Consider the following 144,179-nt stretch of genomic DNA (forward strand, 5'->3'; position numbering starts at 1 on the left):
CGGGCACAGGGAATGGAGACTCTGTAGCATCTTCTGCCACACAGCGGCCAGTGCCCACCCTCCCACCCACTTCCTCTGGTGCAGCCTGTGTCAGTGTCAGTGTCAGTAAGAGGGTACGAGTTTCATTCACACCTGGCACTGCTGCCCCTGCACCTGTCCCCCCTGCTGCCCACAGTGCGGAGTCTGTTGAGCTTCTGCACCAGCTTTGTGTGGGCCAGACAGCTGTACTCAATGCCTTCAGGGACCATGACAAAAAATTAGCCCAGGTGGTTGCTTACATCGAGGCCATACACTCCGACGTGGGTGGGCTGAACTGTACTGTCCAGGCTTTGTCCTCTACAGTGACGTCTGCCCTTCAACAGGCACATAGTCCTATTCCTGCTCCAGGGCCTTTTTCCACTCCCCAGTTAGTGGCCAAGTCTTATGATAGTGTCCATGGTTCACATGCGTCCAAGTCACGATACAGCACATGAAGCACCCAGCAGAAACAACCCAAGCGGTCCCGCCTGCAGACACCATCCCCACAGAAGAGCAAAGCCACCCCAGAATGCATAGACAAAAGCCCGTCAGCCAAAAGCAAGGCCCAAAAAGCAAAGAAGCAGACCTCAGGCTCACATGCCTCAGGAGCATCCCCAGCTGAGGACTCTCCTGCCCCTAAAGCTTCGCGCAAAGCAAGGCACGCAGTTTCTGTGCCCACTGAGGAGGTGGTGGATGGCAAGGGTACACTGAAGAAGGGCTCAGAGGCACATTCCCCCCCCACCTCGACTCCCATTCCGAGCCCAGTGAAGCAGGGGAAGGAGGGCACTGTAGGGGGTACACCTGGCAAACAGGGGAAGGAGGGCCAGAGGCCAAGCCAGACGAAGAGTTCCGCAGGATCCAGCACGTCACCAGAGGGAGTGCCAGTGTCTGCACCTGATGCAGCTCTGTTGGTATGTGTGCCTGTTGTGTCCACAGGAAAAATATAGGAAGGTGCCCCTATTTACTATACAGGGAGGGGGTCAAATAGGCAAGACAAAAGGACAGACCCTGTTGGGTTGTTTTACTATGTCAAAAACAAACCCAAATACATAATTCTAGAAAAAACACACTTGTAAAGATCAATCTCTAGATTGAAGGGGACACACAATGTTATAATTAGAAAAAAGCACAAAATGTTGCAAGATTAATCAACAATACGTAGATATGGATATTAAAAACTGTTTATTCCTTGCATAAAAACTAGCATAAAAAATGCTTCCCTGAGGGTTACAATCTTATTTCTATACAACTTATCTCTCTTTTTTAGGAGAACAATCTTAAAAACAATCATTGAGAAACAATTAAAAACAGTTGACGCGGCGTTTCGGTGTACAGTTGAAATTAGCACCTTCTTCAGGACCAAAAATGTTTCTTTGTCACAATATCTACAGGTAAAAGACAAAAGGATATTTTAGGAATCTAACAACATTGTGTACCCCTATTTTATTTACCTAAACACTCTATTTACGGGCTTAATCTATCGCACCATTGATCGCTAATTAATTCACTTTATATACCGCCTTCTATGCATAATGCATTAAAAAAACCGCACTATAGTGCACTTCCTTTACCTTAAAGGTATCGATGGATCATTAATAGTCTTTATTTGCTGAGCTGATCAGGATATTCTTTGATTTCTTTAAAGAAAGAAATATAGGTGAGTACTCGTTCTATTATGGAATGATCTAAGTAAGTACTTCTATCTTCTTTTACCTTATAGTTTGCTTTCCTTATCCTTTCTTGTTTGTCTTTACAGCACAATAATTCAATTGGATGCTCTCACGTGTTGCTAGAGCCGTCGAGAATAAAGCTGTAATTTATAGAACATTTTTGTTACTTTTTCTACACGGCTTCATTGGGATTTTTACTTCACCTCTAGAAACACATGCTTTGCTTACCGTTAGTTTGCGTTAAATGCTGTTCTTGTATTAAATTAAGAACTGTTCCCACTTTTTCAATTTTGGGCCGCTCGAACTGTAAATAAAACGAGATATAGTGTTGCTACTTATAGTCACTTATATTGTGAACAAATTATATACACACAGCGCTTTTTGTATCGTAGCTTTTAATATCAGATCTACTGCGTGACGTCAGGGCTAGTCCCCTGATACGTATATTAATAATTATACAAGGAAACCTACTGATTCTAGACACCATGCTCCCGAGTGTTAGAACATCTCGTGCATATTTATATACGTAATATGCGGCATGGGTAAACAAACATACCTCTTTCGTTTGCTTGTTCTTTTATATATATATTTTTAAAAATATTCCTGTCTTTAAAGTACATGCTACAGCACATTGTGTCATCACGTTCATCTATGTATATGCTGTATGTGGCGTTTTTATCACAACAAATACTGAAACCATCTTTCTTGCATTAATATAAAAAACGGCGAAAAACACAGAATATTTGCCTCCTATTAAATACCATGATCTACTCTATCCCAATGACTACCTCTGCATATACTCGTCCCGTTACCCAAACCACGGTGCCCAGATATCGCATGTTCCAGGGTTTTTTTTTAAGGACATACCGTCACATACCGTTTGGAGATACTCACAATTCCTATATATATCATTAGGTGGCTAACTGTTTAGTGTTGGACCGTACCAAACTACAGAATTCTAATACTAACAGAATATAATGAGCGGCGTACGTCGGTCAGCAATTTCCTACAGTTCCGATTGATAGATAACTCCTACCTGTTAATGGAGCTCCTCTCGTGTTGGCGTGTAGCTCTCCCGAAATGCAAAATTAATTTTGCTTCCTTGATCGTCATTTCTTTATACTGGTCCTTCTTTTTGACCCCGGAAATACTAAGGCGTACAATCTTAAATAATCTAAACCGCGCATGATTTAAAACGCAGAATATCTATAATTTATTTAGTATTAAAAATTCTTCTAGCTTGTATTTTATTTATATAACATATTGGACCGGTTATTTTAAGTTTTATCCTGTCCCACGTACCCTCATGATTTTAGGCACCATCTTTGACTAGTCATCAAGTAATTATCAGAATGGCATTTTTATTCCTAATAGTCAGGCCTTTTTTATCATTTACCCGTTATACGTCCCTCAACTCATTAATTATATATTCAAGTCAGACCATCACAGTATAGGACCTATAACCTAAATGAACATGTATATACCTAGAAATACATTGCAATCGATAATGGCGGCCATATTTTGGTGGTTAATAACAACATATTGATAGATATGTGCCAGTTTTGACAAGTTCATCTCATATATTGATGGCCAATAATTCATTCCATTAAAGCACATTATTGAGTGTCACTTTTATAAGTACAGTAGAATGGGATGTCCGATATTCATGCCATCATTTAACATAGTTTGATTGTCTAATACCGTAATGTTATCCAATTTATACTCATTTTGACAAACAGTGTCGCATATATTACATTGTATTCATATTCCACACCACTTCCCATTAATCGCAGTACATAGAAGCCATTTCAAATCCCCAAGAAGTGGAAAGGCACCCCTCAAACATCCCCCACCCACACTGTGTCTCAGGTCTGCATTACTCCACCTCCACGTGCCACGACACCACCTGGTCCAAGCAGCCCTCCGGCTTGCCAAGCCACTGATAGCTCTACCTCACCTGGGCCGCTCTCTCCCCAGTCAAGTGCTCCTGCTGTCCCCGACACAAAGCCAGCTCCCAGTCCGCCTGACAGCCAAGTGTGAGTGCTAGTCCCCCTAGTCCCCATCACACACCTGTCTCTCACACATGTGGGCCTGTACTGCCCATTGTTACCCCCCTGACTGTGCTGCTGCCCTTGGAAGGGTACAGTCATACACACTCCATGTGCAGCCTCTCATGTACTTGCTGTGCACTTTGCCCTGAACACTGGCCTTGTTGCTCTGCTGTATTGGACTAGTCCCTGTGCAGCCTCTCATGTACTTGCTCTGCACTTTGCCCTGCATACTGGCATTCCTGTTATGAGCTTACCTGTGCAGATTCTCATGGATATGCTGTGCACCCTGAACTGGCCACTGGCCTTCCTATTTCGACCTAGCCTGTGCAGCCTCTCATGTACTCGCTCTGCACTTTGCCCTGCCGACTGGCCTTCCTGTTTTGAGCTTGCCTGTGCAGATTCTCATGGATATGCTGTGCACCCTGAACTGGTCACTGGCCTTCCTGTTTTGACCTAGCCTGTGCAGCCTCTCATGTACTTGCTGCGCACTGTTGCGGTCTGACTGTTTGCTGCAGTTTCTTTTGTTTACCATTCTCTTTTGGGCGGGACATACGGGCGGGTTTCTACGGGCGGGAGATGCGGGTGGGTCTTTGTGGGCGGGACTCTGGGGGCGGAAGATGCGGGCGGTTCTTTGCGAGTGGGAGTCTGTAGGCGGGAATCACGGGTGGGATGATTGGGTGGGATATGCGGGAGGAATTTGTAGACGGGGTTTTGCGGGCGGGAATTTCTTTCTTTTGGCCTTGATTTGTTGCCGGTAGTGTGGCCACGGTTAGGGGTGGGACTGCTGGCAGTATTTAAGGGCCTCCTTCCCTTCCTTCTTTGCTTGGGTTCTCTTCCGGTTTTCGGCCCCGAAGCACTTCGGCTTTGGCGTCCTGGAGTCCTGTCTTCTTGGCTGGTGCCCTTGTCTTGCCTCATTGGATCCCTGGATTTGCACATTTGGATCACCGCCATTTTTTGGATTTCCGCTGAAGTTACATAAGGATGGACTCTGTCTGTCTCCGGCTGGAGCAGACTTGCCTTTACAGATAAGACGGTAGTTCTTGTTCTGCGCTATACTATTCAAGGTGACTTCCTGGAGGCAATATCAGTGGAATATTTTGCGTGGACTCTAGGAGATACATTTTTTCATATTTAAGGAATACCTTTTTGTTTTTTTGTGCACTGGGACTACCTGTTTGGGACTTTGTTTTAAGTCAACATTGACTGTCCTTTATTTCATTGAGTGGGTTCTTGTTCAACTTTGTGGTGTTCTTTTTTCCTGCTCTATCTGGAGGAATTGAGTTTTATGGGACATTCCAGGAAGAGTGACATTAAGACATAATCATATTCCTTGGTGGCCTTTTGGAGATTCCTTACTCATTGGAGACGTTAGAACCTTTTTCTGGGTATGCCTTTATATATATGGAAAAAGGTCTTGGTTGGGCATAGTTATTAGATTAGTATTTTTTTCTTTGACCTACTTTCCATTTACTGTTTCCTTCTTGTTTTGTTTTTCTTGTTCTACTGCAGCCTATGGAAGATTGGTATGCCTGCAGTCTAGAGGATGGCCGTATGAATGTCCCTACACCTTTCCATCACCTTTTCCGGTTCCACCCCCCTGATGCATTTATCTCTCGTGTGAACATTGTTGTTTTTCGCTCGAGTGGCTAAGGCATTGGGCAAGGGGTGGATCGGGCTATCTTCGCTCCTGTAGTACCTGTGTGTTCAGGTGAGTGGGGTCGGAGCATGCACTTTGCCCTTCCTGTTTTGACCTTGCCAGTGCAGATTCTCATGGATATGCTGTGCACCCTGAACTGGCCACTGGCCTTCCTGTTTTGACCTAGCCTGTGCAGCCTCTCATGTACTTGCTGTGCACTTTGCCCTGCCCACTGGCCTTCCTGTTTTGACCTTGCCTGTGCAGATTCTCATGGATAGGCTCTGCATTTTGTGCCTTTCTCTTCTCTACTGTAGATCTACTGTCACATCTGCGCAATATGTGAATAAAGACAGTTACTCCTGTTGTCTGTTTTGTCAGTGTCCTTACTGAATAAAGTTATTTTGGTGTGTGCATATGGTTGACTGTGCCCCATGCTCTATGTGGCTCTTCAACATTGCCAAGGTCTTTGCCCGCCTAATCTTTTTTCACAGGGGTGACAGGGACTTCACTTCTTTCTGACACGGATACTTGTGATATCTGTGGTGTCAATTTTACCTGTAATGCAGTTCTCATTTTCATGGTTTTCAATTGTTGACTACATTATTCACATGTCAGGTTGGGGGTCACTGCCAGCACAGGGTGTGATTCTGTGCACAGGTTTGCATGCAGGCTGGGCAATGTCATCATGTATGTGTGTTATTCCTTTATGTGTGCCCAGCTGTGTATGTGCATGGTCATCTTGTGATGGCCCGTAATCGATGTGTGCTCTTGGGTAGTCAAGAGGTGTGCAGTGTGAAGAGTGTGACTTTGTAGGGAGTGTTGATGTGTGTGTACCCCTGCATTGTCAACCACACACATGTGTCACCCAGGAGTTGTGTGCCTGTTGTTTGATTGTTCAGCCCTGTGGATGTGGTTGTATGCACATGTGTGAGTTGTCTGTTGTGCAATGTGCAGTGTGTTGGTGTGTCCATGCTGTTCTGTCTGACTTCTACTTGTTGTTCTAGTCACTTGTGAGTGTGCAGAGTGTGTGACTAGCACATCAGTGTTGTGTTTGTTTGATCATCCATGTGCCTTGAGACTGTTTGTGTAGACTGTGCAGACCTGCTACTCCACACTGCCACTGTGGTTGTGTTTCTCATGCATGGCAGGCACATGGTGCCTTTTATCCTCCTGTATGGCATGGTGTGTGGTGTAATGCCATCCCTTATGTGTGCTTAAGATGCCTACCCGTTGTGAGTCTGCACTCCCTCTATTTGTGTATGGTACACTCCTTCCATGTCCACTACTGACATGCAAAATACTTCACTTTGATGTCAGCTGTCCCCTTGGTACATGTGTGTGTGCCTCCCCATCACTTTATTTGTGACACTGTGCTTTGTGGTGCAGTTTTTGAGCCAGGAGAAATGTGCCACTCAGGACATTTCCCCAATGGGTTATATGTGATGTTCTTGTGCTGTTTAGCAGTCATTATTGCTCATATGCACTTCAGCTGTGTGTGCAGCCCAGTGCTCTGGTCAGGTGGATTCCACCTTTGTGTCCCAGATTTGTGCATCTGTTGTTGTTGTGTGTTGGCTGTGGTGTTGCTTCACTTCCTGGGTGTGCTGTTGTGTTTGTGCTGTGCTGATTTGTGTTGTGTGGTTTGATGTTGTGTCACTCATGTCTGTGTGTGACTGGTATGCTTGGTGTGCACATACTACTTGTTGTACGTACAGTGCTGTGTGCATGTGGCCTTGTCATTGCCTGATCTGCATCCCCTGATGTCCTGCAGTGTTTGTTCAGTTATTTTGCCAGTGCATCTGTGTTGTCCTGTGATGGTGAACTTCTTGTGTGATTTGTGGTATGTGGTGTGTGTTTTGTTCCTGTGTGATGAGGTTGTGCACTCCTGTTGTGTCTGTGCTCCCATTGCCTTGCCACAGTTTGACTGACAGGGTATGTCTGTTTTTGTTGTGGTTCTGTGTGTGTTTCAGTTGAGTTATGTGCTTGAGTGTTGTTTTTATTCAGACATTTGTTCGGGCATTCCTGTGTGTGTGTGATGTTTGTGGCTACCCCCAGGGTGTGTGTTTGTTTGTGTGTGTATGGACTGGCAAGTTTTGGCAGCCTTCAGTGTGTTTGGCACTGGTGTTTTGTGCTGCTGGTATGAGGGGGTATATGTGTGTACATTCTTCCTGGTGTTTTGCAGTCATGGAGTGTGTCAATGGGCCCTGTGTGTTGTGCTGCTGGTGTACTCCTGTGAGGTGGTTGTATGCACATGTGGCTGTTCCCAGTTTGACTTCCAGGCCTTCCTTTGTTCCTTGTGCCTTTACCTGGTTTGCCTTGCTGTCTCCCTGTGTTGTTGCACTGTGGTGCCTGTGGTTTGACTTCACTGACTGTACCAGCCATGTGTGGTTTGATGGTCTGAGGGGGGTGTTCTGTGTTCCTTGTCTTGCATGTGATGTGCACATGCTTGTTTTGGGTCTCCGTGTCCTACTATTTGTGTACATGCCACTTTGGCTTTCCTATTTGTTGTGCTCCATTTCTGTTGGCATTTGGGGTGTGTATGTGTCTGTGTGTCAGTCTGTGGTATGTATGTGTGACTATGCTGGCTGTGTGTCCATTTGTATGTTTGTTCCTTGTATGTATTCATTTGGTGCGTGTACTCATGTTTGTTTCCCTGAGAGTGGTGGTGTTGTGGTGTGTGTGTTTCACTGGCCCTATGCTACTGAGCTGTGTGTTGTGTGTTGTGTGTTCCTGTGCAGCCACTTGTGAGAAGTTAGCCTGGCATATGATGTCCACTAGTTCTAGTGGGCACCTTGCACCAGTCTAATCAACCCTTATTGATGGTGGTTCTAAAGTCAACCTTATAGAAAGCTATCCTAGTGGTAGAATGAACCAGCAGTCTTCAGGCTAAGACTTCAGTAGGCGAGTTAAGCAAGTTGTTTTACCATATATAATCCCTTGAATACCAAATGAAAGGACACCACACAAGGTATATATCAAATATATATGTATTTATTCTAAACACAACCCATCTCCACTCTTTATGAGGTCAGAGGTAAAAATACAATACAAGTCACACAGTTAATATACGATAAGTTGCACAGTATACGTTATGCCCTATGGGCCTCACAAACCATATACGAAGAAAGTGGTGTAAGTACCACGTGAGAGTTAGAAAGCAGGCCTGGGGCCTGTGGAATCACTGGGGCTACACTACTTGACCAAAGGATAGGAAGGAGGAGGCCCACGGGAGACGCGTGCAGTGTCTAAACACAGATGCGGGTTACCATTGACTTTCTATGGGAAACGAAGAAGTTACAAATATACAATTTAAGTACACTTCTGGATGGACTAGGATGGAACCCTTTTAAACTATGAAACTTCGAGAGTCAAGACCCACGGGAGCACTGGAGTGCTCATGTTACCTCACCCAGGGAAGCCGGGTGCATAGGTGTCTTTTGGTGTTGGGTTTCGTCATAGTTTTCTATGGAGAGCTGCAAAGAAGTGCTGCAGGCGACCAGATAAAAAGTGTCCGGGTGGATCGGAGATGTGAAGGACCTGAAAGCAGAGGGGACAGAGTCTGGGTCACTAGCCAGTAACCAGGAAGGTACCAGGAAGGAACCAGGCGATGTAGGGTGCTTGAAGGTGAAGAAGGTGAGTTTGTCTCTTCAGCCACGAGGTCCAGGAGTCATCGACGATGACCAGGTGCTGGATTCGAGATGTCCCACAATTATTATTATTATTATTATGTTTCTTATATAGCAATGGATATAGCAATGGATATAGCAATGGATCTAGATGACTGCAGTATTGGTATCCGGATTGGACCCAACAAGCCTTGGCAACCACAACACACGCAGGATGTCGAGATTGGCTCTGTTGCAGACCAGCAAAGTCTGTGGTGCTTCTCCTTTTCAGAGAAACTAGAGCAAGCCTGGAGCAACCAGGCAAGCAAGTTACATTCAAAGGAACGTCTTCAGGGGGCTCACAAGCCAATGGGCAAGGAACCGGGAAGACACGTCAAGCTCAAATGCAAAGGCAGGGCCCATGGGACACTCGCGGAGTGTGGGGACGTGGGTTTCAGTGCAAATGGTGCTCAGGAATGGGGCTTCTGGTACCTCAATGCACAACGTACTGAGGCTTCAGGAAAGGAGTGCATGTAGCAAAATGCAGGATGTCCAAGATGTCTGGTCTAACATCTCTTGTGTCCGCCACGGGTCTCAGCTTTGCTGTGGATGTGGGTCGTGGTCAGAGAAGTCTGAAAGTCCAGTTCTTGTGTTGCAGAGTCTTCGGGTTCCAACGGGGGTCTTGAAACTGCAGACCGGAAAAGTTGCTGTTGGTGCCTGTTTGCACAGGGTGGTCACTCCTTGACCACAAGGGAGATGTCTTCCATCTTCCAGTCAGAATGGAATGTCGAAGGTCCAAGATATGTCTTTCAAAGATTCATCCAGGATAATCTAAAGTCCCAGGGACACAGCTCCTATACTTATACTAAGAATGGGGGCTGAATTACCTGACTAGGTCCCTCCTATGGGTGGACCTGAGATGGGGGTGGTTACACCCCTTTCCCTTTGTCCAGGTTTGCACCAGAGCTGGGTTTGGAGTGCCCCAGCAACTGGTTTGAACCGGGCTATGCATGAAGCACCTTGTGTGCCCCAGGCGGTGTCTAGAAGCATTCACTGAATGCAGCCCTCCCTGCCCCAATACACAAAACCCTGTCTGGGGAGGAGTCAGAACCTCCCTGGACAGGAAACCTATTGTCCGGGCCTCCCCTGCCGGAGTTTCGTTCAGCAGCAGGAGGTCAGACTCGTGTATGTGGCAGCAGCATACATTTTGTGATGCTGAGTCTCTGTTTAACTTGAACCGTGTGAAGCGGTAACTACATGTCTTCTCCCTCTAGAAGGATGGTATGCTAACACCGCCACCAGAATTGGCAGGGGGGTAGTATTCCAAAGTGTTTGACACCTTGCACGACATGTTTTGATCAAGCCAAACCAAAGTTAGCATTAACCGCGAGGATTATAATGCACTTAAGAGTCTATGGTATGGCTATATAATAGAACAGCTATAAGGAGATGGTTCCGAAAGCTGCAGAGGGGCTCAGATCATGCTAGGGCACCTTCTCACTTAAAACCAAGCACTCTGCCTCCAGAATTGTCGAGGCCTACCATAGGAGTGGCTTATAGGTGTATATGTGTCTATATGTAAAGGTAGATATAGGTATACTATATCTAAGTAAGGGGTGATTACACCACCTTACCCAGGCTGTGTGAAAAGACCTGTGGTGTCAGTTTGGAAGGCAAATCAGGGGTGGCACAATACATGCTGCAGCCCCTGGTAGGCCTAGGGCACACCTATGCCCTGGGTACCTATGGTACACTATACAGGGGCTCACATGAGTGACCCAGTAACCAATCTGGTATGTACTTAACCGCATGCGCGCTAGCGCAATTCCGCTCCTGTGCTGAGTTTTTTAAAACCGCACTTTACGTGACGAGCTGGGCTCGTCATCAGCGTGCGAGGAGGTTACGCCATGACGAGCCCAGCTCGTCATGAGCGTGGAAGGGGTTAAAGTACATGGTATCAATTTAGAGAGAGAACAGCTGGGCTGTGGGCCGGATTAGCAGGCCCACAGCCACATTAAAGTCGAAAAACCATAGAATCACAGCAAAAAGTGGGGGTGACCATAGGAAGCAGACCCTACTCTCCTACACAACCCCTCCCTCCCCCCAACGCAGGGACATTAAACTAACCATGACCAGTTGAGTCTTCATGTTCTAAGTGGAAATATCTGGAGAGTCCATCTGCATTGGCATGGTCAGTCCCAGGTCTATGTTCCACTGTAAAGTCCATCCCCTTTAGGGAAATGGACCACCGGAGCAGTCTGGGATTTTCACCCTTCATGTAGTTTAGCCGCAAGAGGGGCTTATGGTCTGTCTGAATCTTGAAGTGAGCACCAAACAAGTAGGGCCTCAGCTTCTTCAGGGCCCAAACCCCAGCAAACGCCTCCCTCTCAATAGCTGACCAACGTTTCTCTCTAGGGGTCAGCCTTCTGCTAATAAAAGCTACTGGCTGGTCTTGACCATCTTTATTCAGTTGTGAAAGCACATCACCTACCCCCAACTCAAAAGCATCTGTTTGGACAATGAATTCTTTGGAGTAGTCTGGACTTTGCAGAATAGGACCAGTGCACATGGCCTGCTTCAGGTCATCAAATGCCTTTTGACAGCTGACTGTCCACTGAACTTTCTTTGGCATTTTCTTGGAAGTGAAGTCATTTAGGGCTGTCACTATGGAACCATACCCCTTGACAAATTTCCTGTAGTACCCAGTCAGGCCCAATATAGCTCTGACCTGAGTCTGGGTGGTTGGAGTAGTCCAGTCCATTATGGTCTGGATCTTGCTCTGCAATGGTTGAACCTGGCCTCCACCTACAAGGTGGCCCAGGTATACAACCTGACTCTGCCCTATCTGGCACTTGGTAGCCTTGATAGTTAGGCCTGCCTTTTGCAGGTCCTCCAAAACATTCTTCAGGTGGATCAGGTGATCTTCCCAAGTGGAGCTAAAGACAGAAATATCATCTAGATAAGCTGCACAGTAGTCATTCAGACCTGAGAGGACTTGGTTCACCAACCTTTGGAATGTGGCGGGGGCATTTTTCAGGCCAAAGGGCATCACCACGTATTGATAATACCCACCAGGGGTTGAAAATGCTGTCTTTGGCTTTGCAAAAAAGGAGCCGGGCAGTAAACTTTTTAGGAAAAGATGCACACCTAGTATAATAAATTGCTAGGCTGACATCTCTCTAATTAAGGTGTCTTTCTGACATCATAAGGGAACAGGTCCTCAACCGTGAACGTTTCCCTTATTGAGCCTCCCCTTGCAATTCAGTAATGGATATTGCGCAATTTCTAACTACATATCCCAAGATGCATTAGGACTCTGTCCGTGGTTAAATACGATTGGACACGCCCCCCAGGCTCCGACTTGTCTTTCAGTATCGCTTGGGTGCCGGTTGCAGCGCTTCACTCCATCGTTTCAGAATTAAGTCCCTTGAAACATACGTTGTTTTTTACGAGCGAGCGCAACATTATATCCTGTTAAAACGCCCGCTTTGTCTTTGCAGTTGTCCAATTATTGCGGCGGCTGCCGCCTGTTTAAACGCGCTCAACAAAGATCTAAAAAAGCCTACATATGAAGGTAGGATTTCACATGTTACTAAACGCTCACATAACGTTGTAACGCGCAGGGCTGTACTAAGAAGTGCTCTTGCTTCTTTCAGGCGTTCTAAAATCGTACACCATATATTTGAGGTGCGCCGGCACCCCAACCTCTCTCGAGTGTCTACCATATTGAGGTATGGGTTAAACCTATCGATCCATTAGTGCGGCTCATAGGGACCTTTAAAGACCGTATGTAACTGAGGTTTTTTATACTATCTCATTCACAGGGAGTATCCTGACCCCCCCAAACATAAGGTACCTTTACGTTTTAACAGTACTTGTGTCTCAGTGAGGAGTAGTTGTCAGCTAGCTCACCATTGATACCATTTTTTAATTAATTCACAGTGACAACGACCCCCCAGTCCATGTCCTGAGGAGAACCCGTTAACCGTTGTTGGGTTCGAAACGCGTCGGCGTCCAGCTCCACCAAGATACCAAATTAATTAGGGCGGAATAGGAATAGAATTTACACATTTCTACACTGTTGTATAGTTTACGTGTTTTTCCCTATTTTCTGCACCGTGTGACAAATTCACTGTGTATTCTGTGGTGGGTGAAACAAGTAGGCTAGTTTTTCATCTTGTCAGTCCACTTGTTCAATTTGCATTCAGGATTGGTGCCTCAATGACGGAATTTGTTGAGGCATTGTACAGTTGTCTATATTTATCTTTATCACAATCATTTATGTGTTTAATATTTGATTGAATGTATTGTTTTTGGTTTATTCAATGTACTTGTGAACCTTTATAAATGTTGTGGTGTATCTTTTGATTCTGAAAAACTTGGTTCATAATCTCTTATAAAATACTAAGTGACTCAACACAAATGGTTGTTCAGCCTAGCAATTGATTATACTAGGTGTGCATCTTTTCCTAAAAAGTTTACTGCCCGGCTCCTTTTTTGTTTATTCTCTAAGAGTGGTCCAGGCCGGTCAGGGACAGGACCCAAGCCTTCCCCATTTTCCCTGCATTGTAGAACGGGTCTTCACCCGTAAGGCTAGAAGTCGACTCACATCATATGACATAACAGTACATTAAGTGAACCCAGGTCTCTGGAGAAAAGGAATGGCAGATAAAGATACACTCTCATTTAGTGAGGAACACATTGAGAAACTCCTCGCTGACTCGACACTCTTCACAACAGTCACATTGAGCGGCACGGCTAAGCAGCAAAACGTAGCGGACAAGCTTCTAAGGTTACAAAAAAAGCATATCAGAACAGAATTACATGGCCAGTTTTTCCTTGCTAATCTAAGAGCCGGAACGATCCCGTGGGATCTACAGATAAAGAACGTACCCGTGATTTTCACGGACGACCCGGTGTACAAGAAAGGGTTCAGCTGTATTAGTACCAAGTGCAGTAGGGATCTCATGGTGCATACAGTGGAGACAGCCCACAGAATCTGCCAAAAAGAAATTGAGGAAATCGAAGAACAACTTCAAAACATCAAGGACAATCATACAGAATCGGAGGCTAAATTACTTCTTGAAAAAATTGAGAAGGAGATAACAACATTCAAGGATAACACAATTAACTTCAAAACAACAAAATTTGAAAAGGACAAAAAATCGTTCAACCTGGAAGTTATGTATTCATATCTCAAAGAAGATTTTTATACCCGTTCTGAGTCCACCAGATACCTCAATTCATATCAAGGTAGATCCAAAAAAAGATTTGTTACATTTTCCGAAACCTCTTCTTCGGAGTCATCTGCGGAATCTGATCCGGGAGAAGGATCATCCAATAGGAACCAACAGAAGAGGCCTTTTTTAGGGCAGGGCCAACAGCAACAGCGGAGCAAATTCAAACAGCCGCAATGGGAAATGTCAACGCGCAAGCGGAATTACAAGTCTTGAATGATTCCTCTATCATTAACATCTCTAATAAAATATTGACTAAAGCGGAGGAAGAACTGCTACAGTTGGGTCTTTCATTTGTACCGGATACACACATTGACTTCACCAAAGTGAAACTGGAGGTGATTGAATTCTTTAGAAAAATACGACTCAGATGGTTTTTCAAAGATTCCACCAAACAACCACAAATTGAGGTGTCTGGTCTTAGAAATAAATCCCCCTTTTGTCCACCGAGCAACAACATGGCGAGGAACATCATCACTTTTGAACAAAAAGTGTTATCTTCACTCAATGGGTTGGAGAAGAAGAGACGATTCATACCAGCAAATCTCTCAAAAGATCAAAGACAAGCCATTGATTCTTTAAAAAACCAGCAAGAAGCGGTCATCAGACCGGCGGATAAAGGAGGGGCAGTGGTCCTGTGGTCCAAAGATCTCTATAAAGCTGAAGGAAGGAAATATGTGTACAATCCCAACTGGTATCGCCCCATCACACAAGACCCCACAGCCGAGATCACCCACGAAATTTCCCGGATGGTGAAAGACGCCAGAGAGAATGGGATCATCGGCCCTAAAGAAGCAGAATTTCTAGTCAAGCGCTTTCCTCGCACTCCTCATTTGTACTTTCTCCCCAAAGTACACAAAGATCCAAATATGCCACCAGGCCGCCCGATAGTGTCGGGATGTGACTCAGTGCTTGAGCCAATTTCGAAGTTTGTGGACGTTTTCTTGAAGGAATTCACCATCAAAGTCCCTTCTTTTCTCCGGGATACCATGGATTTTCTAACCAAGGTAGAAGGAGTAGAATTTGATCCGAGTACCCAGCTTCTCGTGACAATGGACGTGTCGTCCTTTATACTCAAATTCCACAGCAGGATGGAGTGGATGTCATCAAAATGTATCTCGACTCTAGACCTCGCCCCCACAGAGTGCCGACTGAGCTGATCGTGAATTTTGCATCTCTCGCCCTCAAGAAGAACTTCTTTGTATTCGAGGATGAAATGTTTTTGCAAATTAAGGGATCGGCGATGGGGTGTCCCTTCGCCCCGGAGATGGCTATACTATATATGGCCCAATACGAAGAGAAATTTGTGTATAATAACAACCCGCACAGAGCCCATATAGGGCAGTGGCTAAGGTACATAGATGACGTGTGGTGTATCTGGAATGGTACACCACAGTCTCTTGAAGATTTCCATGAGTGGTTGAACAACCGCAGTCCAGATATTAAATTCAGTCTGGCATATGACTGCAGAACCATGCCATTTTAGACGTGGAGATCAAATCGACACCGGAAGGCCTGAAGTCCACACTCTTCCAGAAAAAAACTGACAAGAACAATTCCCTACATTATGCAAGTTTCCACCCCAAAAGCTTAAAGAACAATCTCCCCTATGGTCAATACCTTAGGGTGAGACGGAACTGTTCTAGAACGGAAGATTTCATCACCCACGGAGAAGCACTGACCAACAAACTGAAGGCGCGAGGCTATCCGGCCAAACTCTTGAACAGTCTATGAAGAGGGCAAGATGGACACCCCAGGAACATCTACTGCAAAAGCGAGAAAAACCACAAGTGGAACGGATGGTTTGTGTATCCACTTTTGGACCCCACACCACCCCGGTACAGAAAATCATCCGGAGTAACTGGCACCTGGTGGAAGAAATTCTACCTGACATTGGCAAACCGTTGTTCGCGCTAAAAAAAAAACGAAGCATTGGACAACAGATTTCATCCACCCGAGGTACTACTAGAAGAGAAGTACAAGGCATCCTTTTCAACATGGGCCCAGTAAAAGGTCACCATAAGTGCGGCACATGTTCCGTGTGCAATCTCACAACGGAAGGAACCCTCTTTACGGATGGTAAAAAACATTGGCGACACGATGACTTTACAAATTGCAAGACTAAATACGCAGTGTATGCCATCACGTGCCCATGCGGAAAAGTCTATATAGGCAAAACAGCTCAAGAAGTGCGCCAACGCATTATCCAGCACAGATCCAGGATCAACAGCAAAGTCTTGACAGCACCTCTGGTGTCTCATTTCCTGAAGAAGGAACACTCGGCCAATGACCTAAAATGGACAATCTTAGCAAGTATTAAGAACATTCCAGGGGCGGGCGGGGACCCTGACGCATACCTGGCACAGAAAGAGGCCTACCTCATTTTAAGATTTAATACTGCCATGTCTGGACTCAATGACCTAAACGAACTTAGTAACTTGTAGATATCTTGTCCGCGGCGATTGTCTGTCTTCGCCTGCTGCAGCTCTTGTGTCCGCAATGTATTCAATTTTTGACATCTCTCTAATTAAGGTGTCTTTCTGACATCATAAGGGAACAGGTCCTCAACCGTGAACGTTTCCCTTATTGAGCCTCCCCTTGCAATTCAGTAATGGATATTGCGCAATTTCTAACTACATATCCCAAGATGCATTAGGACTCTGTCCGTGGTTAAATACGATTGGACACGCCCCCCCAGGCTCCGACTTGTCTTTCAGTATCGCTTGGGTGCCGGTTGCAGCGCTTCACTCCATCGTTTCAGAAGTAAGTCCCTTGAAACATACGTTGTTTTTTACGAGCGAGCGCAACATTATATCCTGTTAAAACGCCTGCTTTGTCTTTGCAGTTGTCCAATTATTGCGGCGGCTGCCGCCTGTTTAAACGCGCTCAACAAAGATCTAAAAAAGCCTACATATGAAGGTAGGATTTCACATGTTACTAAACGCTCACATAACGTTGTAATGCGCAGGGCTGTACTAAGAAGTGCTCTTGCTTCTTTCAGGCGTTCTAAAATCGTACACCATATATTTGAGGTGCGCCGGCACCCCAACCACTCTCGAGTGTCTACCATATTGAGGTATGTGTTAAACCTATCGATCCATTAGTGCGGCTCATAGGGACCTTTAAAGACCGTATGTAACTGAGGTTTTTTATACTATCTCATTCACAGGGAGTATCCTGACCCCCCAAACATAAGGTACCTTTACGTTTTAACAGTACTTGTGTCTCAGTGAGGAGTAGTTGTCAGCTAGCTCACCATTGATACCATTTTTTAATTAATTCACAGTGACAACGACCCCCCAGTCCATGTCCTGAGGAGAACCCGTTAACCGTTGTTGGGTTCGAAACGCGTCGGCGTCCAGCTCCACCAAGATACCAAATTAATTAGGGCGGAATAGGAATAGAATTTACACATTTCTACACTGTTGTATAGTTTACGTGTTTTTCCCTATTTTCTGCACCGTGTGACAAATTCACTGTGTATTCTGTGGTGGGTGAAACAAGTAGGCTAGTTTTTCATCTTGTCAGTCCACTTGTTCAATTTGCATTCAGGATTGGTGCCTCAATGACGGAATTTGTTGAGGCATTGTACAGTTGTCTATATTTATCTTTATCACAATCATTTATGTGTTTAATATTTGATTGAATGTATTGTTTTTGGTTTATTCAATGTACTTGTGAACCTTTATAAATGTTGTGGTGTATCTTTTGATTCTGAAAAACTTGGTTCATAATCTCTTATAAAATACTAAGTGACTCAACACAAATGGTTGTTCAGCCTAGCAATTGATTATACTAGGTGTGCATCTTTTCCTAAAAAGTTTACTGCCCGGCTCCTTTTTTGTTTATTCTCTAAGAGTGGTCCAGGCCGGTCAGGGACAGGACCCAAGCCTTCCCCATTTTCCCTGCATTGTAGAACGGGTCTTCACCCGTAAGGCTAGAAGTCGACTCACATCATATGACATAACAGTACATTAAGTGAACCCAGGTCTCTGGAGAAAAGGAATGGCAGATAAAGATACACTCTCATTTAGTGAGGAACACATTGAGAAACTCCTCGCTGACTCGACACTCTTCACAACAGTCACATTGAGCGGCACGGCTAAGCAGCAAAACGTAGCGGACAAGCTTCTAAGGTTACAAAAAAAGCATATCAGAACAGAATTACATGGCCAGTTTTTACTTGCTAATCTAAGAGCCGGAACGATCCCGTGGGATCTACAGATAAAGAACGTACCCGTGATTTTCACGGACGACCCGGTGTACAAGAAAGGGTTCAGCTGTATTAGTACCAAGTGCAGTAGGGATCTCATGGTGCATACAGTGGAGACAGCCCACAGAATCTGCCAAAAAGAAATTGAGGAAATCGAAGAACAACTTCAAAACATCAAGGACAATCATACAGAATCGGAGGCTAAATTACTTCTTGAAAAAATTGAGAAGGAGATAACAACATTCAAGGATAACACAATTAACTTCAAAACAACAAAATTTGAAAAGGACAAAAAATCGTTCAACCTGGAAGTTATGTATTCATATCTCAAAGAAGATTTTTATACCCGTTCTGAGTCCACCAGATACCTCAATTCATATCAAGGTAGATCCAAAAAAAGATTTGTTACATTTTCCGAAACCTCTTCTTCGGAGTCATCTGCGGAATCTGATCCGGGAGAAGGATCATCCAATAGGAACCAACAGAAGAGGCCTTTTTTAGGGCAGGGCCAACAGCAACAGCGGAGCAAATTCAAACAGCCGCAATGGGAAATGTCAACGCGCAAGCGGAATTACAAGTCTTGAATGATTTCTCTATCATTAACATCTCTAATAAAATATTGACTAAAGCGGAGGAAGAACTGCTACAGTTGGGTCTTTCATTTGTACCGGATACACTCATTGACTTCACCAATCTTGTCAGTCCACTTGTTCAATTTGCATTCAGGATTGGTGCCTCAATGACGGAATTTGTTGAGGCATTGTACAGTTGTCTATATTTATCTTTATCACAATCGTTTATGTGTTTAATATTTGATTGAATGTATTGTTTTTGGTTTATTCAATGTACTTGTGAACCTTTATAAATGTTGTGGTGTATCTTTTGATGCTGAAAAACTTGGTTCATAATCTCTTATAAAATACTAAGTGACTCAACACAAATGGTTGTTCAGCCTAGCAATTGATTATACTAGGTGTGCATCTTTTCCTAAAAAGTTTACTGCCCGGCTCCTTTTTTGTTTATTCTCTAAGAGTGGTCCAGGCCGGTCAGGGACATGACCCAAGCCTTCCCCATTTTTCAGTCTTTGGCTTTGCATCATCAGCTAGCCTGATCTGCCAGTAGCATGCTGTCAGGTCAAATGTACTCAAAAACTTGGCAGATGCCAATCTGTCAATGAGTTCATCTGCCCTGGGTATTGGATGGGCATCTGTTCTAGTGACAGCATTGAGGCCTCTGTAATTCACTCAAAAACTCATCTCTCTCTTACCATCTTGGGTGTGAGGTTTAGGCACCAGGACTACTGGACTGGCCCAAGGCCTCTCTGAGGGCTCAATGACTCCCAAATCCAACATCTTTTGGGTCTCTGTCCCGATACAGTCCCTGACATGATCAGGTTGCCTGTAAATCTTACTTTTAACAGGCAGACTGTCCCCAGTGTCCACTTCATGAGTGCACAAGGTAGTCTAACTTGGAGTCAGTGAAAACATATGTCTGTAGGACTGTAGAACTTGTCTGCAATCCTGCTGCTGTTGGTCAGTGAGGCTGCCTGCCAAGGCTACACCATCAACTGAACCATCATCAGGGTTCTGAGAAAGCAGGTCTGGGAGAGTCACTCTCTTCCTCCTGTCCCTCATCTGTAGCCATGAGCAAGCCCATGTCTGCCCTATCAACATATGGTTTCAATCTGTTGACATGAAGCACCATGTGGAGGGTCCTGGGAGTTCCAAGGTCAACCAAATAGGTGACTTCTCCCTTCTGTTCAACAATAGTGTGGGGTTCACTCCACTTGTCTTGGAGAGCTGCTGGGCCACAGGCTCCAACACCCACACTTTCTGCCCTGGACAATAGGTTTCCTGTCCAGGAAGGTGCTGGCACCTCCCAGACAGGGGTTTTGTGTATTGGGGCAGGGAGGGCTGCATTCAGTGAATGCTTCTAGACACTGCCTGGGGCACACAAGGTGCTCCATGCATAGCCTGGTTCAAACCAGTTGCTGGGGCACTCTAGCCCAAGCTCTGGTGTGAAACTGGACAAAGGGAAAGGGGTGTAACCACCCCCTTCTCAGGTCCACCCATGGGAGGGACCTAGTCAGATTATCCAGCCCCCATTCTTAATAAGTATAGGAGCTGTGTCCCTGGGTCTTTAGATTATCCTGGACGAATCTTTGAAAGACATATCTTGGACCTTCGACATTCCATTCTGACTGGAATGCGGAAGACATCTTCCTTGTGGTCAAGGAGTGACCACCCTGTTCAAACAGGCCCCAACAGCAACTTTGCTGGTCTGCAGTTTCAAGGCTCCCATTGGAACCCGAAGACTTTGCGACACAAGAACTAGACTTAAAGACTTCTCTAACCCAGACACACATCCACAGCAAAGCTGAGACCCGTGGCGGACACGAGAGACGTGGGACCAGACATTTTGGATATCCTGCATTTTGCTACTTGCACACCTTTCCTGAAGTCTCAGTAAGTTGTGCATTGGGGTACGAGAAGCCCTAGCCCGAGAACCATTTGCACCAAAGCCCAGGCCCCCACACTCTGCGATTGTCCCGTGGGCCCGCCTTTGCATGTGAGCTTGATGCGTCTCCCCGGTCCCTTGCCCATTGGCTTGTGAGCCCCCTGAAGACCTTCCTTTAAATTTAACTTGCTTGTCTGGTTGCTCCAGGCTTGCTCCAGCTTCCCTGAAAAGGAGAAGTGCAACACAGGGACACAGCTCCTATACTTATTAAGAATGGGGGCTGGATAATCTGACTAGGTCCCTCCCATGGGTGGACCTGAGAAGGGGGTGGTTACACCCCTTTCCCTTTGTCCAGTTTCACACCAGAGCTTGGGCTAGAGTGCCCCAGCAACTGGTTTGAACCAGGCTATGCATGGAGCACCTTGTGTGCCCCAGGCAGTGTCTAGAAGCATTCACTGAATGCAGCCCTCCCTGCCCCAATACACAAAACCCCTGTCTGGGAGGTGCCAGCACCTTCCTGGACAGGAAACCTATTGTCCAGGCTTCCCCTGCCGGAGTTACGTCCAGCGGCAGAAGGTTAGACTCGTGTCTGTGGCAGCAGCATACATTTTGTGATGGTAAGGCTCTGTTTAACTTTAACCGGGTAAAGCAGTAACTACATGTCTTCTCCCTCTAGAAGGGTGGAATGCTACTCCCGCCTCTAGAATTGACGGGGGGTAGTATTCCAAAGTGTTTGACACCTTACACAACATGTTTTGATGAAGCCAAACCAAAGTTAGCATTAACCGCGATGATTATAATGCACTTAAGAGTATATGGTATGGCTATATCATAGAACAGCTATAAGGAGATGGTTCCGAAAGCTGCAGAGGGGCTCAGCTCATGCTAGGGCACCCTCTCACATAAAACCAAGCACTTTGCCTCCAGGATTGTCGAGGCCTACCATAGGAGTGGCTTATAAGTGTATATGTCTCTATATGTAGAGGTAGATATAGGTATACTATATCTAAGTAAGGGGTGAATACACCACCTTACCCAGGCTGTGTGAACAGACCTGTGGTGTCAGTTTGAAAGGCAAACCATGGGTGGCACAATACATGCTGCAGCCCCTGGTAGGCCTAAGGGTACACCTATGCCCTGGGTACCTACGGTACACTATACAGGGGCTCACACGAGTGACCCAGTAACCAATCTGGTATGTACCTAAAGTACATGGTATCAATTTAGAGAGAGAAAAGCTGGGCTGTGGGTCTGATTAGCAGGCCCACAGCCACATTAAAGTCGAAAAACAGAGAATCACAGCAAAAAGTGGGGGTGACCATAGGAAGCAGACATGTATTCCCTTGTGTTCAGCGCTGCGGTGACGTGACCGGGACATTGCAGCATGATCACGGAAGATGTGTGTCCAGGATGCAGAGGGGTGACTTGGTGGCAGGTGGGTCATGTGTGGGTGCCCTTGTGGATGTGTTCCTGTCCCCAGCAGGGTGTCTGATGTGGATTTGGACCCTCTGTCAGCCCGTGTGTTGTATTTGTGTAGTTGTGTACCTGCGGCGCAGTCCGCAGCGGTCCATGAGTTGCTACTGATGTAGCAGGTGCAGCACCGGGACATGTGTAGGGCAGGGGCCCTGGCGGTCGTGACCGGGTGGTGTGGACCAGGAGTCTGGTTTCGCGCTCCGCTGTCGAACTTCCGCCGTCTCTGGTTGGGCGGTGTCTTCTGCGGTGCGTCTGCTTGTTCGGGGCATCCTAATTTGTGGAGCGGGGTGGACGTCATTCCGTAAGGTAGTGAGTCTCCATTGGCTCACACCACCGCGGTGGCGAGCGCACTTTGATGGCGGTACGCTTTACTCCGCGGCAGACAGGAATTGGCTTATGTTTGGCCATACTAATATGGCAGACGTGAGTTTCGCTGTTCGCGGGTGGAAAAGTGCATTTTTCCTCAGCGCCAGCACCACGGTGGTGTCACCACCCGACATCCTAATGGACCCCTCAGTATGTGCTTGCTCCTCCATGCATTCCAGAAGACAGCTGTATTATTGATTTTATTAGATATCTTCTATCTTCTACTAAACAGAAAAAATAAGTAATATGTCTCTATTAAAGGTATGTTAGCATAAAAGAAAAAAAAATTCTACAAATATTTTGCTGAATTGGTAATGACATTTCTTTAGGTTTTCTGTCCGAAAGATAAAAACTCTGATAAGAAAAAGTGAGCAAAATGGTTTTTCCATTTTTAACAATATAGGGGTTGATTCCGATCTCGGTCGTAGCCTTTACTCACGACCGAAACGTTCCAGGAGCCGTACCATCCGGGCGAAGAAGTACGATACAGAAAAGTGCCAAATTCCTGACCGATACGTATGCTTCGACTCCAACCACAATTTCCGTGCGAGCCGGATCCATAAACGCCAAATCGGGTCGCACAGGACCAGTTTCACTGCATTTTCCGGGGCGTTAAGTACGATGAGTACTTCCTAAGTGCCGAACGGGTCGCTGCATCCGGGAAAGCAGCATATCAGGTACGATTCGCGACAGAACACAATACACGGCTACAAGACGGACCAGCTAGCAAAGGGTATGAGATGGAGCAACAAGCAGCGTGTATGAGACGAACACACCATGAATCCCATCGCACAGGTCATACCAGTGCTGTACATCTATGACCGGATCAGGAACGGACGCGGACGGCGCAGACGGTAAGTCAGACACCCACCACACAAACAAATGACACGTACCCGCCAAATGTTACACACACCCAGGGGGTTCATATCCTGTCCACTAGCAACAGGTCACTATAGGGGTAGAATGGCTATCACTACTGCCACCTCCACCCATTTGTGTCATGTTGCCTATCACTACAACCACCCCCACCCATATGTGTTATGTTGCCTATCACTACAACCACTCTCACTCATAGAGGATATGTTGCCTATCACCAATGCCACCCCACTCATAGGGGGTATGCTGCCTATCACTACAACCACCCCCACTCATAGGGGGTATGTTGCCTATCACTACAACCACCCTCACTCACAGGGGTATGTTGCCTATCAATGCAACCATCCCCACCCATATTTGTTATGTTGCCTGTCACTACAACCACCCCCACTCATAGGGGGTATGTTGCATATCACTATAACTTCCCCCACCCATATGTGTTATGTTGCCTATCACTACAACCACCCCCACTCATAGGGGGTATGTTGCCTTTCACTACAACCACCCCCACCCATATGTGTTATGTTGCCTATCACTACAACCACCCCCACCCATATGTGTTATGTTGCCTATCACTACAACCACCCCCACTCATAGGGGGTATGCTGCCTATCACAAATGCCACCCCACCCATATGTGGTATGTTGCCTATCACTAATGCCATCCCCAATCATAGGGGATATTTTGCCTATCAACAGTGCCACCCCCACTCATAGGGGCTATGTTGCCTATCACTAGAACCACCCCCACCCATATGTGTTATGTTGCCTATCACTACAACCACCCCCACTCATAGGGAGTATGTTGCCTATCACTACAACCACCCCCACCCATATGTGTTATGTTGCATATCACCACAACCACCCCCACTCATAGGGGGTATGTTGCCTATCACTACAACCACCCCCACTGATAGGGGGTATGTTGCCTATCACTACAAACACCCCTACACATAGGGGGTATGTTGCCTATCACTACAACCACCCCCACCCATATATGTTATGTTGCCTATCACTACAACCACCCCCGCCCTTATGTGTTATGTTGCCTATCAGAACAACCACCCCCAATCATAGGGGGTATGTTGCTTATCACTACACCCACCCCCACTCATAGGGGGTATGTTGCCTATCACTACAACCACCCCCACTCATAGGGGGTATGTTGCCTATCACTACAACCACCCCCACCCATATGTGATATGTTTCCTATCACTACAACCACCCACACCCATATGTGTTATGTTGCCTATCACTACAACCACCCCCACTTATATGTGTTATGTTGCCAATCACTACAACAACCCCACCCATATGTGTTATGTTGCCTATAAGTACATCCCCCCTAACATCATGACAACAGTGTGTAGTCTTTGAAAATGCCCATAACAGTGAATATGAGTTTGTACATACAATGCAACTACCATCACATGTGTGACCAAAAACTGAGTGTGGGCTACACAAGTCAAGCATCACAATAGCACTGTGCCAATGTGCTCTAACCCCCCATCACTGTTTAGAACAAATGTAAACTGTGGGGTTCCAAACTGCAGCAAATGTTGAGCATTGTGGTAATGGGGTCTAAACCCCCCATCATAGCAGTGACCAAAAGGTAAGTCTCATCACGGTCAAAACAGCAAATGCCAAACAGCATGTATGATCCCTGGTCTCAACACATGAAACACTTTGATGGCAAAGTAGTGGTTGTGTCACATACCCACAGAGATGTGGTAAGGCAAACAGTGCAGTAAAAATAAAAAAAACACTTACGGCCATGTGCAGACAAGCACCACCCACGGGGGCTGACAGTGCATACAGTGTATATTGACACAAAAGCAGAAGTGAGCATCATAATGCATACACACATCTCAAAAATAGACACACAAATCAATACATCCTGTGTAGACTGTAGGTGTCAGGTCACAAACTTCCCTTCCATGGCAGCAATGGGACCAAACAACCAGGAATAACGTGCAGAACGATGAGATATGACTCACAGGGACAGCAGGGAACATCACCCAAACAACATCGAGCCAATTGCCCACAACAGCAATACCAATGCACTGGTTCAGATGCACAAACACAAACAGGCAAACTCACACTGCACATTGGACACAACATGTGTTTGTGTGTGTCTCAGTATCCCCAGGCAACTACACAACACGTGAGGGGGGCTGAACCACAATGACACAAATGTGGACACAGTGCCATATAAAAGTAAGCCATCAATTGGGCACCCCTTAGTGGGCAATCAGCCATTGTATGATGAGAGGGATCCCAACAGACACATGTGACACAAGCTGGAATGAACAGCAACTAAAACAGCAAGAGACAGACCCACAACAGCATTACCCCCAGGGACCAGACACTGGGGTGGCACAAGCCTGCATGAAACGTCCACTGTGATGCCAAAGGTAGATGTTGTTCAAACTGGGACACTCAGACATGTGTCCTGTGCCACAAACGTACATCACACCTACACAAACAAAAATCACCGAACATGGCCCGTCAACCAGGGACAAAAGGGAGGCAGGGGCCGAGCCATGCAAACATTCACATCTGTCCACCCTCAACACCACACACCCTGAACTGCACCAATGTGCATCAGTGAAGCCCACATGGACTGGTGTCATTGCACAGGCACCCATGACAAACACAGTAATGTTGGGAGGATGTAAGGTGCACAGACTCATCACACAAGGACAGTCTACAACCACGGTGAATGACAGACATACTGCACTGTATGCGGTACATGGCCATGATGTCAAAGCTCCAGTAACCTTTGGAATCCCTTCCACAGTCCCACAAGGCACACATGCTGAAACCTGCCAACATTGCACCTCTGAACCTGACGAGTGGGAGCAGTCACACACACATACACATGTCTCAATCACTGAAAGGTACCACCTATGTACAACTACATGATATTGTGAACAAACAAGTGCCCTGGGGAGCCCTGACTGTGTACCATCTGTGTCTGACCACATCGTCACCACTCAGAACTGACGAATCCTAAGGATGACACACAAATGAACAGAAGTGTGTCATGCACCCACATATCTTGAAGCCCAGGACAAAGATGTGGGATGAACACAGGACAACTCAGCAAGCATCACCAATACAAACATATTAAGGGAACACACCCTGAGTAGAAAAAGGGATGGGAACACACACAGACATGCCCACACAACACACACCATGGGCCCAGGCAATGTCACGAAACAACACACTTACTTGAGGGGACTCAACTCCTGTGGAAGCACAGCTGTGCCAAACACAGTTCCAGCAAGTCTCAGTCATGTCAGCATAACACTTGTTCAGTCAGCTATCAGTTACCACCCAATGTAGGCACTGGTCACATCTGCCTGGGTACGGGAGTGTCCCTTAAGTCACCTGCACATACTCAATACATATGTCTAGCAAGTTGCACAGAGGACACAGTTGAGTACTACACCAATGATGCCCACACCTGCATCTCCAGTGGAGATGGACCCGCAGTCAGGGAAATAGACAAATTGGACAATGGGAAGCACATCATATGTGCATGGGTGCAAGCCAAATATGTGACCATGCAAATGAAATGTAAACATCCCTGTGCAAAAATTAGTTGGTCATGACACACCCAGTTTGCTGCAAAGGATGAGATGGATACCGTCCAGAATAGGATACATATCTCATGGACCACATGGAGTACATCACATCAACACCTCAGTATTCAACATTGAAAATCCAGCATCATAACAGCAAGGTCATGGTAAACATCATCAACATAATGTACAGCGAAATTAAATTCACAAGGATAACAACAAATGCTTTATTCAGCAATTTGGAAATTCAAAGGTAAAATCCAGAAAAAAACAAAGGCCAATGTCCAGTCCATAGCCAAAGTCCAAATAGGGTGTGAGTGCCACCTGTCACCCGTTGCTTGCTTGCACTGCTAAGGACAGGGGACATACACTCGGAGGGGCATACATGAGGTCAGGCCAGGCACCTCAAGGACAGGATCAGGCCTCAGCAGAAGGAGGCAGTGAAGGGGTGGTGGGTGCAGGAGAGTCACTGGCAACTGCAGTGGAGGGATGTGACATGATGGGTGCCGTCACAAGTGTGGGGCACAAGTCTGATGGGGTGGGTGCTGGCACAACTGCAGTGGGCAGGTCAGATGTGGTGGACAGAGTCCCCACAGCAGTGCCCAAGTCAGACTGGGTGGTCGTGGACTCCACTGCAGTGCATAACTCCATGGGAGCTGAATGGTGTTCAGGTGAGGTCGGCAGGACAGAGGGGGGGCCACGGTCCCCAGACAGTGGCACAAACAGGCTGACCGGGGGTGGTGATGGTGGTGGAAGAGCAAGTGGTGGGGGGGAGGGCCTGAGCATTTTGGGGATGGTGTATCTGTGGGTGGGGTAACCTGTGGCAGGGTGTGGTGGGGGAACCTGTGGAGTGGCGGCCTGGGGGATGGAGGACAGAGACTGTGTTGTGGAGCTGCGGGCGGGGTGGGTTCTTGTTCTTCCAAGTCCAGGGGGACTTGTGGGTGGGGGCCTCAGTCTGCCTGCACCTGGGGGAGGGGGTCCGGGTATGAGGGGCACTACCCTCTGTGTGTAGGGACTTACTCTTCCCCCTGTACGCTGGATCTACTGGATCGGTGGGGAAGAGGCCAAGGTCACAGAGGAAGAGCTTATTGGGAGATGGGGTTGCAGGTGAGGCAAGGTAAGGGCTCTTGGAGGGAGAGGGATCGGAGAACTGCGGAGTGGTTGTGGATGCCTGTGTGTGTGTTTGCAAACCATCCCCTGTGAGTGTGGACTCAGTCCACTGAGGTTGCTTGTGTGCACGTTTAGACATTGGTTTGAGTGTTTGTGTGCTGCTCGTGTCTGTGTGTTTGTGTGACTGTGCTGGTGTGTGTGCTTGGGACAGGTAGGGTGCTAGGAATTGTGGATGGGGCAGAGGTAGGAGAGGTGAGGGACTGTTAGAGGAGGGACACTGCTGCCGTCAGGGAAGATGAAGAACCGGAATAACCCACTTACTAGGTCTCGGCGGCGGGAGAATCGCCCATGTCTTCAATACCCTTCATACATGGTAAAAGGAGATACAGGAGCCTTCGTCTGGAGGAGGAACCCAGATTTATTCAAATAGCCCGGGCTATAGAACAGAGTCCCAAGCTCGTCAGAAACAAGACAGAGGAGGCTGCTGCTTTACTCCGCAGCTTACAAGCCTTTTATACGTTTTCATTCTGGTCTTTTGGCTATTAGTTCATTGTTCAATCAGGGCAGTGTTTGCAGTTGATAACCAGATCCAGAATAAGTTTGTAGATGGTGACCTGGTAAAGGCTTGATACACAAATCATTGTTCACTCGGCTTGATCAAGGCTCAGTCTTTCAGGACATTGTACACTCAGCTTGATCAAAGCCCAGTCTTTCAGGTCATTGTTTAATCACCCTGATCAAGGCCCAGCAGTCAGACCATTGTCCAGATAACCTGATCACGGTGTCAAGGATGTTTACCAGGCTGCGAGCAGGAGATGGAAAACAAAACATTTACACAGGGTGTGAGTGTCTCATGGCTTTCTGTTGAACTACAAGAACAGGGGGATTGGGTGTGCGACAGTTCCTGGGCAGAATGCAGGCTGCAAGATGGCTGTTGTCGTGTTAGTTAGATTTTCCTCAGGCATCAGCAGAAACGACCAGGTGGGTCGTGTGGAAGTGTTTGCCACAAGATGGCAATGAAAAAACAATGGAGTCCCATTACAAATGATGCTGATTAGAAGAACACTTATCCTCAGACCCTCCTTTTGCCATTGAGTGGCAAATACTTTAAGAAATGTCAATGTTCATAAGGCCATCGGTTTCTTGTTTGAGCATCATCATCATATTGGTGTTGTGAATGTTAGAGGGTGGAGGCTTGATGTCTGGATACACATTATACAGAGCACTGGCAGGCACTGAAAGCACAAACAGCAGGAGACCTGGACAGTTACTCCCAAGGCAAGGAAGATGAGGATCCTCCACCCCCACTGGGAAAGGAAGTCCCAGATCCAGCCTGTGAGGGACCAGTTGCCTTCATCCAGATGAATTTCGGAAGAAAGGCGATGCAGACGTTGGATGGCATTGTACACTGTAGGTGCGTTGTCTGGGATGTACACGCAGCAGCTGGAGCCGATCAATTTACACACACCGCCACAATCAGCAAGGATGACGTCTAGGACCATGCTGTTCTGAAGCATTATAAGGCGGTCCGCCTGTAGCTCTGCAGTGAGGCTGGAGAGGACACCAGCTGTTACTGTGATGGTGGCTTCAAGGACCCTGGTCAGTCCTCGTACAGCCCGACTGTTGGCCATGGGGCCCCAGAAAGGAAGGAAACCTTTAAAGAAGTCCCCGGTTTCCTGGCCTGCTGTTTTCTCGGCTGATATGACACCCCTACGTGAGCGGCGCAGAGCGCCATTCATTGACAGGTGATAACCTCCATGGGTAGAATACGTTGGTGGAAGGAGGAAGGCCAAATAGCAGGTACCAGACCAGTTACGGGGGAGCCAAGTGTAGGCGGCAGTGCCACAGATGAAAAGCTTTTGTGATATTACACATACTGATACCAGCTTTCTTAGTCCCTAGGCCATGGATGCAGACACAGGCTTGCACATTTATGACATTCACAGTGTCTCGTTTATCAGGCAGTATCCTTCTTGTGAGGAATATGGATAATGTTTGTCGATTAGTTGAGTTGAATACTACCATCTCACCAAATTCATCTGGTGATAGTAGCGATGTGGATGAGCTGGTCGGGCAAAAAGGAGCATCGACATGGCCAGATCTGTTCCGCCAGAAGTCATCCCGAAATGTTCCAAGGGCAGAATTGGCAGTACAATTGACAGTGTAGGCGTCCTGCATCAACATCCACCATGCAATACAAGACCCAGAGATGGAAAAGGGGTAGAGAAAGAATGGGACAGGGTGTATCATGGAATGGGGCATCAGTCACCAAACCCAGCAGTTGGAAGTGTTCATGATCAGCTGGTGATGATGCAAAATTTAGATGAAGGTGTTATTGAAGAATTCTGCACGGCGGGGTAATTTGTGGCTGGTAGCATGAAATACTGGTGTGCTGCAGGAGTCGGGGTAGGGTGGTAGATCAGTAACAGCCAACCAAGGATAGACAGGATGAGGGAGACAAACAGTGTTACCACGGTGGCTATGAAGCATTTACAATGTCGGAGACTAACATATTGTTTCTGGATTCTGGTGTTTTGGACGGCAGCCATTGTGCTAAGCCAGGGACCTCTAGTGGCTGTCTGTGATTGCTGGTTGCTTCACTGGGCGCAGGTGCCAAGGGCCCTATGGAGTACCTTAGTCTGACACACCAGCACTACTCTCAGCCGGGGAAGATCACAGCCGTACAGCCTATAGGCACTTGGCGAAGTCAAGGGCAAGCCTTTACCTTGGGGGCGCAAGTTATATCGGTCGGAAGTAGGGACAGTAAGGTCGGGAAACAATTGTTCTTGTTCGTGGTTAGCAGAGTTAAGGGAGGGTTCCACCCTTCCTTTCAGTATGCTGTCACTCTCTGCTTCCGTAGATGTAGAATGCAGTCTGACATCGCTGAATGGGACAAACGTCGGGACTATTTCTGTTTCTGCGTCTCCTTGTCCTTCCCTCACCCACTGATCATAGGGGATGGGCAGAGGCACACGCCTGCAGTACGACAAATGCACCCAATTCTTCCAACCTTCTACTTTCACGGCAGTGCGGGTGGCCAGCAACACCTGACGGGGCTGTGTCCAGTGGGGCTCGTGGCTCTTAGTCCGTAGAAAATTTTTCACCAAGACATATTCACCAGGTTGGATGACGTGTCCTGGGCCCTCGCTTTTGTCAGGTATGGCCTCATGCACCTGGTGATGAAGAGTACGAAAGGTATTAGTTAAACTGTACAGATAATCAGTTAATACAGGGTATTCAACATCAGACAGTTTCTTAGGCCGTGGAACACCCCATACATTGGCAGGCCTCCCGAACACAATTTCATGGGGGGATAGCCCTATTCTGGTGTGGTCCGTTGTTCTTGTGGAAAGTAGGGCTAAGGGCAGAGCATCAACCCAAGTGACACCTGTCTTGGCTACTATTTTGGCCATTTTAGTTTTTAGGATGCCATTGTACACCTCCACTAGACCTGCAGACTGGGGGTGGTTAGCTGCATGACATTTTTGTTTTATACCCAATGCTGTACAGACATATTCCATAATTTGAGCCGTAAAGTGGGTCCCGTTGTCATTCCAGACCAAGCGGGGCAAACTGAATCGTGGGAGGTACTCTTTTAATAGCACTTTAGCGGTAGTGATAACAGTGCAGTCTTTGACGGGGTAGGCCTCCACCCATCGGCTGAAGGTACAGACCACCACTAGGACATATTTCAAATTGTTACATCGGTCCATCTGGAGGTAATCCATTTGGAGGACTTCAAAAGGGAAGGTAGGAGGAGAGAATCCTCCCTTAGGAGTAACTGTGCCTTTTCCTGGGTTATACATTATGCAAATCATGCATGTTTTAACCAGCTTGTCAGCATATGCTGGTATCTTAGAGTTGTACCATGTAGCTTCCAACAGTTTACATATCCTTTTTGCACCGATGTGAGCAGGACCATGGGCCATCGTAACTACTGGTAGCACGTGACTGTCAGGTAACATCCATTGTCTTTCCATAGTCGTACGGACCCAACAACCATCAAGTCCCTTGTTTACTAATTGCTCCTTCCACACCCTTAGTTCCTCAGGAGTAGTATGGGACTGAATATCAATCACACTCTGTACTGTGTTTTCAACCATGCCCTCGTCTGCCACCCACCTAGCGGGACCTCCTATATACATTCCTTCCCTTTTCCTAAGAGCTGTTTGTCTGACCATCTAGTCAGCCAGGGCATTGCCTTTCCCAACATCATCTGTCATTTTCTTATGGGCTTTACATTTTATGATGGCCACCTGTCTGGGGAGTGTCAGGGAGTCTAACAGTCGGTGAATTAGGGGGCCATGTTGAATCTTGGTCCCATGGGAAGTAAGGAAATTCCTTTCTTTCCACAACCTCCCGAAGTTGTGGGCCACCCCGAAGGAATATTGTCTGTCAGTATAAATATTTACCGTCATCCCTTTGCTTAACTCACAAGCTCTAGTGTGGGCCACTAATTCTGCTGCTTGAGCAGAGCACTGCGGAATCTGAGCTGTTTCTACAACTCGCCCTAATGTTGTGAGGTCGTAGGCGGCTGAGGTGTTACCATCTGACCCTCTGAGACATGATCCGTCCACATACAGGGTACCTTCTGGTTCTGCTATCGGGGTGTCCTGCAAGTCAACCCGTCCCTTCGTCTCCTCCTCTGTCCTTAATATGCAGTCATGTCTGGGAAGACCACTGCCAGAATCCTGAGCATGTAGGGGGTCAGGGTCCGGTGTTCGCCCCTCCTGCGAGGAGGCAACAGCTTCAGCTGGACACTTGCGATCCTCCGGGTCCAGCCCCGAAGGTCCTGCCACCTTTTCTTGCTGTTGCGGTTCCGGCGCTTGTAGACCTCCATTGATCTAACTGCCCGGGCAATGGTCAGCCAGATCTCCTGCTTCTGGTGGGCATCAACCTGTGAGGATGACAAAGTGAAAAGGCCATTACCACACATGCCACATATTTGTGCTGCACACAGTTGGATATACGGTAAACAGTCATAATATTGATTCCAAAATATAGAATGGACAAAATATCGAATGGACACAATATGGTGGTTAGAAATATCGAATTTAAGGTAAGTAATATCGATTTTCAAAATATAGAAGTCAAAATATCGAAGTATACAATATAGGCATTAAATATATCGATTTTTTAATAATATCAATTTTTTTTAAGTGTTTTGTATGTTAGTATATGTGTGAAAAGTGTATATTAATTTTTGTAATGTATGTTTAATGTATTTTAAGTACTTAATTTTATGTTATTTAATTTTTGCGTAATTTAATTCTGTAGCGGGTTGTGGGTTTATAGGGGAATAGGGTGGGAAGTAATTTAATTATATTAAATTAAACATAAATTTTTAGCAATTATTATTAATTGTTAATTAAATTTTGCTTTTTAGTTCTGTAGTGGGTTGTGGGTTTATAGGGGAATAGGGTGGGAAGTGATTTAATTGTAATTAATTAAATATTTTTATTTATTTATTGGTATTCATTTTTAATTTATTGTTATTTTTTAATCGGTAATTAATTTTTATTAATTGCCAATTAATTTGTAATAATTGATTAATTGTTAATTATGTTAATTTTCTACATTTATTTTCTGTAGCGGGTTGTGGGTTTATAGGGGAATAGGGTGGGAAGAAATTTAATTGTAATTAAGTAAATAATTTTTTTCATTCATTGGTATTGATTTTAAATTTATTGTTGATGAATTTTTAATTGATAATTAACTTCTAATAATTAGCAATTCGTTTTTATTAATTGGTAATTATTTTGTATTAATTAAATATTTGATAATTATGATAATTGTATTAATGTATTTTCTGTAGTCGGATGTGGGTTTATAGGGGAACAGGGTGGAAAGTAATGTAATTGTAATTATTACATGTTAAAAATACTTTTTGTGTATTGATAATTAATTTACTTTTAATTTTTAATTGGTATTAATTTGTATTATTAATTAGTTTTTGTTATAGAAAATTAATTAGTTGTTAAATAGTTATGAATATGTTATTAATTTTTAATAACTGATATGTAGTTGTATTTCTAATTAATTATTACATAATATTAAATTGGTTATTAATTTCAATTAATGTTTTATTGGGATTGATATTTAATTTATTTTTAATAATATATTAAATCATTACTTTCCCTACTGTTAAACTCACTGAAGTGGGAATAGTAATTTTCACCCTCCCGCTATCCAACGCTTTCCCTACTGTTGCACTCTCTGGAGTGGGAATGGTATTTTTTACCCCTACGCTATCCTTTTTTTTTTTTTTTTTAAACCTTTTTTATTCAGATTTTTACAACATGTTATTTAAAGCCCTTGGTTCCCACCCCCCCCCCCACCCCCCATGAGGACAGGTATTTCTAATATTATTTACAAAGAGATTTACATTACACAAATACAAATTCCTAAAGAGGGGGTAACAGAGAACAGAAAAAAAAAAAAAACATATTAACATCAAAACCCAATACACTATTGATCATACATTTCATTTTGCGATGATTTAATGAGACAGGTATTGGTATTCTCAATGAGGTTCAGTTGCGTTATTTGGTGGATAAATTTTTTTAGCATTTATCCAAGGCATTTTTGAATCCTATATTCAATGCGCCTGTATCCAATCTAGCAAAGGTGCCCAGATTTTCATGCCTCTCTGCCGAATATTACGCCCCTTTTGTTTATAAATGGCTACCTCGAGGCTACATGTCGCAAGTAATCTAGCCTTCCATTGGGAAAAGGATGGTGGAATGGGATCGAGCCAGGCTGATGCGACACATAGTCGAAAGATTGCCATTGCCACGAAGATCACCCCTTGAACTTGTCTAGGCCGATCTTTATTAGTGATGCCCAGTATAATCTCTTCAGTTGTTATGTTAATCCCAGCGCCGGTGATATCAGCAAGAAACCCAGATATTTCATTTATTACGTTTGATAGAGTATTACATGTGGCGAACATATGCACAATGTCTGCAGCAGGAAATGCACATCGCGGGCAAGTAGTGCCCTTACCTGTCCCCCATTTAGCAATTTTATACGGTGTATAATACATCGAAAAGTATGTTTTATAGAATTGTGCCTGTAATTTTAAGGACATTAAGTAAGTAAGTGACAGGTCATATGCCATAAGTGGAATGCTAGGTGGAACTTCTAGTTTAATTTGCCATTCCGCCCCATGTTTGTCCATATCATCTGGGAGCAAGGTATTGAAGTTTTCATAAATCTCGCCAATTCTTGGGGGCGTGTTGTTGCGCATATTTTCTATGATTTGGCATATTTGAAATTTAATACGACCACCCCCTTTTTTTAGCAGGAAGTCTCTCACTTGAAGATATTTAAAGAAATCCCTGTTGTGGATGTTGTAGTCTTTTTTTAATTCATCAAATGATTTCAATCCCTGAGTAGAGTAGAAACATCCGAGTTGCTCTATCCCTAGTGTACACCAGCTCTGTATATAAGAGTCATGAAATATTTCTGGAAGATCTGAATTCTGAAGAACCGGTGTGTAATGTGAAAATCGCCCAAGACCAAGTAATTTCTTGACCTGTCTCCAGACTTTGACCACATTGTTGATGGTTTTGAATTTCACCCTTTTAAGGTGATCATCATTAACGTGCCGCCAGAGACAGCCAGTACTCCCATTCCCTAGGATAAGTTCTTGTGGTGTAGGAATACTCAAATCATCTGGGTTAGATTTTAACAATCTTGTGCTGTAATTCATAACTGTAGCCCAATAATAAAGCATGAAATTAGGTAACGCCCACCCCCCACGCTCTCTAGGTAGTGTGATCCATTTTAGTGCTCTCCGAGGTTTACTATAACCCCATAAAAATTGTGAGAACATTGAATCTATTTTCTTAAATACATGTGGTGGGAATTCCAAGCAAATTGCCCTAAAAAAATATAAAAACTTAGGAAAAAAAACCATCTTCACTAAATTTGTTCTACCTCCGATAGACAGATGTAGGTTATCTAACTGTGACAATTCTCTCTTAGTGTGTAGCATAAGTGGCTCCAGATTGTTATTTACAATATTCTCAACATTGGCACTAATGCTAACACCCAAGTATGTTGCTTTATCAGTTATTCTCGGGTCTCTCATCACAATCTTAGAATTAAGCACGAGCAGTGTCTTGCTGGAATTTAGCTTGTACCCCGAAGCTCTACCGAAGTTCTGTGCTTCATTTTCAATGAGATTCATAGCAGTTGTAGGATCCCCTGTGACAATAGCAATATCGTCAGCATACGCTAAGCATTTTGTTTCTAAACCGCGCACACTTATAGGGGCAATTAACACGTTTTTTTCGAGCCTGTGTATGAACCCATCTATGTAGATGGCAAAAAGGAGGGGCGAACAAGGGCACCCCTGTCGTGTCCCCCTGTTAATTTTAAAATTGTCGGTTAACTCCCCGTTAATCAATACCCTAGCACTGGGATCAACATATAGCTGTTGGATCGCTGTAATATATTTCTTACCTATGCCACAGTTTCGCATGGCGGCCCACAGGAACTTCCAGGAGACCCTATCAAACGCCTTCTCTGCGTCGAGCAGTATGAGCGCCATAGGGTCTCCTGTCGTTCCCGTGTAGTCAAAGAGGGATATAACTCTTTGCACATGGTCAGTTGTAGATCTCCCTGGTATAAACCCATGTTGTCTTTCAGAGACTATATTATGAATCCGAGGTGCTAGCCGTGACGCTAATAATTTGGAATATATTTTGGAATCCCCATTAATCAATGTAATAGGTCGATACGACCCCATTTCCTGGGGATCTTTGTTTTTTTGGGGGAAAATTATTATTTTTGCATGTGACCAGGATTTCGGGGGATTCCCGCCTTCAAAGATGTTTTGAAATAATTCAGTCATGATAGACTTGAGTTGTGGTATAAATTTTATATAGAACTCAGTCGGAATCCCATCTAAGCCTGCAGCTTTTCCAGTTGCTAGGGAGTTCATAGATAGTAGGATTTCCTCCCAGCATAATGCACTATCTAAGATTTCTTGATCTTCTAATCCCAAGCCCTCTGTAATAGATGGTTCAATATAGCTCATGGGATCCTCGCATGCATTCTCATCCTCATGATATAATTTCTGATAGAATATTTGAAAAGCTTTTCTAATATCTGCAGGATCTGTCTTCAAACCAAGCGTAGGATCATTAATTGCTTTAATTAGGGTACCGGATATCTCTTCCCGAGTTCTGACCGCTAGATGATGACCCATTTTCTCCCCCAATTCATAAATAGTCTCCCTGCGGGTAGTTGCTCTCACAACTGCTTTCTCAATTAGAATTTCTGATATACAGTTTTTAGCTATTGCCACCTTATTCACTTCCCTGTCTGTCTTCTTGCCATCCTGTACTGCCTTGATCAGGTCTTCTTCCGCGATCCGCAGACTTTGTTCCAGGGACCTCATTTTTTGTTTATCTAAATTGTTACGTCGGAATGAGAATCGCATAGTTTCACCCCTGATACATGCCTTCATAGTGTCCCAAACATTTTCTATTGAGGTGGACCCCAAATTGTCCTCCAGAAAGGCCGGAATCCAGTTCCTCATATGCGTGCAATATTCCTCATTATTCAATAGCGCTCTTTCGAACGTCCAACTAGTAGCTGTGGGTCTATTGGCCCCCACTGTTATAGTCAGTTCAAGAGGATTGTGGTCCGAGAGAGTTCTCGTGTGTTTTTTTATTTGGCAGGTTGATTTTAAAGCACAGGACATGAGCATATAGTCCAGTCTTAAATGTCTAGAATGCGGGTAAGAATAATAGGTATAACCAGGATTCCCCGGGTATGTCTCTGACCACCCATCTATTAATCCATGACGTACACACAAATCATTCAGAGATTGATATACCTTTCGTTTCCTACCATTGTAAACAAAGCCTGGGTCAGCTAACCATTCGTTAGGTAAGTGGATGTTAAGATCTCCACAGACAATAATAGGGAGGGGCCAATGTACCAGTTCGTTAGAAATATTGTTCATCACTTCCTGATCATCACTAATATTGCCATAAACAGTGCATAGTGTCAATTTATTTTTCCCTTTATTATAGCAGCACTCAGTTATCACAAATCGTCCGAATTTATCCGCGATTGAACGCGAGAACTGGATCCCTCCACCCTTCGCCAAGATGGCTACCCCTTTTGTACGTGACCCCTGGGATGTAGCAGAGATAAGTCTATATCCAAGTGTTTTCAGAAGATATTGTTGTGATCCCTCAATGTGAGTCTCCTGGAGACATATAATATCTGCTGCAGATAGCTTAAACCCTTCTGCCACTTTCTGCCTCTTCTTAATATCATTCAGCCCGCATATATTCAATGAAAGTATTTTCAATTTAGTCATCCATCTCTTTCAAAGTTACCATATAGATCAAATGCGGGCCCTGGATCCAGCCTTTCCTCAACAGCCTCCATTCCCATCTCCCCCTGTATATTTTTTGTGCTCCTTGTGTAAGATCCGATTCCTGTCCCCACCCTCCCCTCTCCCCCTAAAACCCCGTTGGATCCCCCCCCCGTCCCTACACCCCCCACCCCCCCACCATCTAGTGAGACTGCCTGGTTCCCTTGGAACCAGGTTGTGGGCATCGAGTGATTCGTTGGCAGCTAGTGTCACCGCATCCTGACCCCTGTCGCTGTGGGAGTTTCGGGGAGGTATATTTTTACGATTTTACATTTTCTTATCTTCATTGTATATAAACATACCATCTGTCTATATAACATAAGATACCCCCCTCCCTCCTGCTTTCTCAAGATGTCTTATTCCTTATGCCGCGGTTGCCTGGTTAAAAAGATATTTAGTAACAACCTATTTTTAGGGATTTTTTCCCCCCTCCTTTTTTTTGGGTTTTTCTTTGCCATCTTTATTTTTTGTAATCTCTTCGAGATAAGTTTGTGCTTGAAGTTCGCTAGTGAAGCTTCTGGTGACACCATTATAGATAATTTTCAGTCTTGCAGGATTCTGTAGAAATACCGTCGCTCCCAACTGTTCAAAAGGATCAAAGAGTTGTCGCATTCGCCATCTTCTTTCCACTGTCGCATGGGCAAAGTCTGGTCTGCTAAAAAATGTATATCCTTTGTGTTCTCTTTTATGGGTTGGGCGTGCCAGGTCAAATATTGCTTCACGTAGGAGGAAATTGCCAAAATACACCAGCATTGCTCTTGGGTACTTCTCTGATGAATGGGATCGTTTATTGAGGGTTAGCGGAAAGCGATGGGCCCGCTGGATTTCTTTGTCCCAGTCCCAGGTGGTGAGCTCCGGAAAAGATTCTTTAAAGAGCGATATCATGTAGCCCCTGGAGTTGGTCCCCTCGACTCCCTCCGGAATTCCCAAGAGGCGTAAATTATTTCTCCTGGCCCGATTTTCTTGATCCTCCACTTTCATCATCAGGTCTCTCACAATCCCTTCATGCTCTTTTCCCTGTTTCTGTAGAGCGGATACATCCTTTTCGAGGCTCTCTGTCCGTAACTCAACCGATGCCATTCTATCTGATATTTCTAGACAAGTTTGCCCCACCTTATTGATTGCTCCTTGAAGTTTCTTATTGTCAAGTTTCACGACTTCTTGAAATTTCATAATTGAGTTGAATACATCGCCCAGGGATGGTTCAGTTTGGCCCCTCATCACATCGGGTGTTTTATGGTCAGATACGTTGGTATCTCTTAGCAAGTTGTATTTTGGATCGGGCATTGATGTGCCTTGTGTAGGTGGATTCCTGTGGCGATGCTCTATCCGCTCAGTGTTACTTCCTTGATCCGTGGTATCTTCATCAATAAATTTATTATGTCTCCTTTGTCTTCTTTTCTTTTTATCTTGTCTTTTCTTTGCACTGTTGTCTTTAGAAGAATCATCCATCTTTTTAGAGTTGGAGTAGGAATTGGAGTCAGAAGATTCTAAGTTTTCAGATTGTATCTGTTCCTGGCTTAGTCCATGTGGTTCGCTTGATGTGGACATCCCCGTCTCATATACTTCCGACTCTGATAGTGACTCTGATTCAATTTCAGATCCATCTGGCAATAGGGTTATATTGCCTGGATTTCCCTCGAGGCTTCTAGGTGGATCCATCTTTTCCGACTCTACTGCACTCGGGCTGAGAGGCATTTGTACCAAGGCATTTGGAGCAATGAGATTCTTTGTTTGTATAAAATCTTTGAGTGGTGGTGCAGTCAGATCTATAACTGGTCCTTTAGGTTCGGCTGGTTCAGCCCTGCACGTCTCTGTTGCTGGTCCAGTCGTAGTTCTCCCACTCATAGCTGCTGGGATCTTACTCCGATTACTGAGTGTTTTGGGCAATTCACTTAGGTTACTTGGATTGCTGTCAATCTCTGATATTTTGTCTTGCGGGGTTTGTCCCTTAGATACTGGTGTAAAAATGGTTGAGATCCGGGGTTGAGCTTCGTTGGCCTGACCACTAATTTTGGCCGCTGATTTCAGGTTTTTAATCGCCTGTAACCGCTTGGCTTTTTTTTCCTGTAATTCCAGCTTAGCTGCTGCCTGCAGGTTATCAGGACCCTCTTCTGTGTTATATTCCTTGGCCATATCTTTTGCTTTGTTTTCTTTGGTCTTATCTTTTGTTCTGTCTTTCTCCTTGTCTTTCTCCTTATCTTTCTGCTCTTTCTGTTCCTTCTGCCTCTCTTTATCTTTGTCGATATTTTTAGATTTTTCTTCCTTATTTTTAGTCCCTCTTGTCTCCGGTCGCCGTGTTAAATTGGCCGGGCCTTGTATGCTTACATCCTCGAGCCGAATACCTGCCCCCCGTGTACTTGTCACAGTTAGCTCACTCTGCGCTTGCACGGGCGATTCATAGCCTTCTGTTTCAGCCATGCCGGCCACTCTCTTCTCACTCTTCAGAGTCTGTCTCTGACACCGCTGCTGTCTTTCTTGTTTTTTCGTACACCAGTTCACATAAGAGCAGCTTTCTTTCACATATGAGCAGCTTAATTTCCCAACAGTTCTTAGTCTCTGGCTGTTTTCCTTTAATTTTTCTTTTGTTTTTGCTTTTGATGAGCTCCAGCACAGAGACAAACAAGAGAATCGTTTCCCAGTGCCACTGCTCCACAGTAGAGACACGTATCTCAGGATTGCTTTCTCTTGGCAACCAAACCCACTGATGCAGCAGCCTGCATGGAGACACACTGGGACTAAGCCTAGCCCTAACCGTGAGCTCCGTGTATGTTTGCCCCGCATCGAAAGCTGTCTTCTAATGTTTTCCCTGGTGTCTCCCTGACAACGTGACCCGGGAGAGCAGTGGAGAGCAGTGGAGCGCCGAGGCTTTGGAAAAAGTTGATCTGCCTCGTGGTTAGACCAAGTGCATCGGGGCAATGTCAGTGAGCTCCCGGGCAGTCTCCTCTTTCCCCTCTCCCCCCTCCTGGTAAATATTGCCGGCGGCTTTACCTATTTCAGATTTCTCCTTCTCTGAGCTCCTGAATCGAGGCCACCCCCGCGCCCTTTCCAGTTGAGAAGCGATGAGCCCCGATCGCGGTAAGTTGACAGTGGGAAGTAATGAGGAAATGAAGCAACAGAGAGAAAGCAGAGAAAGCAGAGAGCCGCAGAGAGCCGCTAAAGAGCCGTAAATAAAACTGAGTCTCATGCTCTCATAGATCCTGTCCAGATCCGGTGCGGCATCTTATCGTTAATAGCAGTTTAATAGTGTAGTGTATGTTTTCTTCCAGACAACAGAGCACTCGGGACGCTATGTATATGTCTTGTGATTAATTGCTGCAGGATAGATGATAGACGATAGACAAGCAGACAAGCAGACAAGCATGCGAGCAGCAGCTACAATGCGTAAGTGTGTGAATAGGCTTTTCAGAGTTTTCACAGAATTTCACATAGTCACCCTCACCAGTCCTCTAGCAGCCTTTAACAGCCTTTAACAGTCTTTTTGCTAATTGCCGGTAACAGACTTTTCACCTTATTGCAGGTGGTTACTGCCGATAGTTAGGCTTATCCGTGTCAAGCCGTGCAATTTAGCTTAACCGTGTCACGCAGTGTGCTTATTATGCTGTATGCTTATTGACTGCCGTAGAGGACCTCCTCAGTTTTATCGGAGCTTACTTGTTACTTGTTACTTGTTACGCATGTACAGTCTGTCTGTGTCCGTGTCCGTGTCTATCCCTTGGCTGGGCTGGGCTCCGGCAGGCAAGCAGGCAGGCAGGCAGGCAGGCTCCGACAGACAGGCAGGCAGGCTCCGGCAGGCTCCGGCAGGTTCCGACAGCTAAGGTGCATCCCTTCCCCACACTTCGTTTGTCGCTCGTAGACTCTCTCACAGGTGGCTCACAGGGGGCTCATAGACAGGTCTCTGGTACCGGGTAGTACAGAATCCATTGCACTACATTAACCACGGCGATGAGCGGCGATGAGCGGCAGTATCTCATATCAGAGTCTATATCTCCATCATGATTACCAGAGGTCAGGACCTCGCAGAGACACAGCTTGCAGCAGCGATCACACCGACGCCATCTTCCTCACCAACGCTTTCCCTACTGTTGCACTCTCTGGAGTGGGAATAGTAATTTTTACCCCTACGCTATCCAAAGCTTTCCCTACTGTTGCACTATCTGGAGTGGGAATAGTAATTTTCACACTCCCGCTATCCAACGCTTTCCCTACTGCTGCACTCTCTGGAGTGGGAATAGTATTTTTTACCCCTACGCTATCCAACGCTTTCCCAACTGTTGCACTCTCTGGAGTGGGAATAGTAATTTTTACCCCTACGCTATCCAATGCTTTCCCTACTGTTGTACTCTCAGGAGTGGAAATAGTAATTTTTACCCTTCGAATATCCAACGCTTTCACTACTGTTGCACTCTCTGGAGTGGGAATAATAATTTTTACCCCTACGCTATCCAACGCTTTCCCTACTGTTGCACGCTCTGGAGTTGGAATAGTAATTTTTACCCTCCCGCTATCCAACGCTTTCCCTACTGTTGCACTCTCTGGAGTGGGAATAGTAATTTTTACCCTTATGCTATCCAACGCTTTCCCTACTGTTGCACTCACTGGAGTGGGAATAGTATTTTTTACCCCTACGCTATCCAACACTTTCCCTACTGTTGCACTCTCTGGAGTGGGAATATTAATTTTTACCCCTACGCTATCCAACGCATTCCCTACTGTTGCACTTTCTGGAGTGGGAATAGTATTTTTTACCCCTATGCTATCCAACGCTTTCCCTACTGTTGCACTCACTGGAGTGGGAATAGTATTTTTTACCCTCTCGCTATCCAACGCTTTCCCTACTGTTGCACTCTCTGGAGTGGGAATAGTAATTTTTACCCTTAAGCTATCCAACGCTTTCCCTACTGTTGCACTCACTGGAGTGGGAATAGTATTTTTTACCCCTACGCTATCCAACGCTTTCCCTACTGTTGCACTCTCTTGAGTGGGAATAGTAATTTTTACCCCTACGCTATCCAATGCTTTTCCTACTGTTGCACTCTCTGGAGTGGGAATAGTATTTTTTACCCCTACGCTATCCAACGCTTTCCCTACTGTTGCACTCACTGGAGTGGGAATAGTATTTTTTACCCCTACACTATCCAACGCTTTCCCTACTGTTGCACTCTCTTGAGTGGGAATAGTAATTTTTACCCCTACGCTATCCAACGCTTTTCCTACTGTTGCACTCTCTGGAGTGGGAATAGTATTTTTTACCCCTACGCTATCCAACGCTTTCCCTACTGTTGCACTCACTGGAGTGGTAATATTAAATGTTACCCTCCTGCTATCCTATGGTAAAATATTGTACATTTTTTATTAATAACTTAAATTAATTATATCTTAATTTTAAGGTTATTTGAGTATTTTTAAGTATGTTTTAGTTAATTATATGTATTATTTCATTAATTTTAAATTACTTTTAAGACATTTAAAAAAATTCGATATTTTGACTGACTATATTTTTTACAGACTATATTTTGGATTCGATATTTTTGTACTTATCTTTTTGTAGATAGGAATTCGATATTTTGGCATTCTATATTTTGGTGACTATATTTTGGTAAATCTATATTTTGTCATTCTATATTATGTCAGTGATCCGGATATTATACATGTAGTCATTACAAAGGTAAATGAGGTACACAGGTAGTGCACCCATGCAAATGGACAATGGTCCTCCATGTCTGACATGGTAACATTGCCTGGGAAGTAAAAGCTTCCACAAATGCACTTTTGCAGCAGGGCACCTGTATATCACATGTACCCACACTGAGGAACTAAAAGTCTAAATTGGGCTCTATGGGTGAGTCGAAGATGCACTGTCATATTTAGAAATTAGCGTGATGTATCTACTTAATACAGTATAAATATCAATGCCCTGATATGTATCAGATATCCCGATATTTAGCGGTGTCATTCACGTTATATAAACTCCGCTTATTGTCCGGTAGTATAACTTAACCCGATCAGCGAATATTTTGTGGCCTAGTCTGAATGTAACGTTAACGGACCCATCACGCTTTAGTCAGTAAGGTTTGCTCTTTCACGCAATAGCATCGCAACTGTAACAAACTGCTGTTCCTGCATGTTAGGCCTGTCAAGGTTATAGGTGGGGGTAAGCTGGATAAGCACATTCCAGGAGGCGCTGTGCGAGCCCTCCTGAACATTAGGCAGGAGGGAGTCACCCTCTTCGACCTTGCTGTAATGAGCTGAGCTGAACTGAAACCGCTTTGTATGCCATATATGGTTCTTCCTTTTCACCAACCTGTACCATCTTGTATTTTTCCTTGTTAGGTAACGGTCTTGAAATGTAACAGTATATATGTGATTACTTGGTAATGTGTCTTCAGTCTTCTCGGCGGACCTCGAGGGGTTAGGTCGCGAGAGGCTCCTCTGGCAGAGTCTTTGTATAATAAATGATTCAACCTTTTTCACTGCCAACTGACTGGTTATTGGTAATTGGTATTGGGGGCTATTAGTAAGTATAGCTCTATATGGTATTATTTATTTTCGGTACTTCAGTTGGCGACTCCGCCGGGACTCCGCGTTTGGGTCGTCCCTCCGTAATTGGAAAAGAACGGGACATTAGAAAAGGCAATCTTGGTCGAGTGGGTGGACTGACCGAAGTTTGGGAGTTACTCCGCTCTCCCAATCAGGGAGCATCAGCTGCTAGTGGCCCCACGCCGTAGTCCTACGGGTGTAACCCAGAAGCAGACCGTGTTGGTCTTCAGGAGTTGGCAGTGGAGAAACTTGCAATCGAACCTGAGTGCACCAGGTGAGTGATTCGTCTTGTTTTGTGTTGGATACACTCTGAGTTTGGTCATCGGTATTTGGTGGTTTTGAACCACGGAGAACTTGGTGGAGGTCTGACGGGGCAGTACTGAGACTGCACGGGCAGGCGCTCCTGTTTTGAGCAATCTTGGATTTTCTTTGAGTAATAGAGATATGAACCAGATGCCTAGGTGTGACTTGTGATAATTCACACCCGGCCGGACTGCTCTCGGAAATGATGGCAGCTAGGATTGGGTAGCCCCTGGGCAGATCTGGAGCGGCGCTTAAATAGCGGGCTCAGCCAGAATAGTCCAGGAGGTGAACCAGGAAGGCTGGCAGATGTTCCGTAGGTCGGTCTGTGGTTTGGAAACCTGTGTGGCTATATCTAGGTAGTCTAAAGACATGACTACTTGATTTTGGGTTTCTGTTTGTTAAGAATTGGAAAATACACGAGTTCTCCATGAGCAGGAGTCGACGGGCTCTGCCTTTTGTTTGGTAAAGACATGTCAAATTGAATAAGTGTTTTGTCTTTCATGTTGTCAGAAGATTGTTGTATGTTCATTGTATGTGAATATTCGAAGTTGCGTGGACATGGCCATGTGTATGAGAGTGTTGTAATTAACTTTTTTCCTTTCCAAGACAGAAAAATTAGATACTAGAAAGAAAAATGCCGTGCTTCAGTAAGTTATGTTTCGGCTGTGTTTGTCGGAACGGCACAAGATTGGATGAGAGTCAGCCAGCCCCTCCAGAGGGGAGCCCTAGCCATGACATCTATTGCAAGCACGGAATTACCCCACTCCTTTTTAACACCTTGTAGCATAAATACATGAAAGACAATGTAGAACTGCAATGGCCATTGACAGGGTTTTTTGATGAGAAAAAGCTTCAATATTTACAAGATTGTCTGTTTTCCAAGCAGGCGCATCAGAGCAGAGAAGTTAGTCAAGCTAAAAGCAGGACAGACTGTCACCCAGAAAGCTGTTGCTTATGATAAAAATCAGACTGAACAGAATATTGATTGTTTGAATAGACAGTTCAGATTGCAGACAGACAAAAGTTATGTTACTTGAAATGAAGCTGAAGATGAAATAGAGGATTTATTGGATGTTCGACCTCCCCCACCGTATGTGCCACAGCATGTGTATCCCGCTGTTCCTCTTGAGGTACCCACTGCTCCCCTAGCACCGGCTCCCGTTGTAGCTGAATCTCTAACCAATGCTGGTACTCCGAGTGCCACGTCTACCTCACTAAGAGATACAGCTACCCTAATTCCCAGCACCCAGCAACCCTTAGCAAGTTCTCAAGTAATCCTAGCGGCTCCAAGTCCTATATGGACTTCCCAGTTGGCTGGTACAACACCTGAAGTAAGGGACCTGACTCCGTTAGGGAGCACAGGTGGACTAAACGCTAGACGACTGTTCACTAGGGCAGCAGTTGGGTATAGCGAAAAAGAAGCGATAGCAGAACAGGCAGTTAAATGGATGCGGTACAATGTGTACACTGTTGCTGATTTATGGAGTACCATATGGGATCTTGAACCGGTCATGCAACAGTATGCATTATGTCAAATGTCTTGTTATCTTATTGAGATCTGGGAGCAATGTTTTCGGGACGGGTTGGCCCCTCAAATATTGTATGACATTCTGGATCGAACTCATAAGTTTGATCTAAGCCCAGAGGATGTATATAGGAATGTAGAGACATTGGTAAAGTACCAAAGTAGGATGTTTTTGAAATGCCCCAATTGGGATTCTCAACATCCCATGAGGGAAGTCCATCCCATTTGTCATCCCGAAGTACCCGAACTACGTAATGATCAGGATATAGTAACAAGAGACAGAATAGAGGCTAGGTTTCCGGAGCAATGGGTATATACTCCATGGAAGAGAAGTGAAGTCTTGGCCCTAAGTCACAGCTCCCCGACCCTCGCAAGAATCCCACAGCCTACTATAAGGAATTGACGGAAGATGCGGCTTCAGCAGTAATGACTTTAGCTAATGTTGAACTTTTTTTTGGGCTGTTGGTCCCTGTGGATATATGGCGACAAGTACATGACACTGATCACGTTGCAGAATTAGGAGGGACGTGGGAACAGTTAAAAGAGTGGGATAAGGACCGTAAACCGGGGGACAAGCCGAAAACTGAAATTACTACCCTCCCAGCCAAAATCATAGCTTACACGCATTCTTTGATTCCCCCTCGTAAGGTCGATTGGGACAAATTGACCGCCTGTAAGCAAAAGAAAGACGAAAGTGTTTCGGATTTCTTCACTAGATTTGAAGGCACATTCATTGACTTTAGTGGACAGGATCTTGCTACGGAGGGTGGGATTCGGTTATTTGTAAATCATTTTGTGACCAACTTGTTACCAGAAGTCTCTACGTGGCTACAAGCCGCCGAAAGCACTTAGACTACATCCACATCTTCCGTCATATTGAGTATGGCCCAGTACTATGAGCATCGGGAAAATGAAAGTAAGGACAAAATAGAAAAGAAGGCTAAGGACTTAAAGATTCGGGTGTTATTGCAGCAAGTTGTTCGAGGAAGAGGAGGAGAAAGAGGCGTCAGAGGGCACGTGTCCAGAGGGGTGGGGACGGGAAGGGGTGGAGGACCAGTCCCGTGTTTAGGGATAAAGCAATGCGCGCACTGTAAACAGGAAGGACATTGGAGAGCCCAGTGTCCATTGTTGTTAGCACAGAACGGAGCTGTCCGAGGGCGGGGACGTGGTCGAGGGGGTCCAGACCGAAGCGATATGCATAGAGAAGAAACAACGCAAGGACATTCTGAGCGAAATCATTTTGACAATCCGCGAGGTAGGTAGTACTTTAACGAGGATTATGAATTTAGGGACCAAGATGGGTATGCTTATACATAGGACAGCCAAGGACAAAGTGGGAGCCAAGTGTTTATACCGGTCAATCAACAAGGACCCTATGTAAAAGGGGCATTGATGGGGACTTCTGAACATTTTTTGCTTGACACAGGAGCAATGAACAGTTCGTTTGCTCGATCCTTGGTCCCAGGGGCTGCTCTGTCCGGGCAAAATAATGTTTTAGTGGGATTTTCAGGAGTTCCGGTGGTAAGCCCCATCTCCAGGCCACTACCATTCACTATCGGCCCAGTTACCATTGACTCCCCCTTCTTGTTGACTTCGCATTATGGTGAAAACCTATTAGGTCTAGATATGTTAAAGAAATTGAATGCAAAAATACACTGCTCTCCAGACGGTGTTTATCTGACAATACAATCTCCCAATCGCGATATGAAACAGTACTTTGCCAAAAATGAGCCCCTTCCACCTGAATTCGCCACTGTTCTCTCTACGCTGTGGGCTAAAGGGGATGCGGATGTCGGTAGTTTAGACATCCCTCCTGTCCACATAACATTGAAACCTGGTGTAAAGTTGCCACGGATACCTCAATATAAGATTTCACCGGCTGGCGAGCGAGCTTTACTTTCCATTATACAGGATTTGATTGACAAAGGTGTAGTGGAGGAAACATCTACTAATGTCTGTAACAGCCCTATTCTCCCGATTTTGAAAAAAGCTCCTGATACTGGAAATTCAGAAAATATCGATACATATCGTTTTGTGATCGACCTACGAGAGGTTATTAAAATTGTAGTGCCCCAGTATCCAGTGGTGACTGATATAACGACCATACTCACTATGATCCCACCGATTGCGAAGTATTTTTCGGTCATTGATCTAAAGAATGCTTTCTTTAGCATCCCTTTTCATCCAGATAGTCGACAGATTTTTGGCTTCTCATTATCTGGCCGCAGTTTCAGATTTTGTCGAGCTCCTCAAGGCTACACCGAAAGTCCTAGCATCTATAGCCAGGCTCTTAAAGCTGTTTTGGATGATTTAATTTTGCCTACAGGTAATGTACTTCTACAATATGTGGATGACCTGCTGGTGGCATCGGACACTGAGGAGGGTTGTAAAGACGCCACTGTGAAATTATTGCACCACCTGGCAGCGAAGGGTAACAAGGTGTCCCTGTCTAAATTCCAATATTGTCGACAGGAGGTGACCTACTTAGGTCATCTACTGTCGAAAGCGGGGAGGTGCTTGACTCCTGAACGAATTACTACTATTTCTAACATGTCTGTCCTTTGTAACCAGTGTGATGTTCGTGCTTTTCTTGGCATTACCTCCTACTGTCGCCAAAGGATTCCTAACTTTTCTCTTCTTGCTAAACCCTTGTTACATTTAACCACTAAAGATGTGCATGAACCTCTTCCGTGGACCAATGAATTTCAACATTCTTTTGACTCTCTGAAATCTGCTCTTTGTTCTGCACCTGTCTTGGGTACCCCTGATTACCGTAAACCTTTTGAACTTTATGTGCATGAGGTCGACTTCAGTGTTAACACAAGGATTTGGTGGTAAGCAAAGACCTTGTGCTTATTTTTCGGCCACATTGGATAATGTTGCCAGAGCGCTTCCTAGCTTTCTGAGGGTCACTGTGGCAGTAGCGGTGGCCATCCGACAGTCAGAGGGGCTCGTTCTAAATTCTAGCTTAACGGTGATGGTGCCTCATGCTGTGGATGCCTTGTTAAATAAAACAAAAACACAAGATCTTACGAGTGCACGCCTCACTGGTTATGAATTAACTCTGTTTGCCCCGCATATCACGATCAAACGATGTGCTACTTTGAATTCGGCTACATTACTACCTCTCCCTTCAGATGAAGTTAAAAATGATGTGCATGATTGTATATTTTGGACAGAAGAAGAAACGAAGTGGAGAGTTGACCTCACAGACATTCCTCTATCTGACCCCCAAGGGGAGTTGTATGTGGATGGTTCTTGTTTAAAGCTAGCAGATGGTACAACAACAGCTGCATATGCAATCACGACACTAAAAACAGTAGTTGAAACTTCCCGAGTGCCCTATCGATCAGCCCAGCCTGCTGAGCTAGTGGCATTATTACGAGCTTGTGAATTAAGTGAGGGGTTGGAGGTTAACATCTATACTGACAGCCAATATGCCTTTGGCGTGGCCCATAGTTTTGGGCGGCTGTGGAAGGAAAGAGGTTTCCTTACCTCTCATGGTCAGAAAATACAGAATCGTCCCTTAGTGTTGCGATTGCTCATGGCTCTGACTTTACCCAAAAGAGTAGCAATAATAAAATGCAGCTCACATAAGACAATAGTGGTGATGTTGGAGAAGGGAATGCCTTTGCTGACCAAATTGCTAAACAAACGGCCCAGTCCACACTCACCTCTATGTTCATAACTTCCTCTGCAAGGTGGGTGGAAGAATCTGATTTGTTTAATAATACCATAGAAAGTGTGCAAGAAATACAGAAAGAAGCTACCCCGGTTGAGTTGGCACGATGGGACCAGGAGATGGGAAGATTGGATGAAAATAACTGCTGTGTTGATTTGACTGAAAGACAACGATGGTTATTGCCCAATGCTCTGGTACAGGCCGTTGTAACTATGGCTCACGGCCCAGCTCATATTGGGGCAAAAGGCATTCGTGACTTATTGGACCCAGTATGGATTAACCCCAATATTCAGAAGACGGCTGTTCATTTAGTTCAATATTGTATGGTCTGTTTGCAACACAATCCGGGAAAAGGGGAAACTGTTCTGAGTGGGAACTTTGCACCCCCGACTTTGCCTTTTGAAGTGATCCAGATGGATTATATCCATATGGAGCGCGTTAACAACCTGAAATATGTCTTAGTGGTGGTCTGTGCCTTCAGCAAATGGGTTGAGGCCTACCCAACTAAGGAAAACACTGCCTTGGCGACAGCAAAAGCTCTTCTCAAAGAATTTATCCCCAGATTCGGTTTGCCCCGTTTGATTTGGTCGGACAATGGGGGACATTTTAATGGGGCCCTTGTGCAGCACATTTGTATTGGACTGCAAGTAAGACAGAAATTCCATGCAGCTCGGCACCCCTAGTCGGCAGGATTAGTTGGGAAATATAATGGAATCTTGAAACTAAAAATGGCAAAAATCCAAGAAAGTACTAGCCTAAAGTGGCCTGACACCCTACCATTGGCTCTAAGGTCGTTACGAGTTACCCCTCATTCGCGTTCTGGTCTATCGTCCTATGAGGTGGTTTTTGGATGACCTGCTAATGTGTGGGTGGTGCCTAGACCAAGATCAAGATATTGAATATCCTATGTTGATAGACTATCTGTACACTCTAACTAAAGATCTCTGTTCTATTCATCAGCAGGTAGCATCTGTGTTGCAGCCCCTGCCAGAGGGCCCCGGACATCGTTTGGAACCTGGCCAATGGGTGCTAGTCAAGAAATTTCAACGAGACACCAGCCTGGCTTCGAAATGATCTGAGCCACACCAGATTCTCCTGGTGACATGGACGGCAGTGAAGGTGGAAGGGAAGAGACACTGGATTCATGTGTCCCACCTGAAGAAGTTGCCCCTCCCGCTTCCTTATGATCGGCAGAAATCGGATGGAATTCTGACACAGGAAAGTGAGAGAGCCACCAGATTTGTTCCTTTTTTCGATACCCTTGAAATTGAACAGGGGCTAGAAGGAGGAGCGACGGGATTGGGTGAGGCAACACCAACGGAATCTGCAATTGCCCCTGATCCTGTCATTGTTACCCCGTGCAAAGCCAGTGATGGCTCTAATGAGGGAAGTACACCTTCTCCTGTGTTATTCGCTGAAAAGGAAGTCCCAGGTCATGTTCGTTACAACCTGCGCCCAAGAAGACATCACGGTACCTCAGACGAAACAGTTAGGAGATAAGGAGAGGCTTAAGTGAATAGGGTTTGATAGAATTCTTCTCTGAGGTGCTGAGCGAGACACTGGACTGAACCCGTTGAGAGCTGGAACATTGATATTTGCTCTGTTCAGAAAGAAAGACTTTTTGCATACCCGGGCCCAGGTTGTATGTCTGTTCTCTCTTCAGCATTAAGGATTGCTACATGATGAACGATAGGAGTCTGCCTGTGAGACTCTAGACGGACACAGGGAAGAAGAACCCTCTGGCAGGAAGGTCTGCTTTGGCCCAGCGTAGTTTTGGACTTTTAGCTAGGAATGTACCCCTTTGGTCGAATTGTGCCTGAAGATGAACACCCTTTTGCTCCACTATATTTACCTTTTTATGTACCCATGTTTTCTGCTTGGACCACGCCTGTGAAGGTAGCATTTGTAATAGTAATAGCAGTTATATTAGTAATCTTTATGAGTGTGTTCATATATTTAGAGTATCAGTATCCGATGCAGACCATGATAAAAACAACTGTTGCCCCTCCAGAACATTTGCTGTTCTCGTTAGCTCCCCACAAGGAAAGACATCGTCAGAACTATGCTAAAAGTGTATTTGTGGAAATGCTTCATCAAACGCATAGTACTACTAATATTACCAACTGTTGGGTTTGGGGCCTTTTGTCGTCAGTCATGCACAAACATGACCTGTTCCTCTCCTTACTCTTATCATATTTAGGTAGTTGTGAAGCATGGTTCCAGATGCTGTCAGCCATGTACAATCATTATGTGGAAAATCCTAAACAATATACAGAGAAAGACTATAATATGATTTTAGCCTACATTGAGACACACCAAGGTTTTGATCCAGAAGGGAATGATGGAGAGGGATCTTTGGATCCAAATGCCTGTATGAATGTATACACCACTCATGAAAATAGTTCTTGGTTAAAAAATGAGCTTTTCGATTTTACCAACTTCAATCATTCACAGAATTTTCAGCAGTTCATTACTAGAAATGTTACTAGCGATCAAATTATGCCAGTACCCATTTTGAATACTTCCTCTGCTTTCTGTGTACAGGGTATGGGACATGTGCAGGTCGGGAATAGTCTGTGCAACTATACCTACAGAATGAAGAGTTTCAGCAGCCCACCGGTATTGACCCCGCCAAATGTTTATTTTGTATGCAGAGAAAATGCCTATACTTGGTTACCAGGAGAGTTGGCAGGTCGATGCTATTTATCTTTCTTGTATCCCCCAGTGTATATAGCACCTTCGAACTACCACAAAACTCACCAGTTGTATGACTCTGATACAGTTCCTCGTAGACGCAGGAGGCAACTAGAGATGTCTGAAGTTGATCAGTCTGATACTTCATTGCAACAATTTTATGATGTTGCTAAGGAATTTTTTCCAATCTGGGGTCCAATATTCACCAGTAGAGAAGTTAGACGATTGTCCAGGGTGATGGAGAGAGTCATTAATATTACTACAGATATTATGACAAATATAACGGAGGAACTTCAGGCCACGAGACTCGTTTGGCTTCAAATCCTGATGGTTTTGGACGTTATCTTGGCTGATCGTGGTGGAGCATGCCGGGTGATCGGCAGTTTCTGCTGCGTTTATATTCCAGACTCCGCCCCTACAGTTCATTTAGCAATCCAGAAGTTACACCGCTTAGCTTCAGAGATACACGCAGATAATGGGTCCTGGTCACTCTCTGGTTGGTTCTGGGGACTGTTGTCGACATGGGGATGGAAACTACTGATGATAGTGGCCGGAGATGCAGGCATCCTATTCGCTTGCTGTCTCTGTATGCAATGTGGCCCTGCCTGTTGCTCTTATTGCGCCACTAAGCTTACCACTCTGATGGTCCCCTCTCCCGTCTCTCCCAAAACCCAGATGCTCCAACAGGAAGTTCATGAGTTAATGGCCATTGATGAAGATATTTTTGAGGATTAATCACTGATTAATTAGATGTATCACACTAAAAGGAGGGTTTGAGAAACTAAAAGTCTAAATTGGGCTCTATGGGTGAGTCGAAGATGCACTGTCATGTTTAGAAATTATTGTGATGTATCTATTTAGTACAGTATAAATATCAATGCCCTGATATGCATCAGATATCCCGATATTTAGCGGTGTCATTCATGTTATATAAACTCCGCTTATTGTCGGGTAGTATAAATTAACCCGATCAGCGAATATTTTGTGGCCTAGTCTGAATGTGGTACAAAAGGGGGTGGTGATGGACGGCGCATCTGAATCAATCAAACACTCACACCCAGTCAAAAGATCTGGGCTTAATCCATCGCCGTTCTTTAGCCCACTCTGCCACCCCAGTTCAGACATGGCTATATGCAAATCAGTCTGACCCTGTGCCTCATGGGAACAGTCCAGCCTGAACTGCCAAGCCATGTCTTCCCTGGACCGGAAACAAGCTTCCGAGGACTGGTTTCTGGCATTCCAGCTGTCTTCAGCCCCGCTTGCTTGAATCCAGTGGCAAAGTGAGCAAGGGACTCACGTCTGAGCATACCCTGCCACACTTATGGCGGCCAAAAGCGGTACAAAAGGGGGTGGTGATGGACGGAGCATCTGAATCAATCAAACACTCACACCCAGTCAAAAGATCTGGGTTTAACCCATCACCGTTCTTTAGTCCACTCTGCCACCCCAGTTCAGACATGGCTATATGCAAATCAGTCTGACCCTGTGCCTCATGGGAACAGTCCAGCCCGAACTGCCAAGCCATGTCTTCCCTGGACCGGAAACAAGCTTCCGAGGACCGTTTTCTGGCATTCCAGCCGTCTTCAGCCCGGCTTGCTTGAATCCAGTGGCAAAGTGAGCAAGGGACTCACGTCTGAGCATACCCTGCCACCCTTATGGCGGCCAAAAGTGGTATAAAAGGGGGTGGTGATGGACGAAGCATCTGAATCAATCAAACACTCACACCCAGTCAAAAGATCTGGGTTTAATCCATCACCGTTCTTTAGCCCACTCTGCCACCCCAGTTCAGACATGGCTATATGCAAATCAGTCTGACCCTGTGCCTCATGGGAACACTCCAGCCCGAACTGCCAAGCCATGTCTTCCCTGGACCGGAAACAAGCTTCCGAGGACTGGTTTCTGGCATTCCAGCCGTCTTCAGCCCGGCTTGCTTGAATCCAGTGGCAAAGTGAGCAAGGGACTCACGCCTGAGCATACCCTGCCACACTTATAGCGGCCAAAAGCGGTACAAAAGGGGGAGGAAAGACATGGCTTGGTAGTTCGGGCTGGACTGTTCCCATGAGGCACAGGGTCAAGGCTGATTTGCATATAGCCAGTGTCTGACCTAGGGTAGTGTGGAGTGCAAAAAAATGATGGATTTAGGCCCAGATCTTTGTACTGGGGTGAATGTAAGACATTGTTCTGCATTCTGTCCATCAACTGGGTTTTTTGCAATTTTCACCCCGAGTGGGCTGGGTATGCTCAGACGTGAGTCCCAGGCTCTCCACATCACTGGAGTCAAGCTATCCAGGCTGAAGAAGGCTGATAGCCAGAAACCGGTCCTTGGATGCTTGATTCCGGTCTAGGAAAGACATGGCTTGGTAGTTCGGGCTGGACTGTTCCCATGAGGCACACGGTCAAGGCTGATTTGCATATAGCCAGTGTCTGACCTAGGGTGGTGTGGAGTGCAAAAAACCGATGGATTTAGGCCCAGATCTTTGTACTGGGGTGATTGTAAGACATTGTTCTGCATTCTGTCCATCAACTGTGTTTTTTGTAATTTTCACCCCGAGTGGGCTGGGTATGCTCAGACGTGAGTCCCAGGCTCTCCACATCACTGGAGTCAAGCTATCCAGGCTGAAGAAGGCTGATAGCCAGAAACCGGTCCTTGGATGCTTGATTCCGGTCTAGGAAAGACATGGCTTGGTAGTTCGGGCTGGACTGTTCCCATGAGGCACAGGGTCATGGCTGATTTGCATATAGCCAGTGTCTGACCTAGGGTGGTGTGGAATGCAAAAAAACAATGGATTTAGGCCCAGATCTTTGTACTGGGGTGAATGTAAGACATTGTTCTGCATTCTGTCCATCAACTGTGTTTTTTGCAATTTTCAACCCGAGTGGGCTGGGTATGCTCAGACGTGAGTCCCAGGCTCTCCACATCACTGGAATCAAGCTATCCAGGCTGAAGAAGGCTGATAGCCAGAAACCGGTCCTTGGATGCTTGATTCCGGTCTAGGAAAGACATGGCTTGGTAGTTCGGGCTGGACTGTTCCCATGAGGCACAGGGTCAAGGCTGATTTGCATATATAACCAGTGTCTGACCTAGGGTGGTGTGGAGTGCAAAAAAACGATGGATTTAGGCCCAGATCTTTGTACTGGGGTGAATGTAAGACATTGTTCTGCATTCTGTCCATCAACTGTGTTTTTTGCAATTTTCAACCCGAGTGGGCTGGGTATGCTCAGACGTGAGTCCCAGGCTCTCCACATCACTGGAATCAAGCTATCCAGGCTGAAGAAGGCTGATAGCCAGAAACCAGTCCTTGGATGCTTGATTCCGGTCAAGGAAAGACATGGCTTGGTAATTCGGGCTAAACTGTTCCCATGAGGCACAGGGTCATGGCTGATTTGCATATAGCCAGTGTCTGACCTAGGGTGGTGTGGAGTGCAAAAAAACGATGGATTTAGGCTCAGATCTTTGGACTGGGGTGAATGTAAGACATTGTTCTGCATTCTGTCCATCAACTGTGTTTTTTGCAATTTTCACCCGAGTGGGCTGGGTATGCTCAGACGTGAGTCCCAGGCTCTCCACATCACTGGAGTCAAGTTATCCAGGCTGAAGAAGGCTGATAGCCAGAATCCGGTCCTTGGATGCTTGATTCCGGTCTAGGAAAGGCATGGCTTGGTAGTTCGGGCTGGACTGTTCCCATGAGGCACAGGGTCAAGGCTGATTTGCATATAGCCAGTGTCTGACCTAGGGTGGTGTGGAGTGCAAAAAAACAATGGATTTAGGACCAGATCTTTGTACTGGGGTGAATGTAAGACATTGTTCTGCATTCTGTCCATCAACTGTGTTTTTTGCAATTTTCACCCCGAGTGGGCTGGGTATGCTCAGACGTGAGTCCCAGGCTCTCCACATCACTGGAGTCAAGCTATTCAGGCTGAAGAAGGCTGATAGCCAGAAACCGGTCCTTGGATGCTTGATTCCGGTCTAGGAAAGACATGTCTTGGTTGTTCGGGCTGGACTGTTCCCATGAGGCACAGGGTCAAGGCTGATTTGCATATAGCCGGTGTCTGACCTAGGGTGGTGTGGAGTGCAAAGAAACGATGGATTTAGGCCCAGATCTTTGTACTGGGGTGAATGTAAGACATTGTTCGGCATTCTGTCCATCAACTGTGTTTTTTGCTAGTCTGAATGTAGCGTTAACCGATCCATCACGCCTTAGTCAGTAAGGTTGGCTTTTTCACGCAATAGCATCACAACTGTAACAAACTGCTGTTCCTGCATGTTAGGCCTGTCAAGGTTATAGGTGGGGGTAGGCTGGAAAAGCACATTCCAGGAGGCGCTGTGCGAGTCCTTCTGAACATTACGCAGAAGGCAGTCACCCTCATCGACCTTGCTATAATGAGCTGAGCTGAACTGAAACAGCTTTGTATGCCATATATGGTTCTTCCTTTTCAGCAACCTGTACCAACTTGTATTTTTCCTTGTTAAGTAATGGTCTTGAAATGTAACAGTATATATGTGATTACTTGGTAATGTGTCTTCAGTCTTCATGGAGGACCACGAGGGGTTAGGTCGCGAGAGGCTCCTCTGGCAGAGTCTTTGTATAATAAATGATTGAACCTTCTTCACTGCCAACTGACTGGTTATTGGTAATTGGTATTGGGGGCTATTAGTAAGTATAGCTCTATATGGTATTATTTATTTTCGGTACTTCAACACACTTTGGGGGTTGAAAGTACTCAGTGCATATGCTTACCACTGGTGTACACACTGCTAGTACTGCTAGTCAGAGAACTTGCACAATTAGGAAGGCAGTGGACTGCACACTCACCTGCTCCCCTGGTTTCCCATACAGCTTGCAGTACTGTGGAAGGAGCCCGTCCAGCAGGGCCTGGTTCTCCTCCTCTGTGAAGGCTGGGACTCCCTCCAGAGTTCGTGCCATAGCGGTAGCCAGAGGATGTAGAGACAGCAGCAGTGGTAGCAGAGATGTGGTCCTGTAGAATGTAGTGCAGGCAAGTGATCTCTCTGGGGGCCAGCCAGACATATATCTGTGCTGCAAAGGCAGAATCTGTGCCTTGTGTCCTAAGTGATAGGTCCAACACGGTTGCATCCTATGAATCTGGCTAATCCATGGAATTGTTAGACTCGTACACGTCTTCCGCATCGTTCAAAATTTCACCTTCATGACACCCTAGGATTTGCACACTGAGAAGTAGCTCTCCCGCCTAGGGAGAGAACGCCCCTACGCACAACTCTAGGGAGACCAAGAGGTCTGATTCCATAAATCCAATGATCAATAAATGGTATATACCACACACGTGTTATCTTCTTTCCAGATTTATTAGAGTATCTTTTTCTTGATATCTTCTTAAGAATAATGCATATCAGACTTTGTATCCAAAACAACGTGCATGATTGTAGGTGTGTTCTTTATCACACAACCCAATGCATTTCGGGCGGAGCCCATCGTCAGGGGAATACTCTACAACGAAAACAGAATATCTGGCTGTAATCAGTAAGTAAAAACGAAGGTAACAAAAAGAAATAACTGCATGCAGCAGAATGATGAAGTGACAGGCTGAAAAATGCCGAAAATCGAGCGTGCCAAGAGACCAGAGAAAGTGTATAGATCTTCAAGTGGGTAACAGTGGAAAACGTAAATTCGGGAAACAAAGAGAGAAGCAATATAGATGCGTACATACAAACGCCTCCACCAAGAGACGGTGATGTGTAAAGCAAAGATACACCGGGTGAAAGCCAAGCGTGTGGCTCCATGCTCGTCAAACTATGAAAAACAATGAAAAACTTCACCACGAGTGAGCGCAAAGATAGGAATCCCATGGCCGTGTACTTACTTGTGTGATAGATGCATTCGGACTCCGAGGAGTTCCGAGGAAGTTGGCTACCCGGCGGGGGAAAGGAAGGTGATCTAATAGCGGGTCATGGAAAGTGACGAGGGACTACAAAAAGGCTAGAAAGTCCGAAGGGTCAGAGTGTGAATGAATGTGTGAGCGCCATGTTGTAGCGGGCAAAAGGTGTAAACAACGGGAAACAACCATAGTGAAAGCATAAGATGCAAGTGTAAAAGGAGAATAACAGGCAATGTAAAGCAAATGCAAATATGGCAACAGCAAATATAGAAACAAAAACAATGATTATAAATAACACAAGAATTCAATGCATTTTCAAAGGCTTTGTTAATGATGGTGATCAAATCTTTCGTGTACTCCCTGGTAGGATCTCCCGGGAGAATGTCATAAGTATTGGTGTCTCCGATATGTTCTGTAACCTTTTGTTCATAAAAAGAGGTGTCCATGATGACCAGGGCACCTCCTTTGTCAGCGTTATGACAAGTGATGTTGGGGTTATCCGCGATTTTTTGTAGAATGTTTCTCTCCTTGCGAGAAAGGTTGCCGCGTGTGGCTGGTTGTAAAAAAGAATCTTAGAGCACAAAAGTAATATTCGCACTGGTAATCTAAAATCCACCGTAGCCTGCCATTTCTTGGAAAACAGACATTCAGTGGCCCAACTAAAATATCAGATATTGGAACAAGTACCCATTACTTTGAACAATAAGACCCTTTTACTTAAAAGGGAGAACTTCTGGATCCGTTTTTTGTCAACGATGGTGCCCTTGGGGCTTAATGACCGCATTGAATTCTTGTGTTATTTATAATCATTGTTTTTGTTTCTATATTTGCTGTTGCCATATTTGCATTTGCTTTACATTGCCTGTTATTCTCCTTTTACACTTGCATCTTATGCTTTCACTATGGTTGTTTCCCGTTGTTTACACCTTTTGCCCGCTACAACATGGCGCTCACACATTCATTCACACTCTGACCCTTCGGACTTTCTAGCCTTTTTGTAGTCCCTCGTCACTTTCCATGACCCGCTATTAGATCACCTTCCTTTCCCCCGCCGGGTAGCCAACTTCCTCGGAACTCCTCGGAGTCCGAATGCATCTATCACACAAGTAAGTACACGGCCATGGGATTCCTATCTTTGCGCTCACTCGTGGTGAAGTTTTTCATTGTTTTCCATAGTTTGACGAGCATGGAGCCACACGCTTGGCTTTCACCCGGTGTATCTTTGCTTTACACATCACCGTCTCTTGGTGGAGGCGTTTGTATGTACGCATCTATATTGCTTCTCTCTTTGCTTCCCGAATTTACGTTTTCCACTGTTACCCACTTGAAGATCTATACACTTTCTCTGGTCTCTTGGCACGCTCGATTTTCGGCATTTTTCAGCCTGTCACTTCATCATTCTGCTGCATGCAGTTATTTCTTTTTGTTACCTTCGTTTTTACTTACTGATTACAGCCAGATATTCTGTTTTCGTTGTAGAGTATTCCCCTGACGATGGGCTCCGCCCGAAATGCATTGGGTTGTGTGATAAAGAACACACCTACAATCATGCACGTTGTTTTGGATACAAAGTCTGATATGCATTATTCTTAAGAAGATATCAAGAAAAAGATACTCTAATAAATCTGGAAAGAAGATAACACGTGTGTGGTATATACCATTTATTGATCATTGGATTTATGGAATCAGACCTCTTGGTCTCCCTAGAGTTGTGCGTAGGGGCGTTCTCTCCCTAGGCGGGAGAGCTACTTCTCAGTGTTCACTTTCCACACTGGCCGGCCAGACAGTGTTTCCCCAGCTGCACACTACAACTCTTTAAAAACATCATCATTTGAATCACACGAGCTGTGCGAGTTCCCTTATATTCATACATTACCCTAGGATTTGCAACATTGTAGGCAGCCAACTGAATTTCCAGCGCACGACTCGTACAAGTTTTGAATCCGCGTCCGTCTCCATGACAGTCCATAGCTAAGGAGTGCACAGGGCTCGTTCAACTAACTATACGACGCGTAGTTTGAAAATCCACACGCGCCTGTCTCCATACGATTCAATGGGCTATGCGTACGCACGGCTCGGTCCATGCACGACGTTTATGCATTTAAGTCACCCGCGTCAGTTTACATTGCAGTCAATGGCCAAGGCCTGCGCACGGCTCGGGCGGCAACTGCACGACACATCTCTGTAGAAGTCACCCACGTCGGTTATTATTGGTGTGACTTGTTGACGGATTCCACACACGATTACTTGGCCAGGGACTCGGGTGCACACCTACAACACCAGAGCATGTGCCACACTATATCCCATGGCATGTAAGGCTGCATTACCTGTGTGTGTATGCGGGGTAACATTTGGTTTGTTGTGTGGCACTTTGGTGCAGCCACTCCCAGGCTGGGCATGGGTTCATGAAATGAAATGAAATAAAACTTATAACGCGCGAACTTAGCCCGGAGGCATCAAGGCGCCTATAAAAAATCATAAAAGGCAAAACCAGAAAGCTAAGGGTAAGCTTTGGCAAAAAGCCATGTCTTCAAGGCCTTTCTAAAGAATCCTTTGTGTGTTGTGCACATTACCACTGTGATGTGCAACTGTTCAGTTATGGGCATGAGTCCTGGACACAGTTGCAGGTTGGATATGTGTATGACATGTCACATACACCCTGAGTCCAGGGTGGGATGGTCTCTACATCACAACGAGACCCATAGCCACAATTCTGATGTACACCCACAGTCTGTGTGCAGGTTGTGTCTCAGATGTCTCTGATTCCATGTGCCCAATGGTAGACAGTCTCCACATCCATGTGGTTTGTGCATCAACATTGATGTTGTGTATGTGTCTCAGAGATGTCCATGTATGGCCTGCAGAGACAACAGGGGCCACTACCTGTGGGACTCATGTTTTTTTTTGTGGCGTGTACATGATGCGCTATGTCATGCCAGTGTCCATGTGGCAATACAGGGACCCTGGGTATCTGCCTTTCAAAGAGCTGTGATGCCTGGGAGACATCAGTCCTCACTTGTCCCTGTGGTGTGTGTTTAGAACTTGACAGCAGTACATATATGCTGTGAGACAGCCTAATGATTTTCTATTGCACTATATGGAACTTATGCACACATGTTGAGTTGATATGTGAGATGATGGGCATGAAGGTGACATATGTGTCCATAACCAACGGCACACACCTCAGTTCATTGTGTATTGTCATGAGGTATCATGTGATATTTTGCTTGGTCATTGCCACATGGGTGGATAAATATACAATCTTCCATTGCCCATCTCTGTCCTGCAGGGCACCAGCTGTCCATAGACCGTTCCCAGACCTTGAAAGCATGGTGGAACGCGACTACATCCGATGGTACCACTTCACCAGGCCACTGATTGGGGAGTTGACGGAGCAGTTGGAGCCAAATCTGCGACCAGGCCGGACATACACTACAGCACTAGAAATAGAAGATTGGAGCATACTGCTAGCCTCCCCGCCGTATCGCCCCTCTGCATTATGGTCAATGCAGTGCAAGTGTTTCAAAAAACGAGTCCAAAGTTCAAAAGTGTTTCACCACAATCGGTGCAAGTAAGTACTTGAAGTGTAGTTATCTCTAGACACGAGACATGGCTCGTGTTTCGGGATTGTTACCCTCATCAGTAGAGACAGTTCTGGGGTAGCAGAGCAGGCCGCCAAACATCTGTCAAAGGCCTCGTTGCCCCTCCAGCGCGCAGGTGCGTCTCCAAAAGCTCGTCAGCTTGGATGGCTCATGGGAGCCACTGTAGTAGAAATAGAAGACGGGAGCACACTGCTAGCCTCTCCGCCGTATCGCCCCTCTGCATTATGATCAATTTCTCTACTGATGAGGGATATTATCCCGAAACACGAGCCATGTCTCGTGTCTAGAGATACTGGAAATATCGAGTACTTACTTGCACCAACCTTGGTGAAACACTCACAAACTTTTTCCCAGCTCTTCGAGTAACACGTACTGCATATAACAGAATGCAGAGGGGCGATCCGGCGGAGAGGCTAGCAGTGTGCTCCCATCGTTGATTCCTGTTATAGGGCTCCCATGAGCCCCCAATCTGACGAGCTTTTGGAGACGCACCTGCACGCCTGAGAGGCAGCGAGGCCTGTGACGGTTGTTTGGTGGCCTTCTCTGCCACCCCAGAACTTTTCTCTACTGATGAGGGATATTATCCCGAAACTCGAGCCATGTCTCGTGTCTAGAGATACTGGAAATATCGAGTACTTACTTGCACCAACCTTGGTGAAACACTCACAAACTTTTTTCCAGCTCTTCGAGTCACATGCACTGCATATACCAGAATGCAGAGGGGCGTTCCAAAGGAGAGGCTAGCAGTGTGCTCACATCATTGATTCCTGTTATAGGGCTCCCGTGAGCCCCCAAGCTGACGAGCTTTTGGAGACGCACCTGCGCGCCTGAGAGGCAGCGAGGCCTATGACGGTTGTTTGTCGGCCTTCTCTGCCACCCCAGAACTTTTCTCCACTGATGAGGGATATTATCCCGACACACGAGCCATGTCTCGTGTCTAGAGATACTGGAAATTTCGAGTACTTACTTGCACCTACCTTGGTGAAACACTCACAAACTTTTTCCCAGCTCTTCGAGTCACACACACTGCATATACCAGAATGCAGAGGGGTGATCCAGCGGACAGGCTAGCAGTGTGCTCCCATCATTGATTCCTGTTAAAGGGCTCCTGTGAGCCCCCAAGCTGACGAGCTTTTGGAGACGCACCTGCGCGCCTGAGAGGCAGTGAGGCCTGTGACGGTTGTTTAGCGGCCTTCTCTGCCACCCCAGAACTTTTCTCTACTGATGAGGGATAGTATCCCGAAACACGAGCCATGTCTCTCGTCTAGAGATAATGGAAATATCGAGTACTTACTTGCACCAACCTTGGTGAAACACTCACAAACTTTTTCCCAGCTCTTCGAGTCACACGCACTGCATATACCAGAATGCAGAGGGGGGATCCGGCGGAGAGGCTAGCAGTGTGCTCCCATCGTTGATTCCTGTTATAGGGCTCCCGTGAGCTCCCAAGCTGACGAGCTTTTGGAGCCAGAACCTCTGAACCTCCTGAGGCGAAAAGCCGGGAGATAGATGCTAATTGTTTTAATATTTGTGTGTCACTTTGAATAAACTCTGCTGATTTTAGAGCACTTTACTCACCTGGCTCCACAGGACTCGGTCCTAGAAACTCACCGCACAGCTGCCCCAGCGCTGTCAGCGGGCTCACTTACAACCACGGCACCATTGTCGGCATGCGAATAGGCCACGCCCCCTTGGAGGCCACGCCCCTTCCGAGCAGGTATTTAAACGCTAAATAAGAGCGTCGCCTGCCAGAACCTCTGAACCTCCTGAGGCGAAAAGCCGGGAGATAGATGCTAATTGTTTTAATATTTGTGTGTCACTTTGAATAAACTCTGCTGATTTTAGAGCACTTTACTCACCTGGCTCCACAGGACTCGGTCCTGGAAACTCACCGCACAGCTGCCCCAGCGCTGTCAGCGGGCTCACTAACAACCACGGCGCCATTGCCGGCGTGCGAATAGGCCACGCCCCCTCGGAGGCCACGCCCCTTCCGAGCAGGTATTTAAACGCTGAATAAGAGTGTCGCCTGCCAGAACCTCTGAACCTCCTGAGGGGAAAAGCCGGGAGATAGATGCTAATTGTTTTAATATTTGTGTGTCACTTTGAATAAACTCTGCTGATTTTAGAGCACTTTACTCACCTGGCTCCACAGGACTCGGTCCTGGAAACTCACCGCACAGCTGCCCCAGCGCTGTCAGCGGGCTCACTAACAACCACGGCGCCATTGTCGGCGTGCGAATAGGCCACGCCCCCTTGGAGGCCACGCCCCTTCCGAGCAGGTATTTAAACGCTGAATAAGAGCGTCACCTGCCAGAACCTCTGAACCTCCTGAGGCGAAAAGCCGGGAGATAGATGCTAATTGTTTTAATATTTGTGTGTCACTTTGAATAAACTCTGCTGATTTTAGAGCACTTTACTCACCTGGCTCCACAGGACTCGGTCCTGGAAACTCACCGCACATCTGCCCCAGCGCTGTCAGCGGGCTCACTAACAACCACGGCGCCATTGCCGACGTGCGAATAGGCCACGCCCCCTTGGAGGCCACGCCCTTTCCTCCCTCCTCATAAAAGTATGTGTCTTTACCGTACGCGCAGCGGACGGGCGCAGCGGGCGCGCCTAAGGCAAGCCCGTCTTCGCCCGTCCTCGCCAAGTCATCGCCTCTCGCCAGTCCCCCTGCTCAAAAAACGCAAACGGCACACTGTTATGGTAAAAATCATCTCTTGGCACTTAACCCGGGCCCACGATGCGACAAGCTAGAGGGCTGCTTGGGACAGACTGCTCTCCATTGCAAGTCCTGTAATTTATGTATATCTGAACCACATCTACCCAGACACAGGGCCACCAGTAGGAATCTTTCCTCGCTCACAATCTCTCACCTTAATGTCAGGTCCCTGGTTGGATTGGTGTCACTACAACGCATGCTTTTACATCGCTTGCCTTTACAACGCGGTTTTTACCACGCAGTCCATTACAACGCATAATGCTTTTAGGCGTTGGATAGTGAATTATTTAATTTACTATTCCAACTCCAGTCCCCGTGGATAGCAGGGAAGGTGTTGGATAGTAAATTAAATATATTCCCTATCCTAGAGCGTCCCCCCAGCGCAATGCGTTGTAATGGTATGCGTTGTAATGGTTGCGATGTAATGGTAGTGCGTTGTAAGTGATGTTCCCCCCCTGGTTAAACACCAGCCTGAGGTTCATACGCTCTTGACAGATGACAACCCAGACATACTGTTCCTGAGTGAAACATGGCTCAAAGACGAACTAACCAGCATCCCTAATCTTACGCTACCGGCTGGATTCTCTATGACCTCTATCAATAGAGACTCTAGAGGAGGCGGTATTGCAGCCATCTATAGAACATCATATAATTGTACTTTTGTAAAGGAAGACATTACGGGATGTGAGTGTGCTCGCTTTAAAATCACCACTAGCCCTCACTTCTCCCTACCTGGCCTTTTCATTTACAGACCTCCGGGGCCCACCTCCAAATTTATAGAGGAATTCCTAGAGACTGCCCATGCCCTAGTTGCTAGTTCCCCCAACTTCACGATCCTGGGGGACCTAAACCTCCATTTTGACTCCCTCTCGGATCCGACCATTAGTAATCTCCTAGCAGACCTGACAGCCTTGCAGCTGACCCCTCTTATACTATCCCCTACTCATTCTGCTGGCCACCTACTTGACCCGATTTTTACTAATATTCTGGAAGTCAAAGCAGACCCTCCTAAACCTATGGGATGGACTGACCATTTTCTTGTCACATTTGTGATCACGGCCGCCATTCAATCCAAAAGGGTGCTGCCCGCCTCCCGTCTTAAACGGCCCTGGCACAAACTCCATAATATGGACTTCCCTGCCAGTTTAGGTGAACCCAATTTGGAAATCACAAGTGACATTAATATGTCATACGCAGCTTTTCAGGAGTGGATCATCAAAGGACTCGACACTATCATACCAGCCAAGTGGACTAGAGGACGGAGTACCCCCTCTAACCCAAGGTACGATGAGAACTTGAAAACTCTTAGAAAGAAATGCAAAAGAGCGGAACGCCATTGGAGGAAAGATTATACGGACAAGGATAAAGCATGTTATTTGGCCACACTCAAGCTATATCATAAAGCTATACGCATGGCTCGCGCTTCCTTTTATGCCAAGGAAATTGATTCCAGCCCCAACCCCACGAAAACAATTTTTAAATTGGTGCAAAAATTACAAAATGGGGGCAACCCTGCCTCATGCATTCTTCCACTCAACAGTGCGAGGATCTTGCCACCTTCTTCACAGAAAAGGTGAGAAAGATTTACAATACCTTCTCACATACCCCTTCTGACTGCACCGGCTCTTCCAATTTTTCTCTTAAAGGCTCCAAGCTCACCCATTTACCAGCTATCTCTCTTGAAGACCTAGCTATAATCTGCAGAAAGGTGAAATCTGGATCCCCCTCAGACCCCATGAGACCAGCCAACTTTTTAAAAGCGCTGGACTTCTTCCTTCCTTCTCTGGCCACACTCCTTAATCTTTCCTTTTCATCAGCCACAGTACCCATATGTTGGAAACAGGCTTGGGGTACTCCCATAATTAAAAAACCTACTCTAGACCCTGCAAAGCCGGAAAACTACAGGCCTGTTTCACTGCTCCCTTGGGTGTCTAAATTAGCTGAAGCCCATGCGAACACCGTACTCACTGACCATTTGGCCAAAAATAACATCCTGGACCCCTCCCAACATGGGTTTAGGCCTGGACATAGTACGGAGTCTGCCCTTCTTTCCACCACGGAACACCTTCGGAGGATTATGGACACCGGTCAGAGTGCTGCGCTGATATTGCTCGATCTCAGCGCAGCATTCGACACGGTCTCCCATAATATCCTACTGAGCCGCCTGGAAAGTATTGGGATCAGTGAACTGGCACTGGAATGGTTTCGGTCATTCCTCACAAGCAGATCCTTCCGCGTGTCAGCCCCCCTTTTATTTCCCAATCTCATGCGATCGGCCAAGGAGTCCCGCAGGGCTCTGCCCTTAGCCCATCCCTTTTTAATGTGTATATGCAACCTCTTGCGGCAGTGGCCAAAGAATGGGACCTCATGCTGGTGTCGTACGCTGACGACACCCAGCTGGTAATCACTCTCACGGAGGTGCCCTCTGCCACTGCCACAAGATTTAGGGATTGGTTAGCTGCAGTCGCCAACTGGATGACTGCAAACTGTCTACAACTAAATGCAGGAAAAACCGAGGTGTTACTCCTGGGCAAGAACACCAGCGGCTGGAACGACCATTGGTGGCCCCCCTTGCTGGGCCCCACCCCCCCCTCCCAAATCCCTGGTGAAAAACTTAGGAGTATGGTTGGACTCCGCACTGAATTACCAAACGCATACCAAAAAAGTAGCAGCCACATGTATTGGGTTGCTGAGAAGCCTTAACTCCATCTTAGGCTTCTTTGACCCCAAAACACGGCAGCTCATTGTCCAATCCACCATCCTTGCCCGGCTGGACTATGCGAGCGTCCTTTTATTAGGCGCTAACAAAGCAGAGATAACCAGATTCCAGCGTATTCAGAACTCAGCAGCCAGGGCAATTGTAGGCCTGCCCAGAAGATGCTCGGCTAGAGCCACCATACAGAGGCTCCACTGGCTGCCTATGGAAGCTCGCATTCAGTTTAAGGCCCTTACCATCGCTTTTAAAATTCTTAAAACTGATGGCCCCGAACTTCTTCGATCGTTGCTAACACCTTATACCCCCCAACGCAATCTTCGCTCCATGGGTCAACACTTAGTAGTGGTCCCTCGCACGAAGCTCTGCCGTATCGGATGTCTCTCCTTCAGACTAATGGGGGCGAAATTATGGAACTCCCTGCCCCTCCACATCCGCTGCCTCAACAACCTGTTTGCTTTCCGCAAAGCAATAAAAACGCACCTCTTTCCACTTCTGTAGTCTCTATCCCCTCCCCCCCCTCCTCAGTATGTTGTGCTGTGGTTCTTAGCGCCGGGACGCCCCGTTGCTGGGGCAGCTGTCGCGCTCAATAAAACACATAACATAACATAACAGATGCACCTGCGCGCCTGAGAGGCAGCGAGGCCTGTGACGGTTGTTTGGCGGCCTTCTCTGCCACCCCAGAACTTTTCTCTACTGATGAGGGATATTATCCCGAAACACAAGCCATGTCTCGTGTCTAGAGATACTGGAAATATCAAGTACTTACTTGCACCAACCTTGGTGAAACACTCACAAACTTTTTCCAGCTCTTCGAGTCACACGCACTGCATATACCAGAATGCAGAGGGGAGATCCGGCGGAGAGGCTAGCAGTGTGCTCCCATCGTTGATTCCTGTTATAGGGCTCCCGTGAACCCCCAAGCTGACGAGCTTTTGGAGACGCACCTGCGCGCCTGAGAGGCAGCGAGGCCTGTGACAGCTGTTTGGCGGCCTTCTCTGCCACCCCAGAGCTTTTCTCTACTGATGAGGGATATTATCCCGAAACACGAGCCATGTCTCATGTCTAGAGATACTGGAAATATCGAGTACTTACTTGAACCAACCTTGGTGAAACACTCACAAACGTTTTCCCAGCTCTTCGAGTCACACGTACTGCATATACCAGAATGCAGAGGGGCGATCCAGCGGAGAGGCTAGCAGTGTGCTCCCATCGTTGATTCCTGTTATAGGGCTCCCGTGAGCCCCCAAACTGACGAGCTTTTGGAGACGCACCTGCGCGCCTGAGAGGCAGCGAGGCCGGTGACGGTTGTTTGGCAGCTTCTCTGCCACCCCAGAACTTTTCTCTAGTGATGAGGGATACTATCCCGAAACACAAGCCATGTCTCGTGTCTATAGATACTGGAAATATCGAGTACTTACTTGCACCAACCTTGGTGAAACACTCACAAACTTTTTCCCAGCTCTTCCAGTCACACGTACTGCATATACCAGAATGCAGAGGGGCGATCTGGCGGAGTGGCTAGCAGTGTGCTCCCTTCGTTGATTCCATACACTACAGCACTGACCCCAAAGGTGAAGGTGATGGCAGCCCTGCACTTCTTTGCTACCGGTACCTTCCAGTACACTGTGGCTACTGCTGGTGGGATGGTATAAACAATGTTCAGCCGTGTGCTTTGTGATGTCTTGGAGGGGATGTTGCAATCAAGTCACTGACATAAAGAATGCTTTTTATACACTGGGGAGGATGCCGAACTTCATTGGATCTATTTATTGTACACATGTGACCCTGGTACCACCACGGGAACATGAACAGACATACCGGAACAGGAAACATTTCCACTCCATCAATGCTCTGGTGGTATGTCTAGTCGCATTGCGACGATGATGTCACAGATGCTAAACCAGCGTGCCTGGCTTGTCGGTGTGTACTGACTGTTTACCATTGTGTGTGTCTGGCAATGTTGTATTATGGCAGAGATTCTGCTCCTACACAGAGCTGTGCATAGAGACTTGAAACCTCAGTGAATTAGGGTGTGCCAAAACTCACCTTAGTAGCCAAAATCCCCTACCAGACTAGCAATCAGTGTCTCATTGGTTCTTCCATAACCCCAATGTTTAGACAACCCAGAACATGGAACTTAGAATACCTCAGGCAATGTGGAACACATGAACACTCTTTCGGTATACTTTCATACCATTCCAAAACAGGGAGTAAATAGAGACACGTGCAAGTTTGAAATATTTATTTCTAATGCCGTGTTCTCATGCGCAGTAGTTTGGCTAATACAAGCAGACATATTATAATCAAAAAGATTATAAGCATAGTTACTATTCCATAAAATTCAAAGGGAGAAAGCATGTTGCAATGCTAAATGGAAAACAGGTTAGAATACACCTATACCTCACCCTCCCTAGCTAGTATGTTATTTTATATCTACAGAAGGTCTCTTGAGATTACAAGGGCGGCCCCATACCTCTGGTCCTAGCAGAAATGGATCACATCAGTTTCTGCACCAGCTCTCTGCATGCGAATGTTCTCCAAGTGTGTGTCAGCATGCCTACGCAGTGCATTATTAAACGTGCCAAAATCAGAGGTGGCCACAGCTGCATATATGTTATGTCTAGAATGTGCGCTGATCAGTCCGCACAACAACCACTGTGTTGAAATAACCTTGAAGGCCTCGGCCCTCACTGTTCAGACAAAGCTTACCAAGCAAGGCTGCTAATATAGAAAAACATATTATTCTCGTGTGAAGAAAAACACTTTGCTAACTCTAAGCATTTATAATAATGTGTGCCGTGTGCAAGGGCAGCAGAAAGGAAAAATGGCGTTTAAATTTCCAATAAGTTCATGCCAACTTAACACAGAATAAATGCAAGGCTCATCCCCATGACAGTTCTCCACCCTATTTCAACACTGAGCTAATGTGCAATTCTTTGTATGGTTGCTGACACCCCTCAGGAACACTGTGACAGCAGCCGAGATGCGCTACAATGAGGCAAATGGTCGGACCAGGAGAGTGATTGAGTGGACCTTTGGTCTCCTGAAAAGCTGCTTCCGCTGCCTGGACAAGACCGTAGGGGCCCTCCCATATGACCCTGCAAAGGTGTGCAAAATCATCATAGTATGCTGCTTGTTACACAACATCGGTACAAAAGGCGGTGGTAATGGACGGAGCATCTGAACCAATCAAACACTCACACCCAGTCAAAAGATCTGGGTTTAATCCATCACCGTTCTTTAGCCCACTCTGCCACACCAGTTCAGACATGGCTATATGCAAATCAGTCTGACCTTGTGCCTCATGGGAACAGTCCAGCCCGAACTGCCAAACCATGCCTTCCCTGGACCGGAAACAAGCTTCCGAGGACAGGTTTCTTGCATTCCAGCCATCTTCAGCCCGGCTTGCTTGAATCCAGTGGCAAAGTGAGCAAGGGACTCACGTCTGAGCATACCCTGTCACACTTATGGCGGCCAAAAGCGGTACAAAAGGGGTTAATAATGGACGGAGCATCTGAACCAATCAAACACTCACACCCAGTCAAAAGATCGGGGTTTAATCCATCACTATTCTTTAGCCCACTCTGCCACCCCAGTTCAGACATGGCTATATGCAAATCAGTCTGACCCTGTGCCTCATGGGAACAGTCCAGCCCCAACTGCCAAGCCATGCCTTCCCTGGACCGGAAAGAAGCTTCCGAGGACCGGTTTCTGGCATTTCAGCCGTCTTCAGCCCGGCTTGCTTGAATCCAGTGGCAAAGTGAGCGAGGGACTCACGTCTGAGCATACCCTGCCAGACTTATGGCGGCCAAAAGCGGTACAAAAGGGGGTGGTAATGGACGGAGCATCTGAACCAATCAAACACTCACACCCAGTCAAAAGATCTGGGTTTATTCCATCACCGTTCTTTAGCCCACTCTGCCACCCCAGTTCAGACATGGCTATATGCAAATCAGTCTGACCCTGTGCCTCATGGGAACAGTCCAGCCCCAACTGCCAAGCCATGCCTTCCCTGGACCGGAAACAAGCTTCAGAGGACCGGTTTCTGGCATTCCAGCCGTCTTCAGCCCGGCTTGCTTGAATCCAGTGGCGAAGTGAGCAAGGGACTCACGTCTGAGCATACCCTGCCACAATTATGGCGGCCAAAAGCAGTAGAAAAGGGGGTGGTAATGGACGCAGCATCTGAACCAATCAAACACTCACACCCAGTCAAAAGATCTGGGTTTAATCCATCACTGTTCTTTAGCCCACTCTGCCACCCCAGTTCAGACATGGCTATATGCAAATCAGTCTGACCCTGTGCCTCATAGGAACAGTCCAGCCCCAACTGCCAAGCCATGCCTTCCCTGGACCGGAAAGAAGGTTCCGAGGACCGGTTTCTGGCATTTCAGCCGTCTTCAGCCCGGCTTGCTTGAATCCAGTGGCAAAGTGAGCAAGGGACTCACGTCTGAGCATACCCTGCCACACTTATGGCGGCTAAAAGCGGTACAAAAGGGGGTGGTAATGGACGGAGCATCTGAACCAATCAAACACTCACACCCAGTCAAAAGATCTGAGTTTATTCCATCACCGTTCTTTAGCCCACTCTGCCACCCCAGTTCAGACATGGCTATATGCAAATCAGTCTGACCCTGTGCCTCATGGGAACAGTCCAGCCCCAACTGCCAAGCCATGCCTTCCCTGGACCGGAAACAGGCTTCAGAGGACCGGTTTCTGGCATTCCAGCCGTCTTCAGCCCGGCTTGCTTGAATCCAGAGGTGAAGTGAGCAAGGGACTCACGTCTGAGCATACCCTGCCACACTTATGGCGGCCAAAAGCGGTACAAAAAGGGGTTGGTAATGGACGGAGCATCTGAACCAATCAAACACTCACACCCAGTCAAAAGATCTGGGTTTAATCCATCACTGTTCTTTAGCCCACTCTGCCACCCCAGTTCAGACATGGCTATATGCAAATCAGTCTGACCCTGTGCCTCATGGGAACAGTCCAGCCCCAACTGCCAAGCCATGCCTTCCCTGGACCGGAAAGAAGCTTCCGAGGACCGGTTTCTGGCATTTCAGCCGCCTTCAGCCCGGCTTGCTTGAATCCAGTGGCAAAGTGAGCAAGGGACTCACGTCTGAGCATACCCTGCCTCACTTATGGCGGCCAAAAGCGGTACAAAAGGGGGTGGTAATGGACGGAGCATCTGAACCAATCAAACACTCACACCCAGTCAAAAGATCTGGGTTTATTCCATCACCGTTCTTTAGCCCACTCTGCCACCCCAGTTCAGACATGGCTATATGCAAATCAGTCTGACCCTGTCCTCATGGGAACAGTCCTGCCCCAACTGCCAAGCCATGCCTTCCCTGGACCGGAAAGAAGCTTCCGAGGACCGGTTTCTGGCATTTCAGCCGCCTTCAGCCCGGCTTGCTTGAATCCAGTGGCAAAGTGAGCAAGGGACTCACGTCTGAGCATACCCTGCCTCACTTATGGCGGCCAAAAGCGGTACAAAAGGGGGTGGTAATGGACGGAGCATCTGAACCAATCAAACACTCACACCCAGTCAAAAGATCTGGGTTTATTCCATCACCGTTCTTTAGCCCACTCTGCCACCCCAGTTCAGACATGGCTATATGCAAATCAGTCTGACCCTGTCCTCATGGGAACAGTCCTGCCCCAACTGCCAAGCCATGCCTTCCCTGGACCGGAAACAAGCTTCCGAAGACCGGTTTCTGGCATTCCAGCCGTCTTCAGCCGGCTTGCTTGAATCCAGAGGCGAAGTGAGCAAGGGACTCACGTCTGAGCATACCCTGCCACACTTATGGCGGCCAAAAGCGGTACAAAAGGGGGTGGTAATGGACGGAGCGTTTGAACCAATCAAACACTCACACCCAGTCAAAAGATCTGGGTTTAATCCATCACTGTTCTTTAGCCCACTCTGCCACCCCAGTTCAGACATGGCTATATGCAAATCAGTCTGACCCTGTACCTCATGGGAACAGTCCAGCCCGAACTGCCAAGCCATGCCTTCCCTGGACCGGAAACAAGCTTCCGAGGACCGGTTTCTGGCATTCCAGCCGTCTTCAGCCCGGCTTGCTTGAATCCAGTGGCAAAGTGAGCAAGGGACTCACGTCTGAGCATACCCTGCCACACTTATGGCGGCCAAAAGCGGTACAAAAGCGGGTGGTAGTGGACGGAGCATCTGAACCAATCAAACACTCACACCCAGTCAAAAGACCTGGGTTTAATCCATCACCGTTCTTTAGCCCACTCTGCCACCCCAGTTCAGACATGGCTATATGCAAATCAGTCTGACCCTGTGCCTCATGGGAACAGTCCAGCCCGAACTGCCAAGCCATGCCTTACCTGGACCGGAAACAAGCTTCCGAGGACCGGTTTCTGGCATTCCAGCTGTCTTCAGCCCGGCTTGCTTGAATCCAGTGGCAAAGTGAGCAAGGGACTCACGCCTGAGCATACCCTGCCACACTTATGGCGGCCAAAAGCGGTACAAAAGGGGGTGGTGATGGACGGAGCATCTGAATCAATCAAACACTCACACCCAGTCAAAAGATCTGGGTTTAATCCATCACCGTTCTTTAGCCCTCTCTGCCACCCCAGTTCAGACATGGCTATATGCAAATCAGTCTGACCCTGTGCCTCATGGGAACAGTCCAGCCCGAACTGCCAAGCCATGTCTTCCCTGGACCGGAAGCTTCAATGTGAGTTTACAGGGTTGTTATGGCAATGTATTGAGTTAGCCTGAAATGTGTTTGTACTGCTCTGTTGCTGTTTGAGTTTGTCTGTGTGCTACTTGACTGGATGCTTGCAGTGAGTTGTCCTGTCTGATGGTCTGTACTCCAAAATAGTGTTGAAATGCTAACTTGTTTCTGTGTAGGTTTCTTGTGACATGTTTTGCATGTGTATTGCATTCTATCCTGTTCTGCTGTGCTTTTGACTGTGTCTCATGTCTGTCCTTCCTAGGGTACTTTGCCTGTTGTTTGGTCAAATCTGACCCCCAATACCCAGAATCCAATCCCAGGGTGGCAGGAGTTGATTCCCATCAAGTGATGTGCCACACACCCCTGAACCTCAATTCTTTGACACTTGGTGACCGTGTGCCCATTGTCACGCAGAATTACTTTGCAACTGTTGTGGAATAAACCTGTTGCTGATGTGTAATGAACCTGTGCTTCACTTAGTTATGTGTATTGTCTGTCTTCACACATCTGACTGACATTTGATTACATGACCTGTGGGCTTGTTACCCCTGACTTGTTGTGAATCTATCTATGACCCTAATTAAGACATTCCCGATGTATGCCCTTATGTGGTTATAATAAATCATATCCTTATAAAGGCATAAGAATCATATCCATATTAAGTCATAGCCAATGCAGTCCAAATACGGCAAGGCTACTCCCATAGACTCCTAGAAAGCACAACGCGTTCTTAAACAAACCAAGCCTCTAGCAGCCCGGGAATTCCCCCTGCTTCTGTTTTGATTTGTTCTAAGAACTCCTGGAGTCCAGAAAGAACTGCCAGTTCTTAGTGACGTCTTATGTCCAACCTTACATCAAACTCGGCACCTTCCAGGTTTAAATATACCAACATCTGCCTTAAGCAAAACACGGTGGTTTGGAGCAGATCGGCTATCTACTTGCCCGACGCCCTGCTGATGCGAGTGCTGAAGGAAGCCGACCCTCCCTGCTGACGCACTGAGAGAGACGCTGTCTTTTCTCCTGCAGAGAAAATCCAGCTCCAGTGTTTTCCTGACACCCTCGCGGGTTGCTGGGAGATCGAGTCCTGAGAGAGAGATACAAGACCTCCTTCATTCTATAACCAAGGTACAGAGCTGATTAGACCCATAGAGAATTCTTGATTCAGATTCTTGGCAAAACCTGTAACTCATCTACTCCTTCCCACGTACTAGGCTTAGGTTAGGTACACCGGGGTCGGCGTATCTTAGAAACACCAGTTGAGTACGTTTAGTCATTATTTTATTGTTGTATGTATTTTATCCATTTTAAGTATCTTATGGCTTAGAAACCATATAAATGCTTTTACAGTATTATTTCATAATACTCATTTTACTGTACGCACTTTACTTTATGACAAATATTGCAATTGTGGCAATTCATTTCTCTTGCATGAGAAAGAAGACTGCTCAATAAATACCCTTTTATTGAAAACGCCTGTCTCTCTATTTCTCTGCATCTCGGGTGAAACGAAGCATGCACGATTGACTGAGTAAAATAGCTATCTATTGTTTCCGCGACTCTGGAGATATACTCCTTATTCTGGAGGGAGCAAAGTTGTCATGTTTATGCGGTTGTCAGAAGCTAATCCCTTCTTGTCTATTCAGGAAAGCTAAACACCTTCTTGTTTACTCGAGAAAGTTTCTAGTGACCTCTGAGCCAGCTGGCACACACAATTAAGTCTAAAATATTCAATAGAGACCTAGTCGACCTCAGTCCTACGTCTAAACTATCGTTTATGTTATTCCAATGCGCAGAGCCTATTGGGAATATAGGAACTACACTACATGGCGCCCAACGTTTGGTAAGGCGATAATTTAACGCTAGATACTAGAGTAACTCAGTCGTGCTTTTCACACAGACCCCTTTTCCGTAAAAACTCCAATAGACGTCTGGAGTGGGTAAAAGGTTAATATCCGCCAAAACTTAGTAGGAAGAGATTCCTATATAATAGTTTTTTGTTTATTCAACGTTGAAGGATACAGTGTTCCAAAATATTGTGCACCTAATCTTTGTTTCCCTGAAACTTGCTCTGCAAACTTTCAATAAACAATGTCAACCAACGGCGACAACAACAAAACCGGTGGAACTGCAGTAGATGCAAATCAACCGGGTTTTGACGTTACAGGGTTTAATGAAAATGACCTGGATGCGAAAAACATCCTGGTAAATGTAAGGAAAACCTTAACTATAAAACCTATAGGAAATGTAGTATCATCAAGAGGTGGTACAGTCATATTTGTTGTCGAGGCACATGAATATCGGCAGACAGAGGTATTCTATTCATGGATAACGTTTCCAGCAGCAAATGCTGTAACACACGAGTTCCACTACTACAAAGCAGGGGAACCTCCAGAGGAATACACCCCTTTCGAGGAAGTTGAAATTCCACTAACTTACCAAGAGCATGAGCTCTGGTTTAAAGGCGCCTTAAAACATCAAAATCACGTTACCAGACTCGGTCCACTAGGTAGACCAGGAGCCAGCTATACATCACATCCTGACATTGAAAAAATGTCTAGCGGAGAACTTTTAGTTCAGCTAAAACAACTAATTAGAATATATAGACAATTGGTACAAAATGTCATGCAGACTTTAACAGTCCATCAGCAATAAAAATTCCACAGTACACCCCTCACTAGGGGAACACTAATAAAATTACACCACAGCCCAAACAATCAGTCATAGGTAAATTACTCGCAAAACGGGAACAAATTCCGTTCTGGTTAGCTCAAAAAATTACTCAAATAGAGGCAGTATTTCCTGATACTACACCTCACAAAAAAACACAGAATTCTGACCATCTGCCTACCAATGGGGATTGCACCACATGTGGAGGACTGTGACAAGGGGAACAGTCTTTGCTTCAATCTACACAAAAACACATGGTGTTCCGTCTATGGCGGTTATACCAGCTGTACTAAGACAGATTCAAAATGAATATGGTCCAGAGCCTGCTTTAAGTCTAGGTATGAAATTGCTGAAAGACTTTAAGCAAGTCTCGGCTATACTATTAGCCAACGTAAAAGGAGAAGCAGCATCCGTGGCAATCCGCCAGAAATTAAAAGAAACAGATATAGCAGACCAACCTTTTGAACTTGCCAGAATAATTGAAAAATCCTATGAAGAATTAGATAGAGATAGTTTGGGTGGGAAACCACTAAAACCACAACTAACTGAAAATCCTGAAAAAACTTTCATTAAAAATAATCTCAATTCTCAAAAGAAGAAGTGGGAGGGTAATAAGCAAACCACTCCCAGAGAAAAACATTTTCAGACCAGAGGAAGGTCTCCCCAACGAAGAGATAGATCTCCAGAAGGGGGAGGCAATTCTCCACACCTGGAGCCCTCTGAAAAAAGATATAACCTTAGAAATAGGGATAATTTGAGAAAACCTGACAGATATCAAGATATTGATACACGTCCCTTTCGATCTTTTCAGACTTCCTCGCAGAAATCGGAAAGAAGAGGACGATCAGAACATAAAGAAGAGCGCGTCAAGTCCCAAGACAAAGAACCTGCTCATCAAAGTAAAAAATTACAATTTCCCAAAAAGAAGGCTGCCAGTATTAAAGTAAAACATGCCGAGGATCGTGAGGACACAACTCAAGAACGGAGAGTGGGCACAAACAATGCTAGACAGCGCAGCAGAAGTGACCATAGCTCGCAAGATCCTGATGAATCTTCTGGAGACAGTGGACACGAATAAATACATTCAGGTGGAAACTGCAGACACCAGAGTTAGCTTGCCCCATAAACTATATGAAATAACATTACTTATAGAGGGGGACAAAACTAGGAAAATAAAAGGTCTCTTCTGGGAAAAACTATCTAAAGGCTATGATATCCTTCTAGCAGAGAAAGACTGGCCACCAGAGTTTGTCAGGGAGTGCCCACATGGTGAAGAAATGATTATGCCTGCCTTCTCAAATCACATTCCAATTCATAAAAAATACACATATGCCAGAAAATGGGCAGTAGCCCAAGCCCCTGCATTATATAAAAATCATGTAGGATGGGATGAGGATTCTCCTCACCATATAATCCAGTTAAAAAATCAACCTACTGCACAAAGGCAGTATCCTGTTAAGCAAGAAGCTAAAAAACAAGTCAGGGAGATCTTAGATCAACTTGAGTACCAGGGGGTGATTGAAAAATGCACCTCACAAATGAACAATCCTTTGTTTCCTGTATCCAAACCAGACAATTCATATCTTCTAGTAATGGACTAGAGACACTTAAACTCCTGTTGCAAAATATTTGCAGTACAAAATTCACACAGTGCAGCACTGATGAATAACATTGTGCGCAAAAAATATAAAACAACATTAGATATTTCAAATGGTTTTTTCTGTCAAAACATTGCACCAGAAAGCAGGTATTTGACCGCTTTCTTCAGCATGGGGGCCCAAAAGCAATTTTGTCGACTCCCACAGGGATTCAAGAATAGCCCAGGATTATTTTCAGCCAGGGTAACAGAGTTACTACAAATATATGATGATGAGGCATTATCTTATGTCGATGACATCTATCTTACAGACAATGACCTGGAGACACACTTGAAAAGAGTGAACACCATCATACTTGGGTTCGCATCTGAAGGGTACAAATTTAACTTTAAAAAGGCTATGAATTATCAATTGAAGGCAAAAGCCTAGCTGACAACTTCTTAGAGAAATGTGCAGTACTCCAAGCTCCAAAAACGCTGAAAAACTTGCAATCAATTCTAGGTTTCCTGAACTTCGGAAAAACTTACATTCTAAATTATGCAGAGAGGGTTAAACCACTCTATGAATTACTAAAACCTGATTTCAAACCAATTAATTGGACTCAGAAACATACAGAAATTTTACGATCATTACAAACAGACATGTTAACTAAAACAAAACTGCAAACACGCGCAAACGAACGCAACCTTGTAATCCGAGTCATCCCAGGAAGATACGGATTTACATACCTGACCTCTAATGAGGGAGAAACGGTACCAATAGCTTACAAATCACACTTGTACACACATGCTGAAATGAAACTCAGTTCTACTGAAAAATTTCTAAATGCGGTTCAAACGGCTGTAGCAAAAGAAAAAGCCCTAGTTCATGGGAAGAGGATATTTGTTTTAACAGCAGTATCAGCCCTTGAATCAGTGACAAGACCGAGCATTCTAAATGCTATGGCATTAGATCCAAAATGGATACAATGGGTTAATTCTCTTGATACAACTGACGTGATACACGCATTTGATCCCAGAATGAAAAAGCTAGAACATCTAGAATACGAACAAGAATGTCCTCTGTCGATCGAAATTCTGCCTCTGGAACAATACACCTGTGTAATATACACAGAAAGATTTGCACAACACTACGTTGTGGATAAAAAAGTTTACAATTCAGCGTGTGCGATTGTTAAAGGTCGCTGGCGCTTAGGTAAATTCAGACCAATGGTCACTAAAACTGAATCAATCGGAAACTGTACAGCTCAGCGAGCTGAACTGCTAACTTTGAAGATGGCGCTTGAAAATGCAGATCGCGAATTCCCCACACTAATAGTGTGCGATTTGCATTACTGCGTCGAATCTTATAATAATTCCATGCAGACCTGGATTAAAAATGGTTACAAAGATGAAAGAGGTTGCACAATAAAGCATAAAAAGCTTTGGGAACAAGTAGTTCTTTTACAGAAAGAACTACGAAAGACTCACCTGATACATACACAGAGTCTTCAACGTGATGGCGTTCAAGTTGCAGGGAATTCATTGGCTGATAAAGCCACAGCGGCAGCTGGTCAACCGGCTTCCGTAGCTACAAAGAAGCGTTCTAAAAAACAAATAGATGGAGAAACGCTACCTGCAGTAAAAGTCTCAATGGAAGGCAATTATGCGGCGTTACCTCTAAACTATCCACTCGGAAATACATACATAATTGATGCGAACTCCGTTCCGTTTGCTCAAATCCCTGGAGTGGGGGGATAAAGTAATTCCAAACACGAACCGGAGAATCTTCTTGATACAAGAAGCACACATGGGAATGGGTCTGAGGCACCAAGAGATCCTGAAATCTCTAATAGAATTGCAATCAAGATACTGGTGGCCGGGAATGAGCGTGCAAGTTTATAACTTTACAATGGATTGTCAGGACTGCAATAGAGATTGCAGTTATGAACCGTGCCAGGTATCTGATTCTAGCACAGTAAGATCCGCCCAGACACCACTATTAGACAGCATTAGACTATCTACACGCAGGCGTCCGACCGGACAAATGCGATCCCATAAATATTAAGACGAGATTCATTTGGATGTGGCCCCAGCGCTCGGCTGACGCCAGAACTGTTATAAAAGATTTGCGAGTCTTTATCGGCACATACGCAATTGGCATGCTACATTCTGACCAGGGTCCTGCGTTTAGCTCTCGAGCTTACAAGGAGGCCAAGGTCAGCATGGGCATTGAATTGCGGTACTCTAGTCCATTCCATCATGAGGGAAATGCGGTAGTGGAGAGAAAAAAACGTGACATAAAGCAATCTATAACAGCGAGGGTATTAGGTTTGGGTGATGGGTGGGTCAAACATCTAGTAAGTGTCCAACATAGTCTTAACAATCTGCCAAGAAATTCTCTGGGTGGAATCAGTCCGCATCAACTTTTGTTTGGTACAAGAATGATAATCGAAGACCTCAATTGTCAGACTTCAGTGGTGGAACAAAAAGCTTTTGATATCAAAGATCGTTTGGCTGTTTTACAGGACTTGAATGAAACAAGAAGAAGTCTAAGTAACACAAAGCTAAAGCCAACGGCCACTGAAGAGAAACCACCTGTCCCAGCAAGACCTGTCTGGATTCCAAAGATTGGGGATCTGGTCAGAGAAAAGATCGCGGTGAAGAAGGAATTTGGGCCTTCTTACAGAAAAGCAGTACCTGTCTTAGCTATCAGCGGAACATGATCAGTAGTACTACCACCCCTTGCTGGTAAAAAGGAGAACTGAGTTGTATCAATCGACCTGGTAAAACCACAACCATGTGGCCAATAATAAGTAGTAGGCCCAGTGGACTCCCAAGAAGTAGCAGAAGACCAAACCTTGCTACAATCCAAGAGGTTCAAACTGAGAGACTAATCACATTCGATAAACCTGCAGTGAATAAAAAAGGACTATGCAAGAAAGCCATGGAACTTGTGCCTCTTGAAACCCAAATTGCAACAGTTCGTCAAGAAACGCCTGTCTACAATGATGTAGCCTCGGACTATACCAATATGAAAAAGGAAGAAGCAACTACAAAGATTAATAACAATCCTGAAGCCATCCGAACAATTGACAGAACTGCATCTGGCTATTTCATCAATTTCGATGACTTTTCTGATGATCCAAGTGAACATGAAGGCAAGCCAGCAAATAAAACTTTCGAAGACAAAATTACAGAACTCTTTCATCAACTTGGAGAAACATATTTGATTTCACCGTGGATTAAACTGTGGATAGTGTTAGGTGTACTTTTCCTCCTGGTCTGGCTCATCTTAGTTTTAAGCTTGGGAAGAATGATTGATGGAAAATACAGTACAATGGACACAGCAAGTCAGAACATCAACTTGGTTCTAAAACCTCACAGATGCTCTCACATTGAAAAAAGAGAACTGTCATCAGTGAACATCACAGCCATTCCTATATCTGGTGGTGTAGCATGGGACAATACTGATTACGAAATCTATGGCCCGGTTGAACTCTTGAAATATCCACATCAGTTCAAGATTTCTTTGAGTGACTTTGTAGCACCTAGTACTTTCTATGATGATTGGGACTTTGAAAATATTAATAATATGATGTCAGATTTAGAAATGTCAGCAAAATTTACAGAACATGATTATTTACAAGGTTCATCAAATTATGAAGAAATGTATTGCTTTAATCATTTTGGGCATCATTATTTGCATAAATCTGCTAATCCTAGAAATGTTTTCAGTTATAATCAATGGGAACATTGTCCAACTCCGCCAAAAAGCAGTTCGAAAACATTTTATGAGAAATTCCCATGCTTCTCAGGGTTTAATATCACTAATCCAGAAACGTTTTATTTTAAAATTATGAATAAGACAGGAATGAAAAACATGTTGACAAACACTAAACTGATTTATTCTGAAAAATTTTATGAAAAAATGTCTACATTTGGTTTTGAATTCTGGAAAAACAACATTGAGACAAAAACTGTCTGGGGTACAAAAGAATGGCAGGTACAAGGTTTAGAATCATTATTCAGAGCCTGCATGTTCCCAGAACAAATAATGTTCCTGAATGACACCATTCAACAAACAACCTGTCTTGGTCTAGCCAAGATAAAAGATTTAAACAACCCGTCTATACCGAAGCCTATGCCTGATAGAAATAACAGTACAGATGAGGGGTTAGACGTATCCCATATTTTAAAACAAAATAGAACAAATCCTGATCGGAACAAATGGTTGATCTGGCCCACAGACACTAATAACTGTCAAGATAGATTCCTGAACAAAGTACAGGGGTTCAAACAGAACAGGCCAGACCCAAGATATTCCCAGAGACAACATCCAGGGATATTAACAACATACAGTGTAGGAAAACTATGCCTCGAATGGCTACAGAAATCCACACTACCCGAAATGAAGCAACACTTAACTTTACTTAAAGAAGGTGCTGGCTTGCGAGATTTCTTACTGGGACTTCGCAAACGGCGTCAAAAACGTTTCATATACGCCGTATATACGCAGCTTACAATGAAGCTTGGAAAATAACACAAATTGAAACTGCAGAAAAAATACAAGAAATTGAACGTATTAATTTGGAAAAATCACTTTCTGTAGTGGACAATGGGTTAACGACTCTGTCCCCCAGAATTTATTCACTGGACAGCATTGTATCATCTGCTATTGATATAATAGAACAGGATATGCTAATGTTACAGTAAAACAACAAGAGAGTGTCAAAAAACGAAGCAAATTAGCACAAAATCAGAGATGAAAATCTTCCTGTAGGATTCACATTGGAAATTACTAGGGATTTATTAGAAGCCCATGTCATGTTGGCGAGTTGTGTTATATGCAACAAGGTGAACGGTTTGCACACAAAAAACAAAATCCAGGTTCTGTGTTCCTGGGGGATGTGCATGGACATCTGTGTCTCACTTGTCCTTCTTCGGACGACCCCTCTTCTTCTTCTGGTGGGGATCCTCAGGTGCAGGTGTCTGTGGTACAGAGGACTCTCCACCAGAGTCATCCTCCCTCCCTGTGGCATTTACAGATCGTGCAGCAACAGATGTTGTAGGCACACAGGGAGGTGTGAACATGTAGGTGCTGATCTAGCGCAGGCATGTTAGTATGTCCCTATGCACCGCAGTAAGTTCATCCCACTTAGACTCCAAGCGAGCATGATGGCCAGCCTGTTCCTGTTCAATGTCCTTGAGGATCCCCACTACCTGGACGAATCCTCCGGTGCTATCCTGGTACACATCCATGATGCGTAGCAGTTGGGGGTCATCATGCATTCCAGACCCCTCTGCAAGCTGTGACTTCTGCCTACCACCCCTCCCACCACCTATAGCCACACGGGCAGGACCTGCAGTGGCACGCACAGGCGACCCTAGGCTCCCTTGGGTGTTGCTACTGGTGGTGTTGTCCTTAGCTTCCTGGGTGGCCGGTGTCCCTGTGCTGCTGGGATTCTGTGTACTTGGTCTGTCCGTGTTGGCGGGGGTGTTCTGTCTGTTGCCAGATGTTGCAGGCGTGGGTTCAGGGAGTACAGATGTTTGTACTGCTGGGGCTGCATGATGACTCACACCAGAGGTGCCAGGTTGTTCTTTGTCATCCGAAGAGGAAAGAGACTGATCCACACCAGAGAGCTCAGGCTCCACCGGCGTCTGGGACAGGGACTCCTCTTCAATTTCTACTGTGTCCCCAGCACCACCTGTGTTTGGAAGAGACACACAATGTCAGTTATGTTTCTACATGCATCAATGGTTCACATACATGACATTTGCAACTGTACATCAGGATGCCTACCTGTACACTGGATTGTCCTAAGTTGTCACGGACAGAGATTGATATTGTTGTGGCACATTGTCCAGCCAACATGAAGCATTTCAATGTGCATGCGGAATTGTGTGCATGACCAGCTCATGTATGGATTTGACTGTACATGGCCATTGCTACTCAATGGCCATCACATGGCTGACACAGGTGTCTCATCCCTGTTCACATTTGACTCTGCTTCCCTGTAAGAAAGTGTGCCTGTGCTGACAAGATGGCTGACAGTGCAGTCCTGGTGTTTGTTGGTGCCCAGTTCCCAGCAGGGCCTTGTGCTCCCCACAACAGAGCCCAATGTCAGACATCTTGTCAGTCCATTTCCACTCCCTGTGAGGTAAGCATGGTTCAGTGTGAGCTTGCTGGACCATGTTGGTGGGTGGGGATTGTCAGTGAATGCAACTCCCAACATGCTCTTGGCTACACCCCCCTTCCCAGCATGCCCCTACCTCCCTCCTTTTTGGCTCTGCTTCCCTGTGAGGGAGTGTGCCTGTGCTGACAAGATGGCTGACAGTGCAGTCCTGGTGTTTGTTTGCCTACAAGTCGAAAAAGAGCCCCTGTGCTTCACACAGCAGAACCCAGTGTGGTAGATCTTTGTGTGATATTTCAATAGAGTGTGAGGCAATGCATTATCCCAGGTGAGTTGTGTGGAGTTTGTGTTGAGGGGTGTGTGTGACAAAACATGTTGGTAAGTATGGCCAGAGCTGTCAGTCCTCCTTTCCACCCGGCCAAGCATGAAACGTGCTTCTGTTGCAGGGCGTGCAAGTTGGCTTTCAGGATGTCAGGCAGTGGTGTCCTGCTACTGATTTGAGCACAACCTCTACTAGGGCAGGGGTCTTCAAACTGTGGGGCGCGACCCCCAGGGGGGCCGTGGAGTGATAGGAAGGGGGTCACGCATTCCCTTCACACTTCTGCCCAGGCCCATAGCTTCAGCCCCCCCTCCTTCCCCGTAGTGTCTCTCAGCCCGGGATGCTGCAGTGCAGCTCGCGCTGCTGGGGGCTCGGCTGGGAGTTGTCTGGAGTCTTATCTCCGGCCACCTGAGCTTTTCACAGGTCTTTTAAGACCATTTGCATATTTACATGCCTTTGTTAACTGGTTACCTAGGCTTAGTTTTTTTTAATGGTTCCAGTACCCCCTGGGCCCCTCTCTGACTATACCTTACATTTGTATTTTTACACTTACTGTTTCAGTGTGAGAATGCATTTAATGAAAAGAAACATAAAGTTGGGTAGCCAAAAGAAAAATGCCTGCCATGTGTTGTTTAAAGAGCCCTCAGAGACCTTCTCTTGACACTAAATAGAGTTATAGATAATAAAAGTATGTATTAATTAGCTATGTGCCTTTTCTGTCTTTGTTCTCTTTAATTATCAGTCATGATCAATAAAAAAAGTGCTTTCTATGTATATTTGCAGTTCGAAGTATTCACAGATAAGTGCTAAAAATACAACTTTAGGTAACAGCTTATTTCTGGGCCATCAAAATAATGAGCTGTATCAGCACATTATTTATTTCCTCCACCCTCGATCCCTGATTAATGCCATTATAGCAATAGTTTAACTTATAGCTGAAACCCTATGCTTCAAGTTTCTGGGAATGCAACCTGCATTCAGACAACTCACTCCTCATTCTCGCCTTCACTTTCACGCTCGCCCTGCACTCACACTGATCACCATGCACTAATAGTGATCACAATGGATATATGACGTTACCACGCGCGCGTTACAATGACCTACCATTACAACGCGGTTGTAACAGCGCAAGTCGTTACAACGACTTGCGTTGGGGGGACGCAAATTTAAAACATTTAATTTACTATTCCAACACCAGTCCCCGTGGATAGTAGGGAAGGTGTTGGGATAGTAAATTAAATGATCTACTATCCTCGAGCGCCCCCCAGCGCAATTCGTTGTAACAACTTTCGTTGTTACAACCGCGTGGTAATGGTAGGTCGTGGTAACGCGCGCGTTGTAAACATTGCATACCATCACAATGCACTCACAGTGATCACAATGCTCTCACACTGATCACAATGCACTCACACTAATCACAATGCACTCACACTAATCACAATGCACTCACACTGATCACAATGCACTCACACTGATCACAATGCACTCACACTGATCACAATGCACTCACACTGATCACCGTGCACTCACACTGATCACAATGCACTCACACTGATCACCGTGCACTCACACTGATCACCATGCACTCACAGCCATCACAATGCACTCACAGCAATTACAATGCACTCCCAGCAATCACAATGCACTCACACTGATCACCATGCACTCACACCATTCACCCGCTCACCCTGCACTCCCACTGATCACCCACTCACCCTGCACTCACAGTGATCACAATGCACTTACAATGCGCTGGCGTTGTTCACCCTGTACCTCACCCTGCAGTCACATGAGCAACTACTCACCCTGCACTCATGTGACATTTCACTCACCTGTCCCCCCCTCACAGTTCACTCAAATAAGGCCATCACTAACTATGCATTAATTTGCCCCACTCTGCACTTACAGCCAAACCCAAATTCATATGATCACCTCACTCACCCCACTCTCACACTGTTGCATCGCTCACCGTGCAGTCACTTGGGTACTCTTGTCACCCACAAAGGGTTTAGAAATTTTCATCAGGAGGGGGTCCCTACGCCTGAAAATGTTGACAGGTGGGTCTCGGCATCCAAAAGTTTGAAGACCTCTGTACTAGGGCCTTGTGCTCCCCACAGCAGAACCCAGTGTCAGCCATCTTGTCAGTTACTTTCCACTCCCTGTGATGTGAGCATGGTTCAGAGAGGTCTTGATGGGCCAATTGGGAGGGGGAGCATTATCCGTGACTTCAACCCCATCATGCTTTTGGCTACACTCACTTCACCAGCATACCCACTATTCCTTCCTGTCGGTCAGCTTCACTGTGAGGTAGTGTGTTTGTGGTGGCAAAATGCCTGACAGTGTTTATTTCGATGTGTGCCACTGCCTTGCTCTATTTGTTGGTAGGTTTGTACATGTCATGACACAGTTACAAATCACTATGAGATGGCAGGTATTGTGTGTCTAACTAGCATACACATCTTGGGATGATTATCTTTAGGTTACTGTGGCTTTGCTATCGGTGCATTGTTTCACTGTACTCTTGACAGTGATCTGTGTGCATTGCGACACAATATTGAGTATATTGGTTGTATACTCACCAGACTCTGGTAAGTATGATAGACCATGGATGCTCTCTGGTGGTAGGATATCCCACACCTTCTCCTTCCAGGACCTGAAGTATACTGGTTTGACAGGAGGGCCACCGCCAGTGCGCTGACTCAAGGTCTGTTCCTTCTCGAGGAGCTTCTTGAACCTATTGCGAACGTCATACCACCTTTTCTGGATGTCATCCTTTGTGTGCAACGTTGGTGCTTGGGCGTTCAGCTTGTCCACAATCCTCACCCACATCTTTGTTTTCTGTGACATGGGTGTCCTTTGGACCAATGTACCAAACAAATGTGGCTCCACTCTGAGGATTTCATCTACCAGGACTTTTAACTCACTATCTGTGAACTTTGGATTCTTCTTAGGGAGCATGATGATGGGTGGTGGTGGGGAGTGACGTGTGGGTGAGTGTCAGTTTTGCTGGGTGTATGTGAGTGGGCTTTTGGAGAGGTGCTGATGGTGTGAAGGTTGTGTGATGGGTGAGTTGTGAGTGTGTCTGTGGTTGTTGTCTGAAGGTGTTCTCTGCTGGCTGATCTTTTGTATTTGCAAAGGATCATGGAAGCAATTTTTGGCCTTTATATAGGTGGAGTTGTGGGTGTGTCTTTGGTCCAAGTTTTTTTTTGTTATTTATTGACTTTGTCATTGCTTGTTTGGTCTTTTTTGTGCTTTTTCCTTTGTGTTATTTAGGTATGTAGGAGACGTTCTTCTGACTGAGTTGGACGCTGATGTTGGCTCGTGCGGGCTTCTCAGAGTCTTTCACGCTGACTTTCTTCAGTGTTGCATACATGTCGGTTTCGGAGGTCTCTATTGCTTCAGGACACTGTTTTCTGTGCGTGTCCGTCATGCGGCTTGGGATCAGCGCGAGTCGGTCTGGTTTCACATGCATTGCATCGTACTGTGTGGGTCGGACATCGCGGGTACGTGTCGGTCGGGTTAATTCCTGGTTCATGTCAGTCGGTGCGACTCGCGTCCTGTTCCCGGGCCTATCACTGGTTTCCGTACGGCTCAGTCGTACGGCTTGTATTCCCTACGGGTCAGTTGTACGTCACGGGCGTTGCATTGTACTACACGGGTCGTACGGCACCTGTACGTATCAAAATTACCTAGATGGCCCACTTTTTGAAGATGATCACTGTCCCAGAGTGGGGTCATCTTGGTTAATTTCCCTTCCCACCCCAGGAACTTGGTTGCTGCTTGCCATGATCTCACAACTATTTGTGTGCGTGATGGTAAGTCTCTCAACCTCCCTTTGTTATATAGTAGGGAGGGATATCCCCTGGATCCCATGGCTGTTCTACCTACTCTGTAGGCTGGTTCTGATCTGTCACTGAAGGCCCAGTCAATAACGCACACCAATTAGGAGGCCCAGTAGTAAGCTTTGAAGTCTGTTACAGCTAAGCCCCCTTCATAAACTCCTTTTTGTGGTTTACGTAGAGCTAAATGTGGGGCGCTCTCGCTCCATAGCAATGACCTCAATTCGGTGTCGATTCTTTAGAAACATAGCTTGGGGTTCTCATAGGACGTATTTTTTGTCTAAGATATCTTTACTAGTTTTCACAAGAAGAACAAGAGCCTGTGCGCTCCGCAAACATCGGGAACAACCCGGCATAATAGGATTGAGCATCTGGCAAAGGAACAGTAAATGCAAATGCAAAAACAAAACCCCCTCTCCCCGCCCCCCCTCCCCTCCTCCTCCAAAGAAAAAGAAAATCGCGCAGCAGAGGCAGTGTAGACCAGCAAGGAGGCCCAACCAGCTAAGGAGCAGATGTGGCTGGAGTAAGTGGTTGCGGGGGATCAGCCAAGCGCAGGATTCTGAGATATTTAGGACATGTGAGCTCAGTAAATTCAGACGTCAGCAACGTGACCAGGGGGGGGCAGAAATCATGAAAAGAAGCTTCAGGGTTAGTCAAAGAGAGAGAAATGTTTTCCATCCCCAAGATAAACCACAGTTTGTGTAGCCAGCCCAGCCTAGTAGGTAGTACCGCAGACCCCCAGTGAGTCAGAACATTCTGTACTGCTGCTCCCACTGTCAGTGCCATTTGTTTACCTCGCCGGGAATGAAGCTGGAAGGTGATATCGTTGGGGAGGCCAAGAAGGATATAGGCCTGGAATTTCAGGATCTGAGTCTCAAAATGGGAATCGATCTCATCCAGTGTTTGTGACCAGTACGCTTCTAAGGAGGGGCAATCCCAGAGCAAGTGAGTGAGGGTGCCTTGCGCGCCGCACCCTCTCCAGCACAGTGGGCTGCGTGAGGGGTTGCTTCTCTGGAGCCTTACAGGTGTCAAATACCAGTAGGTGGTTAATTTAGTGGACGTTTCAATAGATGCCATGTTAAGAGCTGTACGACGAGCCCGATGGTGAATATCCTTCCACTCTTTCGGGGAAAGTTCCCTTCCTAGCTCACCCTCCCACTGCAGTTGCTCCGCAGTTTTCGCAGCATCCGGGGGGACCCTCAAAAATGTGTACAACTCCGACGTCAGATGCGCATCGCTATGTCTCGTAATCAGCCACTTCTCAAACGGCGTTAGCAAACACTCCGCCCCTTCCCGCACCCCCTCCTGGAGCACCCAGTGTCTGATTTGAAAATATTTGAACCGCTCCGTTTCTGGTAGTCCGCAATCATTACAAAATTCCTCAAACGGGCGCAAGCCAGAAAGATAAAAAAAATGCCCAATGGAACGAGTAACTTCGGTCGTCCACTGTTGGAATTCTCTATAGTCAAGGCCGGGTGTGAAGTCCGGGTTTTTCACAATAGGCGTAATGGGGGAAGGGAGCGTTGTAAGCCCTCTCGCAAGTGCAGTCCGATCCCAAGCATCCATGATGGGGCGGGTCACTTCAGATAAATATACACTACGATGGCAATGATGACGGGGCAAAAAGGGGACTCCCCAAAGAGTGCGAGCTGCAAGGGCTCTGTCCATAAACAACCAATGCTTCTCGGATTCTGGCCAAGCCCACTCCACCAAGGCCTGCAACTGCGCCACCCGCCAATATGCTAGAAGATCTGGGATACCCAGTCCTCCTTCCAACGGATCCCTGTAGGTAAGAACGCGGCGCATCCTGGCTCTTTGGTCTCGCCAGATAAATCACTCTATGTCCCTCTGCAAGGCCCGTAGAACCCCGGCGGGGTTGTCAGCGGAAGAGTATGAAAGAGGTAAAGAACTTGAGGCAACAGCACCATCTTCACCGCTGCTATGCGGCCGAGCCATGAGATGGAGTGAGACCTCCACTTGCGAAGTGAAGTGCGCACTTGTTTCAGGAGGAGCGAGTAGTTCACTTGCCGGATGAGAGAGATGGTGTGTGCCACTCGGAGCCCCAGGTATGAAATGGTGTCTTGGGCCCATTGAACTCGAAAATTCTGCCGGAGGAACGCCAGTGTCTCCGGCTCCAGGGATAAATTAAGAGCTTGTGACTTATGCACGTTGATCTGGAAAACCCATGGCTAGGGGGAAGTGAGCTAGTTCATCCAAAAAGGCCGGCAAGGAATCACAAGGACACTCCAGGGTCGCCACCACATCATCAGCATAAAGGCACAGTTTATGCTCTGACCCCCCCAAAGGGTATCCCTCGAATTGATGGGTCATCTCGGATGCGATGTACAAAGCAAAAAGTAGCGGCGACAGCAGACACCCTTGCCTGGTCCCCCTTTGTATTGGAAAGGCCGCTGACGCCACCCCATTCACCCGTACTGTGGCTGTGGGATTCGCATAACACTGGAAGATCCAGGCTATAAACCGCGCAAAAGGCCAAAATGAAGCAGGGTTGCTCGGAGGTACGACCAGAGAACCCTGTCGAACGCCTTCTCGGCGTCGACAGAGAGGACCATGCGTTCCGCTGGGAATCGCTCAGAACGGTCCATAAGATGGAGAAGGCGTTTAGTATTATCCAAACATTGCCGCCCGGGGACAAAACCGGATTGGTCTGGGTCTATCAACCCAGGGAGGCATTTAGATAGCCGCGTCGCCAAGATGCTTGTAAACATTTTTAAGTCCACATTAAGAACCGATATAGGGCGGTATGAGCCACAAAGACGGTGATCCTTCCTCGGCTTGGGTATTACAGTTATTAAAGCTTCCAACATAGAAGAAGAGAGGGAAGAAGACTCGGTCACCCCAATGGAATTAAAAACCCGCACGAGAATAGGGGCCAGTTTTCCACAGAATTTCTTATAAAAACCCGAAGAGAACCCATCTGGTCCAGGTGATTTGTTATGCTTAAGACGGCCAATCGCCGGGCTCCCAGTTCCTCCGCCTGGGAAGGCAATAGTGTGGAGGTGGCCGCCTTCTGAAGATATTGAGATGGGGCAGCGTCAGGCAATACTTGAGCCGAGTACAATGAGGTTTAAAATTGTCGGAATGCTTCGACAATCGTCTCGTCCTCCTTACATTCCAGCCCTCCAGCATCCTGTATCAATGTCAGCTTTTGTGCTTGTCTCTGGGCACGGAGCCGGTTGGCAAGTAGACAACCACATCGATCGTCCCCAACGTAAAAAGAATGCTTAAGGCTTAAAGTGGCATACTCCACCCAGTCAATATCTAGCCCAGCGAGTTGCACGCGAGCAGCTTTCAACTGTCGCCACACTCTCGGCGCTCCGGTGTGCTGGTGAATGCGCTCTAACTCCTCCACTTTTGCCGTCAGGAGTGCGCGTTTCTCCCTCCTGTCTTTTTTGTCCGCAGATGCAATGCCAATAAAGACCCTCTGAGGACTGCCTTCATGGCTTCCCAGAGGGTCATCGTAGAGAAGTCCGGTGTGTCATTCAGAGTCAGGTAATCCGCTATGCTCTCCTCAATCTGTCGCACAACTGAGGAGCGCTGGAGCATGCTCTCCCCCAGGCGCCAAAAACGTTGATTAGCTTGCCTCGGGGGAAAGGATAGAGAGAGTCGCAGCGCGAAGTGGTCGGACAATGGGCAGGGAAAAATCTCAATCTCGCTAGCGCGCTACGTGAGTAAGTCAGAAGTAAAGATGTAGTCAATGCGGTAATAAGTTTTATGAGGGTGCGAATAGAACGTATAGGCTTGTGTGTTTGGATGTTTATGTCTCCATAGGTCAGTGAATCCAGCATCAGGTAAAAGGCGTTTCCCGGCATTGGATAATGACCCCGTTTGACCCCAGCGCTGACCCGAGCGGTCCATGTCCCCATCTAGTATTGAGTTAATGTCCCCTCCCAGCAAGACAGCCCAGTCTGACAACCCTGCAATGTCCTGGATAACCGTTTTAAGAAAACTCTCCTGACCAGTGTTGGGGGATTAAACTGAGGCCAGCACAAATGTGTGAGTGTCTAGTGTAAAGGCATGGGCCAGGAGCCTCCCCTTTATTTCAGCTAGCTTTCCCCCCACCCGGCCCGGGAAACGGGAGGAAACCAAGAGGGCCACCCCTGCAGTTTTGGACGTAGCTGATGAAAACAATTGAATCGGGAACGCCCGTGATCGAAGGCGATGGGTATCAGCCGAGAGAAGGTGTGTCTCTTGAAGTAAGCATATAAGGGCGTCAGTATTCTCCAAATAAGACAACAACGCCCTTCGTTCAGTAGGACTGTTAAGGCCTTTCACATTCAAGGACACAATACAGACCCCAAAGACCATAAGGGTGGCAGGGTATGACTATGGCAGTGGATCCCCCTTAGCGGAGGCACTCGTGCAGGTACAGGGCCCCCAGCTAGGAGTATGGCGTAATAACAAAGGAGGAGGAGAGTACCCCATAAAGAACAGAGAAAAAACCTCATAAAGCAACTACCCAAAACCAACAAACCCAAAAGAACAGTCATATGTGGAGTTCACAAGAGTCCCAGGCAACCGCCTGGGGTGAGACGTGGGATGGATAGGAGGGGTGCCCGCTGCCCCCCAAAACCTGGGCCCATCCCAAGGTGCTAGACCAGTTCCACCGGATTTCAAACTAAGAAGGCATAGGTGGACAGCAGGAGGGCAGCAATCATCTGTATCAGTCAGCGGAAGTGAGGGTGGAGTCCTCCGACAATGAGCGAAGAACCGCTGATTGTTCCTTGGCCTTAGTCTTGGTGTCCGGGCGAAGTAGCGGCCTCAAGTTCTCCACTTTCCGCCAGCGGCCGCTGTCCTCCCTTGGAGCGGTTCTTGCAGGTTTCTCGGGAGTACCACTGTTCTCCCCCAGGATGCGAAGGAAAGAAGATGCTTCTTCCACCGTACAGACTTGGCGGAGCCTACCCTCCCACTTGAAGATGAGCCTAAATGGGTGCCCCCAGGAGTAGGCAACATCTTTGGAGTGGAGAAATGCGGTAACAGGTCGGAAGTCGAGTCTCTTCTGAAGTGTGGAGGCAGCTAAGTCTTGGTAGAAGAGCGGCCTACGGGAGCGAAACTCGATAGGGTGCTTCGTCCGCGCCTCCTGCAGGATACGTTCCTTAAGCTTAAATTCATGAACGCATTTCAGGATATCAGGTGGGGGTGCTGTCGCTGACCTCCTGAGGCCCACTCGGTGCGTGCGAACCAGCCGGATCTCCAAGTCGGGAGGACCTCCCAGAACATGCCGAAACAGGTCTATGACAAAGGCCTCTATGTCCTGAGCTTCCAGTCCCTGTGGGACCGCTCGGATCCTGATGTTGTTTCGACGTGAGCGGTTCTTTAGGTCTTCCGTGTGGGTCTGGAGATCTAGTTGCTCCTCACGGAGGCGCAGCACCTCTTGCTGAATCTGGGTCAGTTCTTCATCCCTGGCTGCGGTCTGGTTCTCGAGGTCGTCCACCCTTCCACCCACAGTGTCCAGATCCCTGCGCATCTCTCGAATCTCAGAAGTGAGGTCCCGTTTCATGGTATGGAACTCCTTGGTGAGGCCTGCGAAGAGTGACTCCAAGACCGAGCGTGTGACTGGGCCTTCGGTCTCCGCCGGAGCCTGGTTGTCGGTTGCTTCGCCAGTCCGCGGCAGGGCGTCTGCACCTCCCATGCCAGATTTAGGAAATAGGTCCTTGACAGTCCTGTCTTTCTGATTCCTGGAGGTCGCCATGTGGGGGCGACAGCCGACAGGGGACAAAGAAGCTCCAGGTGCACTTGGGTGATACTCCAGCACCGTGCTAATCCAATGTCATGGGGAGAGTACCTGTGCTCTCACTTACGCACCGATGGCCAGCTGTGTCGCAGTTATTTGTGGCCGTCCACGGGAGACCGAAAAAGAGCTCTCTCAGTGTTGGCCAGGCACAGAACAGACTGGCGGGGGTGCAGGACACTCAGCCTGAAACAGTACTCGCAAGCCTGGATGTAGCTAAGCCCCCAGTCCAGCGTCCAGGGCTCGAAAATCCCTTTCGGGCTCTCAGGAAGGACAGCCAGCTATCTGCTGTGCCCACACCCATCGTGCATCAACCTCCTGATCTAGGAAAGTTCCCCAGTCTGCACCGCCGCTCCGGCCGTTATGCCACCAGTCAGTCGTGCTAGTTGGCTGGGAGATAAAGCAGTCGTTCTCCTTGGAAGGATGTGAGGGCACCGCTCCACCCCTCCTGTGCCGCGGATCTCAGTGAATGGCCTTACCCAGCTCCTCACCCCTCCGCCAGGCACTCCACACCCATCTGCGCCGTCCCCTTAGCCACAAGCTAGACCCAGGACGTGAGCCCCACACTGGTATCGCTTTCGCCTCAGCGCTATGTCCAGTGGCTACGTGCCAGTGTGCCCTGCAAGGCCACCCAGTGCCACAGGTGGGCCGTCCCCGTCTGGCCACTCAACCCCACCAGGCTCTCCCTGCCTCTCCGGTTGAGTCGGGCCTGTCCGCTCCTCCGCCCTCCTCCTCATGCAGGCCGGTCCGTCTCCCGCACTCCGCTGGGTCACTCACTCCAGGGCAGCAGCAATCTCCGCAGTTCAGTAGAAGCCCAGCACGACTCAGTTGCGCTGGCTGCAAGCAGGCACCACAGCACTCTAACAGCTTAGAGCCAGGCCGCCATTTTGATGTGGCTTGGAGCTCGGCACCTCGGCAGCTCGGACTCCGACCTCGGGCAGTGGCGACCCCCTCTGGACCACCAAGACTCAACGGGGCAGTCAACGATCACCTCAGCGCCTCAGCAGGTTTCTTCTTCTCAAAAGTAAACGACATATATTCAGAATTTTCGGTTACTTCATTAAGTACCAGCATACAACCTAAATCACCCAAAAATAACCCGGACTGTTCATTTACTAGATTCAGGGATATGACGAATCAGGAAATAGGAGATCTTATGAGACAGGTAAAAACAGGCTCATCCCTAGATCCCTGCCTCCCTAAAATCTTTATTCCAGTAATTGACGTGGTGAGCAAAGTCATTACTTCTATTTGTAACGCCATGTTCCAATCTGGGATTTTCCCAGATAAGTTAAAAAACACTCTACTGAAACCTCTCCTTAAAAAAACTGGTCTAGATAAAACAACTCTCAAAAACTATAGACCTATTGCCAGCCTGCCTTACCTGGCTAAAATAGTGGAAAAAGCAATGAACACCCAACTTGCTGAATATATTGAACACAATAACCTCCTGGACGAGTCGCAGTTTGGGTTCCGGAAACTTCATGGAACAGAGACTGCCCTCATTAAGGCTGCCGATGATATCAGAACCATCAGGGACCAAGGAGGAACAGCTATACTGGTCCTGCTGGATCTCTCGGCGGCCTTCGACACGGTCAATCATGCTGTCCTGATTGACCGTGTCGAGGAAATGGGCATCTGCTCAAAGGCCAGGGAGCTTCTGGCTTCATTTCTGTCCAACAGAACGCAAGCAGTGACACTGGGCGCATTTCAATCTACTGAGCTCGCCCTTCCATGTGGCGTTCCGCAAGGCTCATCCCTAAGTCCGACACTTTTTAACATCTATGTGTCGGACTTAGCAAGGGTGATTAAGAACTTCCGGATGAGCCTTACCTCATACGCCGATGACACCCAATTGGTGATCGCAATTAAGAATGATGGTGAGGAGGTAGCCGCCAGGTTCCAAGAAGGCATGCTTGCCATCAAGGAATGGATGTCTGAGAACTGCTTGCGTCTCAACTCTGATAAAACAGAGGTAATGATCTTTGGAAATCTATCGCCGCAGTGGTCCACTTTTTGGTGGCCGACCCCACTCGGAGCCCCCCCAGAACCTGTGCAAAAGGTCAGGAATTTAGGAATTATATTCGACGACAATCTTAATTTCTCTAACCATGCCAATCAGGTTGCGTCGTCTGCCTTCTACAAGCTCAAGATCATTAGAAAAATCCTGCCCTATCTTCCTGAGAGTACTAGGAAAACAGTGGTGAGCTCCTTAGTGCTCTCATCACTTGATTACTGCAATGGATTATTTGTAAATGCCCAGGCACGGGTGGTGGCCAAACTGCAGCTTATACAAAATGCTGCCGCAAGGCTACTAGCTGGCATTCCCAAGTTTCAGTCCACCAAGCAAGCGATAAAGAACTTCCACTGGTTAACAGTGAGAAATCGCATTAGATTCAAGACCTTGTGTCTCACCTATAAAGCTCTTAAGGGCCATGGACCAGCATTTCTCAAACAGAAACTCTTCTATTATTTACCTAAAAGATCCTTACGATCTGAACAGAGACATCTACTGGTAGTGCCACGCACTAGGACGGTGACATGGGGCGACAGATGCTTTACCAATGCTGCAGCCAAACTTTGGAACACGCTTCCAAAGGAAATAAAATTGGCACCCTCGCTACTTCAATTCAGAAAATTGGTAAAAACCTGGTTATTTGACCAATAAACTGCTCAGGACAATACTTTTTAAGGTAGATACATGTTCAATCTGAGATTTTCAGCAAAGTCATAGCGCCAAGACACCCACGGGTATACGCTGCGCTTTATAAATTTTTAAAATAAATAAATAAAATTCCGCCTCCTGCAGCGCTTCGCCCTCTGCCTCCTCCGACTCCGCCGGTATTCAGGCGCGGACAGCAGCCCCCATCTTGTCCCGGCCACCAGGACCCTCCGCCAGCTCGTCAACACATCAGGATCTCCCCCGCGAGGTCTCCGCAGCGGGGATCTGGCAGCCGCACCTCAACCACAGCTCACCAGGGCAGCCAGGAGCCACTGCGGTGTCCTCCGCCACCGCTTGCCGCCAAACGCCGTCACCGCCAGAAGCGCCAGACAGCCTTAACGCGGGCGCCTCGGAACTTGGGCGCTAGAATCAGATGTCCGCCCGCCCGCCTGCAGTTTCGGGATCAGGTAAGGATCGCAGGGTGGCCCGAGGCAATATTTACCGAGGGGGACACGCTGAGCAGAGCTGTGCAGGTAAGGCCTCGGTTACGGGCAGGAGCGTCTTCATCTTATATAGTGCTCCATGGCCCATTAATGTAAGCGGGAGGAATCGTCAACATTTGGCATCTCTGGATAAACTTATCAGCTGCATCTCTGCATTTTTCCGGTAGAATTCCTGGGGGTTCCTAGTTAGGTATCTCCCCAGGGATTTAAAGCCCTATGTCTCAACTGGTACCTTGCACCTGGTCGTAAGGACTGGTGTGCCTCCCACCAATGGAAATAACAGAGATTTATCCCAGTTAATGCGATAACCTGAATAGTTCGATAGATACGGAAGATCTGCAGTACTCTGTCTATCGATTGTCTCAGCCTTCTGACATACAACAGAACATCTGCATAAAGTGAAATACATTTCCCCCATTCTCACCCTAATGCGATTACTTTACAGAGACCGATTGAAAGGAGTTTGGCTAGTACTTTGGCCTCATAATTTATTGCAATATCGGTCTATGTGACCCACATTCCACAGGGGATTTGCCCTCTTTGGGTATCTGATCATTGCTATTCTCTGGTCATGTGGGAGAGCGCCCTCCTCCTTGGCCCCATTATACATGTTAAGGAGGTGTTCCGCTGTTTTGTCCAGCATACATTTGAATAGCTCTACCGGTAGGCCATTCGGCCCCACTGCCTTCCCAAAATCTCAATAAGTGGGTTGTCTTTTTCAGTACCTTGGACTGTGGTTCGATAAAACTCTTAAGTGGTGTACTCACCTTGAAGCACAGAAAGCTAAAGCATTTGCATCAATCTGTGGTTTGAAAAATTTCAACCGAGACTATGGAGGCATGTACCACAAACCGTTGCTAAAAGCATTTAGCACGATGATACCTCCACAAGTTCTCTACCGAGCAGAAATCCTTTTCTTAAGTGGTAAACGAGACGGTCAGTGATAAGGGAAGATATTTTGCAGTTGTCGGTCAGTGATAAGGGAAGATATTTTGCAGGCAAAACGGATTAGCGCCCCAAATTATGAATATGACTCCATAGAGCTCACAATGAAGCACGCCTCTCTTGCTGAAAACCTCTTTGCCCTAGAATTCAGGACTAGTGCCCCTGCACAATCTAAGATCCAGCTACGAAAATCTTGTCCCCAGCTCCAAGAGCAGTTTTCTCAAGTTATGGGTGGAGTTTACGAGATAAACTGCTCAGGACTGGATAGCAATGATTGACATCAAACATACCCAACTGAAGGGATTGGGGTCACTGAGGAGATCGTGAATGATATAGAAATAACAGGGACCCCCGAAACGGGGGATATCACAGACCTGAGTGCTGATTATCCTCCGAAACTTAACATAGAGCCAGGTGTAAGCTGTGGGGATATTTTTGCGACTGGCCCAAAGGGAAGATCTGTTGATGTAAGAGAGCTGGGTTCGCCTGCTACCCCGGTTGTACTTTGTCTTAACGGAATATCGGAAGACATAGGGGGAGATAATGGCACGCTAGTCTCCTGGAATATAGCGGGGTTAGGCTCCAAGCAAGATTCTCAGGAATGGAGAAGTTTTGTAAATACCTATGATGTGTGTATTTTCCAGGAGACCTGGCTCTGTGAGCCATGTTTTAATGAAGGCTTCCTGCATTATCACATCCCAGCAATAAAAGGTGTTAAGGGGCGACCAATGGGTGGCCTTACTATTTGGGTACGCCAATGTCTAGCACTTACTATTAAAGTAATTGACACCAGAAGCAGAGACATTCAACTTATTAGAATCGACTTGGGTTCTCAGGGCGGCCTTGACATTTATAATGTTTATGCCAGGGGTAACAGGGGAGGAAGGTCAGAAGTTTGTGCGGCTTTGGGTTCCCTCCTCGAAACCCACTCGCTGGACAGCAGTGTTGTGACAGCGGGTGATTTAAATAGAACTTTTGAACCCCTGGCTATCCAAGATGACTGGGCTGGAGATGAGGAGGATAGGCAATGGGGCGTCCCTAAATTACATCTGAAACCTGTCACTCGTTGGTCTGAGGATATCATCTCCCTAAATGCAATATGCTACGAAAGTAGCTTGAGGGCATTAAACGGAAGGACCTTGAGTGACAGGTTTCAGATGTAATTTAGGGACGCCTAGTTTGATAACGGGAGACACAGTAGCCGAATAGACTACGTTTTATGTAGCTTAAAGCTCTGGGGACAAGTGATCGATATGGAGGTAAAAACTAGAATAGAAAGCGATCACAATCCGTTATGTGTCAAACATAAATGGTGGGTTCCAAACAGCATGGGTATGACACATGAGGTAGTTAATGCCCCTTTGACTGTCCCAATCAACAACATGCGCAGGCTGAAATGGGTACACATTAAGGCTAACCAGCAAACTATAAATAGCATTAATACTCAGGTTGACGAAGCGGTAAAACTTCTTGAACAAGCAAACCTAAATGATTTAGGCAGCGATAAAGCAACCAGAATTCATGAGAATCTCTTCATAGCTATTAGGGATTATTTCCAGAAACCTGCAAAGAAAGCTAACATAAGAAACGCCAAACCAGCGAAGTGGTATAACGCTGAGTGTAGGCAGACTAGAACAGCTTTAGGAGCCGCAATCAGGGGGAGGGATATGGTGTCTATTCGCCTTGCCAGAACTGCGTATAGAAAAAGCATAACCAATGCGAAGAAACTATGGGACGAGCTGCATTGGCAAGAGCTACAGGAGGCCAGTGATAAAAAAGACTCTAGGCTATTCTGGAACATTGTTAAATGGGGCAAGGGGGGTTCACCAGAGCCTCCAGACAATAATGTATCCCAGGAGGACTGGATTAACTATTTCAAGCCTCAGTATGCAGATACTCAGCCCAATAATCTGATGACTAACTACAGGCCTTCTTTTTATAAAGACAATTTATTCTGCAACAGTGAAGTTATGATGGCCTTGAGCACAGTTTCTAATGGCAGAGCCCCGGGACTAGATGGGGTGCCGGCGGATCTTTTCATCAATGACAAGGAGCGCTGGTGCAAATACATCCTTCTCCTACTGAATGCGGTTGCCCAGGGCGCTAATATACCGGCGTCATGGCAATGTGCAGTTATAATTCCTATCTACAAGAAAGGAGACAAATCACAACCAGGAAACTATAGGCCCATAAGCCTAATTGACACCATCCAAAAGGTGATAGGTAGGGTGGTTGTTAATAGACTTTTGGATTGGGCCGAAGAGAACAATGCCTTGTCGCCATTTCAAGCGGGCTTCCGAAAATCTATTAGCACGATGGATCAGGTCTTCCGCTTTACCCTTCTACAATGGAAAACCGTGCGACTGAGGAAGGGTAGCCTGTATGCAGCTTTTGTAGATTTATGGGCTGCCTTCGACCTCGTCCCAAGGCCTAAATTGTGGCAAGTGTTGAAGAACCTGGGCCTTCCAGAAGAACTTTTAACAATGTTAATGAGGCTCCATGAGGCAAATTTTGCGATGATCCAGTGGGGAGGGCATGGTATGGTCACCCCTGATTTCCCTGTGGAGCATGGGGTACGCCAAGGATGCTCAATGGCCCCCACGTTGTTCACACTGTATATCAATGGAGTTGTTTCCCGCATGTTGGCTGAAAATGTGGACGCCCTGTCACTGGCTGGTACCAAGATACCGATTTTAATGTTCGCCGACGACACTCTGATTTTATCCAAGACCCCGAGTGGTCTACAACGTGCCTTAACAATTTTTGATCAATTTTGTAAAGACCATGGACTAGAAATTAATGTGTCTAAAACAAAGTCAATGGTTTTTAACTCATCTCGAGGCTGTAGATCTCATATTGTTATGAATGACCGCCCATTAGAGACTGGTAATGCTTTTACATATTTGGGAATTCATATATCAAATGACCTAAGATGGACCAAACACATAGACACTGCAACTATAAGACACAGGCAAATAGCTGGTGCACTTGGTTCTGAGCACAGAAAATCCCTAACAAAACCAGTAAAACCTGTGCTCCAGGTCTGTGAGGTCAAAGCCCTAGGATCATCACTTTATGGGGCGGAGCTCTGGGGCTACGAGAACCTTGGGAAATTACAAACTTCGGAAAATAAGTTCTTTCGACTTATTACTAGCCTTCCCAAGGGCACGCCTCTGCTGCCACTTAGGTACGATCTAGGCAGGAAGGCATTAACTGACCTAGCAAGACTGAGACCTATCATGTTTTGGCGTAGACTTTGGACTACACCTGAACTCTTACACTATGCCGAGGGATTTATGGATATAATTAAGGCAGATGTGTTCCACAAAATAGGATGGCTAAAAGAACTTAGAAAAATGTTGGGTGTACTAGGCCTCTACACGTTATGGGAAAATCCAGAGGCTGCCTCTTTTCCAACAAAGACTAATCTTAAAGAGATCTATTGGGAGAAGGTGGCAGAACGAACCTGGAACGAAATTAACCCGGAAACTATGGCGGGAAAATTCCTGCAAGCAAAGTTTCTCCCTACCCTCGAACTGTACTGGGACACCATCACTAGCCAGAGGGATAGGAAGTTGCTTTTCCAGATTAGAGCAGGTTCTCTCCCCCTCAGATCTCTAACAGGCAGGTGGGGAGGCCCATCAAATAGTTCTCGTCCATCCTGTGGAGTGCATGATGAAACAATCGGACACTTTTGATTTGCATGCAAATCCTATGTAGAGCCCAGACGCATCTGGCTTACTCCCATGTGTAAGAACTTAGGTACGACCATCAGTGCTGTGGCTTTAAGAATTATCTGTACTAGTTCTTCACTATTTATATTAACAGCCACTTCTAAATTTCTCGGCTGGTCATGGTCCATTAGACAAAAGTTTTTAGACAGATGAATTAAGAAGAGGTCTTTATCAGAGTGTTTATATTATATTTTACTTGTAAAATTGTATGTGATAATGTAATTGATGCATTTTTATCAACTTTCTAGCCTTATTTTTAATCAATTTAAATGTTTTTTAAAGGCTTTTTAATGTTGTTTGTAAAGCTTTTATGAGTTTATTCTCGAATAAGGCAAATTAAAATTGGTAAACGAGACTGGGATTTAGAGGAAGGGAAGTGTTTGAAAACATTGCTGTCCCTACCACGCTCATCAATGATCCAGGCAATAAGAACCGAGATAGGTTCAACAGCCTGGAGCACACAGTCTCAAATGCTTTTAATTAGATTTTGGGAACGGCTAGACATAGAATCAGTCCAGAAGGTATCCCAATGGTACAGAAAGGAGATAGAATCTAGCAGCCTAAAGTGGGCTAGGGATGTAAGAAAGAAAGTTTTATTGGTTAGTGAGAATTTAAAGGTGCCAATCTGCCAGTCATCATTAAAGGTAGATTTTACCAAGAGTGATCTTAGAAACCAAGGACAAGAAGTGTCTAAAAGAGCAGACTTAGAATACCTGAATAAGAAAATATCTGTCCAATTTATGAGAGAATCATGGCTAAAGGAAAACAGGTTCCCTTAATTGGATATTCCACCTAATTTTAGACTTAGACAGGAGATTTTAAGATTAAGAATTGGCATTAATCCTTGGTTGATTAATGAAGAAGTAAAGGCGGAAATGTTAACTCGTGATGGATTATGTAAATGTGCACTGGGCACTAAAGGTGACATAATGCACATTTTGCTAGACTGCCGAACATTATTAGACGTAAACGATACCTCAGCCCAATATTTTTAAAATATGACACAAGGCTACGGTCTCAAGCGGCAGCTTTACTTATAGAACTGCCGAATATAGAGATAGCAATTGCATTGAGTAATTACATGAAAGCAATTAAAATCTCTCATAGAGAGGCCTAGCCACATTTTTAAGAGCTTTATAATCTGTTTTGATTTCAATGTCATGTTTTATGGATTTTAGATACATGAATTGATTGCGTTTTAGAGTTTGTATTAAGTTAGATATAAATTTTATAAGGAGTTGGATTGCTTTTATCTGATAATTGGTATTTATTTCTCTGCTTACAGTGTATTAAGTCCCTTGGTGTGTCGAGAATGTATAATCTGTGCAGTTGTAATAATTGTAATGACATTTGCTACTGTTTGAAGACCATGGTCTAAATAAACTTTGTCTTTGACTTGACTTGAGGTTTGTCTTTTTGATTTCCTCTACCGACTGGCCCTCTTCCACCATCGTGCACTCCTCAGTGGACAGTGTTGGCACATTTATGTCACGGAGGAACTCTATACAATCTGCCTCCATCTTCTCGGACAAGGATGTGTATAGGGACTCATAATATGTAGGCATTGCTTCGGCTACCTCTTTGCCTGTCCTATGATTTCGACCCATATGGTCTACTATTTTTGGTACCCACATGTTTTCAGTTTTTTTTACCCAGCCATTCCAGAAGTCTATTTGCTTTGTCTCCTATTTCATAGAGTCTGCATTGTGTTTCGATCACCTGTGCTTTGGCACTATTTTCCACTAGGTCCCGAAGCTCTCTCTGACGGATGCCAATTTGCTGTCTCAAGTCTGTGTCCCTCGCCCCTCCCTCCACCTTTTAGGTTTCTTAGTTGGAAATGGTGGCCTCTAGAGCGATACACAACAACAATTAATACCTGGGGGTCAGAAATAATATAAGAGAGTCAGACAGATTGGATCACAAAACCAGGACTACGCACAATAACACCAGTGAGAATTATTGGTAACTGCAGGCCTAGTCAAGGCTCAAGAGCACATGGAGAAAAATAGTTCCCATCAGAAGCCACACTGTACCGCCCTCTTTGTCATCATTTGGGTTCTCCTTACCCAGGAGACAAAATGGCCGGTTAGTTGTTACCGTGACCGATAAATGTGATATGTGGGAAGTACAGAAATAAATGCAAGTGGCTACTGAAAAAGCAGTGTATAGTGATTAGGGTGAAAAGTGAGGGGTAATAGTAAAATTAGGTGAACTGGGTAGAAAAAGGAATTTATTAATATCTCCCGATCCCTAAGATTAAAAGGCAGGTGTGAGTGCGGGTTTGAAATAATAACCACACTTTATAATGGTCAACATGTTTCTGCATTACATAGAACAGAGTTTCTAATGCATTCTTCAGGACCTTGTTGGAAATACACTACTGCTTTGTGAATTATAATGAAAAAATATCACCTGAGAATCCCAGGCGTACTCAACCGTGTACCATGTATGTTGGTTGAGAGGCTTCACCCCACCTGGCTGCAGCGCAGGTAAAAGGAGCACCGCTCTTTCCGTCGGTGTCTCCGGGCAGTCTTCAGTACTGTCTGGGGGGGCCTCTAGAGCGAGCCATTGAAGCTATTTCTTTTTCTTTGATGCCCCAGTTTGTATCTGAGCCTGGTCCCTGATAACTCCTTTGAATGTTTCCCAGAGCGTCACTGTCGAAGCTACTGAACCCACATTGTCTTCAAAGAATTGCCCAGCCCTTTTTAAAGGCTTGTTGGGGTGTGGTCTCTCTGAGGGTCATCCAGTACTACCTCTTCTGGGGAGCGGTCTGACACCCCTCGTGGAATCTGTGCTGCCTTATGAAACTCCCCCAGACCCTGGGCCTGTGTTACAATGTAGTCTATTCTGGAGAGGCTTTAATGAAAAGTTGTGCTATCTGTGTATTGTTTCATTAGGGGGTGCTGGTGTTTTCATATATCACAGAGGCCCATGGTTTGGAGGAATTCTTTCAGTGGGCCCAGTCATCATCCCGCTGTCATTCCCCCCAGGACATCCAACTCTGCTGAGACAATGTCATCCATGTAACCCCCAATTACCAGTCGGTCCTGAGGGAGTTCTAATAGTAGAGGACCCACAACATCTAGGGGTCTATTAGAATGTTGGGCGGATATATTATGATGGCAGCGGGAAGCAGCCCAACGCCGCCACGAAAGGCATGCAAATTTTGCAGTTGGGGGCCTGTTCCAGGCCCCCAGGATGTTGCGTGTTAGGGGGGGCACATGGGGGGTACCTATGGTACCCCCCTGCATTTGCATGCACAGTCTGGCAGGCACCGCACCGTGCCTGCCACGTTGTGCATGCAAATGCACATTGTGCAGCCACAGCATTGTGGCGGGCGGTGCACACAGCACCGCCCGCCACAATGATGTGGATGGGGGATGCCACAGTGGCAGTGACATCCTAATTGCCCGTGCGGGACCGCCACACCACTGGTGGCCAGTCCTAGCACCGCAAGAACATCCTAATAGGCCCCCTAGTATGGCGGATTGGAGACCAGGAGCGGCATATATCAAACAAAGGTTCAATTTCTTCCCTCCCATTGGCCACCTATTGCTATAAATCTCACCAACGGGTCTTTCCAAGATTTATTTTGGATAAAGAGGAGTGACGCCCTGCTCAATATAACGGCTCCCCTGGAACCAGACGTATATCCCACGTGTACTAGTAGGGTATAGCCAAATCTATATATGGCCCTATACAGGTTCCCCAGGTGATGGGTCTCTTATAACTGGACAATATCGGGGAGTGCCTTTTAATGAATTCCAACACTGTTGTCCATTTTAACCCCTTGTTAAAGCCGTTGATGTTCCATGACCATATATTTACCGATTTCTGAGAGGTCTCAGGATTCACCATTGTGTTGTGATTTCCTCGCCCCATCCCCATCCTTCCCTGTCTCAAACTGCTCTCACCTTTAGAGGACTCTTTAATGCTTGGATGATACTTGCACTTCTTAATCCACCCCTGAGCGTTTAGCTGATAATTGAAAAACCTATGGTAACAAAACAACTCTCCCCAACTTAAAACCCCCTCAGTGCTACCCTGCTAAATAGGCACTGCATACCCCAACTTGAATACCTGCAGAGTGCCTGTCGCCCAATTGTTAAACTACTTCAAACACTGTAGGGGGAGACTCGGTCGCTCCCGAGTGCAAATTCGCCCTGTTCTTGCGTCAAACCCCTTTACTAGCATTGCGGTTGTGGAGTTTCGATGTCATGCCACTCTGACAGCCACCCCCCTCATTGAAAGTTGCTTACAGTCTTGATATTTTGTTACCATTTTCGGCTCTATAGTCCCTCTCAGCCAGGTCGTCTGAGTCTTCAGCTTGTTTTGCTTCTATCTGTGTCTGGCCCAGTTGCTGCTATCTCCCCGGCTTGTTCCTGGTCTGTTTGCTCTTCACTATTCTTGCTACCGTCAGGGTCTCCTCTGCCGTGCCTTGTCCCCCATCTGCTACCACAGCTGTTAGTGCGCCATCCCTCTAGCCACTCCCAAACCACATCTGGGGAGGTGAAGTGCCATGATTTGCTCTCCGCCATTATTCTAAGTTTTGCTGGGAAAAAAATCATGCATTTGGTGTTTCGCCTGTGGAGTTCCTTTTTTACAGCCCCAAAGCTTCTTCTTTGCCATTGCACTAGTAGCGTGAAGTTCAGAAAGAACTGGATTTGAGTGTTCTCAAACTGTATATCTCATTTCGCTCTTGCAACTTGCAGGATGGCATTGCGGTCCCGATATAAATAATAAAGTTTTCCAGGAAGAGGTCAACCGTAGGGCCCTCCGCCCCCTCCGGGACCACCAACTCTCCGATATTGTTCCTTATCGCTCTCCCTTCCTGGTCTTCGAGTATGGCCGGCATGGTCGTGGTCTGCTGGGTTAGTGTTTTGTACATGAGTCTCTAGAAGTTTTGTAGTGGCTTTCAGTTGACCTATCTGTGTTTCAGCCACCATGACCTTCTCTTTCAGATTTGACATATCTGATCTGATCAAATTGACTTCTATGGTCACTGTGTCTATTTTTGGTTCTAAGGTGCCCTTTAGGTCTCTTATGGCTGCCATTATGGCTCCCAGGGATGGCTCCTCTAGTACCTCACCCCCCTCCATTCGGGGGAGGGTTGGTATTGCATAATTGTCCATTTTATTTGATTGGAGGGCTTTGGACTCTTGAGTTTCACCATCACGTAGTTGTTTACGGTGCAGAGACAGAATATTGATTCAAAAATATCGAGTTGCACAAATATTGAGTTGCAAATATTGTGGGTCAGAAATATCGACATACATATTCTCGTGGTCAAGAATATTAGGGAAGTAATATCGATGTTAAAAATATCTAAGTGTTTAATATTGTTTTCAAAAAGATTGTTGTTAAAAATATTGTTTGTTTATTAATGTTATGTATTTTAGTATTTATTTTATATGTATGTGTTGTATGTTTTTTTGTATAAGAATTGTTTGTATTTTTAATATGTGTGTTACATTTTTAGTAGTTATTAATTTTTTTATTTGAATTTTGCATTTATAGTACTGTAGCAGGTTGTGGGTTTACAGAGAAATAGGGTGGGAAGTAATTTAAATAGATAAAAAGTACTGATTATTTTTTATTTATTACTATTTGTTTAATTGAGATGTTATAGTGCTAAATGTGTAATTTATTTTTAATCAACTAATAATTGGTTGCTAATTAATTTAAATTAAGTAATTGGTAATTAATTATGGTAATTGTGTAACTAATTTTAGGTGTGTGGTGTGGTGTTTATAGGTGTTAAGGGTGGGAAGTAATTTATTTTTAATTGATGAATTAATAATTGCCTGTTAATTAATTTTAATTCATTAACTGGTAATAAATGATGGTAATTGTGTAGTACATTTTAGGTGTGTGTTGTGGTGTTTATAGGTGTTAAAGGTGGGAAGTAATTTATTTTTAATTGATGAATTAATAATTGAATGTTAATTGATTTTCATTAATTCTTTGGTAATTAAGGGGCCGATTATGATGGCGGACGGACCTGAGTCCGTCCGCCACCATAAAGTAGGAGGGAACCTCCGCATGGGCTGCGGAGTTCCCTCCTGTGCAATTAGGATGTGACCGCCACCCTGGCGGTCACATCCTCTATTTTTAACATTGCGGCGGGTGCAGCTTCAAGCTGCACCCGCAGCAATGTTAAAAATGCACGCATTGCATTTGAATGTAGAAAGTGGCAGGCACAGCGCGGTGCCTGCCGCTTTCTGCATACAAATGCAGGGGGGTACCATAGGTACCCCCCATGTGCACCCCCCACTCCCCCTTCACCTAGGGGGCCCGCAACGGGCCCCCGCAGTGAAGTTACACATGCTTTTCCACGGCGGAAAAGCCGCCGCGGAAAAGAATGTTTTACAGCCCATCCTAATCTGGCTGACGGTGTCTGAGAGACACCGTCACCATATTAGAGCTTTTCCGCCGTGGTTGTAAGCCAACCGCGACGGAAAAGCTGCGGACGGAAACCAGGACCCACCAGCCATCCTAATGTGGCGGTGGGTCTTTGGTGGGTCCGCAGAGGATATTCCGCATCCTCCAGGCCGGCGGTGGCTTCCGCCGGCCCGGAGGATGCGGAAAATCCTTCATCGTAATAGGCCCCTAAGTATGGTAATTGTGTAATTAGTTTTAGGTGTTTGTTTTGGTGTTTATAGAAGTAAAGGGTGGGAAGTAATTTGTATTGATTTAGTGAATATATAGTTGTTAATTAATGTTAATTATTTGATATATATTTTGGGTCATTGTTTAATTTTTTTGTCCCTTGTTTTTACTTTTAAAGGGGTAAAGGGTGGGTATTAAATACATTTTAATTACTTTATTATTAGTTGTTAATATTAATAGTTTTTAATTAATAAATAAGTTTTAATTGTGTTTTATTATTTTGGAGTTTAATTTAGGTGTCTGTTGTGGATATCATAGTGTTGAAGTGTGTGTAACCAAAGAAGGTTTATTCGTTTTTTTTATTAATAATATTTTTTAAATTAATCATTAATTATGTTAATTTTGGGGCAAATTTAACTCAAAATGTTGAAGTTTTTTGTTATTGGTGTGTGGTGTTATAGGGTAGGAAATACAATAAACACATTTATGTATTAATTAATTAATTTGTTTGTAAATATTTGCTAGTTCAAAAGAATTTTATTTTATAAATGTATTTATTATTTTATATTAAATATTATTTGTTGGTTTTGTATATGTAATTAAGATTATAATTTTTTTTTAAATAAATATATTTTATTTTTCATTTCTAAATATTATTTGTTGTTTAAATGATTTTTATAATTTTTAATGCTTTTGTTTTAAGTGTTTGACTTTGAATAGTAATTTTTGCCTCTTCGCTATCCAACACTTTTCCTACTGTTGCTCTCACCAGAGTGGGAATATGTTATTTTAATGCGCACAGATACTCCAAAGAGTGTTCCGGCATGAGGCATGAGGTGCCAAAAAATTATAAACTAATTACAACAGGAATGTTTCAAGCTGTTTCTTAAATTGACCCAGATCCTGAATGCTGCACAAAGCATAAGGCAGGGAATTCCAGACTGTAGCTGCCCTAACGGCGAGAGACCTGCCCCCCATACTTTGTAGGTGTTCACAGGGTATCTGGGCAAGAAGGTAGGATGCCATAGTAATTTTTACCCCTCCACTATTCAACACTTTCCTATTGTTGCACTGTTTGGAGTGGGAATAGTAATTTTTCCCCTCCTCTATCCAACACTTTTCTTACTTTTGCTCTCACTGGAGTGGGAATAGTCATTTTTACCCCTACGCTATCCAACACTGTCCCTCCTGTTGCACTCACTGGAGTGGGAATAGTAATTTTTACTTTCTGCTAACCAACACTTTCCCTACTGTTGCATTCACTGGCGTGGGAAAAAAAAATTTCCCTCCACTATCCAACACTTTTCCTACTGTTGCCACTCACTGGAGTGGGAATAGTAATTTCTACCCTTCCATTATCCAACACTTTCCCTACTGTTGCACTCTTTGGAGTGGGAATAATAATTTTTACTCCTCCACTATTCAATTCTTTCCCTTTTTTGCAATCTTTAGAGTGGGAATAGTAATTATTACCCTTCTGCTATTTAAAACATTCCGTACTGTTGCTCTCACTGGAGTGGGAATAGTAATTGTTACACCTCTGTTGGCCAACATGTTCCCTACCGTTGCACTCACTGGAGTAGGAATAGTAAATTTGATTATTGTGCTATCCAACACTTTCCCTACTGTTGCACTGATTGTATTGAGAAAAGTAAGTTAACATTTTTTTAATAGTTTAATGTCTTAAATTATTGCAGAGTTTAAAAAAAATATTTTAAATTATTGATATATATATAATTTTTAGATTTTTATATAATTTTCAAGTTTTAAAATAAACTAAAGAAAATAATGTATTAATTATTTTAAAGATAATATATATGTATAAATGATTATGTTTATTTGTTATATTTTGTTAAAATGTAGAATACATTTTATTAATTTTGTTAACATTAATATTAATATTTAATATCTTTTATTTTATATATATATTTAAATCAATATTTTTTACATCTATATTTTTCCCATCAATTTTTTTGATTTAATATTTGTGTACTTACCTCTGTAGGTATGGAAGTCGATAACTTTGTATTCTTTATATATTTTTTGATATTTTTAACATTGATGTTTTTCTCATCGATATTCAGTGAACCTTTGGTTACTAAGTACTTGTATTACCTTCCTCACCTTGTGAATGCCAGATCAGGCCGGATGTATAGGCCGATAGTCAGGGGTCTGTGGTGCTGCTGGGGGAGGGGGAAAGGGGAGCGATGATAGACCTAGCACTCTGTGTGTCTCATGTAGGTGGCTTTCCCAGCCTGCGGTCCAAGAGTCCGGCCGTATGTTGTGCAGTGCAGTCACCCACTGCTTAAGTCCCTTCCGATCCAAGTTGGGGGCCCCTGCTGTTCCTGCCACTCTACTCACCAAACTTATAGAGGCTTAGTTGGGCTTCATCAACTCTCACAGGTCCTTGTCACTCCCCCGGTAGGCCCCTCCTGGGCCGCACCTTGTGCTTTAGATGGAGGGCCAGTGCGAGGCCTGGCAGTTCTCATCTAATACATTGCTCAATTCTGCGGCTGGTAGACAAGCCGCATATCTCTTTATCCCTGACTAATATACTAAGGGGGATTTTCTATTGCGGCTGGGTCGCGGTCTTTTCGGCCTTACGTCACCACTCACTCCTGGGGCGATGGCGCATCTCACCTCCTTCCTGTAATCGCTGCCTCAGTGTCTTTCTGCATCATCGGGGACAGAGGTGGCTCCACGTCCCAAACCTGTTGCTCTATGTGTGGGACCTTATGACTTGCCTCTGCCCTTCTTGTGGGGTTTTGGGGGCCTCAGATCTATCCCGTTGATGGGTGTGGTACGTCGGCGCAGCTGCGGTCTATTCGCCCCCGATATACTCAAGGCAGGCACTCCGCCGGCAGGACTCCGTCAGTGTGGCCGGCAGCTCCTCCTGTCCTTTCACTAGACCTCGGCCCTGCTCTTGCCATATGGCTGCACCCTGGGTCCACCAGCTCCACTGCTGATCGGCGGCTGTCTCCTGCTGTTAAGTGCATGACTTCTCTGTTGGATTAAGGGTTGGATTGTGGGGTTATGCTCCAGCTACGGCAGAGCTGAACTACGGGGCAGCCATTTTCGTTTGTGGCCAAGCCACGCCTCTCAAGTGTAATTCTATGTATGACTTCAGTCTGTCCACCATTGTCCCACGGATGGGGACCGCCTGCTTATAAGGCGGCGGTCCCGCAAATGAAATTAGGATGCGACCCCCACCACGGCGGCCACAAACGGTGTGTTTAACATTGTGGCGGGTGCTGCTGGATGCAGCACCAGCCTCAATGTTAAAAAAAAGCACTGTTTAAATGTCCCTGCACTACGTGGCAGGCACCATGTGGTGCCTCCCACATGGTGCAGGGAAATGCCTAAGTGCACACACCTACTGCCCCTGCACAAGGGAAACCCGCAATAGGCCCCTAAAGTACATTCCTGCCAGCCTTTCCATGGTGGTTGAACTGTCATGGAAAGGCTGGCAGAATCCAGCATCCTGATCTGGCGGACGGTGCCTGCTAGGCACCGCCACCATTCTGGGGATGCGGCATGGTCCGATAGGCACTCATAACAATTGCCTCTGTCGGACCAGTGGCGGACGGGTTTTCTGCCTGCCAGGCACACCACCCGCCATCCTAATCTGGCGGTAGTAACTGGCCCTACGATGGCGTTGAACCCATCAGTGGCATCCTGCCGGTGGTGGGTTCCCTGCCATCGTAATTAGGCCCAACGTTCTAATTTATCCTATCAAAAGCCTTCTTGCCATCTAAAGTTATAGCTGATAATGGTTTGTCTGCTTTGGAAGCCTTGCTAATAATGTTGAAAAACATTCTAATTCTGTCTCAGGATAACTTCCCTTTTACAAAACCAGATTTCTAGATGTGTAGCAATGATCTTACAAAATATATTATAATCAAAATTTACCAATTAAATTGGTCTATAACTTTTAAACATTTTATGGTCATGAACATCTTCAGGCAAAAGGTAAAGTGTAGCTTACAAACAGGTTCCTTGTGAAAAAAGTTTGGAAGAAAAAGCAATAAATAAACCAAATAGTTTAGGAATTACACTGTTAGAGAAATGTATATGCAAATGTTGTTGTTATTGTTATTGTTAATGTTATTGTTATTGTTAATTGACATTTATATAGCGCAGAAACACCTACAGGTCTCTCAGCGCTGGGGGGGGGGGATAAGGTGGGCAGCTAGACGACACCGGGTTGATGCGTGAGTTTAAGCAGTGCTAAATGATTCTCTGAACAAGATAGTTTTGAGTTGTTTCCTGAAACGAAGCAGGGAGGGTTCCTTACGGAGGTGTTCAGGAAGCTCGTTCCAGAGCTGGGGGGCCACGACAGAGAAGGCTCTGTCTCCTTTTGATGTAAGCTTGTATCGGGGGCAGGATAGACGACCAGCCTTGGAGGACCGTAGCGTGCGGCCAGGTACATTGGCCTCCAGACATTCTTTTATGTAAGTTGGGGCATGGCCATAGATTGATATATGGGTAATGCACAGGCTCTTGAATTTTGCTCTCTGCCTAATGGGGAGCCAATGTAGTTTGTGTAGCAGCGGGGTGGCATGGGATCTTCTAGGAACCCTGAAGACCAATCAATGTGCAAGTCATCTGGGCGTTGAAATACGCCCTTTTTTTTAAATATAAGTAGCTTTGTTATCTTCTTCTATAAGTAATATCTTTTCCATGCCTGCAAAAAGGATTTTGTTTCCATGCTCTCAGTGGATAGAATTGAAGTTACCACGTATACCCTTATCTTTGGGGACAGGTTCTGAAGCATGTAAAGCCTCATAAAAATCAACAAAAGCATTGATAAATTAGCATCTTTAAAAATATGACTACCATTTTTATCTTTTACCCAAATGTGCTACAAAGCTAGTCACTGGGCCCAATTCTTTTCTGAAGCATCCAAAGGATAACAGGGAGCCTTTTGGGTTGTCATTAACCTTGGGCGTAGGACTACGCTACGCTCGCGTAGTTTACGTACTTTGCGCAACTACGTGAATTGCACGTAGCACAGTGCAAAGACGTGCAGCTAAGCTGTAATTTTTTGCTTGCTCGCGGTCCTCAAAGTCAAGTTGGCAACCTCGAGCGAGCAAAATAACATCCCAGCTAGACTTTTTCCTCGTTCCTGATCAGCAACATCAAGTTGCCGATCGCGAGCGTGGAAAATAAACCTCCCGGCTTGATTCTCAATGCGGGGAGGTCAGGTTTCTCATTGAGATTGTTTGCGTATGCTAGCGACCGCTCACGATGAGAAACTATCATTCCGTGTTGAGTAAGCTGCTGCTCGAGTACAAATCTACTCGTGTGGCAGAAAACGACCGCTTGCACTGTGCAAGGTTCGATTTCCCAGGATGCTTGTTTCCGGTCCAGGGAAGACATGGATTGGCAGTTCGCGCTGGACTGTTCCCATGAGGCACAGGGTCAGACTGATTTGCATGTGGCCATGTCTGAACTGGGGTGGTGGAGTGAGCTAAAGAATGATGATGGATTAAACCCTGATCAGTTGACTGGGGGTGAGTGTTTGATTAGCACAAACGCTCCGTCCATCATCCCCTTTGGTATCGCTTTGTTCCTCCTAAAAACCAGCTCGATGGAGGGACGTTTTGGAAGAGCGAGTCCATTCTTTGGTGTATCATAATTGGTAGACTCAATATATAATGTCACTCTGAGTGTCAGTCTGTTTGCAGAGCAGCCAAAGGGCATTTAACACCTCCCCTTACAGGTGATGCCATGCAGGTGGATTCAGGCAAGGAGAAGGATGCTTCCACTAGCCAGTCCTCAACACCCACTGGGGCTGCCAGGAGAACATTCTGCAACCATGCATCAGCCATAGCTGTGGCTGCTACTACTTCTGTGGCTCATCCCACTACAGAGGTGCTCAGCCATCTCCAGCAATGTTGTCATCTCCATGGAGAAAAAGGATGAGCATGTCTCTGATCAGCTGATAGAGAACCATGGCTCCCTCTCTTTCTCTCAGAGCACCGAGACATGTTTGGGCTTTGTCCTGCACTAATTCAGGCTCTGTGCAGTGTGATGACTGCACAGCAGGGCATGGGACAGTGAGCCCAAGGAGATAAGATGTGCATCCCTACTACTTAAGACCTGTCAGAGGAGAGCAGCATCATGTCCTCAGTTACAAAGAAATGGGACCCCGTCAGGAAGGAGGTTTCAGTGATGCAACAAGAGGCTTTGTAAGCTGTACACCAGCGTCCTCAAATGCACACGAGGAAGGAGGGACAGTCCAGCTGTTAAGCACTGGACTGACTCTTTTCTTCCATCTGGTAATTCAGCAGCCTGACAGTCACAGGACCAATGGTGGTGGCCATCTTGCTGGACATTGCGCTAAAGAACCTGGCCAGTATTCTCTGCATCCATCTGAGCCAGTTGTCAGCCCGGGACAGCAGCACCACTCTCTCAAACATCCGATCTACATACTCCCTCTCATAATCCTCCCAGGTGTACCCAACTGATTTAGCAGGAGTTTAGCAAGTGCTGCCCAACATTCAGGTGCAGAGGAGTCTCTCTGCAAGTGGAACAGAGACCTAGAATTTGAGTGATATCAGGTCATAAATTGGATTCAGGTAAATGTGGATGTTGGGATATTGCACCAAGGCGATGGGTAGTTGGGCTTAGGGTGGGAGATGGGAAACAGCGTCTCGAGCCCCAGCAACTCATTGTAAAAAACAAATTGAACAGAAATATCAACTGGAATGTGTTATTTACTATTTACTGTGACAGTGCAACACTGTCCAGTCAGAGTTTTAAGGTTGTAAGAAGTGATGTTGTCTCTGATTTCAGCAGACGAGTTCTCCTCTAATAAGCCTAGGAGCGTGCTTCAACTTTCAAATTTTTCTCAGTGGATTACCGCACTGCACAATGCGCACTCTTGTGTGTGGGTTAGGTGGTGACTCATATATTTTCAAGCAACCATGTCCTCAGGAGAGTCCTGTCACAATAGGGAAACCGCCAATCACATAAAATCTTGCTGTGGCAGCATTTATTGTGTGTGGGACTCTTGAAAAAGACAAAGGGCCTTATTATGAGTTTGGTGGTCCCTTGTACCACTGTATCAGAAGTAACGGTCCGAGCATGGAGAGCTTGGCGGTCAGCCCCCATGTAATGAGTTGGGCGGATTTGCTTATGGAAGACCACTGCTGGACTGTTGAGTCCGTCAGCAGAATGCCAACCTCCGGGTTCGCAGTTGGGGAAAGGCAGCCAACATGGGGTGGTAAGGGGGAGCTGCACCGCAATGCATATTGCAAGTTGCCTGATCCACAAATGGACCGCTGCGGTCTGACCACCAGCTTCAAGTTGGTGGTGAAAAAAGGATTTGGGGTGCATACTCACCCTTTCTTCTTCTTCCAGGCAGAGTCCGACATGGATCCCCATCTCCGGGTCTCTCTAAACAGCAGGACCTTCACCCCAAGGATTATGACCCAGTGTACAGCGATATATATGGTGATTTTTTTTCGTACCATATACCCATTGCCAGGACTGGCCACAAATGAGCTGAATCCCAGTAATGAGTATACAGTATTTTTCCACATATGTCATGCATATGCATGCATGCGACATATATGCAGTCAAAATGCACAAACAGGCATCAATATATTTGGAAAAAGTACTCACCACCATTGTTCCCTCTAGGGCGCGCGTGCACCGCCCCTGACGTCAGCGCGCACCACCTCATGTGGACCGCGCACACAGGACGTTTCTAGAAGGAGTCGCGCCGCCCGCCGCTTTAAAGAAGTGAGCGGCGCGAACTTGAGGCACTTTTCTTCATGTGGTGGCGGTGGCGGCGGAGCGGGCGTGAGGAGTACAGGTAAGGAAGCGGGGGCTGGTGGGGATTGTGATGCTTGCGGCTATGTGGGAGCGCGGGGGCAGACTGTGGTCTTTTGTTTAAATATTGTTGTTAATCAGAGCCCCTTCACGGGCTCCGATTAACATCAATACTTAAACGAAGGCCACAGTCTGCCCCATGCTTTACTAACAAAAGCGTTTGGAAAGTGTCTACGCTTTTGTTAGTAAAGCGCGGGACAGACTGTGGCCTTTCGTTTAAGTATTGATGTTAATCGGAGCCCGTGAAGGGGCTCTGATTAACAACAATATTTAAACAAAAGGCCACAGCGGCTGGGGAAACGAGCGGAACAGAAGGCAAGAGGGCAGAAAGGCACAAAAAACGAGTGGGACAGAGACAGAGGGCAGAAAGGTACAAAAAACGAGTGGGACAGAGACAGGGCATAAAGGCACAAAAAACGAGTGGGACAGAGAGCATAAAGGCACACAAAACGAGTGGGACAGAGACAGAGGGCATAAAGCCATAAAAACGAGTGGGACAGAGAACAGAGGGCATAAAGGCACAAAAACGAGTGGGACAGAGACAGAGGGCAGAAAGGCACAAAAAACGAGTGGGACAGAGACAGAGGGCAGAAAGACACAACAATGAGTGGGACAGAGACAGAGGGCATAAAGGCACAAAAACAAGCGGGACAGAGACAGAGGGCATAAAGGCACAAAAAACGAGTGGGACAGAGACAGAGGGCAGAAAGACACAACAATGAGTGGGACAGAGACAGAGGGCATAAAGGCACAAAAACAAGCGGGACAGAGACAGAGGGCATAAAGTCACAAAAAACGAGTGGGACAGAGACAGAGGGCAGAAAGGCCCAAACAACGAGTGGGACAGAGACAGAGGGCAGAAAGGCACAAAAACAAGCGGGACAGAGACAGAGGGCATAAAGTCACAAAAAACGAGTGGGACAGAGACAGAGGGCAGAAAGGCCCAAACAACGAGTGGGACAGAGACAGAGGGCAGAAAGGCACAAAAACGAGTGGGACAGAGACAGAGGGCATAAAGGACAGAGACAGAGGTCATAAAGGCACAAAAACGAGTGGGACAGAGACAGAGGGCAGAAAGGCACAAAAAACGAGTGGGACAGAGAGCATAAAGGCACACAAAACGAGTGGGACAGAGACAGAGGGCAAAAAGGCACAAAAAACGAGTGGGATAGAGGGCATAAAGGCACAAAAAACGAGTGGGACAGAGAGCATAAAGCAACACAAAACGAGTGGGACAGAGACAGAGGGCATAAAGGCACAAAATCAAGCGGGACAGAGACAGAGGGCATAAAGTCACAAAAAATGAGTGGGACAGAGACAGAGGGCAGAAAGGCCCAAACAACGAGTGGGATAGAGACAGAGGGCATAAAGGCACAAAAAACGAGTGGGACAGAGACAGAGGGCATAAAGGACAGAGACAGAGGGCATAAAGGCACAAAAAACGAGTGGGACAGAGAGCATAAAGGCACACAAAACGAGTGGGACAGAGACAGAGGGCAGAAAGGCACAAAAAACGAGTGGGACAGAGTGCATAAAGGCACAAAAACGAGTGGGACAGAGAGCATAAAGCCACACAAAACGAGTGGGACAGAGACAGAGGGCATAAAGGCACAAAAACGAGTGGGACAGAGACAGAGGGCATAAAGGCACAAAAAACGAGTGGGAGAGAGACAGAGGGCATAAAGGCACAAAAAACGAGTGGGACAGAGACAGAGGGCGTAAAGGCACAAAAAACGAGTGGGACAGAGAGCATAAAGACACAAAAAACGAGTGGGACAGAGACAGAGGGCAGAAAGGCACAAAAAACGAGTGGGACAGAGGGCATAAAGGAAAACGAGTGAGACAGAGACAGAGGACATAAAGGCACAAAAATGAGTGGGACAGAGACAGATGGCAGAAAGGCACAAAAACGAGTGGGACAGAGACAGAGGGCATAAAGGCACAAAAACCGAGTGGGACAGAGACAGAGGGCATAAAGGCACAAAAACGAGTGGGACAGAGAGCATAAAGGCACACAAAATGAGTGGGACAGAGACAGAGGGCAGAAAGGCACGTAGAACGAGTGGGACAGAGACAGAGGGCAGAAAGGCACAAAAAAAGAGTGGGACAGAGGGCATAAAGGCACAAAAAACGAGTGGGACAGAGAGCATAAAGGCACACAAAATGAGTGGGACAGAGACAGAGGGCATAAAGGCACAAAAACGAGTGGGACAGAGACAGAGGGCATAAAGGCACAAAAACGAGTGGGACAGAGGGCATAAAGGCATAAAAAACGAGTGGGACAGAGACAGAGGGCATAAAGGCACAAAAAACGAGTGGGACAGAGAGCATAAAGGCACACAAAACGAGTGGGACAGAGACAGAGGGCATAAAGGCACAAAAACGAGTGGGACAGAGACAGAGGACATAAAGGCACAAAAACGAGTGATACAGAGACAGAGGGCATAAAGGCACAAAAAACGAGTGGGACAGAGACTGAGGGCATAAAGGCACAAAAATGAGTGGGACAGAGACTGAGGGCATAAAGGCACAAAAAACGAGTGGCACAGAGGGCAGACGGGCACAAAAAACTAATGGCACAGTGGCAAAATATAGAAATATAGGGGCAGCTAAGAACAGAAGGCAGAATGGGCAGAGAGGCATGGGGGCAGCGAGGGGAACAGAAGGGAAAACTGGACAGAGACACGGGCAGCGAGGGGTACAGAAGGAAAGACCGGGCAGAGAGAGCACGGGGACAGCGAGGGGAACAGAGTGAAGAAAAAGGGGCACGGACCACGTACAGGCAGCGGGGAAGACAGACAACAGCAATCACAGGCACAACAATGAAAATACAGGCAATACAATAAATTTGCAAACTGTCCTTAAGACCCTTATTGTTGCGCTGCATGTGTGAAAATGCACCATCTTTTCACTTTTGAAAGTGTACGTTTTGAGTGCCATTTGGTGCTGCAGACACGCGCGGTTTAGTTCCTGGCGCACATAGCCATGGTTGCAGCGCACAGAGACCCTCCACTGCTGCACACAGAGGAAAGCAATTAGAGGGAACATTGCTCACCACCGCTGCAAGATACCCACCTCCAAGCCGCCGGCCTAGTGGACAACGCGGAATACTGCAGTCTTTAGTCCATCTGCGCCGTGGGCTGCTGGTGGGGCGGATGCGTGCCTATGGCGATCGGACCGCCATACTCGTAACAAGGCCCAAAATGTTTAGCTACTAAACTGAACAGGACACTCATGAGTTCGGTCAGGGTCTTTCAGAAGGTAGATAGTAACATCCCAATAAGCTGGCCCACTATGTTATTCTGTATGCCACTGGTAAAGAAACAGCCCAACCAAGTAGATTAATGAAGTGAGGAATGCAAGTGTGTATGTCAATTTATGGCTAAAGTATATCTTCAATGGCAGCAACAGAGTGCTTCATGGTAGTAATGTCCACTAGACAGGTGATTAGTATTAGTGGTACTACCCTTACATGGCAACACAGTGTCTTTTCTTCTGTCTGGGGCTACTGGTGGTCTTTGTCGCTGAGCTGCACATTCCTCTTCCACCAGCATGGCATCTATAATCTTTAAGGTTGATATGTACAGATCCTGTCACATATGACAAGGTGCACTACTCAAGGCCTTACGATGCTCTAAATTACATTAATCCTTCTTTCGAAAGAGCAAAATTATGCAACTGCTTGCCATATTTTCAACATCAGTAATACAGAAATGATACTGCCGTTAAGCTAGCAAATTAACCAATAGGTCAATACTACAACTAAATAACAAAAATCTACATTGTTGCATTTTCAAAAAAGTGTTACATTGATGTAAAATTTATTGTACAGTTCATTTTAACGTATAAACGAAAGGGAGAGTAAGGGATATGTTATGTTATGTTAAACTCATTTATTACGCGCACAGATGCTCCAGCAAAGGAGCGTCCTGGCGCCCGACAAGGTAGCAACACAACACAACTGGACAGAGTTATTAGTATATATTAGTTGGAAAAACACTCCAAGTCACCTAGGGTCAGATATCCAGAAAACAAATAGGGAGTATCCCCAGGACACAGTGTCCTAGTGATTCAAGTGGAGAAAAACACTATAAAGAAAGAATTATTTCTTTCTTTAAGAAACCCCTCACTCACCAACCTGGTTGGTGACTGCTTCATCATCGGGGTCCACCCAAGTGGCCGAGTGCCACTCGGGTGTGCTTCGACTCCTGCAACTGCAGCGAAGCTGATTTTTTTGAAAGAGTGAAAGTGTTATAAGTGAGTGATTTAAAAATACCTTTGTGATATTCCTAAAATTTTAATGTGGAGTCACAAGATATAGTAGAACCAAGTGTGATGCTGATGTTGGCTAGATTGACCAAGAAGTATCAATGTTTGTGTGGAATTATGGTCAACATGTTTCAACCTTTATATGCTAGTGCAAGGTTTTCATCAGGACCAAGGTCTACGCATGCTAAGGCGTACCCTTCCCTGATCCACCAGTTTGCCAGACCATGTACTTACGGTTAGGCACCCTTACAGCCATCTTTGTAAGCAAAATTCTTCTGAAAGAAAAATAGAGCAGAATAAATGGCGCCCACTGATATACATTTTTCTCTGTGGGAAAGTGCTCCATCCATTGTGTCTAGAATCTCTGTGGGTCAAGGTATTGTACATGTCATAATTCAGTGACATAGTGTTTGTACACTCATACAGTGATGTGTTTTCTTTAGAAGTGTTATTGTGCTCCTAACATTCAGTACATACTCACAATTATTTGTGGCGGTAAGTGGGTGTCATGCGTGCCCTGTGAATTTGGGGCCTTTAGCGTAGTGACTGGCAATAGTCTCAATTTCATGCATCACTGTTTATTTAGTCATTTCACTGAAACGATAGTGCATTTGCGAAGGACGGACTTACAGGGGTAAGGGATCCAAGGTATAGGATATAATTAAAAACACTTCCGGGAAGCTAACTAAGGTTCAGCTCCATGGAAACTGTGGGGGGCCTGGTTATAGAGGCATTCTGTTGGGAAAAATGGGGACTCAATAAGTGCTTCCGTTGTCAAAATGGTTTCTTGCTTGTTTCCGAGCTATCTAGGCATTAGCGGTCAAATGGGAGAGGGCGGCGTGCAGCCGTCTGCTGTTGAGTACTCACGTTATATAACCTTCGTGCCCACCGGAATACCTACAAAGGGGGCTCCACGGAATCCCGCGTATGTAAACGTTCCATTCTTGTGGCCTTAAATGCAGGTTGTGATCAAGCGTTCTTCCGCACACGTGAGTGTGTGACGGAAGCGGGTGTGGCTGCTCTTCCTTCCAAGGGATCGAGTGGAAGTTTGGTTTCATTTCAAATGCAGGGGATTGTGTGTAAAGTGAAAGAAAAGCTACTGAATTGCTGTAGCTTTATCGAATTAAAAAGCGGACAGAGGTTAGGTTAACATTTCAAGTTTGGGGGATACAGTGTAACTTAAAGAATGTTAATCTAAAAGGCTACTGGGTTGTTGTAGCTTAATCAAATTAACACGGACAGAGATTAAGCTTATATGTTTCAAGCCACAAACTGAGTGGAAAAATGTTTTCAGAATCAGGTAAACTATGGGCTCTGGGTTAATCAGTTAGCTTGTATTTTATTCTGATATACAGTGTGCATACTCTATTGTGGGACCATCTAGGCAAGCATGGTTTGAGTCAGTTAATCTATGGGCTCTGATATTAATCAGTTTGCTTGTAATTTACTCTTATAATCAGTGTGCATACTCTATTGTGGGATTATATATACAAAGAAGGTCTGTCTTTGTTAGTTGTCAAATACATAGTTTTTAGTGTGCTAACCCTGCACTGTCAGTGTGTTGCAGACTCGTGATGTGGATCACAGTAGATGTTTGCGTGTAGAACGCACTACATGTCTGCTTGTAGGTCATCTTTGTCTAACAGTGTTCCTAGGTATATTGTCGTTGAGGCTACTAATGTTAGTGGCTAGTCTGTACACCCAGCGCTGTTCCTTCTCAAATAGCCGTTGTGTAGTTTTTGGCCCATTTTCACCACTTCTATTACTGTCCATCTCATGTCATTGGTAGTGCGGTTGCTTTTGAGAAAGTGTTCGGTCAGTTTGTTAGTTGCTTTTTTACACCTAATCATACTACGGTGCTTGCAGATTCTTTGTTTAACCTTTCTGCTTGTCATGCCCACATATAGTAGGCTGCATGGGCAGGTTATTAAATACACCAAGTTGTTGCTGTTGCAGTTAGTGTGGGCCCTTTGCGTCCAAACTTTGTCTTCTTCCAGATTCAGTATTTTGGTTGCAGAAGTCAAGTGGCAGACACTGCAATTGCCACATGGCTTGTGGCCAGTTATTTTAGGGAGGCCCCATGAGCTGAGTACTGTTGTAGTTTGCTCACGTTCCTCCTATCTTGGACGGGTGTTCACCAGTGTATCTCTAATGCTCCTTGCTCTTTTGTAAGAGAAAAGTGTTTTTTCCCAATCCAGTTGTCCAGTTTTTAGGATGCCCCAATGCTTATTGATGGATTTTGTCACTTCAATTTATAGTCTTTATTCGGTACTTAAAAAGACACCATAAAAGCACATATACAATATACACACAATATTACCTACAAATTTTAGCTTAAAAGAAGATATAAGTAAAATTTAGCTAAAAACATATTTCATTAGACTAGTAGGAAAGGAGTAAATTTTAAGGGATTGAGTGATATTAAGGTCAATTTTCTCTGGTGTCCCTTAACCGCAGTGCTACCCGGATAAAATTTACAGTGCAAAATAGTGTATAGGCGTCTTCAGCTTCCTGTAAAAACTTTAGAGCCAGTTTTGCATGTCTGAGTTTTGATTCTTTCAGAATCCCCACTAAAAACTTACGTCTTGGGGCAGAATAAAAGGGACATAATAAAACAAAGTGAAGGGTATCCTGCGGAGACCTATTGACGCAGCCGCAGGTACCCTTCGCCTCCACTGTAAGGGTAAACCCTGAAGGAACCGCAAATATGTGATGAAGCATATTGAGTCTGAAGCGGGTCATGTAATAACGATCCTGCGCATTATGCATGACCCTCAGATATGGTTCCATTCCTTGCTTTGCTGTAAGTTGACAATAGGATGAGACAGTGGGCTTGTGTCTTTCACTCTCTGCCCTAATCGTCCGTAACTGTTCTAAGAAAAGTTTTTTTACCATCGTTTTACTCTCAACAGTTATGGATTCTGGGGATGTGAAGAAGTTTGTACAGTCAATCTCTTCTAACGAGTCCTTAATATACTTCAACCAGGGAATATGGTGACCTTTATCCCGTTTGAGGCAGTCTGTTATGATTTGTCTGGTTAGGTCCGCCTCGGGGTTAGTCCATATTTTAACCCAGGCCAGAAGGGGTTTAACTTTAATCCGGTCTTCGATAAATGGCTCTCCCACTTCCTCATGAATGATGTAGGCCGGGACACTCTGTGGTAGTTTCAGGATTCTTCTCAAGAATTTGTTTTCTTCCACCTGTATTTGTTGTAGTTTATTGTCTATATAACCCCATACTTCCGCACCATAGGTGACCTTCGCACAGCAAATCGATCTGTACAAATTTAATATTTGTTCTGGAGACCACCTTCCCAGTCTTTTGACCATACCCCATAATGGCTCCTGATGACGCCGCCAATTTAGTTGCATGTTTCTCCACCAGGGGTTTAAAGTTCAAGTGGTTATCAAAGAGTACACCCAGGTATGAGAAGGTCTTGACCTGACCAATCTTGTGTGATCCGATGTTATAAGTGAAGTTCCCCTTTTTCTTTGCTCCTGTTGTCATAATATAAGATTTTTCAAGGTTTGTCGATAAATCAAGTTTGGCCATGAAATCGACAAAACCATCAATCAGCTTTTGTAGGCCTAAAGGAGTTCTGGCCAATAGTACTGTGTCATCGGCATAAAGTAATACCGGCACTGCACGTTGGCCAATTTGTGGCGAGTCTACCTTTAGCTTTAGAAGATCTTTTTCCAGGAGATTAATATATATAGAGAAAAGGAAGGGCGCTAAGATGCAGCCCTGCCTCACTCCACTGGTGCAGCAAAAGGGGTCGGTCTTACTTCCCTCTTGATTATACCTCACACTTGCAGATGTATTCCAGTGCAGGGTTTGTAGGGTGTCCACAAGGGGTTGATCCACTCCTAAATTTATCAGTAATGACCAAAGTTTTCCTCTGTTTACACGGTCAAAGGCCGCCGAGAGATCCATGAATCCCATGAATACATTCCCATTGCCAGCAATGGTATATTTTGCTGCCAGAAGGTACAGGTTCAGACATTGATCAGTGGTGGATCTACCTTCCCTGAAACCGTATTGGACGTCTGAAAAAACCTGATGCTCCTCAGCCCAATCCTGCAGACTATGTAAGATAACTCGGCCCAGTACTTTCGCTGTCACATCTATAAGAGAGATGGGGCGATAGCATTGGGGGTCGTCACGGTTCCCCTTTTTGTAGACCGGAACTATGGTTGCTGTTGACCAAGAACGAGGCAATCCTGCCACCACTGCCTCGTTCAGGACCCTCGTTAGTAGCGGGGCCCACAGTTCAATTTTGCTCAGGTAGAGATCAGGTGGTATTCCGTCAGGGCCTGGTGCTTTGTTTTTACTGAGCCCTACTATTCCCAGTTCAACTTCTTTCAGGGAAAAGTCCAGTTTTAAGGGCTGTGTTGGTCTTATCTCTTCCCCCTGGGTTAAACTTCCTGTGTGATTGTAAAGGCTCTTGAAGTGATTCTGCTATTGGTCGGGTAAAATAGTGTTCATTATTTTTGGTGCTCCTTGATCCTGGAAGCATGGGGTGTTAATGACCTTCCAAAAGCCTGATATATCTCGCCTTTCTGCAGCATCCCTTAAATCCTCCCAGGCTTGATTTTGTAGGCTCTTTTTACGACTGTTCAATGCTTTTTTATATTCAGCTCTATTCTGTGCAATCATGAGCTTATCCCTGGGTACGGCGTGAAGGCTAAGTTTCAGTTTTTTATGCGCCTTAGTACAAAGGGAGTCAAACCAACGAGGGGTAGAGGGAACTTTACTTGATTTGGAGGTCATCAGGAGATTGTTTACATGGGATGCGATTTCTTCAAATGCGCTGACCACTAGAGCTCCCTCCACCCTAGGATCAAGGCATGTGTTTATTGCGTTTAGACCCTCTGCGATCAATTTTTTGTAAAATCTATCCCCGTCAGTCCTAGCCCACTTGATTCTCCTTCCTTGATCCACTGCCTTTTCTATCACATCTGTTCTCCTTGAGACTGTTTTAAAATCAAACCCTATTAATGTGAGTGTCACAGGGTTGTGGTCACTGAAGATGCTTGCATCTATGGCCATATTACTGATGTTTCTTTTTAATAGAGGCGAGACTAGAATATAGTCAATATAGGACTGGCAACCTCTGCCTCTAAATGTTGGGTTGAGGTCTCCATTGTCGCCCAGTTTGGCAAGATCCAAAGTGTGGACCAAGTTATGCCTTTTGGTTAATTTCTCGAGATCCCATCCCTCTCTTACATGAACAAAATGTGGCCCTTTCATTATGGTGCATCTAGACCAATCTTTATTAAATGGTTTTAATTTGTCACAAAGGTGACAATTAAGGTCCCCTAAAAGTATTAAACTTGGAGGGTTTGGTGTCTTATTTAAAGAAATCAATTTTTCTAGACAGGAGTCCAATTCATTAACAGCGGCTCCCGTTGCCGTTGAGTTGACAGCGTTATACCAATTGAGTAGGAAGAGGTTTAATCTTTTAGAACGAAACCTTACTACTTGTAAGTTATGTGAGTCCCAATTGACTTTTGACCATATGTAAATTTACGTAAATTGTAAGTCCCCCACTGGCTCTCCCCGATGATACCTTTGTGGCCGGGACAGAAAAACGTTTGTATCCCTCAAGACTGTAGTCATTTGGCTCGACCGCCCATGTTTCTTGCAAGCATACAATTTGAAATTTATTTATACAGTCGTGCCATTCTTGAGATTCAAATTTGGCTGCTAGGCCTGCGATATTCCAGGATACAATGCGAAGGTTTTCGTGGGTATCCACTCTAGGTTGTTCTAGTAAGCCTCTTAATGGGTGCGCTTCCTGGACTACTTCTATAGTTGGTGTATAAGTGCGGGGTTGTGGGCTGATGTTGCTAGCCGGTGTACTTTCTTCAGTGGTTATCCTATGATCTGGATGTTTTAACAATTTACACCTTCCCTTTTGAGTTTTTAGACTCTTTTTACCACCCCCTTTCCTGTCCGTGAGTCCTATACTATTCTCAGTGCCCATTCCTGTTATCTTCGGCCCTTCCTCCCTTGATCTTATGGGTGTATAAAAAGGGTATCCCCGGGCGTGTCAATCAACCTCTTCGAGTGCACTGAACCTATTCCAATGTGCATGCTGCATTAAAAAAGAGTCATAATTTGGGGTCGCATGGTATGGTATTTGCCACTGGGCCGATCTATATTGGGGTTCCATCTGATAGAACCTGTTCATCGGGGTTTTATTTCTCTGCACAGGTCTTTGGGGAGCATAAGGGTAAAAGTATGATAGATGTACAGGGTGGATTTGTGAGTGGGCAGTGCTAGGGAGTGCATTGCAAATAAAGTTTACTGCTGCAATGTCTCTAAAGTTCACTGTGATTATGTCCCCTGCTATTGTTTTCGTTCCTCTCCCAATCCACTCCCCCCTTCTTACTGAAAGAATTTCTCCATGAATATTAGGGGGTAGCGGTCTATGTATTTGTAGCCACTGTGCACATTTATTTTTTAATTCCACTTGTGTTTCCCTTTTACCCTCTCTTAGGGGAGGCACTCCTGTCAACACGACTACAAAGGGCAGAGCTTCAGGGGGTAGATTATTAGTCCTAAATCGAGATGAAGGTTTGTTTTCTGTGGCCTTTGCTGGTGGGGTGGAGTTTGCCTTAGATTTATCTTTTGAAGTTTGATCTTTGTTTCCGTGTGGTGTTTGGACAGTTCCTTGGCATGATTGTTTTGTTTGGGCGTTTGTTTGCCTACTATTATTGCCAGTACTTTGTGATGTTGTGACATTTTATACATCTTTTATATTCGTTTGTGGGGCTTTCGGGGGGTTATTTGATGCCGGTTCAGTTGTTGGGCTTGCCTTGTCTTTTGTTGGTTTTTTGGTTGGGCCCCCGTCCTGTCTTGCTTTTGTAGAAGCATTATCTTGTGCTAGTTGGCTTTTTGGGCCAACACCCTTGTTATTTATCAAAGAGGTTAGCCTATCAATTTTGGCCATGAGGGGTTTAATCGATGCCGTGATGGTCTCTTCTAGATCCGCTTATAAATCAGGCACCATATTAGTAATCCAACAGGGTATTCCAGGTGTGAGTGGATTTATAGGTGTCACCAAGTTGTGATTTTTGGTATTACTTTGGCCTTTTTTCCCCCCGCGTTTCGAACATTCTTTGGGCCATTTGTTCTCCTTAGAGTTTGATATCGTCTTTTTTGTGTGTGTGTCCAGTGACTCCCTCCTATTTTCGGTGGGGGCCTGGGCGCACGGGAGATCAACAAAGGAAGAGGAGGTAACAGCCAGACTAGTATCAAGATCCTCTGTGGGGTCTATAGTAACTACAGAGAGGTTGATAGCAGCTTCCTGTGTCTCTTGAACAATAGTCATGGGTGGTAAAGACATCCTTCTCTCCGTATTAGTTATAGCGTTAGTTACAGCCCCTATTGTTTGCTTCAACATAATGTCAATGGCAGTTAGTGTAGGTACTGGTTGTGGGGGATCTGCTTTGGGTTTTGTGCTTGATCTTAATGTGGGCATTTTTGACTTTTTAGCCGGTTTCCTCATAATAGAGCACTAGGCAATGCGATATGAATAGTTTGTTGCACGAGCAGTTACCTTATGAACTCGATGGTCTGATGGTTGTGCTGCCTTTTAGGGGGGTGGCCCAGCCCAGCCTCTTCTGGCCGATGAGGGCCGAAGAGGGCCCGCCCTTTGCCCGGGCTTCGCCCGGCGTCCCGCTCGCGTCCCGCTGAGCGTTGGTCTAAGCGTTATATAGGCGGCGTTGCAAGCGTGGGGCGTGTCTCCCAGGGGGCGCGTCCAACAGCAACACCTGGTCGGCGCAGGGACTCCTGGTCTAGAGAGTCCCTGCTCGCGCTCCGCCTCCCAGGCTCCTCCGGTCTTCCTTTTACCACAAAGGCAGCCTCTGCCCCTCACGGCTAGCCGCAAAGCGGCACCCGCGAAGCGGGTGCTGCGAGTTGTAGTGCGGAAGCGGCGGTGTCCCCCAGCAAGGGGGAGAGGGCAGGCTGCACGGATTCAGTTCCTCCTACTGCAAAAAGGTATCAGCGTCTCAGCGTTTGGTCGTTCAGTGTCCCGCTGAGCTCCGGGTGCTCGCGCCTTTTGGTCAAGCGTAGGGCGTGTCTCCCAGGGGGCGCGTCCAACAGCAACACCTGGTCAGCGCAGGGACTCCTGGTCTAGAGAGTCCCTGCTCGCGCTCCGCCTCCCAGGCTCCTCCGGTCTTCCTTTTACCACAAAGGCAGCCTCTGCCCCTCACGCTAGCCACGAAGCGGCACCCGCGAAGCGGGTGCTGCGAGTTGTAGCGCAGAAGCGGCGGTGTCCCCCAGCAAGGGGGAGAGGGCAGGCTACACAGATTCAGTTCCGCCTACTGCAAAAAGGTATCAGCGTCTCAGCGTTTGGTCGTTCAGTGTCCCGCTGAGCTACGGGTGCTCCCGCCTTTTGGTCAAGCGTGGGGCGTGTCTCCCAGGGGGCGCGTCCAACAGCAACACCTGGTCAGCGCAGGGACTCCTGGTCTAGAGAGTCCCTGCTCGCGCTCCGCCTCCCAGGCTCCTCCGGTCTTCCTTTTACCACATAGGCAGCCTCTGCCCCTCACCGCTAGCCGCGAAGCGGCACCCGCGAAGCGGGTGCTGCGAGTTGTAGCGCAGAAGCGGCGGTGTCCCCCAGCAAGGGGGAGAGGGCAGGCTGCACGGATTCAGTTCCTCCTACTGCAAAAAGGTATCAGCGTCTCAGCGTTTGGTCGTTCAGTGTTCCGCGGAGCTCCGGGTGCTCCCGCCTTTTGGTCAAGCGTGGGGCGTGTCTCCCAGGGGGCGCGTCCAACAGCAACACCTGGTCAGCGCAGGGACTCCTGGTCTAGAGAGTCCCTGCTCGTGCTCCGCCTCCCAGGCTCCTCCGGTCTTCCTTTTACCACAAAGGCAGCCTCTGCCCCTCACCGCTAGCCGCGAAGCGGCACCCGCGAAGCGGGTGCTGCGAGTTGTAGCGCGGAAGCGGCGGTGTCCCCCAGCAAGGGGGAGAGGGCAGGCTGCACGGATTCAGTTCCTCCTACTGCAAAAAGGTATCAGCGTCTCAGCGTTTGGTCGTTCAGTGTCCCGCTGAGCTCTGGGTGCTCCCACCTTTTGGTCAAGCGTGGGGCGTGTCTCCCAGGGGGCGCGTCCAACAGCAACACCTGGTCAGCGCAGGGACTCCTGGTCTAGAGAGTCCCTGCTCGCGCTCCCCCTCCCAGGCTCCTCCGGTCTTCCTTTTACCACATAGGCAGCCTCTGCCCCTCACCGCTAGCCGCGAAGCGGCACCCGCGAAGCGGGTGCTGCGAGTTGTAGCGCGGAAGCGGCGGTGTCCCCCAGCAAGGGGGAGAGGGCAGGCTGCACAGATTCAGTTCCTCCTACTGCAAAAAGGTATCAGCGTCTCAGCGTTTGGTCGTTCAGTGTCCCTTTTGTCACTTGGTTAGACAGTGTGTTTTATGTGGTTACACAAGTAAGCGGCGGTTCCTGCTTGATTTTTATATGGTCCTTTAGGAGTGCCTCTCGTGGTTGGTTCCTGGCTCTCCTCCAGGGAACTCACAGAAACTGAGGTGAAAATACTGAACAAATGTCTGGGGTTCGTTCCAACAACGAGAGTTGGCAAATTTGGTCTACATTGCAAATTGAAACCTTCTTTAGAAAACTTAAGCTTAAGGCCTTTTTTGAGAAAGAGAAAGAGATTCAAATTACAGAAACCCGAGAGGGTACAGGTCTACGGAACAAATCCACTGAAATGACTAAATGAGACTATTGCCAGTCACTACGCTAAAGGCCCCAAATTCACAGGGCACGCATGACACCCACTTACCGCCATGAACAATTGTGGGTATGTACTGAATGTTAGGAGCACAATAACACTCCTAAAGAAAACGCATTACTGTATGAGTGCACAAACAATATGTCACTGAATTATGACATGTACAATACCTTGACCCACGGAGATTCTAGACACAATAGATGGAGCACTTTACCCACAGATAAAAATGTATATAAGTGTGCGCCATTTATTCTGCTCTATTTTCCGTTCAGAAGAATTTTGCTTACACAGAAGGATGTAGGGGTGCCTAACTGTAAGTACACGGTCTGGAAAATTGGTGGATCAGGGAAGGGTACGCCTTAGCGTGCGTAGTCCTCCCAATTCACACACTTGGTCCTGACAAACACCTTGCACTAGCATCTAAAGGTTGAAACATATTGATCATAATTCCACACAAACATTGATACTTCTTGGTCAATCTAGCCAACATCAGTATCACACTTGGTTCTACTATATCTTGTGACTCCACATTAAAATTTTAGGAATATCACATAGGTATTTTTAAATCACTCACTTATAACACTTTCACTCTTTCAAAAAAACGAGCTCCGCTGCAGTTGCAGGCGTCGAAGCACACCCAAGTGGCCCTCGGCCACTTGGGTGGACCCAGATGATGAAGCATGTCACCAACCAGGTTGGTGAGTGAGGGGTTTCTTAAAGAAAGAAATAATTATTTCTTTATTGTGTCTTTCTCCACTTGAATCACTAGGACACTGTGTCCTGGGGATACTCCCTCTTTGTTTTCTGGAACCCAGTTCATTTTAATGTCATGTTCCACAATTCATGTTCAGTGCCATTGTAAGAACTGGTGTCACCAGTTCCCCGGGTGTAGCCTGGCGGGAGCAGGTTGGCACCTGAAAGCTTAGGTGTTTAGTGACTACACAGCACACGCATCCACTGAGACAATAAGTGCACGCAAGGACTTAGACCACACTAGTTGCGTTGAATTAAACCATTAGCTTTTATCTAGAATAAAATGCAGGGTACTCAATAATCAAGGCATCAAGAATTCAATAGTGCATTTCATCATGAGGGCAAAGTGGAATATTTCATCATCACTGCAGCACATTTCAAGAACCATTTCATTGCAGTAGTAAAGGGGGTAGGTCAATAATCAATATAGCATATCTCCATAAATATTTAATGAAGCCCGCCCCTGAAAGGAATTCATTACAAAGGCATTCAATTATCAGTTCAGTAGGCGAAAATAGAACATTTCATTGGACCTATGCAGAGCATTTCATCGAGGTAAGAATAAGCAGTGCCTAAGGAAACCAGGCAACATCTGATTATGTGAAAAATAACCACCTCCTTAGGTAAGAGTAACACAGTTCCTTTAAGCAGAACTACCCACTTCCTTATGTAGGTCGAACTTTGCACCAGGCAGGAATATACATTTCATGGGAGATCATGCAACCTTTCACTATGTAACTGTAGGCAGTCAATCAATAACTCACTATAACTCCGTGCCCATCTATATTATGGTAACTCACAGAATATTTCCCTGGGAGGCCCAGCAGTAGGCCTGGCATCAGCAGGCTCGATGTGTGAACAAAAACCCTAGGCAGTCAACAAATGGGCAAACAAGTAATATAAAGTGACAGCGAAAAATCATACAAGGAGAATTAAAATAAAACCAATCATGATTTTAATGAACACAGATAAAAATCATACAGGCAACTGGCTGAACCACCACCGTATGATGCTAAAATTAATTAAAAAACATACAATTCATACACTTATTATTTATTCATGTAAAGAACACCCCTACAAATTAACATCATTGGTGTCAAAGAGAGACAACATTGTGGCGAGTGAAACTCGACGCGCGTTTCGGCGTGGAAAACGCCTTCTTCAGGAGCCACACAGTGATATCTGAAATATACATATGAAAGAAAATTCCTATTACAATATATTCCAAATGGTAATGCAGGACATAAAAATCACACATTAAAAATACATCTTTTGTTAAAATAAAACCACATTTTACAAAAAAGAACATTTTCACTGTCAAATTATTTCATCTCTTTAGGAAGGGTTACAGGACTTGTGTATAGGAAACAATCAATTAGATCTTGAAAGCTCGGCAAAATAATGGCCGCAACAGGTATAGTCCTAGAATACATAAAATACCAAAATTAAGTCTGCAATCCTATAAGTGCAACCTGTCAGATATAAGGGCAACATTAGTTACCCAAATAATAGATGCCACATGAATGCATAGTTGGAAGGCATGTAGAACGATAATTGTCAGCCATGTGGATGTGGCATTTATCAGAAATATTACCAAAGTTATTCAACCTAATCTAAAATTATATACGGGTCAGTACTTAAAATAGCGTCTTGGGTCACAGTCAAAATCTCAACCATACTGATCTCAGAGTTTGTATCTTAATACCGCGCTGACATAAATGTGCGTGGTTGAAGGGAAAAAGATACGACTCAGACCGAATGAAATATTTCGTAGAACTATCATCACATAACGTTACAATCATTTATAGTCAAATGCAAAGATGACAAACGTATGGAATTCCTTGGATGGCAGTATATTCACTAGCTGAATAGGCTACTCTTTATTAATCTATATATATGATACCAGAACAATAAGGGAAGGGGCGGAGGAAAGAAAGGGGCACTCAACCTCCCAGTAAACAGATAAGAGGCTGGTATAAAGTCGTGTGCCTACATACCTGATACACAAAAAGAGGATTAAGCGGCAAAGCTTCTATACGTTAAGACAAAGATGTGATAGTATCCCAGGGCACCGATAAATATTATATGGAGATTCCTGCAAAAATAAATAAAATACAGCCAATTCAGGACCCAATGAGCCTGAAAAAAATAAAAGGAGGTGCCCTAACATGAGAGGGTATACCTTTAACTGCGGAGCCGTGTCTTCTGTACGACTGCATACTATTGTTGCACGATGCTTCTTAGTTACCCTATAACGATCTTTTAAAAGCCTCCTCCGGGTAGACAAACTAAAAAAGAGAGGGAATAGGGAAAAAGGGCGTAAAGCACGCATTCTTATTAAAGGGGTAGGAAGCAGGTAAGGCGGAAAGACTCATGGATCAAGTATTATCTTATTGGTATATAATAGCCATTACTGCTAGCTGCAATATAGGAGTCTCACAAAGGGAGACCGTACCGAAGATCGCTTACCTTCAAATTCAGAGTGGGAGCAGGATAATACTCTCAACATAACAAGGTCACGACGTGCAAATCCGTCGCGTAAAAGGAGGGGCGTAAAAATTATCAAGTTTGCCGTAATCGGCAGGTGATTTAAATACCTCATCTAGGATTAAATGAACGCCTACACCTGATTAGGTAGGGAAAATAGAAACTGGACTGCTAGGCTAGGTGTCCCGGAGTTTCTAGTCTTACTAAAGAAGGGACTATGTCTAATGTGGCAATAAACACAAAGGAGGGACTATCCGGTATAACCCTTGAGAGAAAGAAAGCCACTCCAATTACTGTTATAGAGGCCAAACGAATGAAAAACAAAATACGGAAACAAATTGCCGTATATGTAGACAGTCGATAATTAAAGAAAATCCTACATATTAGGGCGTCCTACGTTTCTGAAAGGGAAAATCGATACCCAGTCAGAGATTCACAGTTTCTAGTTGAAGGGAGGGATCTAGTTGAAAGGGGGATCTAAAAAATACTTTATCATGACCCCTTTCAATATGACTAGAGTTCAAAGACGTATATAACTAACATTTAATATATATTTTACCGGCAGACTAATACATATAGCTGAAAGTCCATCTCAACTAAAAGTAAAAAAAAAAAAAAAGTAAAAAAGTTTTTATTTGTTTCGGTACTCAACTGAGGACCACAAATATTATATAAAAACAATTTACAAAAGGAAAAATTCATTACAAATAATATAATGTTAAAAAGGATTTAAAAAATGTATAGAAATTATAACATACAAGTTCATTAGGTGGTTGCTTGCACACCAATATGTACATGCTTGTACTCCAATGATTCAACGTAGAATTTATAAGTAGATAATTTGTTACAATGTGCATAGTCAAGTTCGAAACTCAATTTAGGAGTAAAACATTTTAAGAAAAGTTTCAGTTGCGAAGCCGACCAGGTGAGCAAAATATCCGTACTGATTTTGGCAATTTGGAATACCACAGTCATATTCCCGAAGAATGTTTGCTTTGTAGCATCAAGTTCAAAAGTGTCAATTTTAAGCAGGGATCGTAGTGTTCCTTCTTTTGCGTGAAGGAGATTATAAGCCCACCTGATAACATTACCAACAGCTGTAGCATAGGAACTTGTAATTGAGAATTCTAATCGTAGAGCTTGGACCGGCGTGGATTCTGAGACCGTCAAGATTTTTTTCAGGATTTTCCCTTCTTTTTGGTCCATATAAGCCCACTGTTTTATAGGGATATGCTCCGTAGCGTAGGATAAAACTGGGGGGATCTTTACTCTGTATATTTTTAGCAGTGAAGAGAAATGCCTGTTCCCTGTAGCAGAGTAAAGTCTGGAGAGGGCCCCGGCAAGTAGTTCTGATTTCCTTTTTAAATTGTTTATCTGCTTCGTATTTTTTAGATTCTTTGAGAAGATCCTACCGAGATAGGTGTATTCATCAACCTCTTCTACTTTTTCTCCCCCGAGCCTCCAACAATACTTAGCACTTTGTTTCCTGCCAGAAAAGGAAACAACTTTTGTTTTCGTTAAGTTTGGTATTAGGAAATTATCCTTTGAATATTTATGTAAAATATCTAGGAGCTTTTGTAAACCAAAGGGCGTAAGGTCCAACATCACGATGTCGTCAGCGTATAGCAGGGCGTGTATACTTTGTGCAGCGATCTTTGGAGGCAGACTTGAACCTTGTTGTAGATGATATGGCAGGTCACTGAGATATAATGAGAATAGTATCGGAGCTAAAAGGCACCCTTGTTTGAGTCCGTTAGCCGTTTTAATTGTTTTAGTCAAACTTTTTTCACACCCCATTTGCACTTGACACCATGTGTTGGTATGGAGATTAACTATAATCTGCAGCAGTTGTTCCGGAATTCCTAGTCTCCTTAGTTTTTTTCCATAATGTTGGTCTGTCGACACGATCAAAAGCAGTAGAATAGTCTATGAATGCTGCGTATACAGACTGAGATTTCCGTACTACATATTTGTCAAGAATGGTCTGGAGAGTTGAAATATTATCAGTGACAGAATGGTTAGGTCTAAAACCTGCTTGAAACATGGGTATTAAACCCAGCGAGAAAGCCCAGTCTTTTAATCGATCCAGCACCTCTGCGGCAAAGATTTTCCCTGTAGCATCCATCAGTGCTATTTGGCGATAGTTGCTGGCTACTTTTTTGTTTGTTTTATAAATAGGGATAATGATGCTCCCCTGCCATGACTTTGGTATTTTCCTGGTTTTAAAGATGTAATTAAAGAGGGGTGATAGCATCTGACTCCACTCCGTGGGGTCTGCTTGCAGGACCTTGATGGGTATTGAGGCACCAGTGCTTCTTGCTTTTCGAATATGCATTGCTATAGAGAATGCTGAGGTGTTTGTAATCGGGGAATTATTCTTTTCCATGGTGTTATCGGCATCCTTTTCATCAGAATTGGTTGGTTTGCCTTATATAGATCACTCAAATAAATTTCCCAATCATGAGGTGGGACGGGAATGGCTTGAAGTTTCTTTTTTGTTCCAGTTATTTTAGCAATTAGGGACCAATATTTTCGCTGATTATATTTTTTAGCGGCTATTTGGATATCAACCCAATTACGGTCTTGCAACGTTCTTTTATAACTGTGCTTCTCTCTTCTTAATTGATTTTTTAGTTTGTTGATTTCTGCCTGAGTTGATGGGGAAAAATTCAAGTATTGAGCTCGTATGAGTTTATTGAGCATTTTCGCAGTAGGTGTAATCCAGGTTTTGTTTTTGTTTTTCTTCTTGTTATTTACTGATGAGACCTGTCGTAACTTATCTAGTAGAGCACATTTGAGTTTGTTAACTATGTATTCAAAATTTGTTATTGGATCATCTGAATATGTTTTTGTTAGAAGTTGAGTGTGTGTAATCAGTGCGGATATATTGTCCAAGGTTGATGCATTCCAGAAAATCCGCCTCTGATCAACTTTTACCAGGATTGTGCTGTTATAAAATTTGATCTGGCTTGTAGGGGAAGGGTTGGCCATCCAATGAGTGGATAGATGTAAAAGTGCGTGATCACTCTCATCGATGAAGTTGGAATGCAAATACGTAACTGTCTCCAGTAATTCCATACCACAGATTATGTAGTCGATTATTGAGAAGGTTCCATTTCCTCGTCTAGTATTCGATGCCGGGGCATCTCCTTCCACATTGCCATTCAAGATTGTCCCATTTAGATTTGGTAGTAATGCTAATAGCAATTTACCTCTTTTATCTGAGTTTATTCCTTTGGGAAATTTTGGAATGGATATTTCCAGTGATTCTTCTTTATATAGGTTTACCCACTTTCTAATTTCAGAGTTAGAGATTTTTCCATTAAGATCGCCCATGATTATATATGACAGATATAATCGATCTTCTATTGTCTGAGAGATTGTTTCCATAATATCCACAAATAGGGCGTCTTGATTAGTGCCAGGTGGGGCATATACATTAAAGAGCAGGATTGCCTTTTGTGGGGCTGTGATGTGTGTTTTTAATGATACCTTAATGCACTGAAGATTATCGGAGTTGGTCTCGACGATCTCTTGAGCCCATAAGTATTCCTTCCTTAGTAGGATTGCCAGTCCACCCCTAGCATGGCCCCGGTTAGTTACTTTTGCAGGAATATCATAAACATAATAGCCTTTCTGGAAGAAAGATTTTGTTGCCCAAGTTTCCTGTAAAACCAAGATGTCAGGTTGATTTATGGTAGCTTCAGTCATTTTATTCTTTGTTTTTCCAGCCATATTCCACGAGGTAATCTTCAAGCCATTGTTAAACAGTAAGTTGTTGGCAGTTGAAGATTTTGTTGCTGTTTAGCGTCTCCGAGTCCCAAGCCCAAGACTTTATTTTTTTTTTACCTCCTTTACTTCTAAGTCTTTGCACCAGACTACCCTTTCACCATTGTTCACATGAATTTTCAGGGTTTCCTTCCCTGAATGAATCGATCCTGAATCTTCTGATACAAGAGTATTTTTGTAATGATTTTTGGTTTGCATGCTAAAGTTGAGCCCAAAAGGGCTGTTGGACCTTTTATTAGATTTATTTTCCTTTGGTTCAGATTTTTCAATTACGTCATAACCACATTTATGAAGTATCTCCTTTTCACTAAGAATAATCCCAGGAAGGACTGATGACCAAAAAGAAACCATCGCTATTTTGCTATTTTCTTTTTTAGGGAAGATCACCAGGTCTATTTCTTTACTGGTCAAAGATTGTAGAGGCAGTATTTGTTGGAGAAGATTGATTATCCTTCCTCGATTGAGTGGCACGTTATCGATGGGAAAAAGTTCTTCAAATTGTAAAAATTTGGACGGTGTCGCTTCCCCGCACAAGGATATCTTATCATCATCTTCTCCTGTTCCTTTGTTTCTATGCCCTATTTTTGAAAATAGTATGGACGGCAGGTATTCATCAGCTCTTGGATTCAATGATTGTACTTTCTGTGTGATTTTTCTGTCACTGGTTGCCTCTATTTGGATGGTATTAGGGATTGTAATTTCATCTTGTCCCTCAAGGATTTTTTGAGGTGTGGTAGATTTTTGAAATTTGAGCTTGCGAGTTTTCTTTTTATTAATTCTTCTTATCGGCTTTCTTCTCCTTTTTTTCCTTCCTTCTTCCTGGGTTTCTGTTATTTTAGAGATTATTTCTCCTTGATCAGCATCAGGTATGTATTTAGTGCTCTTTTCCTGATCATCCTTGCCACAATCAGTTTTGTGTGAATCAGTTTTTGGTAGGTTTCGAAAAAATAGAATACTGTTTGACAGTTTTTGGGGATTCTTCTCTGAAAAGTTTCTTTAGGGACTATACAGTGGAATCCTTATGGATTTTCGGATTTTCCTTTATTTGTTTTTCTGTTTTTACTATTTTTGATGTTTGAGTACTAGAATCACATTTTGTTTGCATCTGTATACTTTTGTTGATATTAATAGAGTTACTCTTTTGCAATTGCGTCGTATCAGAGGTTTGTTGTTTTTTCGTTACTTCAGCGGATTCTTTTTTCCTTTTCTCCTTTACTAAAAACTTTAGTATACCAATTTGTACGTCTACAGTTTGATCCGAATTTTCCAGAATATGTCCTAGAAAAGAAAGGACCGATTCCAAGATTCCCTGTAGAGAGAAAAGAGCCTTTGACATTGGTGTGATGGAATTTGTAGAATTGATATTTTTAAGAGTAAAAGGGTCCAGAGAAGAATCAAGTACTAGATCTTGTTCTAATGTTTTTTTTTGAAGAACTATTGGGTAACTTTTCTGGGTTTGACTGTACTTCTGATTTATTTTCCACTGACTTCAAGTAGGCATGGGCGGAAAATCCGTTCCGCTCGCGGATTTTGCGGATTTTCGGGAAATCCGCAATCCGCGAGATTTGCGAATCTCCCGCAAAATCCGCAAATCCGCGAGCAGCGGATTTTGCTCGCACTGCTCGCACTGTTCGCGTGAGTTCGCGTGAGTTCGCGCCCCGCGAATAAGTGCAAAATTGCAGAAATACGATCTTAGCAAAACTGAAAGTAACTACTTACCAGGTTCAAAAGTTCAGGCTCATCATTAGTAGCCATTTCCTGTAGTGCTTGCTGAGGGGCCCCTCCAGAGTTCAGTTGCCAGTTGAAACTATTATGTGACCCTGCTCTGAACCTCAGAATAGTTACACATATGCCACAAAGGTCCTGAATTACAGCTAAGGGAGACAAGCAGGAGCCAGGCTGGAAGTTAAAATCCATTAATCAGCCCCTAATTCATTATTGTCAGTTGGGGCAGGGCAGGTGTTGTAACTAATTTTGCAACAATGAAAGCACTTAGCAAGTGCAAAAGATCACTAATCAGGGCGCACTAAGGAAGCAGGTGCCAGCTAAAAAAATATTCTGTGACACATTAATCAGCCCCAAATTAATTCAGGTCACTTGAGGCAGGGAAGGTGTGCTTTGCTTTGCCGAAAATAATGTACACTGGACAACCAGAGGGTGTGGTGATGAAACAGAGGGTGGCATGGGTGGGCCAGAGGGTGGCATGAGTAGTCAGAGAGTGGCAGTGGTGACAGAGAGTGGCAGTGATGAAGAAGAGTGTCCCAAACAGGCTGGACACGTAGAAACAACAAGTTCGCGAAACTTGCGACCCGACAGGTAAGTTCGCAATTTGCGAAAGTGTACAAAACCCTCGCGAACTGGCAGAAACACGGGCGAACACAAAAAAAAAAAAAATCCGCAAATTCGCGGGAATTCGCGGATTTTGCGGATTGCGAATCCGCAAATCCGCAAAATTCGCGAACGCAAGATCCGCAAAATTCGCTCATGCTTAACTTCAAGTTGTTTCCATGAGAATCCTCAATGCGATCTGGGCTCCCTGAACGTTTTATTGGAGTTGAGGATGTTAAGTGAATCGCCTCATGGTCCAGGGTTTGTAGCTCCTGTGATGAGCAGATTATCTTTTGATTAAGTTCAAGATCAAGTTCACTTAGATTTTGGGTAGGTTGATGGTTCGAAAAAGAGAGCAGTTTTTCCTCCATATTTTCAAAAGGAACAAGATTTTTTCCTATTTCCGGAACATGGGTAAGTGATTCCCTTTTTGGTGATAGGGCAGAAAAATAATTACTAATTGCCGGGGTCCTAGTTATCCGGCCATATTTTACTGCTTTGTCAGAGGATTTCCTGACTGCTTCCTCGGTGCCCATTCGCTTCATAAATATAGTGCGAGATCTTAATTTTTTGAATCCCATTAGACTTTCCTGGGATAGGCCTGATAGTTGTCAGTGTTAGTGCTTTCTCTGGTGGTTTATATGTGATTGTTATTAAGACTTCAGCTCGAATCACCGTCTCCCTTTGTCTCAGTCTCAGTATCTTTGTTGTTACACTTACCACACTGGCATTCGGTTGTATTACTTGTCACGAAATTGCCCAGTACATGAAGAATGTGGATAAGGATGTTAATAGGGTGGCCCGTCCCGTCCTTGTACGTCCCCGGACGGCCCGCCCTTTGCCCGGGCTTCGCCCGGCGTCCCGCGAGACAGTCCTTATACTGTATTTATACTTGAGGGGGCGGGGCAGGCAGGGGGCGCTGACCGGATGTCGTCAGGTCTCGCAGGGACTCCTGGAACAGTGAGTCCCTGCAGCGCAACACCCCTGCAGCCTCTCAGCGCCGCGGCAGCTGGGCTGATGATCTTTTCCAGGCAGGTGGGGGCAGAACAGCACGCAGCGGCTCCCGCAAAGCGGGAGCGGCAGGTTGTGGTTTGGTCGCCGGCAGAGTCACCGGCAGAACGAGCAGGTAGGAAGAAAAATTGTGTTCAGGCTCCAAGCTCTTTGCAAGATTATCGCTGGATGTGCAGCGCAAGCCCCGTTTTCTACGATCAGCCGTCCGGGGGCGGGGCAGGCAGGGGGCGCTGACCGGATGTCGTCAGGTCTCGCAGGGACTCCTGGAACAGTGAGTCCCTGCAGCGCAACACCCCTGCAGCCTCTCAGCGCCGCGGCAGCTGGGCTGATGATCTTTTCCAGGCAGGTGGGGGCAGAACAGCACGCAGCGGCTCCCGCGCAGCGGGAGCGGCAAGTTGTGGTTTGGTCGCCGGCAGAGTCACCGGCAGAACGAGCAGGTAGGAAGAAAGATTGTGTTCAGGCTCCAAGCTCTTTGCAAGATTATCGCTGGATGTGCAGCGCAAGCCCCGTTTTCTTCGATCAGCCGGCCGGGGGCGGGGCAGGCAGGGGGCGCTGACCGGATGTCATCAGGTCTCACAGGGACTCCTGGAACAGTGAGTCCCTGCAGCGCAACACCCCTGCAGCCTCTCAGCGCCGCGGCAGCTGGGCTGATGATCTTTTCCAGGCAGGTGGGGGCAGAACAGCACGCAGCGGCTCCCGCGCAGCGGGAGCGGCAAGTTGTGGTTTGGTCGCCGGCAGAGTCACCGGCAGAACGAGCAGGTAGGAAGAAAGATTGTGTTCAGGCTCCAAGCTCTTTGCAAGATTATCGCTGGATGTGCAGCGCAAGCCCCGTTTTCTTCGATCAGCCGGCCGGGGGCGGGGCAGGCAGGGGGCGCTGACCGGATGTCGTCAGGTCTCGCAGGGACTCCTGGAACAGTGAGTCCCTGCAGCGCAACACCCCTGCAGCCTCTCAGCGCCGCGGCAGCTGGGCTGATGATCTTTTCCAGGCAGGTGGGGGCAGAACAGCACGCAGCGGCTCCCGCGCAGCGGGAGCGGCAAGTTGTGGTTTGGTCGCCGGCAGAGCCACCGGCAGAACGAGCAGGTAGGAAGAAAGATTGTGTTCAGGCTCCAAGCTCTTTGCAAGTTTATCGCTGGATGTGCAGCGCAAGCCCCGTTTTCTTCGATCAGCCGGCCGGGGGCGGGGCAGGCAGGGGGCGCTGACCGGATGTCGTCAGGTCTCGCAGGGACTCCTGGAACAGTGAGTCCCTGCAGCGCAACACCCCTGCAGCCTCTCAGCGCCGCGGCAGCTGGGCTGATGATCTTTTCCAGGCAGGTGGGGGCAGAACAGCACGCAGCGGCTCCCGCGCAACGGGAGCGGCAAGTTGTGGTTTGGTCGCTGGCAGAGTCACCGGCAGAACGAGCAGGTAGGAAGAAAGATTGTGTTCAGGCTCCAAGCTCTTTGCAAGATTATCGCTGGATATGCAGCGCAAGCCCCGTTTTCTTCGATTAGCCGGCTGGGGGCGGGGCAGGCAGGGGGCGCTGACCGGATGTCATCAGGTCTCGCAGGGACTCCTGGAACAGTGAGTCCCTGCAGCGCAACACCCCTGCCGCCTCTCAGCGCCACGGCAGCTGGGCTGATGATCTTTTCCAGGCAGGTGGGGGTAGAACAGCACGCAGCGGCTCCCGCGCAGCGGGAGCGGCAAGTTGTGGTTTGGTCGCCGGCAGAGTCACCGGCAGAACGAGCAGGTAGGAAGAAAGATTGTGTTCAGGCTCCAAGCTCTTTGCAAGATTATCGCTGGATGTGCAGCGCAAGCCCCATTTTCTTCGATCGGCCGGCCGGGGGCGGGGCAGGCAGGGGGCGCTGACCGGATGTCGTCAGGTCTCGCAGGGACTCCTGGAACAGTGAGTCCCTGCAGCGCAACACCCCTGCAGCCTCTCAGCGCTGCGGCAGCTGGGCTGATGATCTTTTCCAGGCAGGTGGGGGCAGAACAGCACGCAGCGGCTCACGCGCAGCGGGAGCGGCAAGTTGTGGTTTGGTCGCCGGCAGAGTCACCGGCAGAACGAGCAGGTAGGAAGAAAGATTGTGTTCAGGCTCCAAGCTCTTTGCAAGATTATCGCTGGATGTGCAGCGCAAGCCCCATTTTCTTCGATCAGCCGGCCGGGGGCAGGGCAGGCAGGGGGCGCTGACCGGATGTCGTCAGGTCTCGCAGGGACTCCT

This window comes from Lissotriton vulgaris, chromosome 7 (genome assembly GCF_964263255.1).
Source record: "Lissotriton vulgaris chromosome 7, aLisVul1.2, whole genome shotgun sequence".
Lineage (NCBI taxonomy): Eukaryota > Metazoa > Chordata > Amphibia > Caudata > Salamandridae > Lissotriton > Lissotriton vulgaris.